At 44.7% G+C, this 144,179-nt stretch overlaps 1 protein-coding gene across 1 annotated transcript; it reads right to left on the bottom strand.

Moving 5' to 3' along the window:
* Window positions 1-20,419: 20,419 nt before the first annotated feature.
* LOC123443660 (protein MICRORCHIDIA 6-like) lies at window positions 20,420-67,115 on the bottom strand. Its single transcript, XM_045120142.1, has 19 exons — window positions 66,664-67,115; window positions 66,490-66,564; window positions 65,861-65,895; window positions 65,675-65,753; window positions 65,494-65,583; window positions 65,325-65,400; window positions 64,653-64,731; window positions 64,405-64,539; window positions 63,767-63,865; window positions 56,858-56,959; window positions 56,616-56,762; window positions 55,728-55,820; window positions 54,995-55,046; window positions 24,111-24,222; window positions 22,823-22,983; window positions 22,686-22,753; window positions 22,411-22,487; window positions 21,849-21,891; window positions 20,420-20,803 (listed from the first exon to the last, which is right to left on the bottom strand). Exons 1-19 carry the CDS (start codon window positions 66,992-66,994, stop codon window positions 20,708-20,710), a joined length of 1,950 nt encoding a protein of 649 aa, XP_044976077.1. The 5' UTR covers window positions 66,995-67,115; the 3' UTR covers window positions 20,420-20,707.
* Between the last annotated feature and the right edge of the window lie 77,064 nt (window positions 67,116-144,179).

Consider the following 144,179-nt stretch of genomic DNA (forward strand, 5'->3'; position numbering starts at 1 on the left):
ACGTCATAGCCGCGCCCTATTTGATGTGGTGCATACCATGATGTCTCTTATCGAATTGCCACTATCGTTTATGGGTTATGCATTAGAGACAACCGCATTCACTTTAAATAGGGCACCACATATTTCCGTTGAGATGACACCGTATGAACTATGGTTTGGAGAAACCTAAGCTGTCATTTCTTAAAAGGTTGGGGTTGCGATGCTTATGTGAAAAAGTTTCAGTCTGATAAGCTCGAACCCAAAGCGGATAACTGCATCTTCATATGACACCCAAACTAGTTGGGTATATCTCCTATCTCATATCCGGAAGCAAAGTGTTTGTTTCTAGAAACGGGTCCTTTCTCGAGGAAAATCTCTCTCGAAAGAATTGAGTGGGAGGATGGTGGAAACTTGATGAGGTTATTGAACTGTCACTTCAACCAGTATGTAGCAGGGCGCAAGAAGTTGTTCCTATGGTGCCTACACCAATTGAACTGGAAGCTGATGATAGTGATCAAGTTTCTACAAACCTCATAGGTCTACAAGGTCACGTACTGCTCCAAAGTGGTACGGTAACCCTGTCTTGGAGGTCATGTTGTTGAACAACAATGAACCTACAAGCTATGGAGAAGCGATGGCGGGCCTGGATTCCAACAAATGGCTGGAGGCCATGAAATCCGAGAGAGGTTCCATGTATGAAAGCAAAGTGTGGAGTTTGGAAGAACTACTTGATGCTCGTAAGACTGTTAAGTACAGATGGATATTTAAAAGGAAGATAGACGATGATGGTGAAAAGTCACCATTAAGAAAGCTCGACTTGTCGCAAAGATGTTTCCGACAAGTTCAAAGAGTTGACTATGCTGAGACTTTCTCACTCGTAGCGTGCTAAGAGTCTGTTGGAATTATGTTAGCAATTGCTGCATTATTTATGAAATCTTGCAGATAGGATGTCAAAACTTTGTTTCCTCGACGGTTTCCTTGAGGAAAGGTTGTATGTGATACAACCAGAAGGTTTTGTCAACCCTAAAGGATGCTAACAGGTATGCAAGTTCCAACGATCCTTCTGTGGACTGGAGCAAGCATCTCGGAACTGGAATATACGCTTTGATGAGATGATCAAAGTTTTTGGGTTTATACAAGGTTTGTGAGAAACTTGTATTTCCAAAGAAGTGAGTGGGAGCACTATAGAAATTCTGATAAGTATATGTGGTTGACATATTGTTCTCCGAAGTAATGTCGAATTTGTGGAAAGCATAAAGGATTGTTTGAAAGGAGTTTTTCAAAGGAAAACCTGGATAGAGCTACTTGAACATTGAGCATGAAGATTTGTAGAGATAGATCAAAACGCTTAATAGAACTTTCAATGAAATGCATGCCTTGACAAGTTTTTGAAGGAGTTCAAAATAGATCGGAAAAGAAGGAGTTCTTGGTTGTGTTGTAAGGTGTGAATTTGAGTAAGACCCAAAACTCGACCACGACAGAAGAAAGAGAAAGGACGAAGGTCGTCCCTTATGCATTAGATGTAGGCTCTATACTATGCTATGTTGTGTACCGCACCTGATGTGTGACTTGCCATGAATCTATCAAGGGGTACACAAGTGATCCAGAAATGGATTACTGGACAGCGGTCAAAAGTTATCCTAAGTAACTAGTGGACTAAGGAATCTTCTCGATTATGGAGGTGATAAAAGAGTTCGTCGTAAAGGGTTACATCGATGCAAGCTTTGACACTAATCTGAATGACTCTGAGTAGTAAATCAGATTCGTATAGTGGAGCGGTCATTTGGAATAGTTCCAAAATGGCACGTTGGTAGCAGCACCTACATGATGACATAGAGATTTGTAAAGCACACTTAGATCTAAAAGGTTCAGACCCGTTGACTAAAACCTCTCTCACAAGCAAGACATGATCAAACCCCAGAACTGTATGAGTGTTAGATTCATCAAAATCACATAGTGATGTGAACTAGATTATTGACTCTAGTGCAAGTTGGAGACTATTGGAAATATGCCCTAGAGGGAATAATAAATTGGGTATTATTATATTTCCTTGTTCATGATGATCATTTATTATCCATGCTATAATTGTATTGATTGGAAACTCAAATACATGTGTGGATACATAGACAAAACACTGTCCCTAGTAAGCCCCTAGTTGACTAGCTCGGTGATCAAAGATGGTTAAGGTTTCCTAGCCATAGACAAGTGTTGTCACTTGATAACGGGATCACATCATTAGGAAAATGATGTGATGAACAAGACCCAAACTATAAATGTAGCATATGATCGTGTCAGTTTATTGCTACTATTTTCTTCATGTCAATGTATTTGTTCCTATGACCATGAGATCATGCAAATCCCGGACACCGGAGGAATACCTTGTGTGTATCAAACGTTGCAACGTAACTGGGTGACTATAAAGGTGCTCTACAGGTATCTCCGAAGGTGTGTGTTGGGTTGGCGTGAATCGAGACTGGGATTCGTCACTCCGTATGACGGAGAGGTATCTCGGGGCCCATTCGGTAATACAACATCACAATAAGCCTTGCAAGCAATGTGACTAAGGAGTTAGCCATGAGATCTTGTATTACGGAACGAGTAAAGAGACTTGCCGATAACGAGATTGAACTAGGTATAGAGATACCGACGATCGAATCTCGGGCAAGTAACATACCGAATGACAAAGGGAACAACATACGAGATTAACTGAATCCTTGACATAGAGGTTCAACTGATAAAGATCTTCGTAGAATATGTAAGAGCCAATATGGGCGTCTAGGTCCCGCTATTGTTTATTGACCGTGGAGGTGTCTCGGTCATGTCTGCATAGTTCTCGAACCCGTAGGGTCTGCACACTTAGGTTCAGTGATGTTTCGGTATAGTTGAGTTATAGGTGTTGGTAACCGAAAGTTGTTCGGAGTCCCGGATGAGATCCCGGACGTCACTAGGAGCTCGAGAATGGTCCGGAGATAAAGATTGATATATAGGAAGTCATGTTTTGGTCACCGGAAAAGTTTCGGGATCATCGGTAGTGTACTGGGAGTGCCGGGAGGGTACCGGGGACCATCGGGAGGGGTGTCACGCCCCGATGGGCCTTATGGGCTGTTGGAGGACACAGACCAGCCCCTGGTGGGCTGACATAAGCTCCCACTAAGGCCATGAGGTTTGAGAGGCAAAAAACCCAAACGTGGAAAGGAGGAAGCCTACTCCTAGTAGGATTGGAGTAGGACTCCTCCACCTCCAATTTCGGCCAAACCTTGAGTGTTTGAGGATGCTTCCTCGCCTCCCTCCCTCCTATATATACTATAGGTATTGAGGGTTTTTGAGACACAGAAAAACAGCCACGTGTTGCCCTCTCTCTCTAGATCTGTTTCTCCTCTAGTCTATTTTCAACGGTGCTTAGGCGAAGCCCTCCTGGAATAGCTCCACCACCACCACCACCATACCGCTGTGTTGGAGAACTCATCTACCTCTTAACCCCTCTTGCTGGATCCAGAAGGCGGGGATCGTGATCGAGTTGTACGTGTGATGAACGCGGAGCTGTCGTTCGTTCAGCACTAGATCGGGATGGATCATGATGGGACTGCAGGACGGATCGTGATGAGATTGCGGGACGGGGTGCGATTTGGATCACGAAGATGTTCCACTACATCAACCGCGTTATATACACTTCCGCTTAGTGACTACAAGGGTATGTAGATTCACTCTCCCCTCTCGTAGATGATCATCACCATGGATAGGTATTGCGTGTGTGTAGGAAAATTTTTGTTTCCCATGCGACGTTCCCCAACAGCAACGGGGCGTCGGCCGCCGCGTGCCCTGGCCGCTCTGCCGAGGCGGTCGTCAAGCCGACGGCCCGGGTGGATACTGTCGGCGTTCTGGGAATGGGGGTACCCAGACCTGCCTGCCTATGGCCCAGGGTTGGCCCACTTCATCGACCTAAAACCAACGGGCCCGGCACCACCCAAGACAAGGCCCTCGCGAGGGGCTAAACCTCGCGAGGATGAACAACATGAAGACCCGCAGGGGACCTCCTCAGGACCCCTCCGGAGCGGCGGATATTCCAAGGCGAGGCCCATCCTCAGGAGTCAAGGATGACGCAGAAAAAGGACATGCGAGCAGCGGACAGCGGGGCGGCGCAGTTTTCCCTTTAGTGCGAAGGGGGCAAGGACGTACCGGGAGTTCCCAAGGCATCTCCAAAAGGTTTCCATTCTGGTGCAACAAGACCATGGCTGCCCGCCGACAGGACGGACGTCATCCCTGAACCAGCCCCTACAACACTGGCAGCTACTTTGCAGGCGAAGACCACTTTTGGGCAGGGGAAGCATGTTCCCCTGTCCCCCTTTGAAATTGGCCGTTGTGGGATCCCTTCCCGCCGAAATGATAAGGGAAGAGGACCGGGGACGCCACTATATATAGAGGGTAGGTTACTTCGTAGAGGGGAGACCCGATCCGAGATCCATTCATTTCACCCACTAGCATCACACACAGCCACCCAGCCTCCGGAGGCTCACGAGCACTGTACCAGTTCATCCACCAACCTCCACGAGAGGCAATCCACCAAAGCAGGAGTAGGGTATTATGCTTCCCAGCGGCCCGAACCTGAGTAAATTGTCGTGTTCTGTGTCTTCCTCACCATCGAGTGAGTTCTCTGCCTTGTCCATCGAGTAACGAGCTAGGTGAGGTGAGTCAGTGAGAGATCTTCGTACACGCCCCTGAGTTTGAATATTTAGGGTTTTGCGGAGCCTGAAATCCGACATTTGGCACGCCAGGTAGGGGAGTGCCAAGGTCTTCACTGGGCTTCATCTTCCCTAAGCCCCGCTGCTCCGATGGCCGGCGCCCAACAAGCTTCCTCGAGCCTTGTCGAGCTGGATTCTAACCGCCACACCACGGCGGACGGAAGCACATGTACCGGCGTCATGGTACCGGGCGGCTCGTACCAGATCGTCAACATCGTCTCCGCCACCGCAAGCACCAGCTCCGCCCAGGCGCAAAGCGGCTGGGAGGCGCCCCGAGCATCCATGACGCACATCATCAACTTGGGGGACCTCAGCGCCCACGACGCGCTGCGGGTGGCAAGCGAGATGCTCCGCCAACGACCGACACAAGGGGGCTTCGACGCCTGGGCGGACCACATCATGGAGCTGATCGCCATCGCCTCGAAGGCCATCCGACCCCGCTCTTCTTCAAGACCACAGGAGACACGCACCGGGGGCTCGCACCCCCTACCGCCCCTCGGGCCTGCAAGCGGCGGGGAACCACCCGCGCTGGACGGGGCCGAGAGAGATGTGTCGCGTGCCGCCCTCCTCCTCCTCCAGATCCTGGCGGCCGGCCTCGAGGCGCAGCATGCCGGCGACCACCAGGGGCGCGCACAGAACGGTAGGGCGTCCGGCGCGCACGCCGGCGCACATGACCAAGACCAGGTCGGTCCCTGACAACCCGGAGCGGCCAGACCGGAGCGCTCCCTCAGGCGCAGTGTAACATCCCAAAATTATAAATTTTGGAATGTTAATATAATTATTAGATTGATTGTTTGTTTGTTTGCCTGAGTGATTGAAACTTGTGTGAAATCTGAAACTTTTCGAAACTTTGGAATGAGAGGGAATAAAATGACTTTCCCCTTCTCCGGTGAATTCAAATTCAATCTTTTAAAAGCAAAGAGAGAAGATGACATGACTTCTTCAACTATAAAGAATTTGAACGGAGATATTTGCATTGAATTCTTTTGCATTTTCCATTCGTTTTTCTTCGTGCAAGAAATGCCGGGAAATACATTCTAAAGAGGCGAAACATGACCCTCAAACCCACGGGCATTTTGAAAGTTATTTGAACCCTAAAACTTAGAGGATCATTTGAAAATTATTTGCAAAAGAAAATAAATCTTTTAGGCAATTTTGTGAAAATAATTTTTTTTGAAGTTTTTATTTTTGCTTTGGAAAAATGTTATTCGGGTAGAGGATATTTTTCTGATTTTTTGGTATATAATACTCTATATTAAATATTTGATTTACTTCCTTTTTATTCACTTTTATTTTTCTGTTTCGGAAAAAGATTATATAGGAAAGTCTTTTTTTTAAAAGGCAACCGCCTGAGCGCGTTTTAAGGCTATGGGCCGAATCCCCCACCGCCGGGACCGAATCCCTTAGGATCCGGCCGACCGACCCTGCCCCGACCCCCTCTCTCTCTCTATGCCAGTGGGACCCGCGCCCGCCCCTGCACCCCTGCCGGTCGCCCCCTTCCTTTCCTCTCTCTCTCTCTTTTTCCTTCCTCTCTCCACCCCGAGCCACCATGGCCGAAACTTCCTTGCCTCTCCCCGATTCCTTTCCCTTTGCGCCTCCCTCCTCCCCCTATAAAGCTAGAGACCCCCGAGCCCTCCTCGCCCGTTCCCCACCCTCGCCGCCACCCTGCCCCACCCTCGCCGCCTGCCCGAGACCTCGCCGGAGCCGCAACACCCCGGCACCCCGCAGCCCACCCCGGCCCCGCGTCGCCTCGCCGCAGCCACCACCTGACGCCGGAGCACCACCGCAACCCATTCCCCACCCCAGCTCGAACCCCTCGCCACCCCCTCGCCGCCTGCCCGAGCCCTCGCCGGAGCCCGAAGCTCCACCACTTCGGGCCCCCTGGGAGCAGCACCCCGAGCCACCCCCCGACTCCGCCGACGCCGCCACTCGCCAGAGGAAGCCGCCGCCGCCGCCCCCGTCCCTCCACCGCCCCCGGAGCCCCTCCCCTCGCCGGCGACCCACCCCTCGCCGGAGTTGCCTCCCACTGCCACGGTAAGGTCTCCCTCCTCCTGTTGTTTTTCTTTTCTTTTTTTTCTTTCTTAGTAGCCCTTAGATCCATATTCTACGGTGTAGATTAGATTAGGATACCCCTTCGGTTTAGATCAGAAAACCGCACTGGTTTTTTTCACTTAACACAGTTAGCTAGTAGTTTTTGTTAGCCCTCGGCCGTTTGCTCCTAACGATTGCAACAAACACCCCCGCAGCCTATCACAGCGCGCCACGTACACCCCCTGTTAGTTAGCTAGTTAGTTTCTTTTTTCTGTCTAATTGCAAAAACAGAAAAGTTTCTGTTTTTGTTTTGGCCATAACTTTTGATCCCGAAGCCCAATGATATTGATTCTTGTTCCAGTAGACTCCAATTTTTCTGTAGTTTCTAAAAACATATAATTTGTCTATGTTTGAAATTTTCAAACATAAGTTAGATCAGATTTAGTTTAAACCTTGTTTTGCTTATTCCAGGAGTTTAAAAATAGATTTTAATTTGATTCTTTTTGCTACTGATCACTAGTGATATTATGTATCAGTGGTAAAAATTTCAGATTTGTTTGAGTATTTTAGCTCACTGTTTCTTGTGAAACAATTTCTGTTTCACCTCTTTTAGGATTGCGGTTAATTCATTTTCTATAATTGTTTTTAAAATATTTTCTTTATTATTTCAGAAACATTATTGTTTTGTTTATGTTAGTTAAACAGTAGTTTTGCAACAAGTTTTTATTTTATTTTTATTTGTTTTCACGAAATCAATTTTAGTTCCTTAGTAACTTGCAATTGGTTTCACCATTGTTTCAAATCCCGTTTGAAAATCCTTTCAAGTAGTTTTGTGAAAAATACTTTATTTTATCTTAGTTAGATTTATATCTTAGTTCCTTGTTATTATTTTTCTGTTAGACAAAAACTATTTAGTGTTGATGTAGTAGAAGACTCCCTAGTCTTATTTGAAGTTTCTTTCGGATTTCCTATTCGCTCTCTCTTTTCTTTTGATTGTTAGAATGATTGCTAGTATGAGTGCTTATGTGAATGATATGTTTGTTATATAGATTTCATCGGAGAGTGACGAGTAGTCTATCAAGTTATTTTCTCGAGAAATTCTTCTTCGTCAACATCACCAGGCAAGTCACTTTGATCATACTATCACCTATGTTTTATGCATCGTAGTTCTACCATCCTATGCCCAATTGCATGCTGCTTAGGTACTTGGAAATTTTAGTATAGATTGTAGTATCATGTGGTAGGCACACAACAACCCCGATACTTGGCCCCGGGACGACAAAGTTCATATTGCTATGCTTGAGTAGACGGGATTTTGGTTGAGTGCATAACACGAGTGATGCGAGGTTGATTAAATAATCAAGACCGGTTAAGACAAGATTTTCAAGACCTCGGACGCAATGCAACTCTGGGTGAAGGACGGTTGATCGGCTCCCTGGAGAACCCAGTGGATGCCCGGGATGCTGGGGACGGCCATGACATCCTGCGGAAAGCTTCACCCAGGCTCAAAGAGACGGACGGATATTTTCAAGACCCAAGGCTTACCTGCACAGCCACAAGTCATTATGGGCTCTGGCTTGGTTGGACAACGCGGCGACTCTGGACAGGCGGTGCTAGCAGATGTAGAAGAACGGTAGGAATGGATGGGAACCGACAGGGATTCAGAGGGACCCGTTGAAAGACCATGTTTTGATCATCCGGTCTTCAAACACCCTGAAGTGCGAGGACATACTCGGAGGCGATCAAATCTTGTGGGGAACGTGTGCAAAACTCTGCAGAGTACTCAAACCTAATCGATTAGCCGTGTCCACGGTCATGGACAACTTGAGCCAAAGGAACTGAAGTTATCTTGATTTCTCAACACCATTAAATATATTTGATGAGGGTAATTATTGACAACTCGGGTACGAGAACTGGTTGGCGGAACCATCTCGTTAACAACCAACAATGTAGTAACATTATGCTTTTAGCCCACTCTTGTTGTAGGAGAAAATTTGCTTTACGCTAAAACTTACAGCCCCACCTGCCATATATGCATATAGTATAGATGATATTTTACCCCCTCTCATATGTGACTTGCCGGCATATTCAATATGCTGACCTACACGGCTGCAACGTCTTATGTTGCAGATATTTCCCTCGACGAGTAAGAGTACGATTCAGGGTTACGGTCTACACTCAACTTGCCGTTGGTGTTTATTGGGACTCCACTCCCTTGACTGCTTCCACTGAGATATTTAAGGTATATATCTGTTTTACGCTATTTACATGTGATTGCACTTTGATATATACATTAATGTACTGTGTGTGCCAGCATACTGATCCAGGGATGGCACAGATACACAGAGGCTTGACTCGTTTTGAGTCGGGTCGCTACACGGAGCCAGCAGGCGACGGAGGCGGCATCACGGGCGAACTACAGCAACGGAGACACGCCAGGGCACCAAGGGGGAGTCTGCACCGAGCAATGCTAGGGCCAACCAACGGTGACAACAGGAACAAGCGACTTCGAGCAGAGGCCTATCGCAGGAAGATCTACGAGTAACACGGCCGGGGGGATCCCCCTCCCCCGCTAAGAGGGACTGCCACCGTCGCGCTACTGGACGGCTTTGGAGGTCAATCAAACGCCTATATGGAGCCTTACGTGTTGGGGAACGTCGCATGGGAAACAAAAATTTTCCTACGCGCACGAAGACCTATCATGGTGATGTCCATCTACGAGAGGGGATGAGTGATCTACGTACCCTTGTAGATCGTACAGCAGAAGCGTTAGAGAACGCGGTTGATGTAGTGGAACGTCCTCACGTCCCTCGATCCGCCCCGCAAACAATCCCGCGATCAGTCCCACGATCTAGTACCGAACGGACGGCACCTCCGCGTTCAGCACACGTACAGCTCGACGATGATCTCGGCCTTCTTGATCCAGCAAGAGAGACGGAGAGGTAGAAGAGTTCTCCGGCAGCGTGACGGCGCTCCGGAGGTTGGTGATGATCTTGTCTCAGCAGGGCTCCGCCCGAGCTCCGCAGAAACACGATCTAGAGGAAAAACTATGGAGGTATGTGGTCGGGCAGCCGTGAGAAAGTCGTCTCAAATCTGCCCTAAAAGCCCCATATATATAGGAGGAGGGAGGGGGACCTTGCCTTGGGGTCCAAGGGACTCCCAAGGGGTCGGCCGAGCCAAGGGGGGGAGGACTCCCCCCCAAACCGAGTTGGACATGGTTTGGTGGGAGGAGTCCCCCTCCCTTCCCACTTCTTCCCTCTTTTTTTCTTTTCCTTTGATTTTCTTATCTTGGCGCATAGGCCTCCTTGGGGCTGTCTCACCAGCCCACTAAGGGCTGGTGTATCCCCCAAAAGCCTATGGGCTTCCCCGGAGTGGGTTGCCCCCCTCCGGTGAACTCCCGGAACACATTCGTCATTCCCGGTACATTCCCGGTAACTCCGAAAACCTTCCGGTAATCAAATGAGGTCATCCTATATATCAATCTTCGTTTCCGGACCATTCGGGAAACCCTCGTGACGTCCGTGATCTCATCCGGGACTCCGAACAACATTCGGTAACCAACCATATAACTCAAATACGCATAAAACAACGTCAAACCTTAAGTGTGCAGACCCTGCGGGTTCGAGAACTATGTAGACATGACCCGAGAGACTCCTCGGTCAATATCCAACAGCGGGACCTGGATGCCCATATTGGATCCTACATATTCTACGAAGATCCTTATCGTTTGAACCTCAGTGCCAAGGATTCGTATAATCCCGTATGTCATTCCCTTTGTCCTTCGGTATGTTACTTGCCCGAGATTCGATCGTCGGTATCCGCATACCTATTTCAATCTCGTTTACCGGCAAGTCTCTTTACTCGTTCCGTAATACAAGATCCCATAACTTACACTAAGTCACATTGATTGCAAGGCTTGTGTGTGATGTTGTATTACCGAGTGGGCCCCGAGATACCTCTCCGTCACACGGAGTGACAAATCCCAGTCTTGATCCATACTAACTCAACTAACACCTTCGGAGATACCTGTAGAGCATCTTTATAGTCACCCAGTTACGTTGCGACGTTTGATACACACAAAGTATTCCTCTGGTGTCAGTGAGTTATATGATCTCATGGTCATAGGAATAAATACTTGACACGCAGAAAACAGTAGCAACAAAATGACACGATCAACATGCTACGTCTATTAGTTTGGGTCTAGTCCATCACGTGATTCTCCTAATGACGTGATCCAGTTATCAAGCAACAACACTTTGTTCATAATCAGAAGACACTGACTATCATCGATCAACTGGCTAGCCAACTAGAGGCATGCTAGGGACGGTGTTTTGTCTATGTATCCACACATGTAAAAGAGTCTTCATTCAATACAATTATAGCATGGATAATAAACCATTATCTTGATACAGGAATTATAATAATAACTATACATTTATTATTGCCTCTAGGGCATAATTCCAACAGTCTCCCACTTGCACTAGAGTCAATAATCTAGCCCTCACATCACCATGTGAATTACATTGTAATAAATCTAACACCCATACAGTTCTGGTGTCGATCATGTTTTGGCCGTGGAAGAGGTTTAGTCAGCGGGTCTGCTACATTCAGATCCGTGTGCACTTTGCATATATTTACGTCCTCCTCCTCGACGTAGTCGCGGATGAGGTTGAAGCGTCGTTTGATGTGTCTGGTCTTCTTGTGAAACCTTGGTTCCTTTGCTAAGGCAATGGCACCAGTGTTGTCACAGAACAAGGTTATTGGATCCAGTGCACTTGGCACTACTCCAAGATCCGTCATGAACTGCTTCATCCAGACACCCTCCTTAGCCGCCTCCGAGGCAGCCATGTACTCCGCTTCACATGTAGAATCTGCTACGACGCTTTGCTTGGAACTGCACCAGCTTACTGCACCCCCATTAAGAATAAATACGTATCCGGTTTGCGACTTAGAGTCGTCCGGATCTGTGTCAAAGGTTGCATCGACGTAACCTTTTACGGCGAGCTCTTCGTCACCTCCATACACGAGAAACATCTCCTTAGTCCTTTTCAGGTACTTCAGGATATTCTTGACCGCCGTCCAGTGATCCACTCCTGGATTACTCTGGAACCTACCTGCCATACTTATGGCCAGGCTAACATCCGGTCTAGTGCACAGCATCGCATACATGATAGAGCCTATGGCTGAAGCATAGGGGACGGAGCGCATATGCTCTCTATCTTCATCAGTTGCTGGGCACTGAGTCTTACTCAATCTCGTACCTTGTAACACTGGCAAGAACCCTTTCTTGGACTGTTCCATTTTGAACCTCTTCAAAACTTTATCAAGGTATGTGCTTTGTGAAAGTCCTATCAGGCGTTTTGATCTATCCCTATAGATCTTAATGCCTAGAATGTAAGCAGCTTCTCCTAGGTCCTTCATAGAGAAACTTTTATTCAAGTAACCTTTTATGCTCTCCAAAAGCTCTACGTTGTTTCCAATCAGTAATATGTCATCCACATATAATATTAGAAACGCCACAGAGCTCCCACTCACTTTCTTGTAAATACAAGATTCTCCAACCACTTGTATAAACCCAAATGCTTTGATCACCTCATCAAAGCGCTTGTTCCAACTCCGAGATGCTTGCACCAGTCCATAAATGGATCGCTGGAGCTTGCACACCTTGTCAGCATTTTTAGGATCGACAAAACCTTCGGGTTGCATCATATACAACTCTTCCTTAAGGAAACCGTTAAGGAACGCCGTTTTGACATCCATCTGCCAGATTTCATAATCGAAAAATGCAGCTATTGCTAACATGATTCTGACGGACTTAAGCATCGCTACGGGTGAGAAGGTCTCATCGTAGTCAACTCCTGGAACTTGTGAAAAACCCTTTGCCACAAGTCGAGCTTTATAAACGGTCACATTACCGTCAGCGTCCGTCTTCTTCTTAAAGATCCATTTGTTCTGAATAGCCTTGCGGCCTTCAGGTAGTATCTCCAAAGTCCACACTTTGTTCTCATACATGGATCCTGTCTCGGATTTCATGGCTTCTAGCCATTTGTTGGAATCTGGGCCCACCATTGCTTCTTCATAATTTGCAGGTTCATTGTTGTCTAACAACATGATTGACAAGACGGGATTACCGTACCACTCTGGAGCAGCGTGTGATCTCGTCGACCTGCGTGGTTCAACAGAAACTTGAACTGGAGTTTCATGATCATCATCATTAACTTCCTCCTCAACCGGCGTCGCAACGATAGAGGTTTCCCCTTGCCCTGCGCCACCATCCAGAGGGATGAGAGGTTCGACAACCTCGTCAAGTTCTATCTTCCTCCCACTCAATTCTCTCGAGAGAAACTCCTTCTCGAGAAAAGTTCCGTTTTTAGCCACAAACACTTTGCCCTCGGATTTGAGATAGAAGGTGTACCCAACTGTCTCCTTTGGGTAACCTATGAAGACGCACTTTTCCGCTTTGGGTTCCATCTTTTCAGGCTGAAGCTTTTTGACATAAGCATCACATCCCCAAACTTTAAGAAACGACAACTTTGGTCTTTTGCCATACCACAGTTCGTATGGTGTCGTCTCAACGGATTTTGATGGTGCCCTATTTAAAGTGAATGCAGCTGTTTCTAATGCATAACCCCAAAATGATAACGGCAAATCAGTAAGAGACATCATAGATCGCACCATCTCTAACAAAGTACGATTACGACGTTCGGACACACCATTACGCTGTGGTGTTCCAGGCGGTGTTAACTGCGAAACAATTCCACATTGTCTTAAGTGAGCACCAAACTCGAAACTCAGATATTCACCCCCACGATCAGACCGTAGGAACTTGATCTTCTTGTTACGATGATTTTCTACTTCACTCTGAAATTGCTTGAACTTTTCAAATGTTTCAGACTTGTGCTTCATCAAGTAGACATAACCATATCTACTTAAATCGTCAGTGAAGGTGAGAAAATAACGATATCCGCCGCGTGCCTCCACGCTCATCGGACCACACACATCGGTATGTATGATTTCCAACAAGTCACTTGCACGCTCCATTGTTCCGGAGAACGGAGTTTTAGTCATCTTGCCCATGAGGCATGGTTCGCACGTGTCAAGTGAATCAAAGTCAAGTGACTCCAAAAGTCCATCAGCATGGAGTTTCTTCATGCGCTTTACACCAATATGACCCAAGCGGCAGTGCCACAAAAACATGGTGCTATCATTGTCTACTCTAACTCTTTTGGTCTCAATGTTATGTATATGCGTATCGCTATCGAGATTCAATATTGAACAATCCTCTCACATTCGGTGCATGACCATAAAAGATATTACTCATAGAAATAGAACAACCATTATTCTCAGACTTAAAATAGTAACCGTCTCGCAATAAACAAGATCCAGATATAATGTTCATGCTCAACGCAGGCACTAAATAACAATGATTTAAGTTCATCACTAATCCCGATGGTAGTTGAAGTGACATGGTGCCGACGGCGATTGCATCAACCTTGGAACCGTTTCCTACGCGCATCGTCACTTCGTCTTTCGCCAGCCTTCGTCTATTCCGCAGTTCCTGCTTCAAGTTGCAAATGTGAGCAACAGAACCGGTATCGAATACCCAGGCACTACTACGAGAGCCGGTTAAGTACACATCAATAACATGTATATCAAATATATCTGATTTTTCTTTGCCCGCCTTCTTATCTGCCAGATACTTGGGGCAATTGCACTTCCAGTGACCCATACCCTTGCAATAGAAGCACTCTGTTTCAGGCTTAGGTCCAGCCTTGGGTTTCTTCGGCGGATTGGCAACAGGCTTGCCGCTCTTCTTCGAATTGCCCTTCTTGCCTTTGCCGTTTCTCTTGAAACTAGTGGTCTTGCTCACCATCAACACTTGATGCTCTTTACGGAGTTCAGACTCTGCGACTTTCAGCATCGCAAACAACTCGCCGGGAGACTTGTTCATCCCTTGCATGTTGTAGTTCAACACAAAGCCTTTATAGCTTGGCGGCAGTGATTGGAGGATTCTGTCAGTGATAGCTTCTTGCGGGAGTTCAATCCCCAGTTCAGCTAGACGGTTTGAGTACCCAGACATTTTGAGCACATGTTCACTGACAGACGAGTTTTCCTCCATCTTGCAAGCATAGAATTTATCGGAGGTCTCATACCTCTCGATCCGGGCGTTCTTCTGAAAGATAAACTTCAACTCCTGGAACATCTCAAATGCTCCATGGCGCTCAAAGCGACGTTGAAGTCCCGGCTCTAAGCCATACAAGACTGCACATTGAACTATTGAGTAGTCCTCCTTACGTGCTAACCAAGCGTTCTTAACATCCTGATCAGCCGTAGCGGGTGGTTCATCTCCTAGCGCGGCATTAAGGACATAATCCTTCTTTCCAGCTTGTAAGATTAGCTTAAGATTACGAGCCCAGTCTACAAAGTTGCTTCCATCATCTTTCAACTTAGCTTTCTCTAGGAACGTATTAAAATTCAGGATGACACTTGCGTGAGCCATGATCTACAACACAAATATATTCAAAGTGGACTTAGACTATGTTCAAGATAATTACAGTTCAACTTAATCAGATTATATGCTAAACTCCCACTCAAAAAGTACATCTCTCTAGTCATTTGAGTGGTTCATGATCCACTTACACTATCCCAAGTCCGATCATCACGTGAGTCGAGAGTAGTTTCAGTGGTAAGCATCCCTATGCTAATCATATCAACTATATGATTCATGATCGACCTTTCGGTCTCATGTGTTCCGAGGCCATGTCTGCACATGCTAGGCTCGTCAAGCTTAACCCGAGTGTTCCGCGTGCGCAACTGTTTTGCACCCGTTGTATGTGAACGTTGAGTCTATCACACCCGATCATCACGTGGTGTCTCGAAACGATGAACTGTAGCAACGGTGCACAGTCGGGGAGAACACAATTTCGTCTTGAAATTTTAGTGAGAGATCACCTCATAATGCTACCGTCGTTCTAAGCAAAATAAGGTGCATAAAAGGATTAACATCACATGCAATTCATAAGTGACATGATATGGCCATCATCACGTGCTTCTTGATCTCCATCACCAAAGCACCGGCACGATCTTCTTGTCACCGGCGCCACACCATGATCATCCATCAACGTGTTGCCATCGGGGTTGTCGTGCTACTTATGCTATTACTACTAAAGCTACATCCTAGCAAAATAGTAAACGCATCTGCAAGCACAAATATGTTAGTATAAAGACAACCCTATGGCTCCTGCCGGTTGCCGTACCATCGACGTGCAAGTCGATATTTCTATTACAACATGATCATCTCATACATCCAATATATCACATCACATCATTGGCCATATCACATCACAATCATACCCTGCAAAAACAAGTTAGACGTCCTCTAATTTTGTTGTTGCAAGTTTTACGTGGTGACCAAGGGTATCTAGTAGGATCGCATCTTACTTACGCAAACACCACAACGGAGATATATGAGTTGCTATTTAACCTCATCCAAGGACCTCCTCGGTCAAATCCGATTCAACTAAAGTTGGAGAAACCGTCACTTGCCAGTCATCTTTGAGCAAAGGGGGTTACTCGTAACGATGAAACCAGTCTCTCGTAAGCGTACGAGTAATGTCGGTCCAAGCCGCTTCAATCCAACAATACCGCGGAATCAAGAAAAGACTAAGGAGGGCAGCAAAACGCACATCACCGCCCACAAAACCTTTTGTGTTCTACTCGAGAAGACATCTACGCATGAACCTAGCTCATGATGCCACTGTTGGGGAATGTCGCATGGGAAACAAAAAAATTCCTATGCGCACGAAGACCTATCATGGTGATGTCCATCTACGAGAGGGGATGAGTGATCTACGTACCCTTGTAGATCGTACAGGAGAAGCGTTAGAGAACGCGGTTGATGTAGTGGAACGTCCTCACGTCCCTCGATCCGCCACGCGAACAATCCCGCGATCAGTCCCACGATCTAGTACCGAACGGACGGCACCTCCGCGTTCAGCACACGTACAACTCGACGATGATCTCGGCCTTCTTGATCCAGCAAGAGAGACGGAGAGGTAGAAGAGTTCTCCGGCAGCGTGACGGCGCTCCGAAGGTTGGTGATGATCTTGTCTCAGCAGGGCTCCGCCCGAGCTCCGCAGAAACACGATCTAGAGGAAAAACTATGGAGGTATGTGGTCGGGCAGCCGTGAGAAAGTCGTCTCAAATCTGCCCTAAAAGCCCCATATATATAGGAGGAGGGAGGGGGACCTTGCCTTGGGGTCCAAGGGACTCCCAAGGGGTCGGCCGAGCCAAGGGGGGGAGGACTCCCCCCCCAAACCGAGTTGGACTTGGTTTGGTGGGAGGAGTCCCCCTCCCTTCCCACTTCTTCCCTCTTTTTTTTCTTTTCCTTTGATTTTCTTATCTTGGCGCATAGGCCTCCTTGGGGCTGTCTCACCAGCCCACTAAGGGCTGGTGTGTCCCCCAAAAGCCTATGGGCTTCCCCGGAGTGGGTTGCCCCCCTCCGGTGAACTCCCGGAACCCATTCGTCATTCCCGGTACATTTCCGGTAACTCCGAAAACCTTCCGGTAATCAAATGAGGTCATCCTATATATCAATCTTCGTTTCCAGACCATTCCGGAAACCCTCGTGACGTCCGTGATCTCATCCGGGACTCCGAACAACATTCGGTAACCAACCATATAACTCAAATACGCATAAAACAACGTCAAACCTTAAGTGTGCAGACCCTGCGGGTTCGAGAACTATGTAGACATGACCCGAGAGACTCCTCGGTCAATATCCAACAGCGGGACCTGGATGCCCATATTGGATCCTACATATTCTACGAAGATCCTTATCGTTTGAACCTCAGTGCCAAGGATTCGTATAATCCCGTATGTCATTCCCTTTGTCCTTCGGTATGTTACTTGCCCGAGATTCGATCGTCGGTATCCGCATACCTATTTCAATCTCGTTTACCGGCAAGTCTCTTTACTCGTTCCGTAATACAAGATCCCGTAACTTACACTAAGTCACATTGCTTGCAAGGCTTGTGTGTGATGTTGTATTACCGAGTGGGCCCCGAGATACCTCTCCGTCACACGGAGTGACAAATCCCAGTCTTGATCCATACTAACTCAACTAACACCTTCGGAGATACATGTAGAGCATCTTTATAGTCACCCAGTTACGTTGCGACGTTTGATACACATAAAGTATTCCTCCGGTGTCAGTGAGTTATATGATCTCATGGTCATAGGAATAAATACTTGACACGTAGAAAACAGTAGCAACAAAATGACACGATCAACATGCTACGTCTATTAGTTTGGGTCTAGTCCATCACATGATTCTCCTAATGACGTGATCCAGTTATCAAGCAACAACACTTTGTTCATAATCAGAAGACACTGACTATCATCGATCAACTGGCTAGCCAACTAGAGGCATGCTAGGGACGGTGTTTTGTCTATGTATCCACACATGTAAAAGAGTCTTCATTCAATACAATTATAGCATGGATAATAAACCATTATCTTGATACAGGAATTATAATAATAACTATACATTTATTATTGCCTCTAAGGCATAATTCCAACATTACGTACCAGAGTATGCGATGCCACCTGACCCTCTCGACGAAGAAGAGCCTCAAGCATCCACCCCGGGCGCCTATTCTCCTCAGGAGTAAGGGACGCCCTGGAGGCCTCGAGCGCCCCCAGGCCGCGGGGCATGACGCCAGCCGCCGCCCCGCGGAGGAACTGCGAAGGACCGGGCCCCATGCCTCAAGAGGACAAGTCAAATGAAGCAACAAGGCACAAGTGGCGTGGGCCACCCGCGGCAACCACGGAGCTGGTGCACGCGCCGAGGGACGGGCCTCAGGAGACGTCCCTCTCATGCGAAGAAGCTATGAGGGGTAATTTTTTGGGTTCACTGCTCTAAGGAGCGCCTGCTGACCGCAGGAACTTACAGTGTTCTCGGCACACCCCTGCCCATCATATCTTTCACTCATGTCTCTATAACTTCTGTTGCACCCATTCGGCGACCTGCCATCTTGCCTTGCTTGCATCTTCGGGCGATCTACCCCCCCCCCCCCCGCGCGCGCGCGCTTGGGGGCTCCGGCCAGTGTACGACGCCCCGTCGCAGGACCTGGGGAGGCCTCGCGGCTTCCCAGGGCCACAATCAGTAGAACAAGATGGGGGCCGCTTCAGCGTCAAAAGGGGGCTCCTGAGCATTGCACCTCAGGGAGCTTACCGGTCATAAGGCCACCTGTCATCCTTGATATCATTCATGGACATTCGATCGTTATCGTCCATGGACATTGATTGTGAGGCCTCCAATCCTAGGAAGATTAATGATATACTCCCTCCGTCCCAAAATAAGTGATTCAAAAATGACTCAACTTTGCACTAAAATTAGTACAAAGTTGAGTCATTTTTTAGTCACTTATTTTTTGAACGGAGGGAGTAGTATATTACACCTAGTTGGCTTTATATCACAAGCATAGCATCACAAAAGGTAAATGAAAGTGAGATAAGGTTTTTTTTACAATCAATGCCATGATATATTTATAGTAGCGAATTGTACGTGATATAGATATATGAGCTGACAACAACGAATACAAAATAAATTCTAAAAGGAACAAGCAAATCTTCAAGATCTTCAAACTCTTTCTTCTTTCATGACATAATCTTGTACTTTTCCGATGGCAGACGAAGGAAAATAATGAAGGCATCAAACCACAAATTTGTAAATACCAACAGAGGGTTCTCCCATAGTTTTAATTTAAACCGCAGTGCCAAGGCTATGATGCACACACGTAGCCATTAAATAAGGGATTTTTATTCCCATGCACCCGGTTCCTTAGTCATACTCAGATTTCCCCCACACGCTCATTTTCAGAAGTTTTGAGCCCTTTCTCAAGGGCTTTATTGGAAATAATCAACCAACATCGACAAGAGTACCAGCATCTGTTTTCAAGGACAAAAAACCAAACAGCCATGTCTATGTCGGTGGGACCCGAGAGTACAAATCATCATTGTCAAGAACATAGCAGTCGTGACCAATATTGCGAGGACAACCCTCCTCGCGGCGACCATAAGAAAAAAAATCCAAAACCAATCTAAAAAGCAAGATCTGAAGGACCATATCTAGATAAGTTTAACCTTCCAACACCACCAGTGACGTCGGAAAGGAGATCTCGTCGTCGAACGAAGGGATGAATATTACTTATTGGAAAGGAGATCTCGTCATCGAACGAAGCGATGAATATTACTTATTGTAGATAACGCCATCTCCAAAGAAGAAGAAGACTACCAAAACCATAAACCAATCTAACGAAAACACTACTATTATTAGGAACTCTACTCATAGATCAAGTTCCCAACCCCTCCCGACACCGGCCAAAGGAGGGGGCCGATCTATGGTGGGTGGCCGCGGCTAGGTCTTTTCCAAGGAGGACCTCTAATCGCACCTAAAGGTAGTGAGGGCAGCTTTCCTCCACGGCACATTAGTTCAGAGAGAAAGTGAGGTAAAGTTGATAAAGCAAAAGAACTTCTGAGAGAGGAAAAGAGACGTCACAAAGAGTTGTTTGTTGGTGTCATTGAACCAGAGCCTGATTTTCATAACCGAACTGTGCGTTCTTCAGCAATATTCAGAGACTTCAGAATCATGACAAATAGAAGCAACATTTTCGTGAAATCTTTATTATACAATGAAATTACATGGTAGACATACTTCTACAACCTATATACATGCATATATTTCAACATAAGGTTCCCTACAAAGATTAGTGTGTCAAAATTGTACATCTCTACGCAGTGAAGGGAAGCCAGAAGATATTGCTCGTCAATGGGACCATCTCTTCCCATAATCACAGCTAGTACATAACACAATCAGCACGAGTATCCTTCAAATAGAGTCAGCCAAGAACCAAGCTGGGTTACCATGGTGGACAAGTGAAAAGAAAAACTGTTCACTATGTCTCTAACTTCACATCTAATATTTTGAGCTCTTCTAATAATCCCTCGTACTTCTTTGTTTCCTTCGCAATTTGATACCGGAGCTTTTGTTCCTAAAAGCACGATCACAGTATTCTTTTGTTATATCAACCAGTTCTCTAAAATGTTGAGCTCTAAAGATAACACATAGGAATGTACAAGGGCACCAACCAAAGATTAAAATGTAACTCAAGATTGCCAAATTTATCTAAAATATCGAGCTTCAAAGATAACACATAGGAATGTACAAGGGCACCAACCAAAGATTAAAATGTAACTCATGATTGCCAAATTTATCTAAAATGTCGAGCTCTAAAGATAACACATAAAATGATGTGGCTGAACTTTACAAGAATGGTTGATTTCTTGAAGTTTGGACAAAGTACATATTGCAGGAAGTTTGGTTCCATCGAAAACCAAGCATTCATAGACATTAGAGACAGTAGGCAAGGCAATTCAAAATAACAGTAGGGAGAAGGTAATTTCGAGTTCTGGACATTAATGTGATCAAATGAATCTATGTCACCTCTCAATATCCCACAGGTAGACATTAGAGACAGTTGGCAAGACAAATTCAAAATAACAGTAGGCAGAAGGTAATGTGATCAAATGAATCTATGTCACCTCTCAATGTCCCACGGGTAGACATTAGAGACAGTTGGCAAGGCAAATTCAAAATAACAGTAGGCAGAAGGTAATTTCGAGTTCTGGACATTAATGTGATCAAATGAATCTATCACCTCTCAATGTCCCACAGGTCATTTGCTTATGTTGGCAACAGATGCAAGCAAGTCCAAAATTTGAAAAACTTCAATGTCAACTCACACGGAAAGTAAAGTGTAAATCTGAAAAAACTGATCTTCGAAAACCAATGTTTCGACTGGAAAAAAGTAAAAAAATAAAAAAAAGGATTCCCCTCAGCACCCTCTGATTTCTGAGCGAGCTCCAGAATCAAAAACCCTGATTCACCTCAGAGGAGCAATTTATGTCTCCTGCTGAATGCGAAGGGCTGAAAACAATCTTAACCATTATAGACATTTCACATGCTTTACCTCATCGTTTGCACACATGGAACAACAGTAAGAGGTACTACTTTACTTGCACACAAGATAATAATACCTTCTCAACAAGTTGCTTCTCTGATTCCTCGTATTGTAAGCATCTGAAAATTCAGAAAAGTAAATTGTTAACACTAGAATTGCCAAATGCTGCATAGCATGTTTACTTTGAAGAAGCTGCAACTTCTTGTTCTGATGTTACATACATATTTGTTTTCATACAACCCTGATATTACTAATAGAAACATGGTACCTAGATATACGAACAACTGATAATCCTCATCACATATACTATTCATATTCCGCGTTAACAACATCAGCAGTAACAGATAAATTGCATGTGGGAAAATGCTTTCCTAAGGGGGTGGTTGGGCTTTTACATGGCTTTTTCACTTCTGCTTTTTTGGCTTATATCATCTCTAAAGCACCTTATAAGCCAAAAGAGCCAAAGTGAGAAAGCCAAGTAAGCCCAACCAAACACCCTCTAAACTGCTTCGAACTCTGTAGATGCTCCTTAACAAACAAAGAAACTACAATGGCTAAAACAAAAAGATGTACAAAATGCATATATTGACGTGACAAACTCTGTAGGTGTTCCTTATCAAACTCTGTATTGTACTTACTCATCTCGCAATTTGTCATTTTCAAGTGTCAAGGTCTTGTATTCATGAAACCGTTTTCGTTGAATAGCATCCCGATGCTGTCAAAGAAAGCCAACAACAAATCAGCCATGTAAGGACACTAATGGTATTTTGAAGATGTTCAATATCAATATGTGCTTCTAAGCGGACCAAAAGAATAAGCTTTGCGGTGTATAGCGTGTGCGTGCGCGCGTGCAGTGTGTGGGTATGGGTAACCAGACAGAAAAGATAATGCCCATGCTACTAGTCTCCCTTGCCTTCGTCTGGTGATTATTTATGTCGCTGATGACTCCGAGGGCATCAAAATTTCTCTTCTGTCCCATGCCTGTTAAAAATCAGAAAAACATTAACCAGATAGTTTTGATAAGTGACTGCAGAAAGATGGACTACTCACTACTCTGTGCACAGCTGCTTGTTGGAACATCAGCAGTCAGTAACTGATGCGGAACACTTGCTGGGGAACTACCAGTGCCCGCCTGCTTAGCACGATAAAGTGCACGGGATGCTTTAGGTAATGACTTGTTATCATAACCAAGGCGATGGCAATGCAGGCCCCTACAAAAATGATTAGTTCAAGCATGAAATTCGGATGACAGTAAGCCACCCAAAAAAGCATGACAAGGACAAAACAAACACCCACATATCAATAGAAAAAACAAACAGTAGTCATATTCATTTATCACAACAAACGCGTAAAAGTTCAAGGAGGATGCGGTTAACAACTAGCAGTTACCTAGTTAATATATCTCAAATGAGATAGTATTCAGCTTTTACAAGTTACGAAGTAAACTCAGATCTTAGGTAAAACAAGGAGGGAATCAATAGGCGCACGATTCAGGGTTAAAGTACTAGAACGCAGAGCAGCAGGCCATAGATGGAAGAGAGGAATTTTGTGAGGAAAAGGCTAATTACTCACAAGTACAATGCAGTCATGACTGGACATGACAATCCAATCTTCACTCATGTTCTTATCTCAGGCCATCCAGTTAACTCAAAATCGGTAACTTCCTACAGCGATCAACAAACTAAACCTCTTGCTGTTGCTAGTGCAGCAATGCTACAGTTCATGCACTACAGTGGTTCGCAGGGTTCTCATGCCCAGCACACATTCACAGTAGGTACAGCATCGCAAATATTTTCTTACGTCATTTTGCATGCCTGTGATGGCTCTTTTCAAGACATGCTTCTGCAATTGTAACAGAAGCACAGTTCTGATTTCATACTGCAATAAAACAGAAGTTTTTTGCTGAAAAAACTGGATCAAAATTTAAGTCTTATATGCATGTTGTGTAAGTGTTGTCAAATCATATGGGATGCTTTTTTAACATTTTGAATGGCAAACTCAGGACCTAGTGAGTGCACCCAATTAACATCACAAGTATGCTGCCAGCAGACGACATCAAAGAAAAAAGGTATGGACTATCCAGTAAATGGCAAGAACACCAAGACTATCAGCACTACCCTAAGGTCCCACAATATGCTCAGCCTTATGGTTCTTGATCAAACAGCATGTGTGGACTAACGAGTGACAAATTTTTGATTAAATGATTTGGCCGAATGATCCACAACAGGGCACACCTGCTAGCGTGATGAGATAATATTTGTGTGGGTCTATTGTAGATTAGAAATGTAACGAAGTTACTGTTACTGTTGCAAAAAAATCCGAAAGAAAAAAGCTTTACCAGTATTCATAAGTCATTTCTTTTAAACGATTCTCGAGCCTTTGATAAAGGACTGACTTCTCAAAGTCCTGCTTGTCGTGAGTAGGTTTGATGAAACTCGCATCAAGAATACCTGAAAATACCAACGGAATAAAAGATATGCACAATGTTTCTTCTATATTTTGCATAGGACACTAAGTAAAAGGCAAATGCTCATCATCTCCACCCACTTAAATCTACTCCCTATCTCTACTCTTTTCCCACTACAAAAAGTTATGACAAGAATGATGGTGTTTACATGCATATGTACCAATTTGATATACGCCTGCGATATCAGGGGTGCATGTGTCTCACACAAAAAGAACAAAATGTACATGTTTAAATAGCATACACTTCACAGTTTAGGCTGTATCTCAGAATTCTATGCACAATATCAAGATGCCCACTCCTTTGGTTCATGCATGTATCTGCTCACCACACCCACGTCATACGTAATGTCAGGCCTACTATGACACAAGTACAATAACCTCCCAACCAGTTTCTGATAATCTTCCTTATTCACCAGCTCTCCTGATTGTGTTGTCACTTGATGATTTTGTTCAATCTAAGTAGGGGTTGCACGACATCCCATCATGCCCATGTCACTCAAGAGATCTAAGATGTATTTCCGTTGGCACAAAGATATTCCCTTCTCTGTCCGAGCCAATTCAATACCAAGGAAGTATTTTAAATTACCCAAATCCTTTACCTCAAACTCCTTCCCCAGACACCCTTTCAATCTCTATATTTCCTTCTTATCATCTCCAGTGATGATAATGTCATCCACATAAACTGTAAGAATGGTGATCTTCCGATCAGAGTGTATGTAGAACACCGTGTGGTCACCGTTACACTGACCATACCCCATACCACGAACAACACGCCTGAATCTATCAATCCATGCCCTCGGTGATTGCTTCAGTCCATACAAGGATTTCTTCGGTCTGCATACCTTCTCCGTGGTCTCTGAAGTACCAAAACCTGGTGGTATCTCCATGTACACTTCTTCCTGCAACTCACCATGCAAGAAGGCATTCTTGACATCTAGTTGATGCAACTTCCACCCAAAGTTTGCAGCACAAGAAACCAATATCCTTACTGTGTTCATCTTTGCCACAGGAGCAAACGTCTCGTCATAGTCAATTCCATAAGTTTGACTATATCCTTTGGCAACCAATCTGGCCTTATACCGTTCCACTTTCCCCTCGGGATTCTACTTCACGCTTACTTTTCTGCCGGCAATGTGGTTAGCACCCACGTTTCGTTTTTCCTCAATGCTTCCAACTCTTCTATCATCGCTTCACACCACTTCAGATCTTGCTTTGCAGTCTTCCAATCCTTTGGGAGTGACACAGTTTGAAGAGAGGCAACAAACGCCATATAGGAAGGAGACAAAGCCTCATAAGACACCAAATTTTCAATGTCATGATCATCAAAAACATCAGGTGGTAAAGCCTTCTGTGCCGCTTCACGTGCCCCCTTTCGCAACGCAATAGACAGTTCCACTGTGTCAGATGAGCTTGCATCACTGCCCTGTTGCTCCCCTTGCACTGGCTGCTCCCCCTGCACGTGTGGTTGCCGTCGTGAATATACCAGATGTGTGTCAGATGAGCTATGCACTTGTGGCTGCCGCCGTGAATATACCAGATGTGTATCAGATGAGCTATGCACTTGTGGCACTTGTGGCTGCCGTCGAAAGTACACTAGGGGAATCTCCTGTCACCAATCTCGAACAGGGAGACAGAGATTACCAATCTGAATGGAACCCACTGTTGGCTGAACCTGGACCTGCACATCAGTTGGAGCACCAACCGAAATTGTACCCACAATTGGCTGGACTTGAACATGTACATCCTCATCAGTGTTAGTGCCCACAGAATCATCCTGAGAATGAGATACAGTCTTCTCCCCCTCTTTACCATCCTGCACACAGTTTAAGTGGTCAAGCTCTGCAAACAACAGACTTAGATTTGTCGGCCCACCATAGAATGGCTCAGACTCCTTGAAAGTGACGTCCATACTTAAAAATCGGCGTTTCTCAAAAGGACATCAACATTTGTACCCCTGCTGACTCAAAGGATAGCCTAGAAAAATACACTTCACTGCCCGCTGATATAGCTTCCCAACAGAAGGTTGGTGATCACGAACAAAACAGGTAATGCCAAACAACTTGTGGGGAACAACAAACTTATTTTCTCCAAACAGCAATTCACACGGCGATTTCATGCCGTGTATCCTTGAAGGTATCCGGTTGATCAGTATGTGGTTGTCCTAACTGCTTCACTCCACAAGAACTTGGGCACATTCATGGTAGGCATCAACGACCGAGCAACCTAAAAAAATATGTCAATTTTTCCTTCCTGCCACTCCATTCGAGGGGGCGGGGGTCCGGACAAGAAGTTTGATCAAGAATCCCTTGGTCAGACAAGAAGGCTCCAAAGGTGTTGTTCACATACTCTACTCTGTGCTATTGTCCGTCCTGATCACCTGCACCTGCTCTTAAAGTTTCTTCACCAAGACATGGAGATTTTGAAAGCAGCTGAACACCTCATCCTTGTGACGCATCAAGCAAATCCAAGTCATACGAGTATAGCAGTCAATAAAGGTAACAAAGTACTCATTCCATTCACTGACACAACTTGGCTCTTCCATACATCCGAATGAATGAGCATAAAAAGAGATATGCTCCTAAGCCCCGTACTTACATATGTAGCTCTTGTGTGTTTTGCATACTCGCAAGCATCACATGTCAGCTTGCCATTGCCTATTCCACACATAACATCCGAAAATATTCACTCATCTTATCAAACGAGACATGCCCCATCCTACAGTGATGGATCATCGCTTGCTTCTCCTTGTCCTCCATGGTCGCGGCACAAATCAATCCTAGTTGCACCCCCTGGTCCATATACCAGAGCCCCCTACGCCTAGTGCCAGTCCCACTGTTTGCCTCGTTAGTCGCTCCTGAATCTCGCAACCGAATTTGTCAAGGATCACACGGCCATCTATTTGATCAATGAAAGCAGTGAAAGAGACCAAATTGACAGGAAAAGCTGGCACATGTAAAACTGAGGATAGGGAGATGGTCGGAGTACACTTTACTGTACCAACCACAATGGCATGCTGTTTTGTGTCATCAGCAGTTTGTATAGTGCCCGTGTGAGAAGGATGATGCCTATTGTAAGACACGAACACGCAGGATTTGCCCACAACATGCCTATATGCTCCAGAGTCTAGAACCCATTTTGGACCATTCTCATTAGCAGCAAGAGATGCATTTTCCTGATTGTCTTCATCAATGGAGGTCCAGTGAGCACAGTCTCCTTAGCGAGCATCCAAGCCTGCGGTTTGGAGCTGTGATATGAAAGCATGAAGCTCCTCCACCTCAGCCCTCAACTTAACGGTCTGAGCATCCTTCTCAGGTGTCGCCCCCTCAACTGTTTCCTCCACCTTCCTCTTGAGGCTTTTCAATTCCTCCGTAAGCCTCTCAACCTCTGCTACAGTCATGTTGTATTCCTTCTCTGACCCTGCACTGGCCTTCTCTACACTTCCCTCACCACTCTTCTCTAGCTCCACATCACCCCTTCTCATGTCATCATTCCCTAGATAGTCGATGACTGCATGGTGAGCACCAACCGCATCTATGGTATCGGCCATCTCCTCCAGAATAACAGCATTCTTGGCGCTGCCAGCAACACCATCGGTCGGCCCTGCAAAACGCGCCTCGATGGTCACAAGACGGCATCCCTTGCCGACCTCCTGCTCCATCAGGAAGAGCCTCGCCTTGAGCATGAGGCTCTCCCCCTCAAGCTCTTCTCCTCTGCAATCAACAGCAGCAGCTCCAACACACAACACCTCATCGACTTACAGTAGCAGCAAAACCAGCAACTCAGATGCCCAGCAGCAGCTCCAGCAGCAACAGCACACAGCAGCACTCAAGTGCAAGCAGCAACAACAGCCTATTCCTCCTTCCCCTGCAAACAGCAGCAGTGAGCACAGCAGACCAGCACCAGCCACCAGCACACAGCTGCACCCTACTCCAGCAGAACAGCAGTAGCAGCAAAGGCAAAGCAACAACAAGCAGCAGCAATGCAATTCAGAACAGCAGCAGCTCGTCACCTCTCCTTCCTTTACCAATCTGCAGCAATCAGTAACCGAGAGAAGAAGTAGCAGAGTCAGCAACCACAGCCAGCTGCACCTCCTCTGCTTCCTCCCGCCCAGCAACAGCAGCTCGTCTGCTTCCTCACGCACAGCAACAGCAGCTCCCGCAGCCGCACTCGTCTTCCCGCGCCAGCCGAGACTCCTCTTAGCCAAGCCATCGCCAGCCACCAGGTCCCTTCGTACTGCCCCACCACCTCGCGCGCGTGCAGAGATCGAAGGCGATGAGAACGAGAGGAGAGCAGCGGGATGAGGCTTTAGAGAGAACAGTAGGTGTGGAAGTAGAGGAATCTTAGGTAGGTTCAGATAGTTCAACTACAACATGCCCATCCATGCCACAAGCTGTATATAACCACACACACACACCACCTAACAGCTGTGCCAACTGGCATGCCAGGTCACACCTGCCAGGTGTGGCCAGGTGTGACATTCTCCCCTCCTTAAGCAGTGTCTTCATCTTGTACGCCTTGGTCTTCATTGTCCCAGATGGTCGCCGTCGGAAAGCGTTGTCGCAACACGTTGTAATCTTCCCAGGTCATGACTGAATTTGTGCCCGCACCCCACTGGACCTTGAGCTCCACGATCGCGACTTTCCCCCTCTTGGTCATGCGCCGCTCCAGGATCCATGTTGGCTCCATGGCCGCAGTAGACAGGTCCGGAACACTTAGTAGCTCGGCGAAGACTGGCGTGTAATCCGGCATGAAAGGCTTCAGCTGGGATACGTGGAAGACGGGATGCATTCTGCTGGCTTCTGGAAGATCCAGCTTGTACGCCAATGGCCCGATCTTCTCTAGCACGGTGTAAGGCCCGAAGAACTTGAATGATAGCTTGGCGCAGGGGCGGCTGACGACGGACTGCAGAACATATGGCTCCAGCTTCAGAAGGACTTGCTCCCCCACCTCGAAATGACGCTATGTTCGATTGCGATCCGCTTGCTTCTTGAATCGGCATTGAGCTCGTTCCAGCTGTGCTCGAATCCGCGCGGTGTGCGCCTCCCAATCCATGTCATCTCCCGCAGGCGTCTCAACCGGCCATGTTGCCATCGCCCCCAGATTTGCATCCTTGCCATACAGAGCCTTGAAGGGGGTGCAGTTCAGGGAAGAATGGAAGGTGGAGTTGTACCAGAATTCTGCCATGGGCAGCCAAGGACGCCAGCGTCGTGGTGCGTCGTGCACACCGCAATGGAGATACATCTCCATGCACTGGTTGACGTGCTCGCTCTGGCCGTCGGCTGTGGGTGGTACGCGGTGGAGTAGAGCAGCTTAGTGCCTGCTCCGGTGAGCAGCTCTCGCCACAGGTTGCTGGTGAAGACCTTGTCGCGATTGGAGACGATGGAGGAGGGAATGCCGTGTAGCTTGACGACGTTGTCCCAGAACGCTCGTGCCACCTGCTGAGCTTGAAACGGGAGTCACAGAGGGATGAAGTGGGCGAACTTGGTGAAGCAATCGATAACCACCATGATGGTGTCGAATCCCTCGGAGAAGAGCAATCCCTCCACGAAGTCCGTGGTCAGATCCTCCTAGGGAGCCGTTGGCACGGGCAAGGGTGCCAAAAGTCCAGTCGGCTTGGAGTGCTCGTGCTTGGCCTGCTGGCAGGTCGCGCACTGTTGCACGAATTCCCCGATGTCGCGCTTCATCCTGCGCCAGTCGAAGTGCTTGCGCACTCGCTGGTAGGTCGCTATAGAACCCAAGTGGCCACCCCCGCGATGTTGTGTAGGGCGGCAATGAGCTTGGTGCGCAACGCGGTGTTGGCGCCGATCCAGATGCAGTCGACGCGCCGGATGACGCCCCAATGCAGCTTGTAGCCGTCCGCGTCAGGGCTGGAGATGGCGAGTTGCTGGAGACGTTTCTGCGCGTCGGCGTCCGTGGTGTAGGAGTTAAAGACTTCCTCGATACACGCAGGCTGGCAGGTCGACAGGGCGTTGAGGTCCAGCTGCTTGCCCACCCGAGAGAGAGCGTCTGCGGCGCCGTTGTCCAGGCCATGCTTCTACTGAAACCTAAATTGGAGGCCGACAAGCTTCGCCATGGCCTTGCGCTGCAACTCTGTCTCCAGGTGTTGCTCCCCCAAATTGCACAGCGACTTGTGGTCGGTGAGGATGTCGAATGGCCCGCGCTGCAGGTATTGGCGCCATTTATCGACCGCCATCATAACGGCAAGAAACTCCTTCTCATAAGTGGACAGCTGCTGGTTGCGGACGCCCAACGCCTTGCTGAAGAAAGCGACGGGGTGACCCTCCTGGACCAACGCGGCGCCCATCCCGGTGTCGCAGGCATCCGTTTCGATGGCGAAGGGCTTGTCGAAGTTGGGCAGCGCCAGGACTGGAGTTGTCGTCATTGCCTTTTTTAGCAGATCAAAAGCAGCTTGAGCTTGCTCGGTCCACATGAAGCCTTTCTTGGTAAGCAGCTGAGTAAGGGGCTTGGCGATGATGCCGTAATGGGGAACGAACTTCCTGTAATAGTCGGTGAGGCCCAGGAATCCCTGTAGCTCAGTTGCGTTGGTCGGCGTTGGCCAATGCTCCATGGCATGCGTCTCCTCCCTGTCTGTGGCCACCCCATCCTTGGAGATCACGTGTCCGAGATAGACGATGTGGTCGCACGCGAAGCTGCACTTGGACTCCTTGACGAACAGCTAGTGCGCCCGAAGGAGTTCGAAGACAATGCGCAGGTGCTCGAGATGTTCCTCCATGGTTTCACTGAAGACGAGGATGTCGTCCAAAAAAATGATGATGAACTTGCGAACATGTGAAAGCACAATATGCTCCCTTGATGGTTTTGATAATTTATGACAACATACATTGTCTCTTGGACTAACACTTTTACCTAGTATATTTCAGGTTTAGTCCTTAGAGAGCCTTGGCTATATGATTGTGTGGAGAAGCCCCTTGGTACAAGAAAGAAATAAAATTGACTCAAGCTTCAAGCAAGAAGACTCTACATTTTATATTTATGAGAAATCACTTTTGAGTCCATAGAAAAGCCAATACTATTAAAAGAGGGTGAGGTATTAAAATGAACTGATTGCTCAAATGCTCACAGATAGCCACCAAAAATACTCAGTCATTCTCCCACAAAACACTTCTGTCCAGATCCACATATCCAAAATCGATGCCACCAAGTTTTCAGATTCGGCCCTACCGATTTTCAACCCACACAGAACCCTAGCCAAACCTACCATTTCGGTACAACCGATTCTGCATCGGTGCTACCGAGCTCAGGTGACCAACTTTCTGTTGCCTCGGTGCACAAAATCAGAATTTCCGAGTTTTGGTATCGGTGTCACCGAGTTGGGCCATCTGACCGTTAGCCACCTTTTCGTCTCCACCGAGTTGTGTATATCGGTCTCACCGAGATTCAAAAGTTCTTGCCTTTTGTGCAAGTCGGTAACACCGAGTTTATGACTTCGGTGTCACCGAGTTGGTCTCTTTAGGTGTAACAGTTGGATTTTGGATGTTGCCTATATATACCCCTCCACCTACCTCTCATTCGTAGAGGAAACACTCGGAACACACACTTCATTGCCAGAACCACTTTTCTGAGAGAGAGCCACCTACTCATGTGTTGAGATAAAGATATTCCAATCCATCCGTTTGAAACTTGATTTATAGCCTCCCCAAGTTGCTTTCCACCAAATCAATCTCTCCTACCCATGCCTATTCTGTGAGAGAGTGATTTAGTGTTGAGGAGACTATCTTTGAAGCACAAGAGCAAGGAGTTCATCATTCTACCACATCTATTACCATTTGGAGGGTGGTGCATCCTAGATTGGTTAGGTGTCGCTTGGGAGCTTCCTACTTCGTGTTGTGGAGTTGAACCAAGATGTTTGTAAGGACAAGGAGATCGCCTACTTCGTAAAGATCTACCGTGAGTGAGGCTAGTCATGTGTGGACGGAAGCCGTGGTGGAATAGACAAGGTCGCTTCTTCGTGGACCCCTTGTGGGTGGAGCCCTCCGTGGACTCTGCGCAGCCGTTACCCTCCGTGGGTTGAAGTCTCCACTAACATGGACGTACGATAGCGCCACTTATCGGAAACATGCCAAAAATCGCACAGTCAACTTCTTCGCGTTTGATCTTCCAAAACTCTACTCCTTAGTACATGTGTAAAGTCTTTATTTTCCGCTGCCATATTTGTTGACTAGCATGTGTAGAGTGCACTAGACTTGTTAGAATCGCTAAAATCTGCCAACCATTAAATTGGGAAAAGGCTAGGATTTTAATTTATGCAAGTAGTCTATTCACCCCCGCCCCCTCTAGACACCTCTTCTATCGATCCCTCAATTGGTATCAGAGCAAGGTCTCCAAAACCTTGGTTTAACCACCATTGAAGGAAGATGAATGTGACTAGTTCCGGAATTTTTAGTTGTAGAGTGCCCATTCTCAATGGTGAGTATTATAGACAATGGAAAGATGAAATGCTTGATATATTTGATGAGTTCCATTTGCGCAAGTATGTTGAATATCCTAAGCGCCTCCCATTGATCCCATACATCCTTCTCATGATGATGAAATTGATATGCTTGGTAATCTTAACACTGTTAATCTAATCATTAGAGGACTACCAAGAAATGTGCTTAATCAACTGCAGAACTTTGAATGTGCTCATACTTTGTGGAAAGACTTAGAGGAAAGATATCCAAATTATTCCTTGAAAAATCTTGATATCATTATCCACAAATGCATTGCCTTTCACAAAATGAAGCCAACCGATCCTAATTTTGATAAATGCCTATTTGAGCTTCGTGACTTCATGGGTGCTAAAGATGTCACTACTATTAACAATATCATTCTTGATGTCATTCGCATGCATAAATATGAACATTGTCATAGTCAAATTTCTTATGAAATTCTTGTTTCTTATGATGAGGGAATTTTGTCCGACGACGACAATGTGGAGCATGGCTACTACGATGAAGATGAAGGGTTTGACATCGAGTATGAGAAGACCATTAGGAACCTTAATCTTATGGCGAACCTTAGAGACTACATGGCCGGTGGAAAGGAGTGGGTTCTCGACAGTGGATGCGCCGATCACATGACCGGAGATAAAGACATGTTCCATGAGATCACACCAAACCATGGACCTCGAAGGTATGTGACCTTTGGAGACAACTCCAAGGGTAAGGCACTTGATCTTGGTAAGGTGGCCATATCTCATGATAGCTCTATTCAAAATGTCATGCTTGTTGAATCCCTTGGCTACAATCTGCTTTCCGTATCTAGACTAACATTCAATGTGCTATTTAAGAAAGTTGACTGTCAAGTGTTTTGTAGCGACAATTATAACATGGTCTTCACTGGTTTTCGTAGAGGTGATCTATACATTGTCGATTTCTCTAAAAAATACAAACCCCGTACATGTCTTATTGCAAAATCTTCTAAAGGTTGGTTATGGCATAGAAGGTTAGGACATGTAGGTATGCGTAATCTCGACAAGCTTATCAAAGGTGATCATATTCTTGATGTTAAAGATGTTATCTTTGACAAAGATAGACTTTGTAGCGCTTGCCAAGCAGGAAAGCAAGTTGGTGAAAGTCATCCCGTGAAGAACATCATGACTACAAGAAGGCCACTCGAGCTGCTTCACATGGATCTTTTCGGTCCCAATGCTTACAAGAGCCTCGGTGGAAATTTTTATGGTTTAGTCATTGTTGATGATTTTTTCAGATTTACGTGGGTATTCTTTCTTGATAAGTCGCAGGTACAACTGATCTTCAAGAACTTCGCTCGGAAAGCTCAAAATCAGTTTGAAGGGAAGATCAAGAAGGTTCGGAGCGATAACGGAACGGAGTTCAAGAACACTAATGTGAATACTTTTCTTGACGAAGAAGGTATCTCACATGAGTTCTCGGCGACGTACACACCTCAACAAAATGGAGTTGTTGAGAGGAAGGACTGGACTCTCATAGAGATGGTCGGAACGATGCTTGACGAATACAAGACGCCAAGACACCTTTGGGCAGAAGCCGTGGAAACAGCTTGTCATGCCATAAACCGACTCTACTTACACAAGCTTCTCGGTAAAACGGCATACGAGCTACTCACCGGTAACAAACCCCAAGTTGGATACTTTCGAGTATTCGGCTCAAAGTGCTATATTGTTGAGAACCATAGTCGCGCTAAATTTGCTCCTAAATCTCAAGAAGGTTTCCTACTCGGTTACAGCTCAAACTCTCACATTTACCGTGTCTACAACAGCTTCACTCGAAAAGTTGAAGAGATGGTAGATGTGAAGTTTGATGAGACTAATGGTTCGCAAGTCGAACAATTGCCAAATGATGTAGGAGAAAAGGAACCTTCGAAAGCCATCCAAGATCTACTTATCGGCAAGATTCGTCCCATGGAGGTGAAGGAAAGTACTTCATCAATTCAAGTGGAAGCTCCTACTTCGCGTAGGCGAACCACAAAACGACATGGAGGCATCCACAAGCGGTACACGACATGATGAAAAGGAAGAAGTACATCGTGATGATCCACCTCAACCTTCCTCACCACCACCTCAAGGAGTTGACACCGTCAACGACAACGTGCAAGATGATGATGATGATGATGGAGCTCCACCATCCAACAAGAAGCTGTCACGAGTTCGAGCAAGAGTGGACAAGGATCATCCGTTGAAACAAATCTTCGGTGACATACAAACCAGGAGAATCACTTGCTCTAAAACTCGTTTAGCTAACTTTTATGAGCATTATTCTTTCATCTCTAGCATTGAGCCTTTGAAGGTTGAAGAAGCCCTTCAAGACCCGGATTGGGTGAATGCCATGCACGAAGAGCTACACAACTTCGAAAGGAATCAAATACGGACACTTGTTGAAAAGCCCGAAGGTGAGCAAAACATCATTGGTACAAGATGGGTGTTTCGGAACAAGATGAAGATGAACAAGTTGTACGTAACAAGCCGCATCTCGTAGCCCAAGGATACACGCAAGTCGAAGATATGGACTATGGTGAGACTTATGCTCCCGTTGCTAGACTTGAAGCCATTCGCATTCTTCTCGCTTATGACAATCACCATGATATTACTCTTTACCAAATGGATACCAAAAGTGCTTTTCTAAATGGTGAAATTGAGGAGGAGGTTTATGTCAAACAACCTCCCGGATTTGTGAACCCTAAGAAAGCTAATCATGTTTACAAACTTCGTAAAGCTTTATATGGTCTTAAACAAGCCTCTAAAAGTTGGTACAAATGTCTAATGAAGTTTCTCATTGAAAAGGGTTTTGAAACTAGTAAAATTTATGCTACCTTATTCACTAAAAGAGTTAATGACGAACTATTTGTATGCCAAATATATGTGGAATATTATCTTTGGTTCTACTAACCCACATTTTAGTGAAAATTTTAGAAAGTTGATGTCAGAGAAATATGAGATGTCAATGATGTGTGAGCTGAAATTCTTCCTTAGCTTGCAAATCAAACAATCGATAGAAGGTACATTTATCTCACAAACCAAGTACACCAAGGACTTGATCAAGAAGTTCAACATGCAAGAGTGCAAAGGTATGAGAACCCTATGCCTACTAGTGGACAAGTTGACCTCACCAAGGAGGACAAACCAGTTAATCAAAAGGTTTATCGATCGATTATTGGTTCATTGCTATATCTATGTGCCTCCCGTCCTGACATCATGTTGAGTGTTTGCATGTGTGCCCGATATTAAGCGGCACCTAAGGAGAGTCATCTATTGGCTGTTAAAAGAATAGTGAGATACCTGATACATACACCAAACTTTGGCATACGGTATCCCAAGGGATCTTCTTTTAATCTTGTTGGCTATTCCGACTCGGACTATGACGGAGACAAGGTTGATAGAAATTCCACCTCGGGTACATGTCAATTTCTTGGGAGATCTCTTGTGCCCTGGTCATCCAAGAAACAATACTCGGTATCTTTATCTACTGCCGAAGTTGAATATATAGCTGCCGGATCATGCTGTGCACAATTACTATTAAAATTGTCTATAATCCTGTGCAACATTCTCGAACAAAACATATTCAAGTGCGACATCATTTCATTCGTGACCATGCTGGTAAAGGAGATATAGATCTTAAGCATGTTCATACCGACAAACAATTAGCTGATATCTTTACCTAACCACTTGATGAGAAAGTATTTTGTCATTTGAGGAGTGAGTTGAACATCATTGATGCTTCAAACTTGAGCTAGATGTCAGGACCCAACGAAGAAGAACCAGCAGCCTTTCAAATTTAAAAGAAGGCGCCAAGCAACCGCAACCGCCCATCGTCGATCCAACGCCTCAGAAGCTCCCGTACCGTTTCGCTTGTGCCAGATGTAACAGGCGACGTTGATCGACGATCCGATGGCTCCGCTTCATCCCCTCGTCGTTGTAGCCTTTCCGGCACCTGTGATGAGCGTCGGCCACCTTTCTTACTGCCTACTTTAGTTTTTACCGCACTTTGTAAGGCTATAAAGCCATGAATCCTAGCTCGTGGAGCTCATGTCTTGTTGTTAGGGTTTCCCCCTTTGCACCGCCAGTGTTCCTGGCCGGCTTAGGTGCCTCTGGATGTAAACTACTCTCGGCAATTTGCCTCTGAAATCCCATCGACGCACCACTGAATCCTCTGTGTAATCGTTCCTAGACCTTCAGGGTCTGACAAGTGGTAATCAGAGCCTTTGTTCCTTGGCGGCGTCTTCGATCGGGAGGCGGAAATGGGGTTGGAGGAGCCGTAAAATTCCCCTTCTCCCCTCAGGTCGCGGCGGCGGTGACTATCGATGGCGCTGGTGGCGGCGATGTTCGGTACAGGTTTGGTGTTGGTGAGTGGTTGCACAAGCTCCCTGCTTGTGTGATAAAATCCCACCTCCCACCCAGATCCGGTGTACTTGGTGGCGTGGCGTAGGCGACGATGCAGGCGGCGGCAGGATCAGCAGCACAAAGGCCGGGTTGCAGCGCAAGCTGTCGTAAAAATTCCTTCTCTTGTGGCTGTCGATCTCTCTACAGAAAGGTAACTTGGCTCCCTGCCAGTCTAAACCCTCTCTGTAGTTTCTCCCCGATGGCTGGTCCAGGTGATTCTTCCTCCACCGACCAGTTGGAGTTCACCTCCCTACAGCTAGATGTTCAGTTGCTCCAAAAGAACAGGGAGCAAGACCGCGTGGAGTTTGAGGAGTTCAGGGATTATGTGCAAGCAAATTTCCAATCAGTACAAAAATCCTTAGCAGATCTCCAGGGTTCACTTTCAAGTTTCATTTCTGGTTTTCCTAAGCCCAGAGAAGCTCCACACAACCCACTGGATGTGCCTCAAGCTAGTGCTGTGGCTAACATACCACAAGGTCCAGCTCAAAGAATTCAAGACCCTCTGAAATCTCCTGATACAGTTGGGTCTGCCATTCTGGTGGACAAGCACACTGGTAAAGAACTCAACCTTGATGGTAGCATCAAACACCCTTATAGGCACCCACACTTTGCTGACAAGCAACTGCCCCAAGATGCAAAGTCGCAACCTGCAGCTGTTCAGACTCAACAAGTTGTTCAGATGGAACAAGAACAGAGGGAGGGGCTGAATGCAAACTTGGACAGAAGAGTAGGAGCCCCACAAAGGGATATGGGTCAAGATAACAGAAGACAATTCACATTAGTCAAACCTGCTAAGTACAATATTCCTGAATTTGATGGAGTGGGCACTGACTCCTGGATCCAAACCATAGAAATGTACTTTGAAGCTGCTAGAACTCCAATTGAGCAGAAGACTGAAATAGTTGTTACTTATCTAAAAGGGCCTGCTATTGAATGGTGGAGAGGCACGGGTATGGTGGCTAATACTATACCTTGGTATAGGTTCTGTAGATTTGTGGGAGACAGATTCTCAAAGACCTCAGTATGTGACAATGTAAGAGCCTTTCACAATCTTTCTCAGTCTGGAACAGTTAATGATTATGTCCTCAAATTTGAGCAAGCTATGAATTTGATGAGGAGGGATAATCCAGTGTTGCCCAATGATTATTACAAGAACAGCTTCATCTCTGGATTGAGTGACAGAATACAGCATCATGTTCAATGCCATGAACCACCTGATCTTCAAAAGGCTATCTGGTTAGCTTGGAGAATGGAACAGGCTCAACCTCTAAAGAAACCAACTCCTTCCCCTGCCTACTTCTCCCAAGAAAGAAAACAGCTGCAATTTGACCCTGGCAAACCTAACCCAATCAATACTGCTTCTATAATCCAACAGGCAAGAGTAAAAGGAATTTGCTACAAGTGTAAGGAGTCATGGTTCCCTGACCATAAGAAGGTGTGCAAACTGGCAAATCAAGCTCAAATTCAAGCTCTCCAAGAATCTTGCGCTGATGATGCTGAACTAGTCTACTATACTGAAGTTACTGATGAGGGTGAACCTCCTCCACCTCCTGACTTGGATGACACACCTCTCCAAATTTCTATGAATGCCCTAATGGGTTTGAGCACTACCAAAAAGCTGAGCTTTACAGTCACTGTTATGATTGGTAACACTCCAGCTACTGCTCTCACAGACAGTGGTAGTACTGCCACTTTTATCACACCCAAGATAGCAGCCTTAGCTAAGTGCACCCTAACCCCTACAAAAAGAAAACAGGTTCTGGTTACTAATGAAGAAACACTCTGGTCTGAATTTATTGCCCTTCAAGCACCATTCTCCCTGCAAGGCACAAACTTTTCCACAGATTTCAGAGTTCTGAAGCTCCAAGGTTATGATATTATTTTGGGAGCTGATTGGATGGCTTCTTTCAGCCCAGTAGAATTGGACTTTGATGAGATGCAGGTTAAGTTAACACTGAAAAATGGAGAGAAGATAATTCTCAAGGATGAAAGTTTTCCAACTGCCCCTGTTCAAGAATTGGATAACAAGGAAACTCTCTTAGAGGAACATGTGTGTGGAGCTGTCCTATACCTTAACAGAATCTCTGTGGTGGAACCAATTGATACTGTGGTGCCTAAACCAGTGCAACAAATACTAGATAAATTCCCCCCTGTTTTCAGTACCCCTACTACCCTACCCCCAAGAAGGTTCATAGATCATGTGATCACCTTCACACCACAGGCTAAAATCATAAATCAGAGACCTTACAGACTTCCACACCACCAAAAGGATATCATGGAAGGCATTGTTAAGGACATGATCAAAAACCAAGTGATTAAGGATAGCAAGAGTCCTTATTCATCCCCTGCCTTGTTGGTCAAAAAGAAAGACATGACTTGGAGATTAGTGAATGATTTCAGAAAAGTCAATGAGCAGACTGTCAAAAATAAATACCCCATTCCTGTCATTGAGGATTTACTGGATGAATTAAAAGGAGCTACTGTTTTTTCCAAGCTTGACCTAAGAAGTGGATATCATGAGATTAGAATGAAAGAGGAAGATATTCCTAAAACAGCATTCAGTGCTCAGTGTGGCCACTATGAATGTCTGGTTGTTAGAGTTATAATATAAGTCATGTACCCTTTTGTATTTATCCCAATATATAAGGAGTTTCCTGCATATAGTCCACCACCTATACATGTATATCTACTGGCCTATGGCCTCATGGGAATATAAGTTGCTTATTCGGCTCGTGCAACTCGTGCTCCGATCCAATCTCGTCTCCCCGCCTCGTCTCCATTGCTGCCTGTCCCGATCGGGCTCCCCTCCTGCCGGTCTTCATCAGATCGCTGGATTCCTTCCCGCGGATTGAATCAGCCTGCAGGCGTCACCAGGATCCCCTCCCGTCTCTTCCAGTGGATCCACCCAGCGCTGCTGGATCTCGCCCCGATCCCGATCCAGATTCCCCTTGCAGGTCTTCCTCAAGTCACGGATCCTCTCCTGATCCTTCCTGCTGGAACGCACCGGCAGCCAGTCCCTGTTCCGCTACGTAAACTGCTCCCTAATGTCTTCGTTTCGACCAGCAGCCAGTTCCTGTCGCCCGATCTGACCCGATTCATCCCCAGATCTCCGCCGGCTCAATCCATTGTTGCCTGCTGGATCCCGTCGCCCCCCCCCCCCCTGCTGTTGAATTCGTCGAATTTTCACCGGATTCTCCTGTCTCGACGTGATCTCTAAGAAAAAAGGAAAAAAAAAAAGAATGTCTTCTGCATCCGGGTACGTTGTTGTTCCTCGTTGTCCGGTGATCTTTGATGGCACTAACTACACCGAGTTCATTGGCTTCATGCGTATTCACATGCGTGGCATCCGCCTATGGGGTTTTCTTTCTGGCGAGGTCTGCTGTCCGCCATGTCCGATTCCTCCCGTAGCTCCCACTCCGCCGACCCCACCGGCTCTTCCTGCGGATGCTCCTCAGGCCACAAAGGATGCGGCTAAGCTTGTTGATGAGGCCGCTGTGAGTGCTTATGATGAGAAGGTCTTGGCTTATGAGGAGGCTCTTCAGACGTATCGTGATGCTCTGTCTGCTTACACCCAGTGGCTTGATGATGCTCGTGCTGCACTGTTCTCACTGCTAGCGTTCTGCCTCAGTTTGCCTCTGAGTTTCTGGGCCTTCCTACTGTGTTTGAGATGTGGACTCGCCTTCGTCAGCGCTATGAGCCCTCTGGTGATGCCTTATACCTCTCTATGGTCCGTTAGGAGCATGCTCTTCAGCAGGGTTACTCTACTGTTGATGATTTCTATGCACAGAGTTCTGCTATCTGGCGCCAGCTTGATTCTCTCCGCAGTGCTGGTTGTCGTACTTGCCCCTGTTGCCAGGCCGTCCAGGCCGACTTGGAGTTTCCTCGCGTCTACGAGTTCCTGTCTCGGCTCCGTAAGAAGTTTGAGCCCCGGCGTGCTCAGTTGTTTGCTCGTGGTCGTATTTCTCTCATGGAGGCGCTTTTTGAGATTCGTGCTGAGGAGACTCGCTTACGTGGTGTTGGTTTGCTGGAGGTTCCCTCGGTGCTCGCTGCTCGGACTTTTTCTCCGCCACCTGCTGCACCGACCCCTTCTCGCTCGAGTGCTCCGCCGCTCTTGCCCACTCCTTCTGGAGGCTCAGGTCGCCCCCATCCACATTGTGACTACTGCAACAATGGTCATATTGAGTCCCACTGCTACACGAAGAAGAAACACTTGCGCAAGGCGCGATCATCATCTACAGCGACTTCGTCATCTACCTCGACAGCTTCAGCCATCGCTTTGACTGAGCAGGATATTCTAAGACTTAAGCGTCTGCTCGCTGCCTTAGGTTCTTCCTCAACGGGTACTGCTGGTTCTGTGACTGAGGCTTCCCGCACTGAGCAACCACCTTCTACACAGTCAGGTACATCCCCATGGGTTCTGGACTCTGGAGCTTCCTTCATATGACTTCTAATTCTTCCACTCTGTCCTCTCTTCGATCGCTTGATTCTCCTGTTCATCTCCTCACCGCTGATGGTACTCCCCTTTCTATCGTTAGTAGAGGCAATCTTACCACTCCTTATTATGTTCCTGATGTTGCTCATGTTCCTCGAGTTACCATGAATCTGTTTTCCGCTGGTCAACTTGTTGATTCTGGTTGTCGTGTCATCCTTGACCTTGACTCTTGTCCTGTCCAGGACCGTCGCACGCACACTCTGGTTGGGGCTGGTCCTCGCCGCCGTGATTCTGAGGGTCTTTGGGAGTTGGACTGGCTTCATGTTCCTTCCGCTGCCCACTCTATCGCTAGTTCTTCCGCTTTGGTCGCCTCGGCTACTGGTTCCTTCCAGCAGTGGCATCATCGACTTGGTCATCTGTGTGGTTCTCGTTTGTCGTCGTTAGTTGGTCGAGGTCTTCTGGGGTCTGTCTCAGGAGATGCCTCTTTAGAGTGTCAGGGTTGTCGTCTTGGCAAGCAGATTCAGTTACCATATCCACATAGTGAGTCAGTGTCTAAGCGTCCTTTTGATTTAGTTCACCCCGATGTATGGGGTCCGGCTCCCTTCGCTTCGAAAGGGGGTCATAAATACTATATTATTTTCATAGATGACTTCTCTCGTTACACATGACTTTATTTCATGACTTCTCGTAGTGAGGTGCTGTCCATTTATAAGCGTTTTGCTGCCATGGTTCATACTCAGTTCTCTTCTCCCATTCGTGTGTTTCGTGCTAATTCCGCTGGCGAGTATCTCTCTAAGATGTTGTGTGGTGTTCTTGCTGAGCAAGGGACTCTCCCTCAATTCCCTTGTCCTGGTGCTCACGCTCAGAATGGCGTGGCTGAGCGCAAGCATCATCATCTTCTTGAGACGGCTCGTGCATTGATGATTGCTGCCTCTCTCCCGCCTCATTTTTGGGTTGAGGCCGTCTCCACCTCCACCTATCTCATCAATCTCCAGCCTTCCGCTGCTCTACAAGGTGGTGTTCCTTTCCAGCGTCTTTTTGATCGTTCTCACGACTATTCGATGCTTCGCTTGTTTGGTTGTGTTTGCTATGTTCTTCTTGCCCCCCGCGAACGCACCAAACTGACTGCTCAGTCTGTTGAGTGTGTCTTCTTAGGCTATAGTGATGAGCATAAGGGCTATCGTTGTTGAGATCCTATCGGTCGTCGGATGCGTATCTCTCGGGATGTGGCTTTCGATGAGTCTCGTCCCTTCTACCCACGCCCATCTTCCTCGACCTTTTCAGTGGAGGATATCTCTTTGCTCACTTTTCCTGACACACCTATTACACCCGTCGAGCCCTTGCCTATTCGTTCCGCTCCCTCTGCTTCTCCACCTCCAATCGATTTGTCGCCACCATCTTCCACGGTCTCCTCGCCTAGCATGTCACTGGATTCTACACCTTCATCTCCGTTGACTTCTTCGTCGCCACTCCCCGATTCTACCTTGGCGATTCCTCCTTCCATTGTTCCATCTTTTCCTCAGTGTTACACTCGTCGTTCACGTCATGTGGATGCCTCTGTGGATGTGTCGTCATCCTCATCTCAGCCTACTTATGGCTTGTGTTCTCGTCCTCGTCCACCTGTTGATCGCTTTGGATTTTCCACCGCTGGTGCTGCTGTTCTTGAGCCGACTACTTATCATCAGGCTGTTGTTCATCCTCAATGGCAGTTTGCGATGGCAGAGGAGATTGATGCTCTTGAACGCATTGGTACGTGGGATCTTGTTTCCCTTCCTCCCGGAGTCCGTCCCATCACTTGTAAGTGGCTCTACAAGGTTAAGACTCGCTCCGATGGTTCTCTTGAGCGTCACAAAGCTCGTCTTGTGGCTCGTGGTTTTCAGCAGGAGCATGGCCGTGATTATGACGAGACTTTTGCTCCTGTGGCTCATATGACCACTATTCGTACACTTCTTGCCGTGGCCTCTACACGCCACTGGTCTATCTCTCAGCTTGATGTTAAGAATGCTTTTCTTAATGGTGAGCTGCGTGAGGAGGTGTACATGCAGCCACCACCTGGGTATTCTGTTCCTGATGGATGGTATGTCGTCTTCGTCGCTCTCTCTATGGCCTTAAGCAAGCCCCCCGTGCCTGGTTTGAGCGTTTTGCCTCTGTGGTGACTGCCGCTGGTTTTTCACCCAGTGTTCATGATCCAGCGTTGTTTATTCACCTTTCTCCTCATGGTCAGACTCTTCTTCTTCTCTATGTTGATGACATGGTCATCACTGGGGATGACCCCGAGTATATTGCCTTTGTCAAGGCCCGTCTTAGTGAGCAGTTCCTTATGTCTGATCTTGGACCTCTTCGCTACTTTCTTGGGATTGAAGTCTCTTCTACCTTTGATGGCTTTTTTTATATCCCAGGAAAAGTATATCCAGGATCTTCTTGCTCGTGCTGCTCTTACTGATGAGCGCATTGTTGAGACTCCTATGGAGCTCAATGTTCACCTCTGTGCTACTGATGGTGATCCCCTGCCTAACCCGACGCGTTATCGTCATCTTGTTGGCAGTCTTGTTTATCTAGCTGTCACTCGTCCGGATATCTCTTATCCGGTTCATATTCTGGGTCAGTTCGTCTCTGCTCCCACATCGGTTCACTATAGTCATCTCCTCCGTGCTCTCCGATATCTTCGGGGCACGATCTCTCACCGTCTATTTTTTCCTCGCTCCAGTTCTTTACAGCTTCAGGCCTATTCGGATGCTACGTGGGCTAGTGATCCTTCAGATCGTCGTTCACTTTCTGCTTACTATGTTTTTCTTGGTGGTTCTCTCATTGCCTAGAAGACGAAGAAACAGATTGCAGTTTCCCGTTCGAGTGCAGAGGCTGAGTTGCGAGCGATGGTTACTTCAGGATTTTGGAGTTTCTGTCACTACACCGACTCTGCTCTTATCTGACAGTACAGGTGCTATTAGCATTGCGCGCGATCCTGTGAAGCATGAGCTCATCAAGCATATTGGTGTTGATGCTTTCTATGTGCGCGCTGCTGTGCAGGATCAGGTCATTGCTCTTCAGTACGTGCCTTTCGAGTTATAGTTGGCGGATTTCCTGACGAAGGCCCAGACTAGAGCACAACATGACTTTTATCTCTCCAAACTCAGTGTTGTTCATCCACCATGAGTTTGAGGGGGGGTGTTAGAGTTATAATATAAGTCATGTACCCTTTTGTATTTATCCCAATATATAAGGGGTTTCCTGCATATAGTCCACCACCTGTACATGTATATATACTGGCCTATGGCCTTATGGGAATACAAGTTGCTTATTCCTAACACTGGTCATGCCCTTTGGATTGACTAATGCACCAGCAACATTCCAAATGCTTATGAACACTATCTTAGCTCCCTATCTAAGAAAGTTTGTACTAGTCTTCTTTGATGACATACTCGTCTTTAGCAGGAACATGAAGGAGCATTTGATACAGTTGCAACTAGTTTTGAAAGCTCTGCAGGAAAATCAATTATTTGCAAAACTCAGCAAATGCTCCTTTGCACAAACTCAAGTGGAGTACTTGGGCCATGTCATCAGAGGTGATGGTATTGCAACTGATCCTTCCAAGATTGAAGCTATTGTACAGTGGCCCACCCCTGCAAATATCACACAGCTAAGGAGTTTCCTAGGGCTCACTGGTTATTACAGAAGATTCATTCAGAATTATGGGTACATTTACAAACCCCTCTACCAGTCACTCAAAAAGGACAACTTTAAGTGGGGCAATGAGCAAATGGAAGCCTTCAACACCTTGAAGCACAAGATGACACAAGCTCATGTACTTGCATTACCAGATTTTTCACTCCCTTTTGTTTTAGAAACTGATGCATGTGCATATAGCATTGGTGTTGTCCTCATGCAAGAAGGAAGACCTTTATCTTTCTTCAGTAAAACAATTGGTCCCAAAGCTGCTGCTATGTCCACTTATGACAAGGAAGCAATGGCTATTATTGAAGCACTAAAACACTGGAAACACTACTTTGCTGCTTCCTCCTTGGTCATCAGAACAAACCAACAAAGTCTCAAATACATCCAGGAACAGAAACTAACTGAAGGAATACAGCACAGATTGTTGATCAAGTTGTTGGGGTACAATTTCAAAGTGGAATACAAGCAAGGCAAGAATAACAAGGTAGCTGATGCTCTCTCTAGAGTCAAATATAAGCTCCATTCCCTGGTTGCTAGTCAAGCCAAACCTACTTGGATTTCTGAGGTCATCTCCAGCTATGCTCGGGACCAAAGATGCAAAGATTTGCTCTCCCAACTGGCCACCTCTAGTGCTGCCCTTCCAAATTATGCTCTTCAACACGGAATCATATACAAGAACAAAATAGTTATTGGTAATGAAAGTAATCTCAGGAACAAGCTGGTGGTTGCCTTACATAACTCTGAATTAGGGGGCCACTCTGGACACAGGGCTACATATCAGAGACTCAAGCTTCTATTCCACTGGCCAGGCATGAAACAATTCATTGTAGATTACATCAAACAATGCCTAACCTGTCAAATCAACAAACCTGAACACTGCAAATACCCTGGTTTACTCCAACCTCTACCTGTCCCTGATTTTGCCTGGTGCCATGTCAGCATGGATTTTACTGAGAGATTACCAACTTCACAAAACAAAGATATGATCCTGGTGGTTGTGGATAGATTTACCAAATATGGGCATTTTATTGCAATGAAACATCCTACTACTGTCAGCACTGTGGCCACTGCTTTCACTGACAACATTTTCAAATTACATGGTCTTCCATCTGTCATTGTTACTGACAAAGATAGGATATTTACAAGCAATTTGTGGCAAGAACTCTTCAAAAGATTGGGCATTAAATTGCAGATGAGTACCTCTTACCACCCACAATCTGATGGTCAAACAGAAAGGGTAAATCAGTGCTTGGCAAACTATCTGAGATGCATGGCTTTTCTTCAACCAAAGAAATGGATGAACTGGCTTTCCTTAGCTGAATGGTGGTACAACACTAGCTACCACACATCACTAAAGATTACACCTTTCCAAGCACTATACAACAGACCCTCTACCATGCTGGCAGAAGCTGCTTTGTACCCACCTGATCTAGCCCAGGAGTTCACTTCCATCCTCACTGCAGAACAGATTGTTGCTCAAATTAAGGCTAACCTGCTAAAAGCTCAAGAGAGAATGAAGCACTTTGCTGACAAGAAGAGATCTGAAAGGTCACTTGTAGTGGGAGATATGGTCTATCTTAAACTGCAGCCTTACAGACACACTACACTCAGTGTTCACAGATGCCTCAAGCTCCACTCCAAGTACTATGGTCCTTTTAGAATCATACAGAAAATTGGGCATGTAGCTTATAAGCTGCTCCTTCCTGACCACTACAAACTCCACCCAAATTTTCATGTCAGTCAGTTGAAGCAGCACCTGGGCCCAACAGCCATACCTAACCCCAACCTACCTCTTCTTCATGCCAATGGCTCAATCCTCCTGGAACCAGAAAAATTACTGGACAGAAAGCTCATACCCAAAGCTCGGGGCGATATACAAATCCTTGTGGTTCGCTGGCTAATCAAGTGGACTAACCTGGACGAGCAAGATGCCACTTGGGAGGACGCAACGTTCATCCAGAAGATCTTTCTGGCATTCAACCCTGTGGACAGGTCTGATGTCGAACGGGGGGAGTTGTCAGGACCCAACGAAGAAGAAGCAACAGCCATTCAAATTTAAAAGAAGGCGCCAAGCAACCGCAACCGCCCATCGTCGTTCCAACGCCTCAGAAGCTCCCGTACCGTATCGCTTGTGCCAGATGTAACAGGCGACGTTGATCGACGATCCGATGGCTCCGCTTCATCCCCGCGTCGTTGTAGCCTTTCCGGCACCTGCGATGAGCGTCGGACACCTTTCTTACTGCCTACTTTAGTTTTTACCGCACTTTGTAAGGCTATAAAGCCATGAATCCTAGCCTATGGAGCTCATGTCTTGTTGTTAGGGTTTCCCCCCTTTGCGCCGCCAGTGTTCCTGGCCGGCTTAGGTGCCTCTAGATGTAAACTACTCTCGGCAATTTGCCTCTGTAATCCCATCGATGCACCACTGAATCCTCTCTGTAATCGTTCCTAGACCTTCAGGGTCTGACAACTCACTCGGATGCATGCAAGGGCATGAGCTTGATTGTCTATTCCTTGATGCCATCGATATGATACTATCTTATTTCTTGAAAAACTATGCTCCCTTGTATTGCATCTAACCTTTTATAGGTACTTGAAAGAAATACACTCCACAAGATTGCCATCAACTCACATCAAAAGCAATCTTAATATGGCCAAGTATCAACAATCCCTTTTTCGGAGATGGAGTAAGAAAACAAAATCATATCCTTGACAACCATTTGTTGAATCCATTCACTCTTGTCATTTGGATATATTATGTTCTTCCTTGCATGCCTAACCATTGTAGGTGAAAAGTGAACCAAAACGACGTGGATAGCTCCCAACTCAAGATGGTCTTCATCAACTTTGAGCATCCACGACAAGCTCACCTACATGACATGTCTTCTACATCATTCGAAGGTATGTAGTCATATCCTCGAAGGTATGTACTCATATCCTTGATAAACCTTTGCACCAAGTCATGAGGTAAAGCAACTCAAGTGATATGAAGACATTAAAATGCTTAATCAAAAAATGGTAACCGCATTTTTGTGCTTAACGATGAGTATAACCTATGATCAAGCATTCTTGCTTGACTTCTCAAGTCAAATACTCTAATATAGGTGACCTAGTCACCGCCCCACATCTAGATGAAGATTCTTGTATGGTTCACATTTTCCATTGCATACTTCCTTGGAACCATTCAACTCTTATTTATAGGTATGTAAATATATATTTCAAAAAACACACAAAAAATGTTCTCTTATTTTCTTTCTAAATTGGTATCCTTAGATTATTAATCTGTCTATTTTTAGTTAAGGAGTTGATTTTCTTTGCAACTCGGTTTCACCGATCTAGGAAACTCGGTCCAACCGATTTCTCCCAGAGGCCTGATTTTCACTCTCGGTTCTACCGAACTATATTGCCTCGGTGACTCCGATATTATCACTGCCTTTGTTTTTCTGATATTTTCTGGCTTAGGGGGAGAAAGATTATCAATGATCCCATGTTTCACTGCCACCTAATATCTTATTGAAAAATTTATGAAACAAAATTAGTGTTAGCATTATTTTCTAGGGGGAGAAAAACTTCTCTTGGGGGAGAAAAACTCAATGATCCCACAATATAAGAGGGAGAATCATCAAGGATCCCTAACCTAGGGGAGATAATTCAAGGAACTCTTATCCATATTAAGAGGGAGAGAACATTCAATGAACCCTTACCTACTATCTAAGGTGGAGAAAAATTCAAGGAATCCTTATCAACGAGAGAAGTATCAAGAATCTCTTTCTCTCAATGAGCCCTTACCCTCTGACCTTTTTGGAAATTAATGCCAAATAGGGAGAAATATCAAAAGCTTCCAATAAACCTATATAAAGGGGAGAAATATCACCAAAAAGCTTACATAAAAAGGGGAGAAATATCAAAAGGGGGAGATATATGTTCCTAAAGGAAGGTCTACCTAAGGGAAGATCTACTTCAGGGGAGATGTATCAAACCTTACATATTAAGGGGGAGAGAGATAAAATTGTTTCTATCATTGCTTTACTATATTTTGATTGAACTTGTCTTACCCTACCGACTCCCAATATCTACATGCTATGATTCAGGGGAGAGGAAATTCTTACATGTTCATTCTTAGGGGAGAAAGTTCTAAATTCTCTTGGAGACATATTTATCATCAAATCCTATTTTCAATATGTCTTCCATATCTTGGTACTTTTGAAGCTCTTTGCAACTTTACAATAGAGTACTCTTGTGTTATCTAACATTTTGTTTTCCCACGTGTACTCCTACTGCTAAGACGCTCAAGAACCTCAAAGTATATGCATCATATCCTTGTTCATGACGATCTCTTGTTTCTTGCACATATTGTTTGCAAGAGTGAGTCTTGAACATGGAAGTTCTTCATTCTCATATGCTTGATGCATATAGCCAAGATTTATATGACTTGTATTGTCCCTTCTACCTTGTGTATGCCCATGCATTCCAAAGCAACTATTATTTAAAAAGGAGTGCACACATTTAGGGGGAGCATGTACTAGTCATGTGTCTTTCAAAGCTATCATATTCTAATGTCTATCTTTATTTGAAGCTTTGTTTGTATGTTGTCATCAATTGTCAAAAAGCGGGAGATTCAAAGCACAATATTGCTCCCTTGATGGTTTTGATAATTCATGACAATATACGTTGTCTCTTGGACAAACACTTTTATCTAGTATATTTTAAATTTAGTCCTTAAAGAGCCTTGGCTATATGATTGTGTGGAGAAACCCCTTGGTATAAGAGAGGAATAAAATTGGCTCAAGCTTCAAGCAAGAAGACTCTACATTTTATATTTATGAGAAATCACTTTTGAGTCCATAGGAAAGCCAATACTATTAAAAGGGGGTGACGTATTAAAATGAACTGATTGCTCAAGTGCTCAGAGCCACCAAAAATACTCAGTCATTCTCCCACAAAACACTTCTGTCCAGAGCCACATATCCAAAATCGGTGCCACCAAGTTTTCAGATTCGGCCCTACCGATTTTCAACCCAAACAGAACCCTAGCCAAACCTACCATTTCGGTATAACCGATTCTGCATCGGTGCTACCGAGTTCAGGTGACCAACTTACTGTTGCCTCGGTACACAAATCAAAATTTCCTAGTTTTGGTATCGGTGTCACCGAGTTGGGCCATCTGACCGTTAGCCACATTTTCGATTCCACCGAGTTATGTATATCGGTTTCACCAAGATTCAAAAGTTGATGCCTTTTGTGCAAGTCGGTACCACCGAAGTCAAGTTGATCACTTTAGGTGTAACGGTTGGATTTTGGATGTTGCCTATATATACCCCTCCACCTACCTCTCATTCGTAGAGGAAGCACTCAGAACACACACTTTATTGCCAGAACCATTTTTCTGAGAGAGAGCCACCTACTCATGTGTTGAGATCAAAATATTCCAATCTATCCATTTGAAACTTGATTTCTAGCCTCCCCAAGTTACTTTCCACCAAATCAATCTCTCCTACACATACCTATTCTGTGAGAGAGTGATTTAGTGTTGAGGAGACTATCTTTGAAGCACAAGAGCAAGGTGTTCATCGTTCTACCAAATCTATTACCTTTTGGAGGGTGGTGCCTCCTAGATTGGTTAGGTGTCGCCTGGGAGCCTCCTACTTCGTGTTGTGGAGTTGGACCAAGATGTTTGTAAGGACAAGGAGATCGCCTACTTTGTGAAGATCTACCATGAGTGAGGCTAGTCTTGTGTGGACGGAAGCCGTGGTGGAATAGACAAGGTCGCTTCTTCGTGGACCCCTTGTGGGTGGAGCCCTCCGTGGACTCTCGCAGCCGTTACCCTCCGTGGATTGAAGTCTCCACTAATATGGAGGAACAATAGCGCCACCTATCGAAACCATGCCAAAAATCGCCGTGTCAACTTCTTCGCGTTTGATCTTCCTAAACTCTACTCCTTACTACATGTGCAAAGTCTTTATTTTCCGCTGCCATATTTGTTGACTAGCATGTGTAGGGTGCACTAGACTTGTTAGAATCGCTAAAATCTGTCAACCATTAAATTGGGAAAAGGCTAGGATTTTAATTTATGCAAGTAGTCTATTCACCCCCCCCCCCCCTTCCCTCTAGACACCTCTTCTATCGATCCCTCAACATGCTTACTGAAGATGGTGTTCATGAGGCATTGGAAGGTTGTCGGCGCGTTGGTGAGGCCGAATGGCATGACTCTGAACTGGAAGTGGACGTGGTGCGTCTTGAACGCCGTCTTGTCTTCATCTTCTTCGCACATGCGTATCTGATGGTACCCCGCACGAAGGTCCAGTTTGGAGAAGCCGCCGCGCCAGCCGGTTCGTCCAAAAGCTCGTCGACAATGGGCAGGGGAAATTTGTTCTTGATTGTGGCATCGTTGAGGCGACGGTAGTCGAGGCAGAAGCGCCACGTCTCGTCCTTCTTCTTGACGAGCAACACCGGGGCGGCGTAGGGACTGGCGCTGTGTGTGATCACCCCGGCGTCCAGCATCTCCTTGACCTGACGCTCGATTTAATTCTTTGGAGCTGCGAGTAGCGGTAGGGCCTCGTGTTAGCAGGGACTGCTCCCTCCACCGGAGTGACCGCATGGTCATACTCACGATGAGGAGGAAGGCCGCACGGCGTCGTGAAGATGTCGGCGAATTCGTCCAGCAGGTCGATGAGAGGAGTCTGGATGCCGCCCTTACGTGTCGGAGGAGGACGGTCGTCGGTGTCTACCAGAGCCATAGCCCAAACATCATTGCCCGCAATCATCTTGCGGAGCTCCTCTGGAGTCGCGGGCTTGAGCATAGGTGTTGCGGCCGTCTGCACGCCGCGGAGGGTGACCACCTCGCCACCGTGCTGGAACTTGACCCACTTGTCTTGCCAGTGGCAAGTCATGGGGCTATGTTGAGCAAGCCAGTGCATCCCTAAGATGTCGTTGTACGCGCCGATCTCCAACTCCCGCATTGGTGTAGAGAAGGTATGCCCCTGCATCCACCACTTGATCTCGGGCACCATGCGAGTGCAAGTGAGCCGACCACCATTGGCCATCCCCGCACGTCAACCGGCGCAATGTCTTCGGTCGAGGCTCCAATTCGCTCAACGAAGGATTTGTTGACGAAGTTGTGGGTGTTGTCCAAGTCGAGGAGGAGCGGCATCACTTGATTGCCCACCAGAGCACGGAGACGAATAGTTGTGGCCGAATCGGTGCCATCCAAGGCCTGCGATGAGACGAGGCAGCACTCCGGGGCGTCCACGGGTGGTGGCGGGGGAAGAGCGGCCGGGCCGGGATCATCCTGAAGCTCCATCGCGTGAAGGGCGTCATCGGAGAGGAACTCGCCGTGCTCGCCGACGTGAATGGTTAGCAGTTGGGCAGGTTGAGCACACCTGTGTTCCCTCGAGTATCGATCGCCGCACTTGAAAAACAAGTTGTTGGCACGCCTGAAGTCACGCACATGCCGTTCACGCGCGTATTCGTCCCCTTGAGCTCGCACTGGTGCAGCTGCTCGTGGAAGCTTTGCCAGGGCCGCCGGCGGAGGCCTTCCTAGTGGGGGTATGCAGGGTTTCGCACGCGTCGTGCCCAGCTCCTCCTGGATGCGGGCCAACACCGAGGCGCGTGTGATGCTGGATGGTCCCTGGAGACGCACCGTGGCGCGTGGTTCATCCTTGAGGCCCAAGAGGAATTGGGTGACGAAGAACTTGGTGTTGATGGAGGGGCCAAGGGCAAGGACGTGGTACATCTGCTCATCGAACGCGGCACAGTAGTCAACGACGGTGCCGATTTGACGAAGCTGCAACAGCTTGTGCATCACCAACTCGAACTCGTCGGCACCGAATTCTTCCAGAAGGGATGTCGTGAACGTCTCCCAAGTGGTGTCGCGATGTGTTTGGCGAAACGCCTGCAGCAAGTGCGTGGCCTGGCCGTCGATGTAAAGCGCTGCGGTGGTCACCCAGTTATGAGGTGCCACCCTTTAGAGCTTGAAGTAGGCAAGGCAGCGATCGATCCACAGGTACAGGGCAGAACCTTCAAATCATGGAAAATCGTGCTTGGGAGGTTTGTGGTGCTCCCCGTTGATGTAGAACATGGTCGGGGAATAGGCCATCCCCATCAGTGACGCGGCAACAGAGGGCGGGGTCGGGATCAGGGGCGGGCGGTTGTCCCCCGACCGGACCTGTGGTTTTGCTGGGCGCGTCAGATCCGACGGGTAGCACGAAAACGGGGGCGGCGGCGATGGTAGTGGTGGCGATGGTGACGGCGGCAGGTAGCGCGGAGACGGGGGCGGCGGCGGTGGTGGTGGCTCCGGGGCTTGATGGACCAGAGTGGTGACCGAGCCAGCGGAGGCCAAGGACCGCTCCACGGACTTGAGCGTCGCGTCGACATCCGCCTGCTTCAGATCGATTTGCTTGGTTAGGCCGCGGAGCTCCTGGGAGAACTGGTTGTTGAAGGTGGTCGAGATCTCGATTTGCTTGTGGTGAAGGACGCGTTGCTCGTCGACCTTGGTGATGAGCGACTCCAGCAGCTTGGTGATGTTGTTGTTGCCCTCGTCCATGGCCGTCGGGATTTGTCGTGTAGCTGTTGATGCTTTCTGGGGCGCCGTCGCCGGAGCCTGGGAGAGATCGAACCCCGCGACGGATTTCGAGCGAGCCGACCGGATTGGCTCGCACCGGCGCGGCGGATGTTACCGATCTGCTAACCAGGGGAGAAAATTTTGGGGTGCAGCGAGACGAGGCTCTGAATACCAACTGTAACACCCCGACGGTGGGAATCGAGATCGAAGGGGATGAGGACGAGAGGAGAGCAGTGGGATGAGGCTTTAGAGAGAAAAGTAGGTGGGAAAGTAGAGGAATCTTAGGTAGGTTCAGATAGTTCAACTACAACATGCCCATCCATGCCACAAGCAGCGGGTTATATAACCACACACACCCCACCTAACAGTTGTGCCAACTGGCATGCCAAGTCACACCTACCAGGTGTGGCCAAGTGTGACACCGCCTCCTGCCACGCCCAGATGCATGCGCCGCCCCTCTCGCCAGAGCACACAACCGGCCGGTGACCTAGACCACCGTCGTCGCCAACGACCTGGCCTCTAATACCATGTTGTATCGGGAGAGAGGAGTACCACCGGACATCTTCGGTCCCTCAGTCTCGTTGTTCACGTGAGTTGGCTATCTCGTATGGCGGCTCAACACATGAACGGGAGGACAGGATGCCCCCTTCTAGGTCAGCACCCCCACATGGACTTGGGTCAACACACGCAACCGGACGGTGACCTAGACCACCGTCATCGCCAACGACCTGGCCTCTAATACCATGTTGTATCGGGAGAGAGGAGTACCACCAGAGATCTTCGGTCCCTCAGTCTCGTTGTTCACGTGAGTTGGCTATCTCATATGGCGGCTCAACACATGAACGGGAGGACAGGATGCCCCCTTCTAGGTCAGCACCCCTACATGGACTTGGGCCTTAAGTGACAAAGCTGATGGGCTTGGGCCCATACCGATTCAACAGATTTGTTTTGTGTAGGCACATGTGGTCATATTTTTAACACCACAATTTGTACGTTTACATCTTAGCTATACCGATTTGATCGTTTTGTGTAGGCACATGTGGTCATATTTTAGCACCACAATTTGTATGTGTACACCTTATAGCTTTGTAAACATCCATGAATCCGTTCCAAAAAAAATCATTAGAAAGTCTCAAATATTTCCGTAACTTCTACATAGTGGGAAAAAGGAAAGAATATCAGGAGCTTATACAAGTGGGCGAAGGAAATCTACTTTATACTAAGTAAAAGATCTCTTACCCACAACTCCCCGCCCTTTGCCATATGAGTTGCTGGCAACTTTCCAAAAAGGCTGCAAAAAATTTGGAAGTGTGACTTGCCAAGCAAACAACAGGGTTCAAGCAACATATCTAGTAAATACCATACATCACATATTTTCTCAATTGTGCTACATAGTGAACTCAATTTCTTTATTTTTCAAGTTGCATGGATGATATTTACGGGGTTTTTAATTATTTAGCTACTTGGAAGACTACTACATAGCACAATGGCACTACAAGCTTGGGTGAATGCTCGCTAACCACCTAGTCATGGGCAACTAATTAGAATGTTAATTAATCCAAACTGGATTAAATTGGGTGTGTTGTGAACAGAACACTAAAGACTCCCTAGTTCCAGCAGCATATTCTCACCCAACTATTTTAGATTGTTGATATATACCAGATTATAGTGGAGGTCTTATGCCCAATTTGCCAAGGAGTCCCTAGTCTGAACAGCATATCCCCATCAACAAAGTATGGACTTGTCCATAACTCAAATAAATTACCAATGCATTTCACTACAACTACATTCCCGTAGTCTGGAGTCATTCATTTGTTAGATACAGACATTGCTTGAGGAAGTGCTTTCTGATGATAAAAATAGTCAAAAGCAACTTATTGCTGGCAGAAGATAAAGACTATGAACAAATTATTTCTTGAGAAGGACAATATTCTAAGTTGTCAAGTGTGGTGGAAAAGAAGAAAGCTCTCACCATTATTAAACGATTTTTGTGATAAACGTTGAATCCTTGTACATCAGTGTCCGGGGCACCTTTGACAAATCCGATGGTTGTGACTATAGATAGCTAAATGAAAACAACATGGAGGAGGCAAACTGAGAAGGCATGCTTTATATAAACAAGTTTTGCTTACTATACTACAAAAACAGAACATTTTGCAAAACCTAAGCAGAGTTTATTTTGCAAAACCTAAGCAGAGTTTATTTTGCAAAACCTAATGGTGAGGGGGTAACCATTTCATGGAGTAAAAAACGCTACCGAGGGACTAGATGATCCATCCGGTAGGACATAAATTTCCAGGCTAAAAAGACTTACAAAGGAGTGTTTCAAGTATTACTAATACATTAAGATCTTGTTTTAACTAGCAACTGGTGGTTCTGGAAAAAGTTCCATAATATAGCAAATGCAGATATTTCTAACAACGATGGTAAAACAACACAAAGGGCAGACCTATTCTGGACTTCCTCGTCATCCATACTTAACTAAAATGATTTGCTTTGTGTAACATGGATATGACTAACAGCAAATAACTAGATAAGCAATGTACAGTTTACCCTTGATTTTTTTCTCAAAAAACGGAACAGGTTATCCATGGAAGTAAAACACTTCTATGAGTAAGGTTCAATATGGGGAATTTATCACAAGAAATCCATACGCGAAAGCAGTTAGCAGATGGCTATAAGCTAGCTTTCTCACAAAACAAATCAAGCAACCATTAGAATAGAGACATACAGGACACAACCATGCAAGTGAACAAATACAATCGTTCTAACTATCTTACATGAAGCTTTTACAATGGTTTTCACATCGACCAAATTGGTGAAATGGAAAATATGCTTCAGACATTCAAGTTACACATACCTCTGGAAGTCCAGCGATTTGTGGTTTATACAACACACATTCACGGTACATCAAATCATTAACTACATTATGTGGTTCCACATCCTGTCCACGCAGGATTATCCTGAAACTATCAGGTACACGAAGATACAAGATGGAGGCATATGCCTGCTTGAATTCAGACAGAAATGCAAATGAGACATGTTTGTATAGCAAAATAAACAGAACAAGTTTAAATCAGATAATGGGGATCAATACTTAACTCTAAGTGAATGACGAAGTCGATTTGCAATGTAGTCCTGCGTCACATGCTTCTCATGTTTGTTAGTTTTGACCTTCTTTTGTGCCCCAGTAATGAGGATATCCTAAATTTTTGTATATCGAACTGTTTAGCCAATGCTAGAACTATTCAAATAATAACCCCAAAAGGAGATGCACAGATAAAACATGTAGCTTGTAAGATAAATAAACACTTCTACTATATAGCATGTCATATGTATTGAAACATATCACTTCATCAAAACTAGAAACTCCTACAATACTTATTCAGCATGTATCAAATCTCAAATCAATTCCGTGTCAGTTCAATAGAGTTTTCATGCCATGTTTCTAATGTTATGCTTCTAAATACTGGATGGTGAACTTTGATTTATTCCTACTGCATCACACAAGAACTACTTGTAAAACGAAGCAAATAACAAACTTATCTCTGTTCTACTTATTTTATGGACCCTGATAAGTGCCACACATGTGGCACGAATCAATTCCGCCCACACATGTGGGCTAAAAGAGGTCGAGCCAAACGCCCTTCTAGCCACCCATTGTGACACGTCAGCCTTTTTATTTCTCAAAAAAATGCATGCAAGCAGGGACAAAAACAGATTGTGTCAGCGGGAATCTTTTGGATTTTTCAAACTTTAAAATGTTTTATCTCTTAAATGAAAATTCTGACTGAAAAACCGTTTTCACCATTAAATACGCCACGACGAGATCTTCGAAACTTAGATCTCATATCGATATGTTCCGACGATTTTTTGGGGGGGTTAAAAGTTGCCATGTCTATTGCACATAAATTGCCATCATGATTATATTGAAGTTGCCATGATATATTTCGACTACTTTCTCTTCTACGTTTAAAGTAAATTTTAACATGTTATAAAAAAGGAATTAAGAAATAAATAAACTTGCCATGATGGATTACTAAATTTGCCATGATCAATGAAATAATTTTGACATGGTTCATAAGTAAAAAGAAATATGTCGTCAATTACTTTAAAAATGCTTGGTCAATGGCTCAACTTTGCCATGAACCATAAACTAGAATTGCCGTGGTGAATTACTTAAATTTTCCATGACACATGCACTAAAATTTGCCATGGTTCATACAAACAATATTTTCCATTTTCAAAATACTAGAATTGCCATGGTCAAAATACTAAAATTGCCATGATCTATAAACTCAATTTGCCAAGATGAATTACTAAAATGTAACACCCTGTTTTAACTCTCCTGACTGATTTGACTTTTCTCAAAATTTAAAAACAATTAAAAAATTTGTGAATGATTGTGATGGTAGAAGTGACTGTTGTTTGCTTGCTTGCTTGTATGCCTGTGTTTGATTCTCAATAATTCCTGTTACTCTCCAGACTCACCTCCTTAACCCAGAACTCCTGCCTAATGATCATGCCATGTGTTTAGGACCAGAAACTATTTTTACCAAATATTATTTTCACCAAAAAGCATTTCTTTAAATTAAGCTTTCAAAACCCCTGAGATGGGATTTGCACTACAAGTCCTCAACTTAGGGAAGATATTCTTCACCAAATATTTAATTAAGACCTATTATCAAAATTACTTCCCAAAACCACAACACTATTATTTTAAAACTTATTTTTCTATTTTATTTAAATGCCTTCCTGTGAGGCCAAAAATGGTCTCTTATGAAGGAAAGTTATTTTTATTGCTTTCAAAATATTTAATAGAATTTAGGAAAACTCAGTAGACATATATATTACATATATATGAGTTTCAACACATGGTCATGTTCAAAATATTGGGCAAACCCCTTCAAAACCCTTCCTGCCTATTTCAAGCTTTTGGAATATTTTCCTGTAAGAAATATTCTCAATAAATTCATGTAAAATTTTAGCATGTTATTCTAAAACCCTATCTGTCCAGATCCAAATTTGAGCAACTCTACATTGTCAAGTGTCTCCAATTGTGCTAAAATTTGGTGGACATGTTCTGATACTCCAGTAATGCATCCACACCAAGTGGTGCATCAAGGAGAATAGAAGAACTTGTCCCAAGCCCTTCAAAACCCTCTCTGTTCATTTCTGACTTTGGGAAACTTTACATTATAATGTTTCTCCAATTGACCCCAAACTTTTTGAGCATGCCTTAATGCTCAAATAATGCCCCCACACCAAATATTGGATTTGTGGGAATTGATTTGAATAATTTTGTAAGCAGAAGTCCATTTCTGCCCATTTCATGGGTTTTCCAAGTCTACATTGGAAACCTTCTCCACCAAATCCCAAATTTGGTGTCCAAGCTTATTTTCACCTATAATGTGATCCTGTTAAGTTTCATAGCCATTGGAATCCATCTGGTAGCCTAACCACACATCAAACACCTTGTGTGCACTCACTAAAGTTGGTACTTTGGCCCCTTCCACTAATCTCCTTGAGCTTAAACTTTTACCACAGCTCTCTCTACTTACCTTTTACCTCCAGTATCTTTACCACGGCCTCTGGTCAATTATTGGAGGATGACTCCATGTAGCTACCTCTCATTTTTACCCTTGGATCACCATTTTTTCCTCTCTTCCTACACTTCTGCTTAATCAAAAGCCCCCACATTCTTCCAGGGCATCTCTAGCATGCTAATGCACCATTTCATATCAAAATATAGCATGCTCATGTGGGAAATATGAGCAGCCCATCTGAAACTTCATTTCTGGCTGAAATATAGCTTTGTACTGCAAGTACTAGCTAGGCTCCTCCAGCTGAGCTGAAACTTTGAAGTGGCGCAGTCCTTCCATACCAAACCCTAAACCACCTTTGCCAGCCCCAAGTTTCCTGCTGGAATCTTAACCACAGCCAAAACCAATTCAAACCAGCCCCAGATGCAACCAAACTCCAGAGTCTCCTTCCTGCATGTGTGCCCTACGTGTTGGACATGTTTGACTGGTCATAGCAGCCATGTGGACACGAGTGGCCTTGGTGACCATGCTGGCAGCATGCAACAACAGCGCTCTGCATCCTTTTCTTTTGCTACAGCTCGGGTCCATCGACGGCCGCGTGTCCCAGCGCGCCAGGACACTCCCCTTTGACCATTCAAGCCCTCCCCGATGCTAGCAAGACTCCAAGGTGGCTCAGGCACGCGTGGCCGCCATGCCCTGAGAGCACCAGAGAGCTCCGAGATCCTTCTCGGCTCCTCCCCCACTTAGAGCCTCCCCGAGTCCCTACTTCCCCTCCTAGATCCCTCTCCCTCCTTGAAACCTCCAGACTCCCCCGATTTCTTCTCCCGTGCCCCATTTCCACCCCATGGCCGAATGCCCTCCCGCCGATCTCCTCCTAAATTCGACCACTGCAGCCTCTCCCCAGCCTCCTTCTCCCTCTCCAAGGACACCCCATCCTCCGCCGCGTCCTCCCTCCCCTCTCCTCCATCTTCCGGTGGCCAGAGCGCCATCCCTAGGGCCGCCGTCGTCAGCCTTCACCGCGGCTAGGGGCCCCTCTTTCCAGCGCTGCTCTGCGGGGGGCAGACCCCTGGTTGGGTGCGGAGCTCTTCCCCGAGCGCTCCGGTGGCCGAGGCCTTGCCGGGGGCGGTCTGAGCCACTGGGAAGCGCCGCCGGCGCGTCGGGCCTCCCCTCCTCTGTCGGGGCATGCGGGAGCGCGCGAGGAGGAAGAAGGGCCTACCAGTGGGGCCGGCGACCCCATTGGTCAGCCTCTAGGCCGTCGGCCGGGCCCGTCGGTCAGGTTAAGTGGAGGCGCGTTCGGCGCGTTGCACCTCCCCCTTCTGTAGGCGTATTTTCGCATGGGCGCCTTCGTCGTGGCCGCTGCTTGCGCATGCGAGTGGCTGGGCCAGCCCGAAGGCTTATCTAACGCCCAGAGCGCAGGGTAACCCCCCCTCCATTTTCCACATTTTTCTTTTATCTGAAACTTGTAAAATCTTTAGTAAATCCATTCTTGCTCCAAATCTGATGATTCAAATTTCTACAGGTTCCTAAAATCAAGACCTATCCATATATGTGCATTGCACATTTTTCCAGAAGACTTTCTGTGGGATTAATATTCAAATGCCCATTTGAATATTTTAAACCCCACTTTGTAAATTCCTATAGCATTCAAATCAACTCCAAATGGAGTGATTCCAATTTCCAGAGCCTTCTAATATCATATCCTATTTTTGAAGCCTTGGTCAACAATTTTTGTATGACTTATTTCTGTTGCAATAAATAAATAGCTCCCTTTTGCTATTTATCCAATGTAGAAAATCCCTAGTATATTAATATCAACTCCAAATCCAGTGAAACAACTTCCTAAATATTTCTAAAACTATGCTCTATTAAATAAGTGCCTCCACTCATTTTTATCATGATACTTTCTGTAGACTTCCTTTAAGACCACCTATTCCTCCTTTCATCCATTCAAAATTCTCTGATGATCCAAACCTCCTATGGCAAGCTTCAGGTATTTTTCTTATGACCAGAGAGGTCCAAGAAAAATACAACTCCTATTTATGTAGCACTTCTATTTCTGCTTGTTGTGTGGCTTACTGTGATTGTTTCCGACGATAGTTGACGGAATAGACGGAGTACTCGGAGATGGATCAGAAGACCTCGAAGACCCCGAGAACATATGAGAGCAAAGACAAGCAGCCCTTTGACCATGTCTGAGCAAATATTATATTGCATGCTAGTAGAGCAATTCTTCCCGTTGCATATGATCATGAATATTCGGTAAATCATCGATGTGATGTTACCGATGGCTCCTCCGGAGCACTTGCATTGTGAGCATGATCCTACCACCTATGAGGGTCACGCTAATACCATGTTGACAAGTAGAGCTAAGCATAGTAGAAGCATGATCTCGTGGATACAGCGTACAACCTCTGCAGAGTGTAAAACTATTCGAATGGCCGTGTCCACGGTCAAGGACAGTTGGGTGATGCTGCTTAAACTACGTCCAGTCGTTTCCGCATAAACCAAGTGTGTGTGTGTGTGTTTGAAGTGATATCTGAGAAAGAGTTGATATGACCAAGTTTGGTGACTTGGCATATCGGGTGAATCGGAGTGTTCAGCCCTTAATAGATGTGTTGAGATCTGTGACCTGTTCTTCGAATGGCCGTGTCCACGGTCAAGGACAGTTGGGTGATGCTGCTTAAACTACGTCCAGTCGTTTCCGCATAAACCAAGTGTGTGTGTGTGTGTTCAAAGTGATATCTGAGAAAGAGTTGATATGACCAAGTTTGGTGACTTGGCATATCGGGTGAATCGGAGTGTTCAACCCTTAATAGATGTGTTGAGATCTGTGACCTGTTCTTCTAAATACCATCTAGCTTATGTTGCACATCCATCTATGATCATGTTTATTTACGGTTAAGCTGCTATCCTCCAATGTTGCATATTACTTGTTACCATACCATCTGCATTATCCATATCATGGGCTGTTTGCGAGTACATCCAAAGTACTCATTGGCTTGCCACTGGTTATTTCATTGACCAGGTATGAGAGAACAGGATATGGTGAAGAATAACTTGGTGAAGTTCCTGCGGGCTAGGACGCTTCCCGGTCAGAATGTCTGTAGGTTAAGGCTGATGGCGTGGGTTCACGCTTTCGACCAATATTTCCGCTATTGGTCAAGTTGGGTGTGTTGGCCCTCAAAGGTCCTATATATGTAAAACTTGACCGCAAGGGTCATTTATTGTATTAAACGGTATGTATGGATGTAAGACTCTTGTTATTCAGTTTCTGTGTGTTCGATGAGCATTGATCTCTGGGATCACTGAACACGTTCATTCGACGATTTCGACTCGTAAGCCAGGGTCCCCACATAAAAATTGCCATGATCCATGAATTAAATTTGTCGTGGTTAATTACTAAAATTTGTCATGGTCAATTAATAAAAAATGACGTGAAAAGTAGTTGAAATACAATGGTAGCTTTAAATCTAGAAGAAAAAACTAGATGAAACATGTCGTGGCAACTTTATCGTAAACACTATGGCAATTTCAATGTAAACACCATGGCAACTTTTGACCCCAAAAAAAAGTCGTCGAAACATATCAATATGGGATCTAGTTTTGAAGCTCTCGTCGAGACGGATTTAATGATGAAAACGGATTTTAATTGGATTTTTTATTTAAGAGATAAAACATTTTAAGTCCAAAAAAACAAAAAGATTCCGTGTTGCATCGTGCCACACGTGTGGGCGTTATCATTTAGGTATTTTATATATGTGCGGTCCATGATCATGTTGGTTTGGCTAGTTGTCTAGCATTTTGGAAGCATTTTAGAGGGGAAAAGCACAACTGAACTACTAAGAAACAAAACTAGGGGGGCTATTGAAGAGCTTGCTGTCATGAATTACATATCTCAGCTCTTCCCACCTCCTACACAACTAACAAGAATACCAGGGAAGAATTAGAGCTTGACAAGCAAATTACTGATCAAGCTAAAAATTCGTCTTATCATCATATCTTCTATCGCTCAAACTGGTTTCAGTACATCAAAATAACATGTGGGCCCCAATTAGCTATTTTGAAAATGATGTGATACAGGGCACCGAATGTGGCATAATGGCAAGTTCATGTCTGTCAAACCAAAAAAAAGAGATCCATGGGCACTAGCACCCTGGACATATTTTTATAGAAGAATCCCACCCAGGGTGAGGCACCAGAAATTTGCTCCCAACGGGAGTCGAACCCTGGGCGCTGGGTTCACCACTGCGACCCTTTACCACTAGGCTACTGCCTAGTTCTCATGTCTGTCAAACCATGTTTACTGAATCCTCAAGCTAATGCTAAATAATTAGGTGAAACTGGATTGGGACATCAACGTCCCAATATAAACGTGCTAAGTTAATTCATGCAATAACACATCAAGTTTTGGGACATCAAAATCATCTGCCAGCAACAAATATAGCTCCAGGAGGCCAACATTACAAACCTTCTTATCGGAGTTGAAATCAAGCTCCATGTCCCCATCATCATTGAACCAGAGGTTGAATACAATTATCTTTGTCCCGTGCTCTCCCATATCATCGAACTGTATCATAAGTAAGAAAGTATTGAGATAAAACAGAGAAAAGTTCAGCCAGGATAATAAGCTGGGCAGCTGGCCCTAACTAACAGAGATCTATGATAACTGAGACACTTATTCTACAAGGGAACTGTCACATATAGAATTGATGGGAACTAGGAAAACCATTTGGCTTAATTTACAGATAAATTATGCGTGCATTAATTAATATTTTGACATAAATAAATAATATAATACACATTTAATATTACATAGCATGCTAGAGAACATATAAATGATTTTTAAGAATTAGAAAATCACTATGCAAGTCTATTATTGGGGGCGAAAAACTGTTCAACGGTTCCATAGGCACCTTCACATGTGGGTCTTCCTACAAAAGAAGGTGGACCATCTTTCTAAACCATTTCATCTATACAGGCTATTGGTTAACCTGGCAAACCTCTTAAACTCATTCTTTACATAGTATACCCATTTTATATGATTATTAGCACCATTCAACAGGTTGCCAGAAATATGCCAGAACAATAAAATGCTAGTTTACATACTTGTTTAAGCAACTCAGCTTCGCTACCAAAAGGGGACCATTTCAAAAGGATCGCCAAATTAGAAGAGAAGAGTTTCTGATTATGACGTAACAGCTGAGTATACGAAGAAGTTGTAAGATCGTAATGGTAGTCTACCTGCAAGAGACAAGGGAAGAAGGGAACAAGTAAAACTACAACATAGCTCAGAGACCAGCTAACTAAAAATTCTAGAGCTTGACATCAGCTAACAAAGAAAGCATCAGACTTACTGTTGGCACCAATACATCATCGCAGCCTGTTTCCATCAGAAATGTGTAAGAAAGAAGACCAATACTTCTTGTCGGTGTCCTACAGAAACAGCAACAAATTGCTTGAATTGATACATGAACTGGGTGGCCAGACATTTTACTGAGGCAACAGAGGAACTGAGAGGTATGGTTATATTTTAAGCAATATAACCCCATGAGAACTCATGTGGTGGCAGCGGCACAGTGAAGCATGAGTGTGTATCTAACAAGGAACATGCAACAAATAATATAATAAATGAACAGTCACCATATCAGATTAGATTAGATATTAGAGTGAAACATGTTTGATTGTTTCCATGTAACACAAAAGGTGAAAATTACCCCCATACGGACATTTTATTCAAAAGCATTGCAAAAGGCTGTATTAACACTTAAAAATACTTTCAATAATATCTCACCATGTTTTAGATATAGTGCACTTTCACTAAGAGATACTTTTGAAACCAAAGACCAAGGTGGCAAGTGACACCACAAATTGCTTGTTCTGATATACCACCTCTGTTTCTAAATGTAAGACGTTTCGGCAGTTCAATTTGAACTGCCAAAACATCTTATATTTCTGAACAGGATGAACAGATGGTGTAATTGTGAAGAACTGGACTCGTAGATTAAATGAGTACGAAGGAGAAATACCAGTTTTTTTGGTTCTGTGTAAAAACAATCACATCCGCTCCGAGCCTCATTGTGCTTGTTTTGAAACCATTGCCATCTGACAAACAGGCCACAATGAATCCAATAGCAAGACTTTTTAAGATATTGATGATCTCACATGGAAATAGGGAAAAAGGCACAAAGAACATACATTGCCCGATGAAAGCATCAGACTGCTTATCTGAAAATCCAAAGCTCATGCAACATCGCAGCGCATCTGGATCCATCCCCCCTCCATCATCTTGGCCATACAAAACACCCAAAGGTCATTATTGAAATGTTTCTACCAACTGAATAGTTCCACATTTATTTGTCATATTGAATCTGCAAACCTTGAACCAACAATGAGGGACTACCATCCCGTGGGTTTGTGAATTTATTAACACGAACAAATGTTGCCCCATTATTCACCTGAAAGAAAATACGCAATCAAATAAACCATAAATAGCAGCATTCCTGTTGATATATTTTCCCTTTTAGGATGGAGTTAATTGAGCATCGTCAAATACGGAAAATACCTCATCAATAGCGTTATCAAGAAGTTCGGCAATGGCTGCAAAAATTAACGAAGACAACACTGAACATAAATAATGAAGAGAAAGTACCATATGTCGAAGTGCTAGTTTTACACAATGATTCAAGCCTGTACTTACAAAAGTTATGAAAACATTGGATCAATTGTTCGAATACAAGATTCTGAGATCGAGAGGCACATTTATGCCCAGATTGTGGCAGACACAAATTCGGATAACAATTCTCAATACACATTTCAGGTCCTTTTTTTTAATTAAGTGAGTAAGTCATTTAGAAGCCAATGTTTTACTATATTTACTGCTAACATGCAATTTTTCAAACTTCCAATTACATGCTTACAACGGGAAATAAAGTGGAAGTGAGGAAGAGAAGAATTAACCCATGATAGTTAAATGCATAAATGGCAAGCTGACAACTGACAAGACCAAGTTGTAACTACAAAACTGCATTCAACAGAAACTGGGACGCCATTATGCGTATTAACTCTTATCTTACTAGAAAAACTGCATTTAACAAAGACTGGGAGGCCATTAAGTGTATGGAAGAATTTGTGAACCAAATGAGTCAATTTCCCAAGATGGAGTTATTTTCAAAGATTAGTTAATGCTCATACCGCCAAATGCCCACTTGTGGGAAGTAGCATTTGAGTGCAGGAACTTTGGATTAATCCTCAGCCGATTCCGCCCACCTACACAACACCAAATCACAAACACCGAAATCAAAAGGAAATAGTAGAAAAATAGCAGAAACAAGGGACGTGTCGCCGAGGTTTCTGCAGTGAGCATACCAGGGGCATCAGCGTCAGGGTTGCGGCGGGCTACAACATACTCGCCGGACTTCCAAAATTGGCGGCAGAGGCGCGGCGCCGGGAGAGCCCTTGGGGCCTCGGCGGCGAGTGGCAAGGGCACGGGGTCCTCGTCCTTGACGGGCACGAGCGCGTAGCAGCCTGGGGCCTGGATCGGGTAAAACAGGGGCTTCACATCGGCGAGCTCGTACGGCTTGACATCGCGGGGGGGGGAGGGGGCGCTGGTAACGGCGCTGGTGCTGGGAAAGGGGAGGGGCTCCTCGTCGTCGTCGCTTGAGAGATCTATCACGTCGGCGGCGCCTCCGGACCTCATCCTGTCGCCGGCGTCGGAGCTAGGGCTTCTTTTTTTACTCTGCCTTCCCGGTCAGTCGGTCCCCTCTCTGAACTTTGCATTCCTCTTGCATACGTATCATTGCTAGGCTGGTCGCCGGCTACAAAGTTCAGTAGGTGCTCAGCCAAGTGAGGGCATGTACGGGCATGTACAGTGCCCCGTATGTTACCAAGATCGGATATCAGAAAAAAAAAATGGATAAAAAGACGTGGTCCCACATAAAAAGCTAAAAAAAGTTAGAGTAGAATGTAGAGATGCATGTGTATTAGAGCAACTCCAACGATCCAACCCAAACGGACAGCGATTTCGTCCGTTTTTATCCGTTTGGGTCGGCCGTCCGTCCGGCGTCTGCCCTGTTTTAGATATGGGTCGGCAGCGCGTCCAACGCGCCGACCCATATGTGCGGGCGTGGCCGGCTGGTCGTCTTATTTTACATGATTTTCATAGTTTGAATCAAATAACATAATTTAGACGGAAAATAACATAGTTATTACAAGCCGAATAAAAATAAAAATATCTCACATAGTTCGCACATAGTTTTGTTAATGAATAAAAAAAGATAAATCTATTGGTTGCCAACATGAGTTTCCCAATTACGCATGTCTTGATGAAATTGGATGAAGTGTTCAAACGTTGTTGCTCCTCCATGCTCATGCACAACATTCTCACCTTGAAACTGAAACCCTTGATCGTATAGACGTTCCGGACGCTCGTCTTCTACGATCATATTATGCATGATCACACAACCAGTCATCACCTCCCACAGTTTTTGCGTGATCCACGTATTAGCGGGATACCGAACGATGCCCCATCGAGATTGCAAAACACCAAAGGCACGCTCGACATCCTTCCTAGCACCCTCTTGCTCTTGGGCAAATCTTTCCATCTTCTCTCCGACGGGGTCGGGTATTGTCTTGACAATAGTGGTCCACTGAGGATAGATACCGTCACCCAGGTAATATCCTTTGTCGTAGTTGTGGCCGTTGACAGTAAAAATCACCGGTGGGTTGTTGCCTTCGGCAAGCCTAGCAAACACCGGCGAGCGATGGAGCACGTTGATATCATTGTGTGATCCGGCCATGTCAAAAAAAGAGTGCCAGATCCAAAGATCTTCAGACGCAACGGCCTCTAGTATGACAGTGCAAGCCTTGACATGGCCCTTATACTGTTGGAAATATGCATGACGGAGAGGTATCTCGGGGCCCACTCGGTAATACAACATCACACACAAGCCTTGCAAGCAATGTGACTAAGTGTAAGTCACGGGATCTTGTATTACGGAACGAGTAAAGAGACTTTCCGGTAACGAAATTGAAATTGGTATGCGGATACCGACGATCGAATCTCGGGCAAGTAACATACCGAAGGACAAAGGGAATGACATACGGGATTATATGAATCCTTGACACTGAGGTTCAACCGATAAGATCTTCGGAGAATATGAAGGATCCAATATGGGCATCCAGGTCCCGCTATTGGATATTGACCGAGGAGTCTCTCGGGTCATGTCTGCATAGTTCTCGAACCCGCGGGGTCTGCACACTTAAGGTTCGATGATGTTTTAGTATAGTTGAGTTATATGTGTGGTTATCGAATGTTGTTCGGAGTCCCGGATGAGATCACGGACGTCACGAGGGTTTTCGGAATGGTCCGGAAACGAAGATTGATACATAGGATAGTTTCATTTGGTCATCGGAAAGTTTCGGGCAATTCCGGCAGTGTACCGGGAGTGACGAATGGGTTCCGGGTATTCACCGGGAGGGGCCCACCCACCCGGGAGTGAGCCCAAGGCCCTAGGATGGCGCCACGAGTCCTTAGTGGGCTGGTGGAGTCAGCCCAAGAGGACTATGGCGCCACATAAATAAATACCAAAAGAAAAGAAAAAGAAAAAGGAAAAGGAAATAGGGAGGTGGGAAGGAAGAGGAGGACTCCTCCTTCCCAAACCGAATTGGAGGAGGAGTCCTCCTCCTCCTCGCGGCTGGCGCACCTTGAGGGCCTTGTCCCTCGAGGCTAGCCCCTCCCCCTCCCTCCTATATATAGTGGTGGTTTAGGGCTTTTTGAGACACAACTTTGCCATGTGCAACTCTAGCCTATACCACACAGTTTTACCTCTAGATCGGATTTATGCGGATCTCGGGCGGAGCCCTGCACGAGTAGATCATCACCACCACCGGAGCGTCGTCACGTTGCCGGAGAACTCATCTACTTCTCTGTCTTGCTTGCTGGATCAAGTAGGCTGAGATCATCGTCGAGTTTGTACGTGTGCTGAACGCGGAGGTGTCGTCCGTTCGGCGCTAGATCGGAACGGGTCGTGGGACGGATCGCGGGACGGTTCGTGGGACGGTTCGAGGGATGTGAAGACGTTCCACTACATCAACCGTGTTTCTTAATGCTTCCCGTTGTGCGATCTACAAGGGTACGTAGATCTAATCTCCACTTGTAGATGGAAATCATCATGATTGGTCTTCGTGTGCGTAGGAAAAAATTTGTTTCCCATGCAACGTTCCCCAACAGTGGCATCATGAGCTAGGTTCGTGCGTAGATGTTATCTCGACTAGAACACAAAAGGTTTTGTGGACGGTGATGTTTGATTTGCTGCCCTTCTTAGTCTTTTATCGATTCGGCGGTATTGTTGGATTGAAGCGGCCCGGACCGACATAACTCGTACACTTACGAGAGTCTTGTTTCATCGATTGACATGCAACCTCGTTGCATAAAGATGACTGGCGGGTGTCTGTTTCTTCAACTTTAGTTGAATTTGTTTTGACCGAGGCGGTCCTTGGAGAGGTTAAATAGCAATTTGCACATATCTGTTGTGGTTTTTGCGTAAGTATGATGTGATCGTACTAGATACCCATAACAGCCACGTAAAACATGCAACAACAAATTAGAGGACGTCTAACTTGTTTTTGCAGGGTATGCTTGTGATATGATATGGCCAATGACATGATGTGATATATTGGATGTATGAGATGATCATGTTGTAATAGTTAATATCGACTTGCACGTCGATGCTACGGCAACCGGCAGGAGCCATAGGGTTGTCTTTAGACTAGCGTTTGTGTTTGCAGATGCGTTTACTATATTGCTAGGTCGTAGCTTTAGTAGTAATAGCATAGATAGCACGACAACCTCGATGGCGCCACGTTGATGGAGATCATGGTGTGGCGCCGGTGACAAGAAGATCATACCGGTGCTTTGGTGATGGAGATCAAGAAGCACAGGATGATGGCCATATCATGTCACTCATGAATTGCATGTGATGCTAATCCTTTTATGCAGCTTATTTTGCTTAGAACGACGGTAGCATTATAAGGTGATCTCTCACTAAAATTTCAAGACGAAATTGTGTTCTCCCCGACTGTGCGCCATTGCGACAGTTCGTCGTTTCGAGACACCACGTGATGATCGGGTGTGATAGACTCAACGTTCATATACAACGGGTGCAAAACAGTTGCACACGCAGAACACTCGGGTTAAACTTGACGAGCCTAGCATGTGCAGACATGGCCTCGAAACACATGAGACCGAAAGGTCGAGCATGAATCGTATAGTTGATATGATTAGCATAGAGATGCTTACCACTGAAACTATTCTCAACTCACGTGATGATCGGACTTGAGTTAGTGAATTTGGATCATGTACCACTCAAATGACTAGAGAGATGTACTTTTTGAGTGGGAGTTTATTAGTAATTTGATTAATTAAACTCTAATTATCTTAAACATGGTATAAGTCCACTTTGCAATATTTGTGTTGTAGATCAATGGCTCACACAAGTGTCACCCTGAATTTTAATACGTTCCTAGAGAAAGCTAAGTTGAAAGATGATGGAAGCTACTTTGTAGACTGGGCTCGTAATCTTAAGTTGCTCCTGCCAGCTGGGAAGAAGGATTATATCCTTAATGGTGCACTAGGAGATGAACCATCCGCTACGGCTGACCAAGATGTTTAGAACGCCTGGTTAACACGTAAGGAGGACTACTCCGTAGTTCAATGTACAGTCTTGTATGGCTTAGAGTCGGGACTTCAACGTCGCTTTGAGCGTCATGGAGCATATGAGATGTTCCAGGGGTTGAAGTTTATCTTTCAGAAGAACGCCCGGATCGAGAGGTATGAGACCTCCGATAAATTCTATGCTTGCAAGATGGAGGAGAATTCGTCTGTCAGTGAACATGTGATCAAAATGTCTGGGGTACTCAAACCGTCTAGCTGAGCTAGGGATTGAACTCCCGCAAGAAGCTATCATTGACATAATTCTTAAATCACTGCCACCAAGCTACAAGAGCTTTGTGTTGAACTATAACATGCAAGGGATGAAGAAGTCACCCGGCGAGTTATTCGCGATGGTGAAAGTCGCAGAGTCAGAACTCCGGAAAGAGCATCAAGTGTTGATGGTCAATAAGACCACTAGTTTCAAGAGAAACGGCAAAGGCAAGAAGGGTAACTCCAAGAAGAGCGGCAAGCCTGTTGCCAATCCGACGAAGAAACCCAAGGCTGGGTCTAAGCTTGAAACAGAGTGTTATTATTGCAAGGGACTGGGTCACTAGAAGCGCAACTGCCCCAAGTATTTGGCTGATAAGAAGGCGTCCAAGGAAAAATCAGGTATATTCGATATACATGTTATTGATGTGTACTTAACCAACCCTCGTAGTAGTGCCTCGGTATTCGATACCGGTTTTGTTGCTCATATTTGCAACTCGAAACGGGAACTGTGGAATAAATGAAGGCTGGCGAAGGATGAAGTAACGATGGATGTGGGAAATGGTTCCAAGGTTGATGCAATCGCCGTCGGCACATTTTCACTTCAGTTACCATCATGATTAGTTATGAACTTAAATAATTGTTATTTAGTGCCTGCGTTAAGCATGAATATTATATTTGGATCTTGTTTATTGCGAGACGGTTACTCGTTTAAGTCAGAGAATAATGGTTGTTCTATTTCTATGAGTAATATCTTTTATGGTCATGCACCCAATGTGATAGGATTGTTCATATTGAATCTTGATAGCGATGATACACATATACATAACATTGAGACCAAAAAAGTTAGAGTTAACAATGATAGCGCCATGTTTTTGTGGCACTGCCGCTTAGGTCATATTGGTGTAAAACGCATGAAGAAACTCCATTCCGATGGACTTTTGGAGTCACTTGACTTTGATTCACTTAACACGTGCGAACCATGCCTCATGGGCAAGATGACTAAGACTCCGTTGTCCGGAACAATGGAGCGTGCAAGTGACTTGTTGGAAATCATACATACCGATGTGTGCGGTCCGATGAGTGTGGAGGCGCGCGGCGAATATCGTTATTTTCTCACCTTCACTAACGATTTGAGTAGGTATGGATATATCTACTTGATGAAGCACAAGTATCGAACATTTGAGAAGTTCAAGCAATTTCAGAGTGAAGTTGAAAATCATCGTAACAAGAAGATCAAGTTCCTATGGTCTGATCGTGGGGGTGAATATCTGAGTTTTGAGTTTGGTGCTCACTTAAGACAATGTGGAATTGTTTCACAGTTGACACCACCCGGAACACCACAGCTTAATGGTGTGTCTGAACATCGTAATCATACTTTGTTAGAAATGGTGCGATCTATGATGTCTCTTACCGATTTGTCGTTACCGTTTTGGGGTTATGCATTAGAGACAGCTGCATTCACTTTAAATAGGGCACCATCAAAATCCGTTGAGGCGGCACCATACGAACTGTGGTATGGCAAAAGACCGAAATTGTCGTTTCTTAAAGTTTGGGGATGTGATGCTTATGTCAAAAAGCTTCAGTCTGAAAAGCTGGAACCCAAAGCGGAAAAGTGTGTCTTCATAGGTTACCCAAAGGAGACAGTTGGGTACACCTTCAATCTCAAATCCGAGGGCAAAGTGTTTGTTGCTAAAAATAGAGCTTTTCTTGAGAAGGAGTTTCTCTCGAAAGAATTGAGTGGGAGGAAGATAGAACTTGATGATGTTGACGAACCCCTAGTCCCTCTAGATGGTGGCGCGGGGCAAGGGGAAACCCCTGTCATTGCGACGCCGGTTGAGGAGGAAGTTGATGATGATGATCATGAAACTTTAGATCAAGTTTCTATCGGACCTCGCAGGTCGACAAGATCACGTACTACTCCGGAGTGGTACGGTAATCCTGTCTTATCAATCATGTTGTTAGACAACAATGAACCTGCAAATTATGAAGAAGCAATGGTGGGCCCGGATTCCAACAAATGGTTGGAGGCCATGAAGTCCGAGATAGGATCTATGTACGAAAACAATTTGTGGACTTTGGAAGTATTACCTGAAGGCCACAAGGCTATTCAAAACAAATGGATCTTTAAGAAGAAGACAAACGTTGGCGGTAATGTGACCGTTTATAAAGCTTGACTTGTGGCAAAGGGTTTTTCACAAGTTCAAGGAGTTGAGTACGATGAGTCGTTCTCACCGGTAGCGATGCTTAAGTCCGTCCGGATCATGTTAGCAATAGCTGCATTTTTCGATTATGAAATCTGGCAGAAGGATGTCAAAACGATGTTCCTTAACGGTTTTCTTAAGGAAGAGTTGTATATGATGCAACCCAAAGGTTTTGTCGATCCAAAGAATGCTCACAAGTATGCAAGCTCTAGCGATCCATTTATGGACTGGTGCAAGCATCTTGGAGTTGGAATCAGCGCTTTGATGAGGTGACCAAAGCATTTGGGTTTATACAAGTGGTTGGAGAATCTTGTATTTACAAGAAAGTGAGTGGGAGCTCTGTGGCGTTTCTAATATTATATGTGGATGACATATTGCTGATTGGATACAACGTGGAGTTTTGGAGAGCGTAAAGGATTACTTGAATAAAAGTTTCTCTATGAAGGACCTAGGAGAAGTTGCTTACATTCTAGGCATTAAGATCTATAGGGATAGATTGAGACGCCGGATAGGACTTTCACAAAGCACATACCTTGATAAAGTTTTGAAGAAGTTCAAAATGGAACAGTCCAAGAAAGGGTTCTTGCCAGTGTTACAAGGTATAAAATTGAGTAAGACTCGGTGCCTAGCAACTGCGGAAGATAGAGAACAAATGAGTTCCGTCCCCTATGCTTCAGCCATAGGTTCTATCATGTATGCAATGTTGTGCACTTGACCAGACGTCAGCTTGGCCATAAGTATGGTAGGCAGGTTTCAGAGTAATCCAGGAGTGGATCACTGGACGACGGTCAAGAATATTCTGAAGTACGTGAAAAGGACTAAGGAAATGTTTCTCGTTTATGGAGGTGAGGAAGAGCTCGTCGTAAAGGGTTACGTCGACGCAAGCTTTGGCACCGATCCAGATGACTCTAAGTCGCAAACCGGATACATATTTATTCTTAATGGGGGTGTGGTAAGCTGGTGCAGTTCCAAGCAAAACTTCGTAGCAGATTCTACAGGTGAAGCAGAGTACATGGCTGCCTTGGAGGCAGTGAAGGAGGGTGTCTCGATGAAGCAGTTCATGACTGATCTTGGAGTTGTGCCGAGCGCCCTAAATCCAACAACTCTGTTCTGTGACAACAGTGGTGCCATTGCTCTAGCAAAGGAACCAAGGTTTCACAAGAAAACCAGACACATCAAACGATGCTTCAGCCTCATCCGCGACTATGTCGAAGGAGAGGACGTGAATATTTGCAAAGTGCACACAGATCTGAATGTAGCAGACCCACTGACTAAACCTCTTCCACGGGCAAAACATGATCAACACCAGAACTGTATGGGTGTTAGATTTATTACAATGTAAATCGCATGGCGATGTGAGGACTAGATTATTGACTCTAGTGCAAGTGGGAGACTGTTGGAAATATGCCCTAGATGCAATGGTAAATAGTTACTATTATATTTCCTGTTACAAGATAGTCGTTTATTATCCATGCTATAATTGTATTGAATGAAAACATAGATACATGTGTGGATACATAGGAAAACAATGTCCCTAGCAAGCTTCTAGTTGGCTAGCCAGTTGATCAAGGATAGTCAAGGTTTTCTGACTATGTGCAAGTGTTGTTGCTTGATAACTGGATCACATCATTAGGAGAATCATGTGATGGACTAGACCCAAACTATGAACGTATCATATTGATCGTGTCGTTCTATTGCTATTGTTTTCTGCATGTCAAGTATTTGTTCCTATGACCATGAGATCATATAACTCACTAGCACCGGAGGAATACCTTGTGTACATCAAACGTCGCAATGTATCTGGGTGACTATGAAGGTGCTCTACAGGTATCTCCGAAGGTGTTCGTTGAGTTAGTATGGATCAAGACTGGGATTTGTCACTCCGTGTGACGGAGAGGTATCTCGGGGCCCACTCGGTAATACAACATCACACACAAGTCTTGCAAGCAATGTGACTAAGCGTAAGTCACGGGTTCTTGTATTACGGAACGAGTAAAGAGACTTTCCGGTAACAAGATTGAAATAGGTATGCGGATACTGACGATCGAATCTCACGCAAGTAACATACCGAAGGACAAAGGGAATGATATACGGGATTATATGAATCCTTGACACTGAGGTTCAACCAATAAGATCTTCGGAGAATATGAAGGATCCAATATGGGCATCTAGCTCCTGCTACTGGATATTGACCGAGGAGTCTCTCGGGTCATGTCTGCATAGTTCTCGAACCCGCAGGGTCTGCACACTTAAGGTTCAATGATGTTTTAGTATAGTTGAGTTATATGTGTGGTTACCGGATGTTGTTTGGAGTCCCGGATGAGATCACGGATGTCACGAGGGTTTCCGGAATGGTCGGGAAACGAAGATTGATATATAGGATAGTTTCATTTGGTCACCGAAAAGTTTTGGGCAATTCCAAAAGTGTACCGGGAGTGACGAATGGGTTCCGGGTGTTCACCTGGAGGGGCCCACCCACCTGGGAGTGAGCCCAAGGCCCTAGGGTGGCGCCACAAATCCTTAGTGGGCTGGTGGAGTCAGACCAAGAGGGCTATGGTGCCACATAAAAAAATACCAAAAGAAAAGAAAAAGAAAAAGGACAAACGGAGGTGGGAAGGAAGGGGAGGACTCCTCCTTCCCAAACCGAATTGGAGGAGGATTCCTCCTCCTCCTGGCGGCCGGTGCACCTTGAGTGACTTGTCCCTCAAGGCTCTCCCCCTCCCTCCTATATATAGTGATGGTTTAGGGCTTTTTGAGACACAACTTTGCCACGTGCAACTCTAGCCTATACCACACAGTTTTACCTCTAGATCGGATTTCTGTGGAGCTCGGGCGGAGCCCTGTAGGAGTAGATCATCACCACCACCGGAGCGTCGTCACGCTGCCGGAGAACTCATCTACTTCTCCATCTTGCTTGCTGGATCAAGAAGGCCGAGATCATCGTCGAGCTGTACGTGTGCTGAACGCGGAGGTGCCGTCCGTTTGGCGCTATATCGGAACGGATCGTGGGACGGATCACGGGACGTGAAGACGTTCCACTACATCAACCGCGTTTATTAACGCTTCCCGCTGTGCGATCTACAAGGGTACGTAGATCTAATCTCCACTCGTAGATGGACATCACCATGATAGGTCTTCGTGTGCGTAGGATTTTTTTTGTTTCCCATGCAACGTTCCCCAACATATACTGCCTTTGCCAAGGAGAAGGGCGGTTCTTCCACTCCCAGTGCATGAAGTCTATGCTACCAAGCATCTCTGGGAAGCCTGTGCCGGCATTCATCGCCAACAAACGGGTTGTATCTTCAGTAGTCGGTTCTCTCAAGTACTCAGGGCCAAACACAACAATAACAACCTTGCAGAACTTATACATGGACTCTAGGCAAGTAGACTCGCTCATACAGACGTACTCGTCAATGAGATCACCGGGCACTCCGTATGCAACCATTCGGATGGCGGTAGTGCATTTCTGATAAGAGGAAAAACCTATCTTGCCAACGACATCCGCTTTGCACTCGAAATAGTCATCATAGCCGACCACTCCCTCTCTAATACGGTTGAAAACATGCCTACTCATACAGAAACGGTGGCGGAATTGTTGATGTTTGAACAACGGGTTTGTTGTATCAAAATAGTCCTTCCAAAGAAGGAAATGCCCGCTCTCTCGGTTGCGATTCAACGCCGGAAGGTGGCCCAGAATGGAGCCACGGAACAACGGCCACTGGCTGTTTAGGTGGTGATGGACCAACACGGCAGCCAATATCTCCTCCTCGTCATCAGATGACGAATCGTCGGAGTCGCAAAGGAAATTGTAAAAAAAGAACTCGTCGTCGGTGTCCATTTTTTGTACCTTGGCAAACTGTCGAACAGCTTGCGGGTGTCGATGAAGAAGACGGCCGGCGAAGGGAGTCGCGACGCGCACGGACCAGCTAGCTGCCCTACCGGGGCCGGCGCCTCACGACCGCGCCGGTGACGATCTGGCCGGGCGGCGAGGCGACTTCTTGGTCGGGGGCGTGGGGGTGGGAAGCTGTCGGCGTACCATCCCTTCATCGACGGGGAGATGTCCTTTGTAGGAGCGGTAGATAGGTGTGCGGTGCCGGGATCGACGGGGCAGTGAAAGGTGTAGCACGCGAGGGGTTAATCTGAAGGAGCAAAAACCATTTTCCACCTGACACGGGGGTCGACACGCCATTTTTCCTTCCGCCAGCGCCTCGGGCGCCCCTACCCCCAGCGTGCTGGGTTCGGCCTGGGACCGGTGGGGCCAATTTTGGCCCTAGCCGGCAAAAAACGGGCTCCTATGGGCGTGATTGGGCTATTTTTTTGCCGGAAAAAAAATGGACTGGGCCTGTTGGGGGCGCAGCTGGAGATGCTCTTAAATTGGCACCGATTGTTGTTAACCTATGTGCCACGAGATTACATGCTCTCAGACAATTTACAATACATGCTTCAGAAAACCCTACATGAATCTGATACTTCTTTAAACATGGTCCCAAGTGTACTGATACGTCCATTTTGCATCATGCTTTCATGTTGATATTTATCGCTTTATGGGCTGTTATTACACTTCATGGTACAATACTTATGCCTTTTCTCTCTTATTTTGCAAGGTTTACATGAAGAGAGAGAATGCCGGCAGCTGGAATTCTGGCCTGAAAAAGGAGCAAGTTTGAGATACCTATTCTGTGCAACTCCAAAAGCCATGAAAATCAATGAGGATTTATCTTGGAATTTATAAAAAATACCGGGCCAAAGAAGTATCAGAGGGAGCCAGCAGGAGGCCACAAGCGTGCTAGGCGCGGCCCCCCTGGCCGCGCCTAGGGGGCTTGTGGGCTCCCTGTTGACTCACTCGCCCCCCTTTTTTTCTATAAGGAGGGCTTCGTTCTAGAAAAAATTAGGAGGAGGCTTTCGGGAGGAATCGCCGCCGCCACGAGGCGGAACTTGAGCAGAACCAATCTAGAGCTCCCGCAGGGTCGTCCTGCCAGGGAAACTTCCCTCCCGGAGGGGGAAATCGTCGCCATCGTCATCACTAACACTCCTCTCATCGGAGGGGACTCACCACCATAAACATCTTCATCAACACCATCTCATCTCCAAACCATAGTTCATCTCTTGTAACCAATCTCCGTCTCGCGACTCCGATTGGTACTTGTAAGGTTGCTAGTAGTGTTAATTACTCTTTGTAGTTGATGCTAGTTGGATTACTTGGTGGAAGATTATATGTTCAGATCCTTGATGCTACTCATTACCTCTATGGTCATGAATATGATTATGCTTTGTGAGTAGTCACTTTTGTTCTTGAGGACATGGGATAAGTCATGCTATAAGTAGTCATGTTAATTTGGTATTCGTTCGATATTTTGATGTGTTGTATGTTGTCTCTCCTCTAGTGGTGTTATGTGAACGTCGACTACATAACACTTCACCATTATTTGGGCCTAGAGGAAGGCATTGGGAAGTAGTAAGTAGATGATGGGTTGCTAGAGTGACAGAAGCTTAAACCCTAGTTTATGAGTTGCTTCGTAAGGGGCTGATTTTGATCCACTAGTTTAATGCTATGGTTAGACTTTGTCTTAATTCTTCTTTCGTAGTTGCGGATGCTTGCGAGAGGGGTTAATATAAGTGGAATGCTTGTCCAAGTAAGGGCAGTACCCAAGCACCGGTCCACCCACATATCAAACTATCAAAGTACCGAACGCGAATCATATGAACTTGACGAAAACTAGCTTGACAGAAATTCCCATGTGTCCTCGGGAGCGTTTTACCTCCTATAAGAGTTTCTCCAGGCCTGTCCCTTGCTACAAAAGGGATTGGGCCACTTTGCTGCACCGTTGTACTACTTGCTACTTGCTTTGAATCATCTTGTCACACAACTACTTGTTACCGATAATTTCAGTGCTTGCAGAGATTACCTTGCTGAAAACCACTTGTCAGATCCTTCTTCTCCTCGTTGGGCTCGACACTCTTACTTATTGAAAGGACTATGATAGATCCCCTATACTTGTGGGTCATCAAGACTCTTTTCTGGCACCGTTGCCAGGGAGTGAAGCGCCTTTGGTAAGTGGAATTTGGTAAGGAAACATTTATATAGTGTGCTGAAACTTATTGTCACTTGTCACTATGGAAACTAATCCTTTGAGGAGCTTGTTCGGGGTATCTTCACCTCGAACGGAAGCACAAGGAGTTTCTCCTCAACCTGCTGCACCTACTGAAAATATTTGCTATAAATTTCCTTCGGATATGCTTGAGAAACTGTTGGCTAATCCTTTTACAGGGGATGGAACATCACATCCACACTTGCATCTAATCTATGTAGATGAAATTTGTGGTTTATTTAAGCTTGCAGGTTTGCCTGAGGATGAGGTCAAGAAGAAGGTCTTTCCCTTATCTTTGAGGGATAAGGGGTTGACATGGTATAGGCTATGTGATGATAGTGGAACATGGAACTACAACCGGTTGAAATTGGAATTTCATCAAAAGTTTTATCCTATGCATCTAGTACATCGTGATCAGAATTATATTTATATTTTTTAGCCTCGTGACAGAGAAAGCATCGCTCAAGCTTGGGGGAGGCTTAAATCAATGTTATATTCATGCCCAACCATGAGCTCTCGAGAGAAATTATCATTCAGAACTTCTATGCTCGGCTCTCTCATGATTTAACGCAAATCTGAAGATTGGGAGTTTGATGAAGGTAAGGAGTCAGGTATGAATCTCAAGTTTGATTGCGTTAAATCCTTTGCTGAAACAAATACTTTTTGTGATTTTAGCGCTAAGTATGGACTTGACTCTGAGATAGTAGCTTCATTGTGTGAATCATTTGCTGCTCATATTGATCTCCCTAAAGAGAAGTGGTTTAAATATCATCCTCCCTTAGAAGTCAATGTAGTTAAACCCAATCCAGTTGAAGAGAAAGTCATCGCTTATAATGATCCTATTGTTCCGAGTGCATACATTGAGAAACCACCTTTCCCTGTTAGGATAAAGGATCATTCTAAAGTTTCAACTGTGATACGTAGGGGCTACATTAGAACACCTACACCCCCTGAGCAAATTAGAGTTGAACCTAGCATTGCTATTATCAAAGATCTCCTGTTCGACAATGTTGATGGCCATGATATTCACTTCTGTGAAGATGCTGCTAGAATTGCTAAACCACATGCTAGAGACAAACATAGGCATGTTGTTGGCACGCATGTTGTTTCTGTTAAGATAGGAGACCATTGTTATCATGGTTTATGTGACGTGGGTGCTAGTGTTAGTGCAATACCTCAATCTTTATATTATGAAATTAAATACGAGATTGCACCTGTTGAGATGGAACCTATTGATGTCACTATTCAGCTTGCCAATAGAGATACTATCTGCCCTGTGAGAATTGTTAGAGATGTTGAAGTTTTGTGTGGTAAAACGAAGTATCATGCTGATTTCCTCGTTCTTGCTACCACACAAGATAACTTTTGTCCCATCATATTTGGCAGACCCTTCCTCAATACTGTCAATGCTCATATTGACTGTGAGAAGGAAACTGACACTGTTGGATTTGAAGGAGTGTCACATGAGTTCAATTTCTCCAAGTTTGGTAGACAACCTCATGAATAAGACTTGCCTAGTAAGGATGAAACTATTGCCCTAGCTTCTATTGCCGTGCCTCCTACTGATCTTTTAGAGCAATACTTGCTTGAGCATGAAAATGATATGCATATGGATGAAAGGAATGAGATAGATAGAGTTATCTTTGAACAATATCCTATCCTTAAGAATAAATTGCCTATTGAACTGCTTGGAGATCCACGCCCACCAAAGGGTGATCCTTTGTTCGAGCTCAAACAGTTGCCTGATACTCTTAAGTATGCTTATCTCGATGAAAAGGAGATATATCCTGTTATAATTAGTGCTAGCCTCTTAGAGCATGAAGAAAAGAAGTTACTAAAAACTCTCAGGAAGCACCGTGCTGCTATTGGATATACTCTTGATGATCTTAAGGGCATTAGTCCCACTCTATGCCAGCACAAGATAAAACCGATCCTGATTCCAAACCAGTTGTTGATCATCAGAGGAGATTAAATCCTAAGATGAAAGAGGTAGTAAGAAAATAAATACTAAAGCTCCTGGAAGCAGGTATTATCTATCCTGTTGCTCATAGTGATTACGTAAGTCCGGTGCATTGCGTCCCTAAGAAGGGAGGTATTACCGTTGTCCCTAATGATAAGGATGAATTGATCCCACAGAGGATTATTACTGGCTATAGGATGGTGATTGATTTTAGGAAATTGAATAAAGCCACTAGGAAAGATCATTACCCTTTGCCTTTTATCGACCAAATGCTAGAAAGACTTTCTAAACACACACACTTCTGCTTTCTAGATGGTTATTCTGGTTTCTCCCAAATACCTGTTGCACAATCTGATCAGGAGAAAACCACTTTCACGTGCCCTTTCGCTACCTTTGCTTATAGACGTATGCCTTTTGGCTTATGTAATGCACCAGCCACCTTTCAAAGATGTATGATGGCTATATTCTCTGACTTTTGTGAAAAGATTGTTGAGGTTTTCATGGATGACTTCTCCGTTTACGGGTGTTCTTTTGATGATTGCCTCAGCAACCTTGATCGAGTCTTGCACAGATGTAAACCAATCTTGTCTTGAATTGGGAGAAGTGCCACTTTATGGTTAATGAAGGCATTGTCTTAGGACATAAAATTTCTGAAAGAGGTATTGAAGTCGATAAGGCTAAGGTTGATGCAATCGAGAAAATGCCATGCCCTACAGATATCAAAGGTATAAGAAGTTTCCTTGGTCATGCTAGTTTCAATAGAAGGTTCATTAAAGACTTCTCTAAGATCTCTAGGCCTCTTACCAATCTCTTGCAAAAGGATATCCCTTTTGTTTTTTACGATGATTGTGAGGAAGTCTTCGAAATACTTACGAAGGCCTTGATAACTGCGCCTATTGTTCAACCACCTGATTGGAACTTACCTTTTGAAATCATGTGTGATGCTAGTGATTATGCTGTTTGTGTTGTTCTAGGACAAAGAGTTGATAAGAAGGTGAATGTTATTCACTATGCTAGTAAAACTCTAGACAGTGCCCAAAGAAACTATGCTACTACGGAAAAGGATTTTTTAGTAGTCGTGTTTGCATGTGAAAAGTTCATATCTTACATAGTTGATTCCAAAGTCACTATTCACACTGATCACGCTGCTATTAAGTACCTCATGGAAAATAAAGACGCTAAACCTAGACTTATCAGATGGGTTCTCTTGCTACAAGAATTTGATTTGCATGTTGTCGATAGGAAGGGTGCTGAGAACCCAGTAGCAGATAACTTGTCTAGGTTGGAGAATGTTCTTGATGACCCACAACCTATTGATGATAGCTTTCCTGATGAGCAATTGAATGTCATCAATACTTCCCGTAGTGCACCGTGGTATGCTGATTATGCAAATTACATCGTTGCCAAATATATACCACCTAGTTTCACATACCAACAAAAGAAGAAATTCTTCTTTGATTTAAGACATTACTTATGGGATGATCCTCACCTTTATAACGAAGGAGTAGATGGTGTTATTAGATGTTGTGTACCTGAACATGAACAGGGTCAGATCCTACAGAAGTGTCACTCCGAGGCCTATGGAGGACACCATGCGGGAGACATAACTGCACACAAGGTATTGCAATCAGGTTTCTATTGGCCCACTCTCTTCAAGGATGCCCGTAAGTTTGTCTTGTCTTGCGACGAATGTCAAAGAATAGGTAATATCAGTAAACGTCAGGAAATGCCTATGAATTATTCACTCGTCATTGAACCATTTGATGTTTGGGGTTTTGATTATATGGGACCTTTTCCAAAATCCAACGGGTATACTCATATCCTAGTTGATGTTGATTACGTTACTAAGTGGGTAGAAGCTATCCCAACTAGTAGTGTTGATCATAACACCTCTGTCAGGATGCTTAAAGAAGTTATTTTCCCGAGATTGGGAGTCCCTAGATATCTAATGACCGATGGTGGTTCACATTTCAGTCATGGTGCTTTCCGTAAAACGCTCGCTAAGTACGATGTCAATCATAGAATTGCATCTCCCTATCAGCCTCAGTCCAGTGGTCAAGTAGAGCTAAGTAATAGAGAGATTAAACTAATTCTGCAAAAGACTGTCAATAGGTCTAGAAATAATTGGTCTAAGAAGCTCGATGATGCACTGTGGGCTTATAGAACTGCTTATAAGAATCCCATGGGCATGTCTCCGTACAAAATGGTTTACGACAAAGCATGTCATTTACCTCTTGAGCTAGAGCATAAGGCTTATTGGGCAATCAAAGAGCTCAACTTTGATTTCAAACTTGCTAGTGAGAAGAGGTTATTTGATATTAGCTCGCTTGATGAATGGAGAGCTCAGGCATATGAAAATGCCAAGTTGTTCAAAGAAAAGGTTAAGAGGTGACATGATAAAAGGATACGGAAACGTGAGTTCAATGTAGGTGATTATGTCTTGTTATATAATTCTCGTTTAAGATTTTTTGCAGGCAAGCTTCTCTCTAAATGGGAAAGTCCTTACATTGTTGAGGAAGTATATCGTTCCGGTGCCATCAAGATCAACAACACGGAAGGTAATTTTCCGAGAGTGGTAAATGGGCAAAGAATCAAGCATTATATCTCACGTACTCCCATAAATGTTGAAAGCAATATTATCAATATCATAACTCCGGAGGAGTACATAAGGGATATTTATCAGCCTGTTTCAGGCTCCGAAAACGAAGAGGTATGTGGTTCTGTAAGTAAATCGACTCCAAAACTTTTCCAGTAGGATTTTTTCTCCGTTTTGGAATTTTTAGAAAAATAGAAAAAATTCAAGTAGTCCGAAAAGCGCAGAGGAGGCGACAAGCCTGCCAGGCGCGAGCCACCCCCTGGCCGCGCCTGGGGGGCTTGTGACCACCTCGTGTGCCTCGCGGACTCCGTTTTCTTGCGGAGTAATCCTTCTGGTCGGAAAAAAAATCATTATATATTCTCCCGAAAGGTCTGACCCTCGTATCACGCAAATATCCTGTGTTTTTGTTTCGAGCATGTTTTCTGTCGCAGATTTAGAGCAAGATGTCGTCTCAGGAATCTGTGGGGGAGAACGATCTCCCTCAAGTCTATAAAGAAGTAAATGTTGATTTGAAAAGAATGGAGGTCATGGAGGCCAAGGAAAATCTACCTAAAGAAACTAAGGGCAAACGTAAGGAGAAGAATCCGGCGTTGGACAAAGGGCAATCTGTGCTCAATAAGGAGGAAGTTGAGGAAGAGGATTTTCTTCAACCTTACCTCCACCTTTTATCTCCATCCTTGATGGAGCACTTAAGGTTATGTGCAATAACTCGTGTTCGTAATACTTATCTCACTCGTGAAGTTGTTTTGCTGGAGAAACATATCACAGAGGTCCAAGGTATAAATCAAAGATTGATGGCCCTCTTGGAATCAAAGGACAAAACAACTCCACCACCATTGCCTCCAAAGGAAGACAACTAAGCACGGGTATGGGCAATCCCCTTGGCTTGTGCCAAGCTTGGGGGAGTTGCCCCGGTATCGTATCACCATCACAGCTTTTGCCTTTACCTTTTCTTAGTTCGTTCCTTTTTGGTTTTATCTTTCTCTAGCAGAATAAAGTTTTTAGTGTTTTAGGCTTGAGTTTTGCTTTGTGTCACCCTGATGTATTCGAGATCGTGAGCCATATAATAAAGAGTGTCTTAGTTAAGGGCCTTGCTTCATGCCATGATCTAAAGAAAGAATGATAAAAGAACAAAAGCATGAAAGATCATGTAATGATCTTATGAGAAGTGATAGCTTCATATATAAAAAGAATGATGATTGAAACTTGTTGATGGTGGACAAATATAGACCTTGGTCATTGTTGCAATTAATAGGAAGTGATAAAGAAGGAGAGGTTCACATATAAATATATCATCTTTGACACCATCTATGATTGTGAACACTCATTGAACTATTACATGCTTAGAAGTAGATGTTGGACAAGGAAGATAACATAATAAATTATGCCTGCTTGGTTCCGAACAATGATTATATGACTAGAGATCCCTTAGCATGTGACGATTGCTTCCACCTCATATCAGTCAAAACTCTCGCACCAAGTAGAGATACTACTTGTGCATCCATAAACCTTCAACCCAGTTTTGCCATGAGAGTCCACCATACCTACCTATGGATTGAATAAGATCCCTCAAGTAAGTTGTCATCGGTGCAAGCAATAAAAAATGCTCCCTAATTTTGTATGATCTATTAGTATGTGGAAAGTAAGCTTTGTACGAACCTGTGATGAGGAAGACATAAAAGCGACAGACTGCATAATAAAGTTCTTTATCACAGGAGGCAATATGAAGTGACGTTCCTTCACACTAAGAGGACACACATCCAAACCTCAAAAGCGCATGACAACCTCTGCTTCCCTCTGCGAAGGGCCTATCTTGTACTTTTACTCTTTGTCCCTAAAAGAGTCATGGTGATCTACACCAATTCCTTATTTCGCCTTTATCTTGGCTAATGTCATATGCTAGGGAAAAGATCTATATTCATATGTCAACTTGGAAGTAAGTATTCATGAATTATTATTGTTGACATTATCCCTGAGGTAAATGGTTGGTAGGCGAAACTATAAGCCCCTATCTTTCTCTGTGTTCGACTGAAACTTTGATCTCATGAGTACCATGTGAGTTGTAGCAATTGTAGAAGACGAAAGGATGATTGAGTATGTGGATTTGCTTTACAAGCTCTTATTTGACTCTTTCCGACGTTATGATAAATTGCAATTGCTTCAATGACTAAAGGCTATTGGATGTTAATTCTCATTAAGGTTCTTGATCCTTACTTTACCTTGTGAAGGAATTGTCACTTTAGCATGAGAGATTATATGATGATATTGTTGTTCTGACTATGATCTTGATGCCTGCATGTCCGTATCTTGTTTTCTCGACACCTCTCTCTAACATGTGGGCATATTTATTGATCTCGGCTTTCGCTTGAGGACAAGCGAGGTCTAAGCTTGGGGGAGTTGATACGTCCATTTTGCATCATGCTTTCATGTTGATATTTATCGCTTTATGGGCTGTTATTACACTTCACGGTACAATACTTATGCCTTTTCTCTCTTATTTTGCAAGGCTTACATGAAGAGGGAGAATGCCGGCAGCTGGAATTCTGACCTGAAAAAGGAGCAACTTTGAGATACCTATTCTGCGCAACTCCAAAAGCCGTGAAAATCAACGAGGATTTATTTTGGAATTTATAAAAAATACTGGGCCGAAGAAGTACCAGAGGGGAGCCAGCAGGAGGCCACAAGCCTGCTAGGCGCGCCCCCCCTGGCCGTGCCTAGGGGGCTTGTGGGCTCCCTGTTGACCCACTCGCCCCTCTTTTTCTATAAGGAGGGTTTCGTTCCAGAAAAAATCAGGAGGAGGCTTTCGGGAGGAATCGCCGCCGCCACGAGGCGGAACTTGAGCAGAACCAATCTAGAGCTCCGGGAGGGTCGTCCGGCCGAGGAAACTTCCCTCTCGGATGGGGAAACCGCCGCCATCGTCATCACCAACACTCCTCTCATCGGAGGGGACTCATCACCATCAACATCTTCATCAGCACCATCTCATCTCCAAACCCTAGTTCATCTCTTGTAACCAATCTCCGTCTCGCGACTCCGATTGGTACTTGTAAGGTTGCTAGTAGTGTTAATTACTCTTTGTAGTTGATGCTAGTTGGATTACTTGGTGGAAGATTATACGTTCAGATACTTGATGCTACTCATTACCTCTCTGGTCATGAATATGATTATGCTTTGTGAGTAGTCACTTTTGTTCCTGAGGACATGGGATAAGTCATGCTATAAGTAGTCATGTGAATTTGGTATTCGTTCGATATTTTGATGTGTTGTATGTTGTCTCTTCTCTAGTGGTGTTATGTGAACGTCGACTACATAACACTTCACCATTATTTGGGCCTAGAGGAAGGCATTGGGAAGTATTAAGTAGATGATGGGTTGCTACAGCGACAGAAGCTTAAACCCTAGTTTAAGCGTTGCTTCGTAAGGGGCTGATTTGGATCCACTAGTTTAATGCTATGGTTAGACTTTGTCTTAATTCTTCTTTCGTAGTTGCGGATGCTTGCGAGAGGGGTTAATCATAAGTGGGATGCTTGTCCAAGTAAGGGCAGTACCCAAGCACCGATCCACCCACATATCAAACTATCAAAGTACCGAACGCGAATCATATGAACTTCACGAAAACTAGCTTGATAGAAATTCCCATGTGTCCTCGGGAGCGTTTTACCTCCTATAAGAGTTTCTCCAGGCTTGTAGCTTGCTACAAAAGGGATTGGGCCACTTTGCTGCACAGTTGTTACTTTGCTACTTGCTACTTGCTTCGAATCATCTTGTCACACAACTACTTGTTACCGATAATTTCAGTGCTTGTAGAGATTACCTTGGTGAAAACCACTTGTCAGATCCTTCTGCTCCTCGTTGGGTTCGACACTCTTACTTATCGAAAGGACTACGATAGATCCCCTATACTTGTGGGTCATCATGCACACACATCATATTCTTCAATACATACATCCTTCTTTAACTGAACCGAGTCTGTCCCTAGCATTGCTTTATCATACCCCATTTGGCTAGCAGTAATTATAACATACAACATGGCCATAGCTTCAGACTGAAAAGCATCAGCCACCCAGTCTAGTTTGCGTGCACCTACAGCTAGAGCTTCACCTTTATCATTTCTAATAACAAAGTCCGAGCCTCCATCGTTTGAGTTTCCATGGAGTTGCATCAGTGTTGATCTTAAGGATTCCAGCGGATGGACTTGACCATTTTGTGCTTTGGTTGTTGAACTAGCACCCTTCCTTCACGTGCCTTCATGATATTCAAAAGGGAAACATTGTGTACCGACGGACCGGCCAAACCTTCAACCGGTTGCACACGCGTTGCTCGATGGTATAGCCATCCACCGCTCAGCGTTTCCCGATCCACGTTTGCTTCGTTGGTTTTTTCCCTTCCATGCCTATCATGTGCCATTGCCCCACCATGGTGGCTCGTTCAACCTTCCTCTTATTTTCTTCTTGGGAAACATTTTACATCGGTGCACGAGCCGAACGTTGGGCCGGTCGCACCACTCGCTCGGTCACGCACCTCTCGCTACTAAGCCACCCGCGCGCCGCGTGAACGCACATCCCCATCTTATCCTTTCCCACCGTGCTGGACCACTCTTTCCTCTCTTCTTCTTCCACAAGAGGCTTCTGTCCTTCCCACTGCTCACGAACCACTACAAGCTCCCCTCGCAGTTAGCCAGGTCAGCTTGGATATGCGTCACCGGAGCTCTACCTGCCTCGTCGGTCCCGGCCACGCCGGAGCTGCAACCGGTTGAAGCTTTTTTCCATAGCCGCTTGTAGCTCTCGTCAATGCTAGTTGTATCTTTCATCGTCACCCCGTAGCTCTCGCCAATGCTTGTTTTTTGGAAGTTTCACGGTGGAAGCTTTTTTCCATACCGGTTGAAGCTTTTTTTCACGCTGGATGAAGTTTTTCTGCCATGGTTGAAGTTTTTTCCCATTCCTACCGAAACATCTTTTCACAGCGGTTGAAGCTTTTCTTGACGCGGGTTGAAGCTTTTTTTCGTGCGAGGTGAAGCTTTTTCTGTCAGGGTTGAATTCTTTTCCCATTCCGATCAAAAAAATAATTTCACAACTGTTGAAGCTTCTCTTGACGCCGATTGCAGCTTTTTTCACGCCGGTTGAAGCTTTTTCACGCTGGATGTAGCTTTTCTGCCATGGTTGAAGTTTTTCCCCATTTCGACCGAAACATTTTTTTCAAAGCAGTTGAAGCTTTTTCTCCATAGTTGAAGCTTTTCTTGACAACGATGGCGAGCAACAATGACAAGAGCTACAAGGACGGCAGCCAGCGGCGAGGACGAACGACTAGGATGATGACGAGCGACAAGGACGACCGACGAGAGGTGGCGACAGGAGAAGGACCGGCACCACATATGGTGTTGCAACCAACAATGATTTTTCCTGGAAGTGCCTACATAGTTTGCTGGAACCGGCATCATCAATTGTTGGAAACATGAGGTCAAAAGCTGTGTGTAACAGCCCGAGACTGAAGCTCCAGAAGATTCCCCTTTTATTCTGTTGTCGCTATGTTAATTATTTGTTGTTGCCTTCATCATGTCATCATGCCGTCGTGTCATTAATATTTTGCAACTTAAATAAATAAATTGCATAGATCTGTTGGTCTATTTAAATCGAGGAACATTCACATGGTGATTTCTCTTTATAACTTATAACATATCCTCCCAATATTTTAGGGAGTTACAATAAATATTCCACTAATCGGAATCACCCCCAACACACTTGCAGTTCAAATCATATGCCTTTCCTACTTCAAGCTTCACCTTCAAATCTTGTCTTACTTCAAACCATTTGAATTAATTCAAATGAGTTTGTTTTCCATACCCCTGCAACTTGTCTCTTTGTAATTTGTTGGTTCAACACAATTTTGTGAGTTTAGGGAAATAACCCCCTATTCTCAAATTCTTTCCTAACGCTCTTTTCCTTTTCTTCATCCAACTTTTTTTTTATTTTCTTTCTTTCTTTCTTTAACTCGGTGAGAGAGAAGGAGAGAGAGCCCAATCCAGCCGGCCACATGGGCCTTCTGCAGACCAAGGCCCAGCCACCCCCACGCAAATACCCTAGCCAGCCCTCTTCCTCACCTTTCCCTCGATCTCGTCTCCCTCCTCCCGACAGTGCCGCCTCCCTGCCCAAACTTCCACACGCTTAGCCTCTTCCCTCAGTTCCCTCCTTCCCTGCTTGCGCTGCTAGAGAGGAGCGGAGCCCCTCGTCTCCCTCAGCCTCCCACTCATCCCCATCGTCGTTCTACATCGCTCGCTCCAGCTTCGTTGGCCGGAGCTCACCCCATCGCGCCCAGGCTGCGCCGCCGGCCTCGAGGTCGCATCCGCCCCGAGCTCACTACCAGAGCCGCACCGTGTCACCCTCCTTCATGCCCGCGCCCCGCCTCCACGCGGACCTTGCCCACGCCCCGCCTCCATGCGAACCTCGTCCACGCTGCCAAGCCCCGCCGGAGTTGTCCAGCAGGACCCCAGGACCTCCTGGAGCTCACCATCGCCAGGCTCGCGGCTGGCCTTTGGTTCATCTACATCGACCAGGGTTCGCCTGCTCTTCCCGCGCAGCCACTTGCCCGCAGGATGCCTCGCATCGACCGTGCAAACCTCCTCACTCCGCCGGCTGAGCTCCCCACTCGCTTGCTCGATCCAACACTGTCGCCCCCCTCGGCTCCTCTGCATTATCTCCTCTAGTCGAGCTGCCCCTGTTTGGTTGCCTCGTGCTGCGCTGTTCATCTCCAGGACCGTGCTCTACCCCTTGCCTCATCCAGCCTCCTCCCTCCAGCCCGAGCTGCCCGAGCTATCTCAGCCTCCTGCCATGGCCCCCCTCGCGGATCCCTTCCAAGGTTGCTGCCGCTGTTGACCTCCCGAGCCCTGGTTCCGGCCATGTTCGACGAGCACGCCACGAGCTCATGGACTTGGTTTCCATTGCATGTAGCTGGTTCCTTATTTTGTGCCCGGGGATATGCTGTTGAACCGAGTCCTTGTTGGTGTTGATTTTTTGTCACCGCCACACCGAATTCCTCAAGGACCACCAAGACTGCGTGTACCATTAACGTCCCCGTGGGTCCGCCAAGATCATCGAGTACCACTACTTCCACGAAGTCCTCGACGACCCTGAACATCTATGCAGCATGTACGACTATCGTCGCCCAAGACCCGTGTGCCACTACTTCAACCACCGTCGCGGGTACCACTACTTCCACGACGTCCATGATGACCCATGTACAACTACATGGGAACCCGGTAACCGAGATCACCCCATCATTCTTGTAGTGACACGCGCACGCTCCCAATTCGTTGGCACCGGAATAATATTGGCTCGAGGTTCAAGCTAGAAGACTCTTCATTTTATATTTGTGAGAAATCACTTTTGAGTCCATAGGAAAGTCAATACTATTAAAAGGGGGTGAGGTGTTGGGGATCGTATTAATAATTCAAAAATTTCCTACGTCACACTAAGATCATCTAGGAGAAACCAACAATGAGTTAGGTAGAGCATCTTCATACTGTTGATCGCAAAGCGGAAGTGTTACTATGAACATGGTTGATGGAGTCGTACTCGCGGCGATCCGATCCAAACACCAAACGTTCGATGTCTCCGTGTTCAACGCACCTACAGCCCGGGGACGTCTCCTCCTTCTTGATCCATCAAGGAGGGAGGAGAAGTTGAGGGATAACTCCGGCAACACGACGGCATGGTGGTGATGGAGTTTATGGCTCTCCGGCAGGGCTTCGCCAAGCACCGCGGAGGAGGAGAAGTGGAGAGGTAGGGATGCGCCGAGGGAGAGAGAGACGTGTGTATGCAGCCCTCCCAATACCTCCACTATATATAGGAGGGAGGGAGAGGGAGTGCGGCCACCCCTAGGAAAACCCTAGGTGGTGCGGCAACCCTAGGAAGAGGGGAGCACCCTAGGGGTTGGCTTGCCACCCAAGCCATCCCTCACGCCTAGGGTTTGGCCTCCCTTACGCCTTGGGCCTCCTCCCTTGCACCTTGGACCTCCTCCCTTGCTCGCACCAGCCCACCAGGGGCTGGTTCCCTTCCCCTTTCAGCCCATGTAGCCCTCCGGGACAGGTGGACCTTCTCGGTGGACCCCCGGTACCCTTTCGGTGGTCCCGGTACAATACTGATAAACCCTGAAACCTTACCGGCAACCGAAACTGGACTTCCTATATATAGATCTTTACCTCCGGACCATTCCAGAACTCCTCGTGACGTCCGAGATCTCATCTGAGACTCCGAACAACCTTAGGTAACCACATATACGATTTCCATAACAACTCTAGCGTCACCGAACCTTAAGTGTGTAGACCCTACGGGTTCGGGAAACATGCACACATGACTGAGATATCTCTCCGGCCAATAACCAACAATGGGGTCTGGATATCCATGTTGTCGCCCACATGTTCCATGATGATCTCATCGGATGAACCACGATGTCGATGATTCACTCAATCCCGTATGCAATTCCCTTTGTTTACCGGTATGACACTTGCCCGAGATTCGATCATCGATATCCCTATACCTTTTTCAATCTCGTTACCGGCAAGTCTCTTTACTCGTTCTGTAACACATCATCTCGTGGCTAACTCCTTAGTCACATTGAGATTATTATGATGATGCATTACCGAGTGGGCCCAGAGATACCTCTCTGTCACACGGAGCGACAAATGCCAGTCTCGATTCGTACCAACCCAACAGACACTTCCGGAGATACCTGCAGTGCACCTTTATAATCACCCAGTTACGTTGTGATGTTTGATACACCCAAAGCATTCCTACGATATCCGAGAGTTGCACAATCTCATGGTCTAAGGAAATGATACTTGACATTATAAAAGCTCTAGCAGACGAACTACACGATATTGTGCTATGCTTAGGATTGGATCTTGTCCATCACATCATTCTCCTAATGATGTGATCCCTTTATAAATGACATCCAATGTCCATGATCAGGAAACCATGACCATCTATTGATCAACGAGCTAGCCAACTAGAGGCTCACTAGGGACATGTTGTGGTCTATGTACTCACACATGTATTACGGTTTCCGGTTAATACAATTATAGCATGAACAATAGACAATTATCATGAACAAGGAAATATAATAACAACCAATTTATTGTTGCCTCTAGGGCATATTTCTAACATGATGTAGTAAAATGAACTGATTTCTCAAATGCTCAAAGTTAGCCACCAAAACACTCATTCATTTTTTCCACATATCCACTCTGTCAAATTCCACATTCACAAATTCGGTGTCACCAACATTTCCATATCGGACCCACCGAGTTTGAACCTCAGACAAAACCCTAGCCATTTCCACCAAATCGGTGCAACCAAAACTGCATCGGTGCTACCGAGTTCAGCGTGACCAACATTCTATTGCCAAGATACACAAAATCGGAATTTACGAGTTTGAGTATTGGTGCCATTGAATTTGGTCATCTGGCCGTTAGTCACCTTTCAGGTGCCACCGAATTTTATAGATCGGTCTCACTGAGATTCAAAAGTTCACACCTTTAGTACTAGTCGTTACCACTGAGTTGTCCAGTTCGGTGTCACCGAGTTTGCACTTTTGTGCGTATCGGTTGGATTTTGGCTGCTGCCTATATACACCCCTTCACCCACCTCTCATTCGTGCGAGAAGCACTTAGAACACACACTTCATTTCCACATCCTATTTCTGAGAGAGAACCACCTGCTCATGTGTTAAATCAAGATGTTTGTAAGGGCAGGGAGATCACCTACTTCGTGAAGATCTACCATGAGTAAGGCTAGTCCTCCATGGACTCAAGCCGCGGTGGGATAGACAATGCCGCTTCTTTGTGGACCCTTCCTGGGTGGATCCCTCCATGGACTCTTGTAGTCGTTACCCTCCGTGGGTTGATGTGTCCACTAACATGGACATACGTTAGCGCCACCTATCGGAACCATGCCAAAAATCGCCGTGTCAACCTCAGGCGTTTGATCTCCCTACCTTACTCCTCTATTTTACACTTGCATGTTTACTTTCCGCTGCCATACTATTAGAACTGCATGTGTAGGGTGTACTTGACTTGTTATAGTTGTCGTAGCTGCCTCTCAAGTAAAATTGGGAAAAGACAAAAAATATCTTGTCAAGTAGTCTAATCACCTCCCTCTAGACATACTTTAGATCCTACAAGTGGTATCAGAGCTTTGGTCTCCATTTCATTAGTTTAGCAACCTAGGACAGCATGGCATCTAGTGAGAGAAATTTTCATCGAAGTGGTCCTTATTTCGATGGCACAAATTTTGCTAGTTGGAAGCATAAAGTGAAAATGCATATACTTGGTTTTAATCCTCATGTTTGGGCTATTATTCATGTTGGTGTGCAAGGTAACTTCTTTGGAGAAGGGCGTGAACCAGATCGTGATGCGACAGTTGATGAACTGAAGATGTTGCAACTTAATGCTCAAGCCTGCGGTATCATCTTCAATTGCCTTTGCCCCGAAGAATTCAACAAAATCAGTCGTCTTGAGAATGCAAAAGAAATTTGGGATACTTTGGTTTATATACACGAAGGTACCGATTCTATAAGAGAATCTAAGTTGGATGTGCTTCGAAGTGAGCTTGACAAGTTCAAGATGAAGAATGGTGAAGGAGTCGCTGAAATGTACTCTAGGCTAGCTCCCATCACCAATGAGATTGTCGGCTTAGGAAGCGAAGAGATGACTGACAAATTCATCAACAAGAAGATACTTAGAGCTCTTGATGGCAAGTATGACATAGTGTGCACATTGATCCAAATGATGCCAAATTACAAAGATCTCAAGCCAACTGAAGTCATTGGTAGGATTGTTGCTCATGAGATGTCACTCAAGGACAAAGATGAGCTGCACAACAAGTCAAGCGGTGCTTATAAAGCTTCATGTGATGCTCTCGCTACTTCAAAATACAATCTTGCCACTGATGGAGAGATAAGCCTCATGGTCAGAAAATTCAACAAGTTCTACAAGAGTAGAGGCAAAGATAGAAGCTCAAGTTCAAGACATGATGAGAAGTGTTCGTTCAGTCGTGACCAAAACTGCTACAATTGTGGGAAGCCCGAACACTACTCAAATGAGTGCTCGGCTCCCTATAAAATAAGAGAAGAGTCACCTAGAAGACGAAGCTCGAGAGATGATTCACCTCGTAGAGAGAGAAGGAGTAGAGAAGATCACTATGAACGAAGACACTCACGGAGAGGCAAGGAATCAGAGAAGAAGGACAAATACACCAAGAGCAGTTCAAGAAGAAGACATCAAGCTCATGTTGGTGAATGGGTTTCTGGCTTCGAGTCTGATCACCACTCCGAGATAAGCTATCACTACAACTCCGACTATAGTCAAGATGAAGGTCTTGCCGAGATTGCGCTTGTTTCCACCAACTCCTATGACTTATTTGATTCACCAAATGAGGGAGTCGGAAACTGCTTCATGGCTAAAGGCCCCAAGGTATCACATCTTGAGTATCTTGATTTCAATAGTGATGAGGATGACTTGTTAGGAGAAGATGACTTGCTTCTAGATAAAGCTAGTGAATGCATTGAAAATGAACTTGCTATTTATCATGCTAGTCAAGAGAAATCGAATGATGATGATAAGAAAGAAATTGAACGACTAACTCAAGAATTAAAAACTCTTAAGTTAGCTTATGAGACTACTCTAGAAGATCATAGAGAGCTTGCAAGAACCCATGAGAAGCTACGCTTCGAGGAGCTCAACTTGGAGCAAGAGCATGAGTTCTTAAAAGCAATCAACTATGATCTTCGAAAGAAGAGTTCTTCTTATCTAGCCAAATGAGTACTCTTGTCTAACTTTGTTTCACAAGTTAAACCTAGGGACCCTAGTAACAAAGGCAAGAAGGTTTCTTCTTATAGTAACAACAATACTAAAGCTAAATCCAATAATGTTGTTGCTAGTACCTCTATTGATTCCACTAACGATTCTCTTAGCCAAGTTACACTTGAGCAAGAAAATGATCTATTGGAAGGGATTATAGAGAGAGGTGTCTTCAAGAGTCTTGCCGGAATTAAGCAATTTGAGGAAATTGTGCGCAAGCAAGGAGGACATCAAAAGAAGCAAGGTGTTGGCTACTTCAACGTCAACGGAAATGTTTGGTAAGAAGGTCCATATCCCACTCCCAAGTTTGTTCCCCAAGAAGATAAGTGTGATTCCACTCCTTCCGAAGGAACGAGCTCACAAGATGGCCTTCTACCACAAGACCACAAAGGCAAGGGAAAGCTTAAAGATGACATTGACCTATTTGAAGAAGAAACCCAAGCTAAGTTCAAGTGGACTCCCATGGATACTACTAGCTCTACCTCAACAAGTGCTACCACAACCACTACGGGAATCAGACTCTTTGTCGTCTACCATAACACACGGCAAAGGGGTGTTCCACAAAACGGCTTTAGTACGACAACTTTGTCAGCTTCATGTCGGCAAAATTTCTACGACAACTTTCGACAGCAAAGTACCTTCTTTGTTGTGTGCTACCACAAAACGGACGGCGAATACCTTTGCCGTTAGCCACCTGTCGAAGCATATGGCAAAGACCTGTACACGACATCCAACAGACAACTACTCCGTTAGGTGGCTAACGGAGTATTTGCCGTTTTCCTCTCTTAGCCTCTTTGTCGTTTGCCTCTCTCAGGCTCTTTGCCGTGTGCCTCTCTCAAGCTCCTTGCCGTCTCATTTTTTGCAAGTGTCCGCCGTCTGCCTCTCCCAGACTCTTCACCGCCAGCCTCTCACAGACTCTTTGCTGTCTGCTTTCACTGTCTTTGTCATCTGCCTTCAAAGGCAACAGACGTCAAAGTAACCATATGGGCTAGCCCCATGTTCCCCAGGTTGCACAGCTGGCTGCCACGTGGCCTCTTTGCCGTCGGCTACCTGATGGCAAAGGCCTTTGCCATCAGCTGGCAGACGGCAAAGAGCCCATATTGTCACTGTTTTATTTGTTTTATGTTATTTCATAGCACACACACACACACACATCACATCACACACACACAACACACACACACACACAAATATATATATATATTTCACAACAAATATATGATATAGTTCACAACACACATATATAGTTCACAACACATATATAATACACATATAAAGTTCAATAATGTCGTTTGTTCATTAATCACAACCCATATATCGAAAGAACCAATATACAATGTTTTACACTGTTTATCCATATATACATATACATATAATTACACATTATCATCAACTCAAATGAAAACAAAAACTAAAGCACTCCATCAATGCCAGCTTCCATGTAGTACATCTAATCTGCAAAATGGGAATAAGAAAATTAGAAGAAGAAGAACAACAATATATGACATTTTTAGCTTATTATGTCATTTTGGAGGAAAATAAGCTAAGTATATGACTTTTTTGAGCTAACAAATGTTCTTATGCCTTTTTTGACCCAACTAAGCTAATTATGTCATTTTAAATAAAAACAAGCTAAGTATATAATATTTATGAGCTAACCAAGGTTCTTATGCCATTTTGAGCTTATTATGTCATTTAGGAGGAAGATACGCTAAGTTATGAGCTAACCAATGTTCTTATGATGTTTGTTACCTAACTAAGCTAATTATGTCATTTTGGAGCTAAAGTAGCTAATTATGTCATTTTGGAGCTAAAGTAGCTAATTATGTCATTTTGGAGCTAAATTAGCTAATTATGTCTTTGTTGGGGAAAAAAAAGCTAAGTTGAAGATGAAATAGGAGAAGAAAGAAGAGAAGAAGAAGGAGAAGAAAAAAGGAGAAGAAGAAGGAGGAGGAGGAGGAGGAGAAGGAGAAGAAGGAGGAGGAGGAGAAGGAGAAGAAGGAGGAGGAGGAGAAGAAGAATAAGAAGAAAAGAAGAAGAGAAGAATGAGAATAAGGAGAAGAAGAAGAAGGAGAAGAAGGAAAGGAAGGATAAGAAGGAGAAGGAGGAGAAGGAGGACTCTTTCTTCTTTTTCTTCTCCTCCTTCTCCTTCTTCTTCTTTTCTTCTCTTCTCTTCTTCTTCTTCTTCTTCTTCCTTCTTTTCATTTTTCCTTTTTCTTCTTCTCCTCTTCTTGGAGCTAAATTAGCTAAGTATGTCTTTTTGGAGCTAAATTAGCTAATTATGTCATTTTGGATCTAAATTAGCTATGTATGTCTTCTTGGATCTAAAGTAGCTAATTATGTCATTTAGGAGGAAGATACGCTAAGTTGTGAGCTAACCAAGGTTGTTGTGATGTTTTTACCTAACTAAGCTAATTATATAATTTTCGAGCTAAATTAGCTAATTATGTCGTTTTGGAGCTAAATTAGCTAATTATGTCTTTGTTTGGGAAAATAAGCTAAGTAGAGGATGAAAGAGGAGAAGAAAGAAGAGAAGAAGAAGGAGAAGAAAAAGGAGAAGAAGAAGAAGAGGAGGAGGAGTAGGAGTAGGAGGAGAAGGAGAAGAAGGAGGAGGAGGAGACGAATAAAAGAAGAAAAGAATAAGAGAAGAAAAATGAGTAGAAGAAGTAGAATAAGTAGAAGGAGAATAAGGATAAGGAGGAGAAGTAGGACTCTCCTCCTTCTCCTTCTTCTTCTCCTTCTTCTCTTCTTCTTCTTCTTCTTCTTCTTCTTCTTCTTCTTCTTCCTTCTTTTCATTTTTCCTCTTTCTTCTTCTCGTCTTCTCCTCCTTTTGAAGCTAAATTAGCTAAGTATGTCTTTTTGGATCTAAATTATCTAATTATGTCATTTTGGAACTAAATTAGCTATGTACGTCTTCTTGGAGCTAAAGTAGCTAATTATGTCATTTTGGAGCTAAATTAGCTAATTATGTCATTTTTGGGGAAAATAAGCTAAGGAGAAGATGAAAGAGGAGAAGAAACAGGAGGAGAAGGAGAAGAAGAAGGAGGAGGACTCTTTCTTCTCATTCTTCTCCTTCTTCTCCTCCTTCTCCTTCCTCTTCTTTTCTTCTTCTCTTCTTCTTCTTCTTCTTCTTCCTTCTTTTCATTTTTCCTCTTTCTTCTTCTCCTCATCTCCTCTTCTTGGAGCTAAATTAGCTAAGTATGTCTTTTTGGAGCTAAATTAGCTAATTGTGTCATTTTGGAGCTAAATTATCTATGTATGTCTTGTTGGAGCTAAAGTAGCGAATTATGTCATTTTGGAGCTAAATTAGCTAATTATGTCATCGTTGGGGAAAATAAGCTAAGGAGAAGATGAAAGAGGAGAAGAAAGAGGACGATAAGGAGAAGAAGAAGGAGGAGGATGAGGAGGAGAAGGAGGAGGATAAGGAGGAGGAGAAGAAGAAGGAGAGGAAAATTATATGTCATTTAAGTGGAAATGCTTATCATGTCATTCAAGAGGAAGATACGCTAAGTTGTGAGCTAACCAAGGTTCTTGTGATGTTTTTTACCTAACTAAGCTAATTATGTAATTTTGGATCTAAATTAGCTAATTATGTAATTTTGGAGCTAAATTAGCTAATTATATATTTGTTGGGGGAAAATAAGCTAAGTAGAAGATGAAAGAGGAGAAGAAAGAAGAGAAGAAGAAGGAGAAGAAAAAGGAGAAGAAGAAGAAGAGGAGGAGGAGGAGGAGGAGAAGGATAATAAGGAGGAGGAGGAGGAGAAGAAGAAAAGAATAAAAGAAGAAGAGAAGAAGAAGGAGAAGAAGAAGTAGAAGAAGAAGGACAAGGAGGAGAAGGAGGACTCCTTCTCCTTCCTCTCCTCCTTCTCCTTCTTCTTCGCCTTCTTCTTCTTTTTCTTGTCTTGTTCTTGTTCTTGTTCTTCTTCTTCCTTATTTTCATTTTTCGTCTTTCTTCTCCTCTTCTGCTCTTCTTGGAGCTAAATTAGCTAAGTATGTATTTTGAGAGCTAAATTAGCTAAGTATGTTATTTTGGAGCTAAACTAGCTAATTATGTCATTTTGAAGCTAAACTAGCTAATTATGTCATTTTAAAGCTAAATTAGCTAATTATGTCATTGTTGGGGAAAATAAGCTAAGGAGAAGATGAAAAAGTAGAAGAAAGAGGAGGAGAAAGAAGAGAAGAAGAAGGAGAAGAAAAAAGGAGAAGAAGGAGGAGGAGGAGGAGAAGGAGAAGAAGAAGGAGGAGGAGAATAAGAAGAAGAAAAGAATAAGATAAGAATGAGAATAAGGAGAAGAATTAGAAGGATAAGAAGGAAAAGAAGGAGAAGGAGGAGAAGGAGGATTCTTTCTTCTTTTTCTTCTCCTTCTTATCCTCCTTCTCCTTCTTATTCTTCTCTTCTTCTCTTCTTCTTCTTCTTCTTCTTCCCTCGTTTCATTTTTCCTGTTTCTTCTTCTCCTCTTCTTGGAGCTAAATTAGATAAGTATGTCTTTTTGGAGCTAAATGAGCTAATTATGTCATTTGGAGCTAAATTAGCGATGTATGTCTTCTTGGATCTAAAGTAGCTAATTATGTCATTTTGGAGCGAAATTAGTTAATTATGTCATTGTTGGGGAAAATAAGCTAAGGAGAAGATGAAAGAGGAGAAGAAAGAGGAGGATAAGGAGAAGAATAAGGAGGAGGAGAAGGAGAACTCTTTCTTCTTCTTCTTCTTCTTCTTCTTCTCCTTCTTCTCCTCCCAGTACTGGAATCAGAGATTTTGCCGTCTGCCTAGTGTTTGCCGTCTGCTAGCTGACGGCAAAGACACTCTTTGCCATCAGCTTCAGCAAAACTGACGGCAAAGAACTGGCTGATGGGAAAGAAGGTCTTTGCCAGCAGTCAACTCTTTGCCGTCTACCGCAGACGGCAAAGAAGGGGCCAGCAGACGGCAAAGAAGCTCATCTGGTCGGGGGAACCTTAGGTCAAACTACTCCCTTCTTTGCCGTCTGCTGGCTGACGGCAAAGATGCGAGAGGCAGACAGCAAAGAGTATAGACTCCTTTGCCGTGTGCCAGCAGACGACAAAGGTCTTGAATCTAGTAACGGCTGTCCCGCCCCCACCGCGGCCCTCTCTCTCTCTCAAACGGCCCCTCCCTCTCTCTCTCCTCCCCCGACGCCCAACGCCGCCATCACTGTCGCCCGGCCACCCCCGGCGCCGCCCCGGTGCCCCTGGTGCCGCCCCGAAGCCCCACAACCCCCCGGCGCCCCCTGGTGCCGCCCCTGAAGCCCCACCGCCGGCGCCCCGTGGTGCCCCGTGGTGCCCCTGGTGCGCCCCCGCTGCCCCACCCCCGGCGCCCCTGGTGCCGCCCCCGCAGCCCCACCGCCGGCGCCGCCGGCCCAGCCACTGCCCCGCAGGCCTCGACGCCGCCCCCGCAGCCCCACTGCCGGTAAGCCCATCCACCCCCGCCCCCTTGATTTTTTATTTTTTGGTATTTAGTTTTTTGGAATTAGATTATAACTACCGGCATGATTTTTTATTGTTGTTGTAGTAGTTGTTCTTGTTATTGTAGTTGTTGTTGTTATTGTAGTTGTTGTGGCATATATAGTTTAGTTGGTAGGTTAGTTAATTAGTAGTTTTAGTGGTAGTTTAGTTAGTTGGTAGATTTAGTTAGTTAATTAGTAGATTTAGTAGGTAGTTTAGTGGTAGATTTTGTTTTGTTATTTAGTGGTAGCTAGATTATTTTTTAGTTACTTAGTGGTAGATTCTGTTTTTGTTATTTTTTTGCTGTTTAGTGCTATCTAGGTTTAGCGATAGGTTTAGTTAGCTTGGTTAGTTAGGTTAGTTAGTTAGTTAGCTTACTAGAAAGAATAGGAAGAAGAAGAAGAGGAGGATGAGGAGAAGAGGAGAAGAGGAGGAGGAGGAGGAGAAGAAGAAGAAGAAGAATAGGAGGAGGAGAAGACAAAAAGAAGATCACATGTTTGGTATTTAGTTTTTTGGAATTAATTAGTCCATTTAGCTCCAAAATACCATAATAAGCTCAAAATGGCATAAGAACCTTGGTTAGCTCATTAATATTATATACTTAGCTTGTTTTCCTCTAAAATGGGATAATTAGCCCATTTAGCTCAAAAAAGACATAATTAGGTAATTTAGCTCCAACAAGAGGAGAAGAGGAGAAGAAATAGGCAAAATGAAAAGAAAGAAGAAGAAGAAGAAGAAGAGAAGAAGGAGAAGGAGGAGGAGAAGGCCAAGGACCTGCTATCCTTCTCCTCCTCCTCCTTCTCCTCCTCCTCCTCCTTCTTCTTGATTTCTTCTTCTTCTCCTCCTCGTCCTCTTTCTTCTCCTCTTTCATATTATCCTTGCTTTAATTAACCCAACAATGACATAATTAGCCCATTTAGCTCCAAAATACCATAATAAGCTCAAAATGGCACAAGAACCTTGGTTAGCTCATGAATATTATATACTTAGCTTGTTTTCCTCTAAAATGACATAATTGGAACATTTAGCTCAAAAAACACATAATTAGGTAATTTAGCTCCAACAAGAGGAGAAGAGGAGAAGAAATAGGCAAAATGAAAAGATAGAAGAAGAAGAAGAAGAGAAGAAGAAGAAGAGAAGAAGGAGAAGGAGGAGGAGGAGGAGGAGGAGAAGGCCAAGGACCTTCTAGTCCTTCTCCTCCTCCTCCTCCTTGATTTCTTCTTCTCCTCCTCCTCCTCCTCTTTCTTCTCCTCTTTCATATTATCCTTGCAATTGCTTTAATTTCCCCAACAATGACATAATTAGTCCATTTAGCTCTAAAATACCATAATAAGCTCAAAATGGCATAAGAACCTTGGTTAGCTCATTAATATTATATACTTGGCTTGTTTTCCTCTAAAATGGGATAATTAGCCCATTTAGCTCAAAAAAGACATAATTAGGTAATTTAGCTCCAACATGAGGAGAAGAGGAGAAGAAATAGGCAAAATGAAAAGAAAGAAGAAGAAGAAGAAGAAGAAGAGAAGAAGGAGATGGAGGAGGAGGAGGAGGAGGAGAAGGCCAAGGACCTTCTATCCTTCTCCTCCTCCTCCTCCTTCTTCTTGATTTCTTCTTCTTCTCCTCCTCCTCCTCCTCTTTCTTCTCCTCTTTCATATTATCCTTGCTTTAATTAACCCAACAATGACATAATTATCCCATTTAACTCCAAAATACCATAATAAGCTCAAAATGGAACAAGAACCTTGGTTAGCTCATGAATATTATATACTTAGCTTGTTTTCCTCTAAAATGACATAATTGGAATATTTGTGTTGATCAAAGGATTTACATGTGATAGTTGTCTCGTCGCTGTGAGGTCTGCTGTGCGAAGACCTGCCCGTGCGTTGTACGAGCTCCGCCCCTGCATTCGTGGGTCAGTACAAATTTCATCTCCTCCCCGCCCCTTCATTTACTGTGGCTCGGTTTCCGGATGAAACTTTCTAGATTTAGGTAATTTAATTAATTTATCAGTATGCGTGACCAGTATGCGTCTCCCGTTCGAAAGGGCAACATCTATAAATATGCATGTCTTTGCATATTTATAACCGCCATCCTTTCGAATTGTCCAACATTATCCATGGACAGCCCGAGTATGTGTAGATTGGGTTCGTTTTCCCGTATGCTGTGCTCTGGATCCGATGAGGAATTTCGTCAGTGCCTCCCTGTTGTTCTCCGGATGCACATCCTCTCTGTTTATTGCGGAGACGTGTATCAGGAGAACAGCGGGGAGGTGCTGCCGAAATTTTGCGTTGGATCCGGAGCAGAGCATGGGAAAACGAACCCAATCTACACATACTCGGGTGGGATTAGGACCTATCTTTACCTATTAGCGTGTAGGTTGCCTGGACGTAATAAAAATGGCGAACCTGATTAACCGATGAATATAAATGCTAAATTATATATAAATATATTTCTTCTGTCTTTAGTAGCTACGCAAGATGAGTGATCGTGCGTGGATGTATACCGGTCACCCTAGTCAGAAAGAGATGACGAAAGAATGGTTTTTAAAAACAAAGGAATTTGTGAAAGCCGCATTCGCAAATGACCAGGAAAGAAACTATTGCCCTTGTCCTGGATGCGACAACTATAAAAAGACGACAGAGGCTGTAATGATTAAACACCTGCAGAGGAGGGGTTTTAAGCCTAATTATACGGTGTGGACATTTCATGGTGAGTCTATACAACGCACAAGAGCTGAGGTGGTCCGTCGTCGCATGGACGAGCATGGTACTGGGATCGAAGACATGGTGCAAGACTTTGATGATGCTCGGGATTCGAAAGATGAGATGGACGAATCTGCAAAGGCCTTTTATGAAATGTTGGAGTCTTCAAAACGTCCTCTCCATGAGCACACTGAGCTCTGTCAGCTGGATGCAATTGCACAAGTAATGGCTCTGAAGGCTCAGTTCAACTTGGGAAGAGAATGCTACGACGCGATGATGACACTATTTGGACGTTTCCTACCCAAAGGCCATGTCATGCCTGCAAACCTGTACCAGTCGGACAAAATACTTCGTGTACTTAAGATGCCCTATGAGAAGATAGATGCATGTGAGAAAGGATGTGTCTTATTTAGGAAGGAGTATGCACACTTGGACTATTGTCCCAATGGCGAGTCTTGCAGGTATCTTCTGGTAGACAATGGTATGGGTGAGAAGAGGCAGACCAAAATCGCAGTTAGTGTTCTTCGGTATATGCAATCGTACCAAGACTTCAACGTCTTTTCATGGTCGAAGAGATAGCCAGACAGATGACATGGCACAAATTGGGCAAAAGAACCGAACTAGATGCGGATGGGAATAAGATGATGGTATACACATCGGATGGGGAAGCGTGGAAACATTTCGATGGATTGCATCAGGATAAAGCGGCAGATCCAAGGAATCCTCGAGTCTGTGCCGCCACAGATGGTTTTAATCCCTTCGGCATGACGGCAACCCAATACAGTTGTTGGCCTGTATTTGTCATTCCACTCAATCTCCCCCCCCGGGCAGATTATGCAAAGAAAGAACATATTTCTGACGTTGATAATTCCAGGGCCGAATTATCCGGGGAATAATATGTATGTGTACCTGCAACCGCTTAAGGATGAATTGGAAGAAGCTTGGGAAAATGGGGTCAAGACATACGATGCCGCTAGAAAAGAAAACTTCAAAATGCATGTGTGGTACATGTACTCTATGCATGACTTGCCAGCGTATGCGCTATTCTCTGGATGGTGTGTGCATGGAAGGTTCCCGTGCCCCCAATGCAAGGCAGCTCTTCAGTTTCATTGGTTGCAGGAGGGTCGGAAGTATTCTTGCTTTGACTTGCATAGACAGTTCCTGGATCCTGACCATCAGTTCAGAAAAGACAAGAAGAACTTTACCAAAGGTAAAGTTGTCAAAAACTTGGCACCACCTGCGTTCACAGGCCAACAGATCCTGGATCAGTTAAACGCCCTCGAGCCTGATCCAGAGCGTCTAGGGTATTTCAAGGGGTATAATTCAAAACATGCCTGGACTCACAAGCCATGCTTCTGGGATCTGCCTTACTTCAAAGACCTCCTTCTTCCACACAATATCGACATGATGCACACTGAAAAGAATATCGGAGAGGCTATTTTTGGTACATTGTTCGACATAGATGGGAAGACAAAGGATAATATTAAGGCTAGAGTCGATCAAGAGACACTATGTCATAGACCGTTACAAAACATGCGAGAAGGCAAAGGAAAGCGGAAGTGGTCGAAGCCAAAGGCCTGGTTCAATCTTGGAAGGCCAGCTATGAGGGAAATTATCTTGTGGGTCAAAATGCACTTGATGTTCCCCGATGGGTATGCAACGAATCTAAAGAGGGGAGCGAGTCTTGAAAAATTAAAAATCTTTGGTCTCAAGAGTCATGATTGGCACATATGGATAGAGCGGGTAATGCCGGTGATGTTACGTGGCTTTATTCCTGAGGATGAATGGCTAGTACTGGCGGAGCTGAGCTATTTCTTCCATGTTCTTTGTGCGAAAGAATTGTCGCCTGGCGTGCTAGAAGACATGGAGGAGTTTGGATCAGAGTTGTTGTGCAAGTTAGAGAAGATCTTTCCATCGGGCTTCTTTAATCCAATGCAGCATTTTGATTTTACATCTACCGACCGAGGCAAGATTGGGTGGGCCCGTGCAAGATCGTTGGTGCTATGCATCTGAGAGGATGCAGAAGACCCTTCGAGCTAAATGTAAAAATAAGCGTAGAATTGAAGCATCGATGGCTGAGGCATTCATTACTGAGGAGGTGGCAAACTTTGTGATAGCACACTACGAAGCCAAAAATCATCATTTGCATAATCCGAAGCCTCGGCACAATGATGGAGACCCTAAAAAAGGTGGGTCCAACCTCAGCCTATTCAAAGGGAAGCTCCACCAGCCGGTGCTTCGAAACCAATAACGTTGGATATCGAAGAATGGCGGAACATTTCGTTGTATATCTTCAACAACCTAATAGAAGTGCGGCCGTACATCGAGTGAGTTCTCAGCACATTTTCCCGTAACTTCTAATTCATTTGAACTGCTCTTATTCCCGGATATTTCAAACAGCCGTTACATCGTCAAATTCTCGGAAGGAGCGGTGATCGAAAATGATTCCTTCGAAGAGTATGAGCTTCTGTCAAAGACAGGAGGCGGCTATCCCGGTTTCATCTCTTGGTTCAAACAAACGGTAATTATCAGTAATGGACCATTTCATTCTTGGTCTAACTTGCGGCTAATGCAACAACCGTTTCGTATTAAACTTGTAGGCTAATTCAGAGTCTATGGACGCCGAATTGAGACAAGTCGCTAATGGTTTTGACTATAAGGTCCGTTCATTTGAGAAATACAACATCAACGGGTATCTCTTTCGTACCTTTGGCAAAGAGCTATCTATGCCCGACCGTAAATCTACAAATTGTGGTGTCTTTGCTATCGACGAAGGTGTTATCGAGTATTATGGAAGAGTTGAAGCAATTTATGAACTTCAATTCTATGGTGAAAACCCACCGAACGTCGTAGTCTTCAAATGTTATTGGTGCCAGCCGAAAAAGACTAGAAGGACTCATGAACATATAGGACTAGTCGAAATCAATCCAAACACCCATTTAGATGTTCCCGATGTCTATATTACGGCTCAACAGGCGACCCAAGTTTTCTATCTACCGTGGGCATGCCAAACGGATAAGAATCTGGAAGGTTGGTATGTTGTTTATGAAGTGCCGCCACATGTTAGACCACCTCTCCCAAATGAACAGGATTATGAACCTCACATTAACCCAGACACATATGATGGAGAATTCTTCCAAGAAGCACGTCTTTCCAAGAAACGTTTCAAGAACCGCCATGCTTCATCCAAGAACATGGAAGTAGACAGCGACAATGAATCCGACTCTAGCCCTGAGCCGGAACCAGAAGACCTGGAACTCGTAGAGGTTACTGATGCGGATGACCTGTCAATGCTTCAACGATTAAAGGAAGGCCTTTCACAACTTCACGCCGTTGAACCCGATGAGCACGTCATTCATGAAGACATGCGTGATAGTGATGATGATGATGCATTTATTGATGATGATTATTAGTTTGTAAGATTCACAACTTAAATTATATATATTTTAATCTTTATTATTCATGTACATATTATTATTCATGTCAGTCATTCAATTTTTTTATGTTGTACTAATTTCTTTTAATCTTTATCATGGCAGGTGTTGAAAGATGGTGGGCGTGGGTCCAGAGCGCTCGACGGGTTCTTCCCAGGCGCCCCGCACGAGGGGTGGTACTTCCCTTCCACCCCTATCTCTCCGTAGAGCCTTGGCAGACAGTCTTTCGACACCAGCCGGGGGTTCTTCTTCGTCGGCGGCATTGCCCACTGGGAGAGGTGCTGGTCAGGTAGGGAGGAAGGGGAAGGGTACAAGGAGAGGTGGTGGCCGCGGAAGATCCAGGAGGACTGTTGAGCCGTCCTCGCCACCACCACCAGCTCATTCACCCGAGCATATGACTAGTATGGTCGACCCGTTTGTGGAGGAGGCTACGGGGACTCCGGTCCAGGAGCCTGGTGTTCACGGGCATTCGTCCCATGAGACTCCGGTCCAGGAGCAGCCTCGGGTCGAGGTGCATTCGGCCGAGGAGCAGCCGGAGGAGACTACGGTTCCGGAGGCTTCACCCGACATGGAGAGGCCCAGATGGGAGCCTTGGCCGGATCGTACCGAGTTGCCGGATTGGACCGAGGGTCCGGGTGGCTCAGGGGGCGGGGATGGCGGGGATGAGCTTACGGATAGTGAGGGCGATGTGCAGGTGGACGGGGCCACCGTGTACAAGAGTGGTAGTACACTTCTCCCGGTCGCCCTGGCTACCCGCGAGCAGAGGCCGGTGATTAAACCTGAAGGAGATAGGTAAGTACATTTACCCTTTTTTTAGCTTTTGCCTTCAAGTTTGTTCAAATATCTAATGCGCTGACCTTATCATACTGCAAGGGATGGGTACACCCTCTTGGAGTCCGCAGGCCGAACTCCGTCCTTGGTGTGCTTTGCCGGACAAATTTCCCGGGGTTTGTCACGTTGCCTGGTGAGGGTCAGGTTCCTACACTAGGATTTACCTGGGAGCACTACCAGGCCGCGCAGGCCCCGCCGGAGGAGATTATAGATGGTGTCTTGTGCCACACGAGGGCCGAGATGGTGATCAGGAGCTTTTGGGTAAATTATCCTTTTACAGAATCTAAAATTAACAATATACCTAATTATTGTACTAATCGGTGTTTTCACGTTTGATTGTAGACCTTCTATAGGTGTGAGGATGGATATGAGGAGGCGGCGGCCAGGGTTCTCGAGGTCGAGTGTAGGAGGTTACTACAGAACTTGCGCCACGAGGCTCGGCCGCAGGCTATTCGAGATTACTACGCCACGCGTGGTATTAAGAAGGAGAAGAAGGATTGCCGCGGAAAGTTTCTGAAGAAGGAGCAATACATGAAGGTAATTACCTATTCTTAAGTCCTTCTACGTAGTTTTCTTGATTTCATTCATAGGCGTAGCGCTGAAAATTCTTTCTAATAACTTACAGGTGCCCCCGAGATGGTGTGCGGATAAGATGGATTGTTGGGAGGCGTTGGTTGATGAGTGGTGCAGAGGCAGCTGGCGAGCCATCCACGAGAATGCGAAGGATCGGCGTAGCCAAATGGTTGGTGTGCCACACCATCAAGGTAGCGCCAACTTACTTCAGTTTGGACGAAACTGGGTATGTGATTTGCTTCATGATTCATGCAATTCATTCTTGATGCTAATATTTTGTTCCTCTCTTTTAGGCGCATCACAATAAGACTGAGATGCCACACTTGTACGACCTTTATGCCATGGCCCATACTGCCTCGTACAAGAAGGCCAAGGCATTCTTGAGTCTGACCTGGATGATCCCAGTAACTTCACCAACATATCATCCCACCAGAAGCTCGTGGCATACAGGGACGCGGGGAAGGCTACGAAAGGGGATGACTTTAACCCTAGCCAGGAACCTTTGGATCCAGAGCTGGTGATGATATCTGGTGGCGGGAGGCCCCATGGCTCGATAGCCATTGGAGATGGGATAATACGTTGTCCACTCACTCTTCCGGAGATCAAGGCACGCCAGTCGAGCAGATGTCCTGAGATAACGCCTCGTCCACGGCCAGTCGAACTTGCCATCGAGGTTAGTTGTACGGACTAAGAACACTTTCATCCATTTCATTATGTGTGTCACCATAGATCATTACTATGGTAACAAGGAATGGTTTTTCAGGCTGCTCTTCAGAAAGAGAGAGCGGCAAACCAGGCTGCTCTTGAGAAAGAGAGATTGGCAAGCCAGGCTGCTCTTCAGGCTGCTCTTGATGAGAGGGACCAGACCACGGCACGATTGCTTGAGGAGGAGAGGGCCCGGAATGAGGCGGGTCAACGGGCCCTGTACGAGCTTTTTGTGGTATGTTTTTTTCACATTAGCCAAATCATGTGTGTAATGTCTGTTTCAATACTAACTAATACGACCCACTCTTCAGGGTCTGTGCGAGAAGAGCGGTCAAGTCCCTCCGCCGATGCCCGTCTTCTCTTCGATTGGCACGGTGAGTTTCATTATAAACTAGTATTAATAATTGAGTGTCATCATGCTAACTGAGACATTGCAAAATATCTTTTCTGCAGAATAACTCCCGAGCGGCATCGCACGACCCTTCTCCAGGGCAACCGTCTCCAAACGAAGCCGGCGCGAGCAACCGTGGTGTTTCTCCTCCTTGATGACCACTACGGTAAGTTTCTGCTCCAAACTTAGCTTGTTTTCCTCTAAAGTGAGATAATTAGCCCATTTAGCTCCAATAAGACATAATTAGGTAATTTAGCTCCAACAAGAGGAGAAGAAATAGGAAAAATGAAAAGAAAGAAGAAGAAGAAGGAGGAGGAGCAGGAGGAGGAGGAGGAGGAGGAGGAGAAGGCCAAGGACCTTCTATCCTTCTCCTCCTCCTCCTCCTTCTTCTTGATTTCTTTTTCTTCTCCTCCTCCTCCTCTTTCTTCTCCTCTTTCATATTATCCTTGCTTTAATTAACCCAACAATGACATAATTAGCCCATTTAGCTCCAAAATACCATAATAAGCTCAAAATGGCACAAGAACCTTGGTTAGCTCATGAATATTATATACTTAGCTTGTTTTCCTCTAAAATGACATAATTGGAACATTTAGCTCAAAAAAGACATAATTAGGTAATTTAGCTCCAACAAGAGGAGAAGAGGAGAAGAAATAGGCAAAATGAAAAGATAGAAGAAGAAGAAGAAGAGAAGAAGGAGAAGGAGGAGGAGGAGGAGGAGGAGGAGGAAGAGAAGGACAAGGACCTTCTAGTCCTTCTCCTCCTCCCCCTCCTTGATTTCTTCTTCTTCTCCTGCTCCTCCTATTTCTTCTCCTCTTTCATATTATCCTTGCAATTGCTTTAATTTCCCCAACAATGACATAATTAGTCCATTTAGCTCCAAAATACCATAATAAGCTCAAAATGGCATAAGAACCTTGGTTAGCTCATTAATATTATATACTTAGCTTGTTTTCCTCTAAAATGGGATAATTAGCCCATTTAGCTCAAAAAAGACATAATTAGGTAATTTAGCTCCAACAAGAGGAGAAGAGGAGAAGAAATAGGCAAAATGAAAAGAAAGAAGAAGAAGAAGAAGAAGAAGAGAAGGAGAAGGAGGAGGAGGAGGAGGAGGAGGAGGAGGAGAAGGCCTATCCTTCTCCTTCTCCTCCTCCTCCTTCTTGATTTCTTCTTCTTCTCCTCCTCCTCCTCCTCTTTCTTCTCCTGTTTCGTATTATCCTTGCTTTAATTAACCCAACAATGACATAATTAACCCATTTAGCTCCAAAATACCATAATAAGCTCAAAATGGCACAAGAACCTTGGTTAGCTCATGAATATTATATACTTAGCTTGTTTTCCTCTAAAATGACATAATTGGAATATTTAGCTCAAAAAAGACATAATTAGGTAATTTAGCTCCAACAAGAGGAGAAGAGGAGAAGAAATAGGCAAAATGAAAAGATAGAAGAAGAAGAAGAGATGAAGAATAAGAGAAGAAGGAGAAGGAGGAGGAGGAGGAGGAGAAGGCCAAGGACCTTCTAGTCCTTCTCCTCCTCCTCCTTCTTCTTGATTTCTTCTTCTTCTCCTCCTCCTGCTCTTTCTTATCCTCTTTCATATTATCTTTGCTTTAATTAACCCAACAATGACATAATTAGCCCATGTAGCTCCAAAATACCATAATAAGCTCAAAATGGCATAAGAACCTTGGTTAGCTCATGAATATTATATACTTAGCTTGTTTTCCTCTAAAATGACATAATTGGAATATTTAGCTCAAAAATAAGGAGGAGGAAGAAGAAGAACAAGATAAGAAGAAGAGAAGGAGAAGGAGAAGAAGAAGAAGGAGGAGGAGAAGAAGAGAAGAAGAAGGAGAAGGAGGAGAAGAAGAAGGAGAAGGAGCCCTCCTTCTTCTCCTTCTTCTTCTATCCTTCTTCTCCTCCTTCTTCTCCTTCTTCTTCTCTGCTTTTTCTTCTTCTCCTCCTCCTTCTCCTTCCCCTTCCCCTCCTCCTCCTCCTCCTTCTTGTTTTTCTTCTCCTTGTTCTCTTCTTGCTTCTTCTCTTTCTTCTTCAATTTAGCTTATTTGTCATATATATGTTGTTGTTCTTCTTCTTCTGACTTTCTTATTCCCATTTTGCAGATTGGATGTACTACATGCATGGAAGCTGGCGTTGGAGTGCTTTAGTTTCCGTTTTTATTTGAGTTGATGAACAATGTGTTGGTTCTTTGTATGTGTTGATGAACAATGTGTTGATGAACAATATATGTGCAACTATATGTATGTATATATGGATGAAACTTTGTATGTGTTGGTTCTTTTGATATATGGGATGTACGTTGATGAACAAATGGCATTGATGAGCTTTATATGTATATCATATATGTGTTGTGATCTATTTATGATATATGTGCTATGAATTATATGTATATGTGCTGTGAAATAGAAAAATAAATAAAAATGTGACAATATAGGCTCTTTGCCGTTTTCCAGCTGATGGCAAAGTCCTTTGCCGTCAGCCAGCCGACGGCAAAGGTGCCACGTGGCGCCCAGCTGTGCAACCTGGGCAGTAGCAGCTAGCCATATAGTATCTTTGCCGTCTGCTTCCAGGGGGGCAGACGGCAAAGATGAGGGCACAGAGGAGGAGGCAGACGACAAAGAGTGGAGAGAGGGGGGAGGGGAGGACCCGGCAGACGGGAAAGATGGTCGTGGAGGCAGACGACAAAGATGGAGGGGAGGGGAGGGGAGGGGAGGAGAAGGCAGACGACAAAGATTGACTGGGAGGGAGACGGCAAAGATTGACGGGGAGGCAGACGACAAAGGCTCCATTAACCCCTAACGGAGGCAACGCCTGTCGGCTGCCGTCTCAAACGCTTTGCCGACTGCTCCTAAGGAAAGCTGACGGCAAAGAACTTTGTCGTCCGCTTTGGGGGGCAGACGGCAAAGAAGGTCCTATGCCGTCGTAGGCTGACGCAGAAATTTTGCCGGCCGTGACAATCTTTGCCGTATGTGGTATTGTCTTTGCCGTCCGGGATATTATCTTTGCCGTCTGTGATGGCAGACGGCAAAGAAGGTGATTCCTGTAGTGTCCTTCTCTTTCTTCTTCTTTTCTTCTTCTCTTCTTCTTCTTCTTCTTCTTCCTTGTTTTCATTTTTCCTCTTTGTTCTTCACCTCTTATCCTCTTCTTGGAGCTAAAATAGATAAGTATGTCTTTTTGGAGCTAAATTAGCTAATTGTGTCATTTTGGAGCTAAATTAACTATTTATTTCTTCTTGGAGGTAAAGTCGCTAATTATGTCATTTTGGAGCTAAATTAGCTAATTATGTCATTGTTGGGGAAAATAAGCTATGGAGAAGATGAAAGAGGAGAAGAAAGAGGAGGAGAAGTATAAGAAGAAGAAGAATAAGGATGAGGAGGAGAATGAGGAGGAAAAGAAGAAGGAGAGGAAAATTATATGTCATTTAAGTGGAAATGCTTATTGTATCATTTAGGAGGAAGATACGCTAAGTTGTGAGCTAACCAAGGTTGTTGTGATGTTTGTTTTTTACCTAACTAAGCTAATTATGTAATTTTGGAGCTAAATTAGCTAATTATGTTATTTTGGAGCTAAATTAGCTAATTATGTCTTCGTTGGGGGAAAATAAGCTAAGTAGAAGATGAAAGAGGAGAAGAAAGAAGAGAAGAAGAAGGAGAAGGAAAAGGAGAAGAAGAAGAAGAGGAGGAGGAGGAGGAGGAGAAGGATAAGAAGAAGTAGGAGGAGGATAAGAAGAAAAGAAGAAAATAAGAAGAGAAGAAGAAGCAGAAGAAGAAGTAGAAGAAGAAGGAGGAGAAGAAGGACAAGGCTTCTCCTTCCTCTCCTCCTTCTCCTTCTTTTTCACCTTCTTCTTCTTTTTCTTCTCTTGTTGTTGTTCTTCTTCTTCTTCCTTCTTTTCATTTTTCCTCTTTCTTCTCCTCTTCTCCTCTTCTTGGAGCTAAATTAGCTAAGTATGTCTTTTTAGAGCTAAATTAGCTAAGTATGTTATTTTGGACCTAAACTAGCTAATTATGTCATTTTCGAGCTAAACTAGCTAATTATGTCATTTTGAAGCTAAATTAGCTAATTATGTCATTGTTGGGGAAAATAAGCTAAGGAGAAGATGAAAAAGGAGAAGAAAGAGGAGGAGAAATAATAGAAGAAGAAGGAGAAGAAAAAAGAGAAGAAGAAGAAGAAGGAGGAGGAGGAGGAGGAGAAGGAGAAGAAGGAGGAGGAGGAGAAGAAGAAAAAGAAAAGAAGAAGAGAAGAATGAGAATAAGGAGAAGAATAAGAAGGATAAGAAGGGAAAGACAGAGAAGGAGGAGAAGGAGGACTCTTTCTTCTTTTTCTTATCCTTCTTCTCCTCCTTCTCCTTCTTCTTCTCTTCTTCTTCTTCTTCTTCTTCCTTATTTTCATTTTTCCTCTTTCTTCTTCTCCTCTTCTCCTCTTCTTGGAGCTAAATTATCTAAGTATGTCTTTTTGGAGCTAAATTATCTAATTTTGTCATTTGGAGCTAAATTAGCTATGTATGTCTTCTTGGATCTAAAGTGGCCAATTATGTCATTTTGGAGCTAAATTAGCTAATTATGTCACTGTTGGGGAAAATAATCTAAGGAGAAGATGAAAGAGGAGGATAAGGAGAAGAAGAAGGAGGAGGATAAGGAGTGTTAGAGCATATATCTCCATATGTGGTTTTGGTAATTGATGACAATTCCTATGGACTAATGGTTGCCTTAAGTGATATTTGTAGGATTTGTCCATATGCACTTCTTGAAGTCCATCTGTTGGGTTCAAGGAGTTTATATGATGACCAAGATGGTATTCAAGGTATTATCCAAAGAATGGTCATAGAGACACATGGTTGATCAAGATCTTAGACAAAGAGTAAATCAAGATGATCAACACACAAAGCGTACAAGATGTACCGAGAGGGATCAAGTGATCCCATGGTATGGTAAGCATTGTCCATTACGTGTTTGTGTACTAACCCATGGTCTTCGTGAGAGTTCTATGTGGGGGTTAGGTGTGTTTCCATGGGCTTGCGTCTAGAGGAAGATCTCATACAACCCACGAAGGATGACGTCAAGTGGTGATCGTCATCAAGACACAAGGTTGATCAAGATCTCAGACAAAGCGTAAATCAAGATGATCAACACACAAAGCGTACAAGATGTACCGAGAGGGATCAAGTGATCCCATGGTATGGTAAGCATTGTCCATTACGTGTTTGTGTACTAACCCATGGTCTTTGTGAGAGTTCTATGTGGGGGTTAGGTGTGTTTCCATGGGCTTGCGTCTAGAGGAAGATCTCATACAACCCATGAAGGATGACGTCAAGTGGTGATCGTCATCAAGATGGCGGTGTGCAAGTTCAAGTGGATCAGCACGAAGATATCATACTTGAAGCTTGCTGTCCATTGTGGTGGCAATGGACTTGTGAAGATATGCTGAAGAGTGGCTCACCCATAGTGAGTATGGGGGAGCAATCAACTAGTCTTCATCAAGCCAACGCAATCAAGAAAGGTGGTCCATCTTGAGGAAGCCAAGATCATCATCATCTAGCTCAAGAGGACGAGGTGCAAGGTATAGGTTTGCCCTTGATAGGTTTTCTGGTTAGGATAGATTGTTGTACTATCAAGGGGGGCTCTCAAGTGAGTAGCTTGATCGTATCGTTTGTTGAGAGCTCAAACCATTTGCATCCTTGCATCATACTTCTTGGTTCTTGTTTGGTGTTTCTCTTTGTGAGTTCTAGAGCTTATGGTCATCTTCGTGACAAGCTCGAGTTCATCAAAAACGGAGTCCATATGCATCTACTATGATGTTTTCGATGTTGGAGTTTTTGCCGGTTCTTCATTCATAGAGATCTCACATCTCTATATCATTGGCATTTTCATATCTGCATGGTCTTAAGATTTCCAGCCGATGTTTGGATAGCTCTTGTCGTCCTGAATCCAACAAGCTTGGGTTTGCTCGATTCGGAGCTCGTATGCGAAAGTTATGGCTGTTTCAGTGGCGAGCGGTAGTACCACTGGACCTAGCGGTAGTACCGCTAGAGTTGGCGGTAGTACCGCTGGCCCTAGCGGTAGTACCGCCCCTGGTCAGCGATAGTACCGCTCCAGGAGCTTAGTACCGCCTGCCTAGCGGTTGTTCGTGGACGGACCGTTTTGCGAAGACTTTCTTGGCGGTGGTAGTGCCTTTGCACTACCAGGGGCCCAGCGGTAGTACCACTGGGGCCAGCGGTAGTATCGCTGCAGCCGGCGGTAGTACCGCTAGCTGGCGGTAGTACCGCCCCTGGTCAGCGGTAGTACCGCTGGAGTGCCAGCGGTAGTACCGCTGGAGCTCGGGCACAGAGTGGGGGTAACGGTTTGATTCCTCCCCCCACTATATAAAGGGGGTCTTCTTCCCCCTTGGCCTTACCTATCCGTTGAGCTCTTGTTCTACCTCCAATGTTGACATTCTTAGAGATTGCTTACTCTCAATCCCTCCAATGATTCTTGCTTGTTCTTGAGGGAGAAGAGAGAGGAGATCTAGATCCACATCTCCACCATTAACTTTCTCCTCTATGTGAGGGGAACCCCTTGGATCTTGATCTTGGAGTTCTTTGTGAGCTCGTTGTTCTTCCTCTCATATTTCTCCATAGCTTTTGTTGTTGTGGAGGGATTTGAGTGTGAGGGACTTGACCACTTCGTGTGTTCTTGCCATTGCATTAGTTGCATTGGTTTGAGTTCTCCACGGTGATACGTGGAAGTGAAGTTTGAGAAGCTTATTACCTTTGGTACTTAGTACCCTAGATATTGTTCTTCGTGGATGCTTTGGCGTCCTAGAAGCTTGGTGGTGTCTCGAAGCTCAATCATTGTGGTTTGAAGCTCCGGGCAAGCGTCGGGGTCTCCAATTATGTTGTGGAGATTGCCCCGAGCAATTTGTACGGGCACCGGTAACCGCCCCCAAGGGTTGCCACGTGTACGGGTTCGATGACCGCCCCCAAGGTTTGCCATTTGTACGGGTTCGATGACCGCCCTCAAGGGTCCCTTAGTGGAATCACGACATCTTGCATTGTGCGAGGGCGTGAGGAGATTACGGTGGCCTTAGTGGCATCTTGGGGAGCGTTGTGCCTCCACACCGCTCTAACGGAGATTAGCATCCGCAAGGGTGTGAACTTCAGGATACATCATCGTCTCCCCGTGCCTCGGTTATCTCTTACCCGAACCCTTTACTTATGCACTTTACTTTCTGATAGACATATTGTTTATTGTAATATATCTTGCTATCACTTAGTTGTTTATCTTGCTTAGCATAAGTTGTTGGTGCACATAGGTGAGCCTAGTTGTTTGAAGGTTTTGTGCTTGACATATTAAACGTTAGTTTTATTCCGCATTTGTTCAAGCCTAAACCTTAATTATTTTAAAGCGCCTATTCACCCCCCCTCTAGGCGACATCCACGTCCTTTCAAGGAGGACTCTTTCTTCTTCTTCTTCTTCTTCTCCTTCTTCTCCTCCTTCTCCTTCTTCTTCTTTTCTTCTTCTCTTCTTCTTTTCTTCTTCTTCTTCTTCCTTCTTTTCATTTTTCCTCTTTCTTCTTCTCCTCTTCTCCTCTTCTTGGAGCTAAATTAGCTAAGTATGTCTTTTTGGAGCTAAATTAGCTAATTGTGTCATTTTGGAGCTATATTAACTATGTATGTCTTCTTGGAGGTAAAGTAGCTAATTATGTCATTTTGGAGCTAAATTAGCTAATTATGTCATTGTTGGGGAAAATAAGCTAAGGAGAAGATGTAAGAGGAGAATAAACAGGAGGAGAAGGAGAAGAATAAGAAGAAGAAGGAGGAGGAGGAGGAGAAGAAGAAGGAGAGGAAAATGATATGTCATTTAGGAGGAAAAGCTTATTATGTCATTTAGGAGGAAGATACACTAAGTTGTGAGCTAACCAAGGTTCTTGTGATGTTTTTTTGCCTAACTAAGCTAATTATGTAATTTGGAGCTAAATTAGCTAATTATACCATTTCTGAGCTAAATTAGCTAATTATGTCTTTGTTGGGGGGGGGGGGAAATAAGCTAAGTAGAAGACGAAAGAAGAGAAGAATAAGGAGAAGAAAAAGGAGGAGAAGAAGAAGATGAGGATTAGGAGTAGGAGGAGACGGATAAGAAGGAGGAGGAGGAGGAGAAGAATAAAATAACAAAATAAGAAGAGAAGAATAATGAGTAGAAGAAGTAGAAGAAGTAGTAGAAGAAGAAGGAGAAGAAGGAGAAGGAGGAGAAGGAGGACTCCTTCTTCTTCTCCTTCTTCTTCTTCCTTCTTTTCATTTTTCCTCTTTCTTCTTCTCCTCTTCTTGGAGCTAAATTAGCTAAGTATGTCTTTTTGGAGCTAAATTAGCTAATTATTTCATTTTGAAACTAAATTAGCTATGTATGTCTTCTTGGAGCTAAAGTAGCTAATTATGTCATTTTGGAGCTAAATGATTTAATTATGTCATTGTTGGGGAAAATAAGCTAAGGAGAAGATGAAAGAGGAGAAGAAACATGAGGAGAAAGACAAGAAGAAGGAGGATAAGGACTCTTTCTTCTTCTTCTTCTTCTCCTTCTTCTCCTTCTTCTCCTCCTTCTCCTTCTTCTTCTTTTCTTCTCTTCTTCTTCTTCTTCTTCTTCTTCTTCTTCTTCCTTCTTTTTATTTTTCCTCTTTCTTCTTCTCCTTATCTCCTCTTCTTGGAGCTAAATTAGCTAAGTATGTCTTTTCGGAGCTAAATTAGCTAATTGTGTCATTTTGGAGCTAAATTAGCTATGTATGTCTTCTTGGAGCTAAAGTAGTTAATTATGTCATTTTGGAGCTAAATTAGCTAATTATGTCATTGTTGGGGAAAATAAGCTAAGCAGAAGATGAAAGAGGAGAAGTAAGAGGAGGAGAAGGAGAAGAAGAAGAAGAAGGATGAGAAGAAGAAGAGAAGAAAAGAAGAAGAGAAGAAGAGAAGAAGAAGGAGAAGGAGGAGAAGGAGAAGGAGGAGGAGAAGGAGGAGAAGGAGAAGGAGGAGGAGAAGGAGGAGAATAAGAAAAGAAGAAAAGAAGAAGAGAATAAGAAGGAGAAGAAGAAGTAGAAGAAGAAGAAGGAGAAGAAGGAGAAGGAGAAGGATGACTCCTTCTCCTTCCTCTACTCCTTCTCCTTCTTCTTCTCCTTCTTCTTCTTTTTCTCTTCTTCTTCTTCTTCTTCTTCTTCCTTCTTTTCATTTTTCTTCTTTATTATCCTCTTCTCCTGTTCTTGGAGCTAAATTAGCTAAGTATGTCTTTTTAGAGCTAAATTAGCTAAGTATGTTAATTTGGAGCTAAACTAGCTAATTATGTCATTTTGGAGCTAAACTAGCTAATTATGTCATTTTGAAGCTAAATTAGCTAATTATGTCATTGTTGGGGAAAATAAGCTAAGGAGAGGATGAAAGAGGAGAAGAAATAGGAGAAGAAGAAGAAGAAGGAGGAGGAGGAGGAGAAGGAGGATAAGAAGAAGAAGGAGAGGAAAAGGATATGTCATTTACGAGGAAAAGCTTATTATGTCATTTAGTAGGAAGATACGCTAAGTTTTGAGCTAACAAAGGTTCTTGTGATGTTTTTTACCTAACTAAGCTAATTATGTCATTTTGGAGCTAAAGTAGCTAATTATGTCTTTTTGGAGCTAAATTAGCTAATTATGTCATTTTGGAGGATAATTAGCTAAGTATGTCTTTGTTTGGGAAAATAAGCTAAGGAGAATAAGAAAGAGGAGAAATAAGCTAATTACGTCATTTTGGAGCTAAATTAGCTAATTACGTCATTTTGGAACTAAATTAGCTAATTATGTCATAAATGAACTAGACAAAACTTACCGTCGTGGCCATTTGGGAGAAGCACCACGCGTGCTCGGGCAGGTTGCGTTTGGAGACGGTTGCCCTAGAGAAGGGTCGTGCGCTGCCTCTCGGGAGTTATTGGGCATAAAAAATATTTTGCAATGTCTCATTAGCATGATGACACTCAAATGTTAATACTTGTTTATAATGACCATTGAAATGAAACTCACCGTGCCAATCGAAGAAAAGACACGCATCAACGGAGGGGGCTGACCGGTCTTCTCGCACATAGGCTGCACATTTGGTTTTGAAGAGTCGGTCGTATTAGTTACTAATGAAATCGACATTACACGCATGATTTGGCTAATGTCAAACAAGAACTTACCACAATAAGCTTGTACATGACAAGGTGAACCGCATCATTCCGGCCCCTCTCCTCCTCCAACAACCGAGTCGTGTTTCGGTCCCTCTCCTCAAGAGCATCCTGAAGAGCAGCCTGGTTTGCAACTCTCTCTTTTTAAAGAGCATCCTGGTTTGCCGCTCTCTCTTTCTGAAGAGCAGCCTACAACACCATTCCTTGTTACAACTATAATGATCGATGGCCACACACACAATGAAATGGATGAAAGTTCTTTGAGTCCGTACAACTAACCTCGATGGCGAGATCATTACCCGCTCAAGCCATATGTGCCAATCATGACTCTTGAGACCAAATAATTTTAATTTTTCAAGACTCGCTCCCCTCTTTAGATTTGCTGCATACCCATCGGGGAACATGAAGTGCATTTTGACCCACAAGATAATTTCCCTCATAGCTGGCCTTCCAAGATTGAACCAGGCCTTTGGCTTCGGCCACTTCTGCTTTCCTTTGCCTTCTTGCATGTTTTGTAACGGTCTATGACATAGTGTCTCTTGATCTACTCTAGACTTAGGATTATCCTTTGTCTTCCCATCTATGCCAAACAATGTACCAAAAATGGCCTCTTCGATATTCTTTTCAGTGTGCATCATGTCGATGTTGTGTGGAAGAAGGAGGTCTTTGAAGTAAGGCAGATCCCGAAAGCATGACTTGTGAGTCCAAGCGTGTTCTGAGTTATACCCCTTGAAATACCCTTGACGCTTTGGATCAGGCTCGAGGGTGTCTAACTAATCCAGGATCTGTTGGCCTGTCAACGCAAGTGGTGCCAAGGTTTTGAGAACTTTACCTTAAGTGGATGCATGTACACATTCATATTCTTCCCTGGATAGTTGGGCCGTGGAATTATCAACGTCAGGAATATGTTCTTTCTTTGCATAATCCGACCGGGGGGGGGAGAGATTGAGTGGAATGACAAATACATGCCAAGTACTGTATTGGGTTGCCGTCATGTCAAAGGGATTGAACCCATCCGTGGTGACGCACACTCCAGGATTCCTTATATTTGTCACTTTATCCGGATGTAATCCATCAAAATGTTTCCACGCTTCCCCATCCGATGTGTGTACCGCCATCTTATTCCCATCCACATCTAGTTTGGTTCTCTTTCCCAATTTGTGCCATGTCATCTGTGTGTCTGCCTCTTCGACCATGAAAAGACGTTGAAGCCTTGGTATGATTGGCATATACCGAAGAACACTAACTGCGATTTTGGTCTGCCTCTTCTCACACATACCGTTGTCTACCACAAGATACCTGCAAGACTCACAATTGGGACAGTAGTCCAAGTGTGCATACTCCTTCCTAAATAAGACATCCTTTCTCACACACATCTATCTTCTCATAGGGCATCTTAAGTACACAAAGTATTTTGTCCGACTGGTACAAGTTTGCAGGCATGATATGGCCTTTGGGTAGAAAGCATCCAAATAGTGTCATCATCGCGTTGTAGAATTCTATTCCCAAGTTGAACTAAGCCTTCAGAGCCATTACTTGTGCAATGGCATCCAACTGACAAAGCTCAGTGTGCTCGTGGAGAGGACGTTTTGAAGACTCCAGGATTTGATGGAAGGCCTTTGCAGATTCCTCCATCTCTTCGTCCGAATCCCGAGCATCATCAATGTCTTGCACCATGTCTTCGATCCAGGTACCATGCTCGTCGGTGCGACAATGAACCACCTCAGCTCTGGTGCGTTGTATAGACTCACCATGAAATGTCCACACCGTATAACTAGGCTTAAAACCCCTCCTCTACACGTGTTTAATCATTACAACCTTTCTCCTCTTTTTATAGTTGTCGCACTCTGGACAGGGTCACCAGTTTGTTTCTTGGCCATTTTCAAATGCAGCTTTCACAAAGTCCTTGGTTTTTGGAAACCATTCTTTCGTCATCTCTTTCTGACTAGGGTGACCCGTGTACATCCACGCACGATCACTCATCTTGCCTAGCTACTAAACACACAAGAAATATATATATATATATATATATATATATAAATAATTCAGCATATATGTTCATGAGTTAATCAAGTTCACCAATTTTATTACGTCCATGCAACCTACACGCTAATATAGGTAAAGATAGGTCCTAATCCCACCCGAGTATGTGTAGATTGGGTTCGTTTTCCCATGGTCTACTCCGGATCCAACACAAAATTTCGGCAGCACCTCCCCGCTGTTCTCCTCATACACGTCTAGGCAATAAACAGAAATGATGTGTATTCGGAGAACAACAGGGAGGCACTCACAAAATTTTGCATCCGATCTGGAACAAAGCATATTGGAAAACGAACCCAATCTACTCATACTTGGGCTGTCCATGGATAATGTTGGACAATTCAGAAGAATCACGGTCAAATGCACACATATTTATAACTGTAACCCTTTCGAATGGGAGACGCAGACTGGTCACGCATACTGATAATTTAATGTACCTATATCTAGGAAGTTTCATGTACAGACTGACCCAGAGCAAATTAAGGGGCGAGGAGGAGATGTCATTTGTACTCACCCACGAACGCAGGGGCAGAGCTCGTCGAAGCACGGGGAGGTCTTCGAACAGTAGACGAGACAACTGCACATGTAAATCCATCCGATCAACAAAAATATTTTGTGTTCATTAATAAAATTGAAAAATATATGACCTAACACAAATATATGACCTATATAGATGTCATCTAGGGTTCCATCGACGTCGAGGAACCCCCTAACTCTCTTCTCTACCTCTCCTATCCTCTCTGAGCATTCTCCTGGTGAGGTCCGCAGTCGGCGTCCTCTGGAAGGCCGAAGATCACCTTTTCGGTCAACAGGAGGCCGAAGAGGTGTCGGGGGTTGGGGGTCAGTGGCGTCGGGGGCGGCGTATTAACACCTGCATGGAGTTTTGTGCCGGGGTGTCGTCAGGATGTCGTGTTGGGGTGTCGGTTGTCGTGCCGGGATGTTGGGGCATCGGGGCATCGTGTCCGGGTGTTGGGGCATTGTGTCGGGTTGTCGGGGCGTCGGGTCGGGGTGTCGGGATGTCACCTTCTTCTTCCTTCTTTTCCTTTTTCCTTTCCTCTTCTTCTTCTTCCTTCTTTTCCTTTTTCCTCTTCTTTCTTCTTCTCCTCTCTCCTCTTTTTCTTCTTCTTCTTCTTCTTCTTCTTCTTCTTCTTTCTATCCTCCTCCTCCTCCTCTCCTTCTTCTTATTCTTCTTCTTCTCCTTCTTCTTTTCCTTCTTCTTCTTCTAATTCTTTTCTTCTTTTCCTTTTTTCCTTTTTCATTTTTTCCTTCTTCTTTTTTTCTTTTTTTCTTCTAACCTAACTAACTAACCTAATTGACCTAATAAACTAACTTAATAAACTAATAATACTAACCTAATTAGCCTAATAATCTAACGTACTAAACTAATAAAACTAACTTAATTCTAAACTAACTAAATTAACCGAAATAAAAAAACATAAAAAATGGAAAAAAGGGGGCGACCGACGGTGGTACTCACTGGCGGGGGGAGGCATGGGCGGCGGTGGCCGGGGGCGACGCGGGCACGCCGGGGGCGGCTATGGCGGCAGGGGCGTCGGGGGGCGACAGGGGCACGTGGGGGCGGTGGGGGTGCCGGGCGTGGCAAGTGCGCCGGTATGGGGGAGAAGGGGTGGCATGGGTGGGGTAGCGGCGTAGGGAGTAGGGCCGTCGAGGGGTGGAGTGGGGGAGCAACGCACGGAGGAGGACCGGCAAGGGGTTGAGTGGGTGACCGGGGCGGGTGGGGGGCGGAGCGGCTCCGGTGGTGCGATGACGGTGCTGGGGTGGGTAGGGGCGAGAGAGAGATGGCGCGCGTGGGGTGGAGAGATTGGAGAGAGTGGGAGAGAGAGTGGGGGAGTGGGTGGGGTTGAGGATCGTTTGGGGGGCGTCCACTTTGCCGTGTGCAACAGAGGCAAAGGTTGGGGGGCAGGCGACAAAGGGATGGGGTGGGGTGGGCTCTGACCGTTAGGGCCGTCCCCTTTGTCGTCTGCCTTCAGCTTTTGTGTCGTCTATTGTCAGACGACCAAGAGGCGGCTCATGGCCAATATGTTTTTTGCCAACATCGAGCTCTTTGTCGTCTGCCTGCACCTTCTCCGCCGTCCGTTGGCAGATGACAAAGAGGTGGCTGATGGCAAACATGCTCTTTTCCATCAGCCAGATCTTTGCCATTTGTTTTCTGAAAGCTGACGACACAGAGGCTCTTTTCCATCAGCCAGCAGACGACAAAGAACTGACTGATGGCAAATTCCCTGATTCGAGTAGTGAACTCCAAGGATTCCCATCAATTTGGTGTGGATTCCCAAGAGGAAGAACTAGAAGTTCTTGAGGGGTGACTCTGCCAACGAAATTCACTCTTATTCATTTTGGCAAGAACTATATGCAACCAACCTCAACCATATGCATTAGTTCAAGGAGACACACATCCTCTCAAAGGTAAGCAAGTAATAAGGTAATTAATGCATCTTTGGACATTATCCCATGTGTGCTTCACTCCATGTCTATAGATATTCTTGCATATGTTCTTTTGCTTTGGGACTAACCCATGTAGGTGAGAAGAGTATGAAAACAACAAGGATTGCTCCCAACTCAAGATGAACTTCATCAACATTGAGCATCCACCACTACTTCACCTACTTGAAGTCTTGTACGACAAAATCCAAGGTTAGTTGATCCCTCTTAGTGGGGATATCATATAAAGGGGGAGCTTTACTCTAAGACTTGAGTATAAGCATCCGCTAAGGATATGAACACATTAATGCTTATGTAAAAGTCGTAACCCCACTTGTGCTTAACAATGAGTATGACCTATGATCAAGTAATCTTACTTGGCTCCTATGTCAATATACTCATATAGATGACTTTGTCATCGCCCAAGTGCTTGATAGTTGCTAGTATGTTTGTGCATGTTCACCATGTTTTATTCATCATTCTTATTGTGTGAGCATGTTGGTCTACATGTGTTTGATCATTGGAGGACATCCATTTGTTGTTATTTGGCTTTTGATTTATCTTTTGCCGATTGGATGGACAAGAATGCCTAGGACCCTTCTCTAGCTATCTATGCTATCTCATCTTAAGTTCTATACATGCTTCATCACAAAACTTGAACAAGCACTTGTCGATCCCTTTGTGTGAAGGTGCACTCGGAGATCCGTATCGTCAAAGGCTGCAAACTCAGTGTGACCAACTCCACAAACTTGGCGCCACCGATTTTTCAAATCTCGGTACCACTGAAATCGCCAACTTGGTTACACCGAGTTTCCCTGTCTACTGACAGTTGAGGAACTTGGTGACACCAATTTTGCCATTTGGTGACACCCACATCGCAAGGGTATATATACATGCAGATCGAATCTTTGACTTCACTTCGTCAAAATGTTTCGTTCGCCAAAACCCTCGCTGCCCCCGAGACCCCAGGTCATCGCCTTTGTCTACGTGAGCGCCGCCGCCTCCGGGATTCGCCACCGTCGACGCAATTTGCTCCGCCGTCATTGCCGTAGCCAGACCGCCACCAAGTTAGGGTACAGATCCGATTTCCTTTGTGTTCCCCATGTGATTCTTACACATTGGGAAATTTTTTTCTTCGAGTCACCATGTGCAAACCCTTCATTCTACCACATGAATCTCGTAGTGTAGAAGAAGTTGAAATTTTGGATCCGATCTACCGCAGCATGCAACTTGGTGAGGCCAAGTTTGCAAAATCGGTTCCGCCGATTCCTGTTTTAGGGTTCGTCAGAAGCAACTCGGTGAGACCGAGCAACTCTTTTTGGTGCCACCGAAAATGACTACCAAGTCTGTGTTAAGCGAGTAAGCCTTCTCGATGACTCCGAAAATGCCAACTCAGCGCCACCGATTTACATCCTGCAGAAGATCATACCCTAAGTTTCAAACTTCAAATTTTCAAAAACATCTGAATTTTGTGATGCTCATCCATTCTGTCTTTCCTATATCAAGTTCACAGGTTCTGCTGTTTGCTATTGAGCGTGTGTGTCAGTATGTCAGGTTCAGATGATAGTCAGAATTACTTCAGAGAGCAGAGTGTCGAGATGGACTCCGACACTAGTCTAGAGAAGAGCGCTGCAGACCCAAGTTCTCCCAGTTCTCATGGCTTGCCCAAAGCAGCCACCAGGCAAAGGAGGAAGATAGTTTCTGATGAAGAAGACTTAGACTTTTTGCCAGAAGAAACTTCAGCCCCTCCTAAGGCTCCTCCAAGGAAAGTTGTCAAGAAGATATCTGCTAGTGTTGTTGATCTGAGAGCACCTGAGTATGCCAAGAAGGGCAAAGCAATTGCCAAGGATGGACCTGCAAAGAAGGTTAGTGTGAAGAGGCCGAGAAAGAGAACTATCCATCTTGTTGGCAGAAAGACTTCTATGTTTGAAGACCCAGAAGAAGCTGAAGAAGAATCTCCTGAGGAGATCCCAGTTCCTCCCAAGAAGAAGAAGTTAATGGCTGACGCCATGAAGTCTGCTCCAAAGCCTGCTGCTAAAGCAAACAAGGTTGTAGCTTCTAGGAAGACCGCCAAAGATATACCTGCACCTGCTAAGAGCAAAGGACCAGCATCCAGTGCCCATGTTGCAGAATAGGAAGAAGATGAGAATGCTCGAGTTCTCAGGAAGCTCAGACCATTCCTTCGACTCCACAATGATGCTCATCCTATAGCATAAGATATGAAGAAGAGGAAGGATGTTGGACTCAGAAAGTGGAGAGCTATTGATGCATATGCTGTCAGAAAAAGAACTGCTATTGATCGAAGGTTTCACACCAAGGAACAACAATATTTTTATGAGACTGTCTTGTATGAAAAGAGTCCTGCTGTTAGTGATATGATGTATGTCAACTCGGCATACATAAAGGAAAATGAGAATTACTTTCCACATGTTCAAGAGAACTTCAGGCTAGTTGACATAGAAGATTTTGTTGGGAAGGAGATGACCCCATGGAATGACGAGCTAATCATGGAATTCTATGCAACTGTTCACTTCTATGATGACTCTTTAGTCTGGATGACCGATGGTCACAAGTATGAAGCCACAATTGCCAAATGGGCTGCAATCATTGGTGTCCCCAAGAAGGATGAAGCAGATGTAGATGTGTATGCAGAAGCAAAGCATAATCACAACTCCATGTCCAATATGTACAAGACCATTCCACATCATTACTTGGCCAATCACAGGTTTGGTTCAGTATATTTTCTACAAGCTGGCATTCCCACAACAAACACTATACTGCGATACACCCTCGTGCCTAAGTCAGGAGATGAGAACATGACCACAGGATATTCTATCAACTTGCTGTTGGGGAACATCGCATGGGAAACAAAATTTTTCCTACGCGCATGAAGACCTATCATGGTGATGTCCATCTACGAGAGGGGATTTCCGATCTACGTACCCTTGTAGATCGCATAGCAGAAGCGTTAGTGAATGCGGTTGATGTAGTGGAACGTCCTCACGTCCCTCGATCCGCCCCGCGAACCGTCCCACGAACCGTCCCGCGATCCATCCCACGATCTAGTGCCGAACGGACGACACCTCCGCGTTCAGCACATGTACAGCTCGACGATGATCTCGGACTTCTTGATCCAGCAAGAGAGACGAAGAGGTAGATGAGTTCTCCGGCAGCGTGACGGCGCTCCGGAGGTTGGTGGTGATCTAATCTCAGCAGGGCTCCGCCCGAGCTCCGCAGAAACGCGATCTAGAGGTAAAACCGTGGAGGTATGTGGTCGGGCTGCCTTGAAAAGTTGTCTCAAATCAGCCCTAATTGCTCCATATATATAGGAGGAGGGGAGGGGAGGCTTGCCTTGAGGCTCAAGGAGCCCCAAGGGCTGCGCCACCAAGGGAGGAGGAGTCCTCCTCCAATCCTAGTCCAACTAGGATTGGAAGGTGGAGTCCTTCTCTCTTTTCCCACCTTTCCTTTTTTTCTTTCTCTTGCGCAAGACAGCCTTGGTCTGACCCCACCTACTTGGTGCGCCACCCCAAGGTCCTTGGGCCCTCCCAGGTGGGTGGTCCCCCCTACCGGTAAAGATCCGGAACCCATTCGTCATTCCCGGTACATTACCGGTAATGCCCGAAAACCTTCCGGTAACCAAATGAAGTCATCCTATATATCAATCTTCGTTTCCGGACCATTCCGGAAACCCTCGTGACGTCCGTGATCTCATCCGGGACTCCGAACAACATTCGGTAACCAACCATATAACTCAAATACGCATAAAACAACGTCGAACCTTAAGTGTGCAGACCCTGCGGGTTTGAGAACTATGTAGACATGACCCGAGTGACTCCTCGGTCAATATCCAATAGCGGGACCTGGATGCCCGTATTGGATCCTACATATTCTACGAAGATCCTATCGTTTGAACCTTAGTGCCAAGGATTCATATAATCCCGTATGTCATTCCCTTTGTCCTTCGGTATGTTACTTGCCCGAGATTCGATCGTCAGTATCCGCATACTTATTTCAATCTCGTTTACCGGCAAGTCTCTTTACTCGTTCCATAATACAAGATCCCGCAACTTGCACTAAGTCACATTGCTTGCAAGGCTTGTGTGTGATGCTGTGTTACCGAGTGGGCCCCGAGATACGTCTCCGTCACACGGAGTGACAAATCCCAGTCTCGATCCATACTAACTCAACGAACACCTTCGGAGATACCTCTAGAGCATCTTTATAGTCACCCAGTTACATTGCGACGTTTGATACACACAAAGCATTCCTCCGGTGTCAGTGAGTTATACGATCTCATGGTCATAGGAACAAATACTTGACACGTAGAAAACAGTAGCAACAAAATGACACGATCAACATGCTACGTCTATTAGTTTGGGTCTAGTCCATCACATGATTCTCCTAATGATGTGATCCCGTTATCAAGTGACAACACTTGCCTATGGTCAGGAAACCTTGACCATCTTTGATCAACGAGCTAGTCAACTAGAGGCTTACTAGGGACAGTGTTTTGTCTATGTATCCACACATGCACTGTGTTTCCAATCAATACAATTATAGCATGGATAATAAACGATTATCATGAACTAAGAAATGTAATAATAACTAATTTATTATTGCCTCTAGGGCATATTTCCAACAGTCTCCCACTTGCACTAGAGTCAATAATCTAGTTCACATCACCATGTGATTTCAACGAATCCAACACCCATATAGTTATGGGTGTGATCACGTCTTGCTCGTGAGAGAGGTTTTAGTCAACGGTTCTGGAACTTTCAGATCCGTGCGTTCTTTACAAATCTTTATGTCATCTTATAGATGCTGTACTACGTGCTATTCGGAAATGCTCCAAATATCACCTCTACTATACGAATCCGTTTCACTACTCATAGTTATTCGTATTAGTGTCAAAGCTTGCATCGACGTAACCCTTTACGACGAACTCTTTAACCACCTCCATAATCGAGAAAAATTCCTTAGTCTATATAGTTACTAAGGATAACTTTGACCGCTGATCAGTGATTCAATCCTGGATCACTCTGTGTACCTCTTAACAGACTTGCTGCAAGGCACACATCAGGTGCGGTACTCAGCATGGCATACTTTAGAGTCTACGGCTAAGGCATAGAAGACGACCTTCGTCTATCCTCTTTATTCTGCCGTGGTCGGGTTTTGAGTCTTACTCAAATTCACACCTTACAACGCAACCAAGAACTCCTTATTTGCTGATCTATTTTGAACTCCTTCAAAACTTGTCAAGGCATGCATCTTGTTGAAACTTCCATTAAGCGCTTTTGATCTATCTCCATAGATCTTTGATGCTCAACGTTCGAGTAGCGCAATCCAGGTATTCCTTTGAAAACTCCTCTCAAACAACCTTGTATGCTTTACAGAAATTCTACATTACTTCTGATCCACAATATGTCAACCACATATACTTATCAGAAATTCTATAGTGCTCCCACTCACTTCTTTGGAAATACAAGTTTCTCATAAAGCTTGTACAAACCCAAAATCTTTGATCATCTCATCAAAGTGTATATTCCAACTCCGAGATGCTTGCACCAGTCCATTGAAGGATCACTGGAGCTTGCATACTTGCTAGTATCTTTAGGATTGACAAAACCTCCTGGTTGTACCACATACAATGTTTGCTCAAGGAAACCGTCGAGGAAACAATGTTTTGACATCCTACGTGCAATATTTGATAAATAATGCAGCAACTACTAACATAATTCTAACAGACTTTTCGCATCGCTACGAGTGAGAAAGTCTCATCATAGTCAACTGTTTGATCTTGTCGGAAACATCTTTGTGACAAGTCGAGCTTTTCTTAATAGTGACTTATCACCATCATCGTCTGTCTTCCTTTTAAAGATCCATCTTTACTCAATAGTCCTATGACCATCAAGTAGTTCTTCCAAAGTCTACACCTTGTTTTTCATACATGGATCCTCTCTCGGATTTTATGGCTTCCAGCCATTTGTCGGAATCCGGGCCCACCATTGCTTTCTCCATAACTCGTAGGTTCACTGTTGCTCAACAACATGACCTCCAAGACAGGGTTACCGTACCACTCTGCAGTAGTATGCGACCTTGTCAACCTACGAGGCTTGTAGTAACTTGATCCGATGCTCGATGATCACCATCATCAGCTTTCACTTCAATTGGTGTAGGCGCCACAGGAACAACTTCCTGCGCCTTGCTACACACTGGTCGAAGTGATGGTTCAATAACCTCATCAAGTTCTACCACCATCCCACTCAATTCTTTCGAGAGAAACCTTTCCTCGAGAAAGGATCCGTTTCTAGAAACAAATACTTTGCTTTCGGATCTGAGATAGGAGTTGTACCCAACTGTTTTGGATATCCTATGAAGATGCATTTATCCGCTTTGGGTTCGAGCTTATCAGACCGAAACTTTTTCACATAAGTGTCGAAGCCCCAAACTTTCAAGAAACGACAGTTTAGATTTCTCTAAACCTCAGTCTATACTGTGTCATCTCAACGGAAATACGCGGTGCCCTATTTAAAGTGAATGCGGTTGTCTCTAATGCATAACCCATAAACGATAGTGGTAATTCGATAAGAGACATCATAGCATGCACCATACCAAATAGTGCGTGGCTATGACGTTCAGACACATCATCACACTATGATGTTCCAGGTGGCATGAACTACGAAACAATTTCCACATTGTCTTAACTGCGTACCAAGACTCGTAACTCAGATATTCATTTCTATGATCATATCGTAGATAGTTTATCCTCTTGTTACGACGAACTTCACTCCGAAACAGAATTGAACTTTTCAATATTTCAGACTTGTGATTCATTAAGTAAATACTCTTGTATCTGCTCAAATCGTCATTGAAGTAAGAACATAATGATATCCACTGCGTGCCTCAACACCCATTGGACTGCATACATCAAAATGTATCACTTCCAACAAGTTACTATCTTATTTCATCTCAATGAAAACAAGGCCTTGCTCATGTGGTATGTTTTGCATGTCACTAGTGATTCAAAATCAAGTGAGTATAAAGATCCATCAACATGGAGCCTCTTCATGCAATTTATACCAACATGACTCAAGCGGCAGTGCCACAAGTAAGTGGTACTATCATCATTACCTCGTATCTTTTGGCACCAATATCATGAACATGTGTAACACTACGATCGAGATTCAATAAACCATTGATGGTGATTATTCAAGCAAATAGAGTAACCATTATTCTCTTTAAATGAATAATCGTATTGCAATAAACACGATCCAATCATGTTCGTGCTTAACGCAAGCACCAAATAACAATTATTTAGGTTTAACACCAATCCCGATGGTAGAGGGAGCGTGCGACGTTTTGATCATATCAATCTTGGAAATACTTCCAACACGTATCGTCACCTCGCCTTTAGCTAGTCTCCGTTTATGCCGTAGCTATCATTTCGTGTTACTAATCACTTAGCAACCGAACCGGTATCCAATACCCTGATGCTACTAGGAGTACTAGTAAAGTACACATCATGTATATCAAATATACTTCTTTCGACTTCTGCCAACCTTCTTATCTACCAAGTATCTAGAGTTGCTCCGCCTCAGTGACTGTTCCCCTCATTACAGAAGCACTTAGTCTCAGGTTTGGGTTTAATCTTGGGTCTCTTCATTAGTGTAGCAACTGTTTTGCCATTTCACGAAGTATCCCTTCTAGCCCTTGCCTTTCTTGAAACTTAGTGGTTTTACAAACCATTAACTATTGATGCTCCTTCTTGATTTCTACTTTCGCAGTGTCAAACATCGCGAATCGCTCAAGGATCATTGTATCTATCCTTGATATGTTATAGTTCATCACGAAGCTCTCATAGTTTGGTGGCAGTGACTTTGGAGAACTATCACTATCTCATCTGGAAGATTAACTCCCACTTGATTCAAGCGATTGTCGTACTCAGACAATCTGAGCACACGCTCAATGATTGAGCTTTTCTCCTTTACTTTGTGGACAAAGAATCTTGTTGGAGGTCTCGTACCTCTTAACAAGGACACAAGCATGAAATCACAATTTCATCTCTTTAGAACATCACTTATGTTCCGTGACGTTTCAAAACGTCTTTGGCGCCTTGCTTCTAAGCCATTAAGTATTTTGCACTGAACTATCGTGTAGTCATCAGAAACGTTTATGTCGGATGTTCACAACATCTAAAGACGACGCTCGAGGTGTAGCACACCGAGTGGTGCATTAAGGACATAAGCCTTCTGCGCAGCAACGAGGACAATCCTCGGTTTTACAGACTCAGTCTGCAAAGTTTGCTACTATCAACTTTCAACTAAATTTTCTCTAGGAACATATAAAAACAGTAGAGCTATAGCGCAAGCTACATCGCAATTCGCAGAGACCATTAGACTATGTTCATGACAATTAGTTCAATTAATCATATTACTTAAGAACTCCCACTCAAAAAGTACATCTCTCTAGTCATTTGAGTGGTACATGATCCAAATCCACTATCTCAAGTCCGATCATCACGTCAGTCGAGAATAGTGTCAGTGGTAAGCATCTCTATGCTAATCATATCAACTATACGATTCATGCTCGACCTTTCGGTCTCATGTGTTCCGAGGCCATGTCTGCACATGCTAGGCTCCTCAAGCTTAACCCGAGTGTTCCGCGTGTGCAACTGTTTTGCACCTGTTGTATGTGAACGTTGAGTCTATCACACCCGATCATCACGTGGTGCCTCGAAACGAAGAACTGTCGCAACGGTGCACAATCGGGGAGAACACAATTTCGTCTTGAAATTTTAGTGAGTGATCACCTCATAATTCTACCGTCGTTCTAAGCAAGATAAGGTGCAAAAAGGATTAACATCACATGCAATTCATAAGTGACATGATATGGCCATCATCACGTGCTTCTTGATCTCCATCACCAAAGCACCGACACGATCTTCTTGTCACCGGCGTCACACCATGATCTCCATCATCATGATCTCCATCAATGTGTCGCCATCGGGGTTGTCGTGCTACTCATGCTATTACTACTAAAGCTACGTCCTAGCAATATAGTAAATGCATCTGCAAGCACAAACGTTAGTTTTAAAGACAACCCTATGGCTCCTGCCGGTTGCCGTACCATCGACGTGCAAGTCGATATTAACTATTACAACATGATCATCTCATACATCCAATATATCACATCACATCGTTGGCCATATCACATCACAAGCATACCCTGCAAAAACAAGTTAGACGTCCTCTAATTGTTGTTGCATGTTTTACGTGGTGACCATGGGTATCTAGTAGGATCGCATCTTACTTACGCAAACACCACAATGGAGATATATGAATTGCTATTTAACCTCATCCAAGGACCTCCTCGATCAAATCCGATTCAACTAAAGTTGGAGAAACCGACACTCGCCGGTCATCTTTGAGCAACGGAGTTACTCGTAGCGATGAAACCAGTCTCTCGTAAGCGTACGAGTAATGTCGGTATGAGCCGCTTCGATCCAACAATACCGCGGAATCAAGAAAAGACTAAGGAGGGCAGCAAAACGCACATCACCGCCCACAATTTTTTTTGTGTTCTACTCGAGATTACATCTACGCACGAACCTAGCTCATGATGCCACTGTTGGGGAACGTCGCATGGGAAACAAAAATTTTCCTACGCGCACGAAGACCTATCATGGTGATGTCCATCTACGAGAGGGGATTTCCGATCTACGTACCCTTGTAGATCGCACAGTAGAAGCGTTAGTGAACGCGGTTGATGTAGTGGAACGTCCTCACGTCCCTCGATCCGCCCCGCGAACCATCCCACGAACCGTCCCACGAACCGTCCCGCGATCCGTCCCACGATCTAGTGCCGAACGGACGGCACCTCCATGTTCAACACACGTACAGCTCGACGATGATCTCGGCCTTCTTGATCCAGCAAGAGAGACGAAGAGGTAGATGAGTTCTCCGGCAGCGTGACGGCGCTCCGGAGGTTGGTGGTGATCTAATCTCAGCAGGGCTCCGCCCGAGCTCCGGAGAAACGCGATCTAGAGGTAAAACCGTGGAGGTATGTGGTCGGGCTGCCTTGAAAAGTTGTCTCAAATCAGCCCTAATTGCTCCATATATATAGGAGGAGGGGAGGGGAGGCTTGCCTTGGGGCTCAAGGAGCCCCAAGGGCTGCGCCACCAAGGGAGGAGGAGTCCTCCTCCAATCCTAGTCCAACTAGGATTGGAAGGTGGAGTCCTTCTCTCTTTTCCCACCTTCCCTTTTTTTCTTTCTCTTCTTTTGGTTTTTCTTTCTCTTGCACAAGACAGCCTTGGGCTGACCCCACCTACTTGGTGCGCCACCCCCAAGGTCCTTGGGCCCTCCCGGGTGGGTGGTCCCCCCTCCCGGTAAAGATCCGGAACCCATTCGTCATTCCCGGTACATTACCGGTAATGCCCGAAAACCTTCCGGTAACCAAATGAAGTCATCCTATATATCAATCTTCGTTTACGGACCATTCGGAAACCTTGTGACGTCCGTGATCTCATACGGGACTCCGAATAACATTCGGTAACCAACCATATAACTCAAATACGCATTAAACAACGTCGAACCTTAAGTGTGCAGACCCTGCGGGTTCGAGAACTATGTAGACATGACCCGAGTGACTCCTCGGTCAATATCCAATAGCGGGACCTGGATGCCCATATTGGATCCTACATATTCTACGAAGATCTTATCGTTTGAACCTCAGTGCCAAGGATTCATATAATCCCGTATGTCATTCCCTTTGTCCTTCGGTATGTTACTTGCCCGAGATTCGATCGTCAGTATCCGCATACTTATTTCAATCTCGTTTACTGGCAAGTCTCTTTACTCGTTCCGTAATACAAGATCCCGCAACTTACACTAAGTCACATTGCTTGCAAGGCTTGTGTGTGATGTTGTATTACCGAGTGGGCCCCGAGATACCTCTCCGTCACACGGAGTGACAAATCCCAGTCTCGATCCATACTAACTCAATGAACACCTTCGGAGATACCTGTAGAGCATCTTTATATTCACCCAGTTACATTGCGACATTTGATACACACAAAGCATTCCTCCGGTGCCAGTGAGTTATACGATCTCATGGTCATAGGAACAAATACTTGACACGCAGAAAATAGTAGCAACAAAATGACACGATCAACATGCTACGTCTATTAGTTTGGGTCTAGTACATCACATGATTCTCCTAATGATGTGATCCCGTTATCAAGTGACAACACTTGCCTATGGTCAGGAAACCTTGACCATCTTTGATCAACGAGCTAGTCAACTAGAGGCTTACTAGGGACAGTGTTTTGTCTATGTATCCACACATGCACTGTGTTTCCAATCAATACAATTATAGCATGGATAATAAACGATTATCATGAACTAAGAAATGTAATAATAACTAATTTATTATTGCCTCTAGGGCATATTTCCAACACCTGCTGCACCTACTTGATACCCATACCAGATTTAAAGTGATGGATTTGATAGTTGAGACTATCCGAAGGACTATTGCGGATCACAAGAGATCGTGTGGATATGCACCTTACATTCAGATGCTCATCAATGCCAAGCTAGTCAAGCATGGATTTCTACTTGATCATCCCCATCTACCTCTTCAGCCTGAATTTGAAGATAATGAGGTTGTGATGGATGAAAATGATCCCAATTCAGCTGCAACAAGAATGGCAGCAAAGGCAGCAGAGGCTGAAGCTGCTAGAAATAGGCCACCTCCAGTTCCATAGCTCAGAACTCAAGCTGAGCAAATGGAATTTCAAGTGAGCACTATTCAAGGCATGGATAAGAACACCTAAGAGATCATGCAAAATCAGAAGAGTCTTGAAAGAGTTGTGGAGACAAAATTCCACAACATGGATATGAAGGTAACTGAGTTGACCACCGTTGTCAGACAACTTCAACATGAAGTTGATTCTATGGAGATTCCACGCTCAGAGGATGAAGATGAAGATGATGATGATGACGAGGAAGAGTCTCCTCCTCCCACTACTACATAGTTCAACACCAGGCCTCAGTCAGTTGTTGTTCCTACTCAGGAGACAAAACAGACATCTTCAGCACAAGCTTCAGCACCTTCAGCACCAGCTCGAGCTCAAGCTCCTTCAGTATCAACTCCTCCAGCTCCAGTAAATTCAGCAGAAGCCTTCGCCGATGCTGTTCTATCGACTCCATAATCAACTGCCTAAAGAGGAGAGTAGTTCTATACTTCTAAACTTTTTGGTAACTTGTTGCCAAAGGCGGGGGAAATGTATAGATCATAGACTTCGTGTGAGAGAGATATTTTGACTTTATTTGCTCTCGTTTGATTTTAAAAACTTTGGTTTCCGGATGACTTTATCCTATCTATGTGATTGATCATACGCTTTATCATGTGTGATCCTACGATATCATCTTTTAGCTATCCTTGTGATGATCACTCACTTATCTTGTTGGTGTTATGTGTATTGCTATTATTTTTACGGACCACCAAGATGTATGTGACATGGAAGAGTAACCCATGGTCCTAATCGATTGTGCATTTGCATTCAAACACAAATTTTAAATAATGCACAAATTTAGGGGGAGCTCTTGCTTTTCACATACTTCTCAAAGCGTCGATGCTAATCATTGATTATATCTTTTGTCGAAGATTTGATCAATATGTTGTCATCAATTACCAAAAAGGGGGAGATTGAAAGCACAATTGCTCCCTAGGGTGGTTTTGATAATTGATCACAACATTTGAATCATTAGACTAATGTGTTTTCCAAGTATATTTGAATAAAGTTCAAAAGATGTTATGGCTCAAGGTTTATGTGGAGATACCATTGTATGCAAGAAAGAAAGAATATTGGCTCAAGCTTCAAGATAGAAGACTCTTCATTTTACATTTGTGATAAATCACTTTTGAGTCCATAGGAAAGACAATACTATTACAAGGGGTGAGGTAGTAAAGTGAACTGATTTCTCAAATGCTCAAAGTTAGCCACCAAAACACTCAGTCATTTTTCCCACATATCCACTCTGTCAAGTTCCACATTCACAAATTCGGTGTCACCAACATTTCCATATCGGACCCACCGAGTTTGAACCTCAGACAAAACCCTATCCATTTCCACTAAATCGGTGCAACCGAAACTGCATCGGTGCTACCGAGTTTAGTGTGACCAACATTCTGTTGCCAAGATACACAAAATCGAAATTTCTGAGTTTGAGTATTGGTGCCACCGAATATGGTCATTTGACCGTTAGTCACCTTTTCGGTGTCGTAGAGTTCTATATATCGGTCTCACCGAGATTCAAAAGTTCACACCTTTAGTACTAGTCGGTACCACCGAGTTGTCCACTTCGGTGTCACCGAGTTTGCATTTTTGTGTGTAACGGTTGGATTTTAGCTGCTGCCTATTGATAACCCACAAGTATAGGGGATCACAACAGTTTTTGAGGGTAGAGTATTCAACCCAAATTTATTGATTCGACTCAAGGGGAAGCGAAAGAATATTCTCAAGTATTAGCAGTTGAGTTGTCAATTCAACCACACCTGAAAGATTTAGTATCTGCAGCAAAGTATCAGTAGCAAGGTAGTGTGATAGTAATAGTAGCAACAGTAACCAGTAGCAGCAAAGTAACAGTAGCAGCAGTGACAGCAGTAGCGGCAAAGTAACATAGCAAGGGCCAGTAGGAAAAGACTCGTAGGCATTGGATCGATGATGGATGATTATGCCGGATGCTATTCATCATGCAATAGTTATAACACGGAGAGATATGTAACTAGCTCCAGTTCGTCAATGTAATGTAGGCATGTATTCCGTATGTAGTCATACGTGCTTAGGGAAAAGAACTTGCACGACATCTATTGTCCATCCCTCCCGTGGCAGCGGGGTCCTAATGGAAACTACGGGATATTAAGGTTCTCCTTTTAATAAAGAACTGGACCAACGCATTAACACTTGGTGAATACATGAACTCCTCATACTATGGTCATCTCCGGGAGTGGTTCCGGCTATTGTCACTCCGGGGTTGCCGGGTCATAACACATAGTAGATGACTACAACTTGCAAGATAGGATCAAGAACACACATATATTGGCGACAACATAATAGGTTCAGATGTGAAATCATGGCACTCGGGCCCTAGTGACAAGCATTAAGCATGGCAAAGTAGTAGAAACGTCAATCTCAGAACATAGTGGATACTAGGGATCAATCCCCGTCAAAACTAACTCGATTACATGATAGATGTCATCCAACCCATCACCGTCCAGGAAGCCTACGATGAGATTACTCACAAACGGTGAAGAGCATCATTGAATTGGCGATGAAGGAAGGTTGGTGATGACGATGGCGACGATTTCCCCTCTCTGGAGCCCAGAACGGACTCCAGATCTGCCCTCCAGAGGAAGAACAGGAGGTGGCGGCGCCTCCGTATCGTAAAACGCGATGGACTCTTCTCCCTGATTTTTTCCGGACGAAAGAGGCTAAATAGACGTGAGATTGGAGGCAGTGGAGCGTTGTGGGCCCCACAAGCTTGCCAGGCGCGGCCATGGGGGGGGGGTCGCGCCTGGTGGGCTTGTGGGCTCGCAGCTCCACTTCCTCCGTTGATTCTTGCGCCAGTATTTTTTATATATTCCACAAAAATTCTCCATAAATTTTCAGGTCATTCCGAGAATTTTTATTTCTGCGCAAAAACAACACCATGGCAATTCTGCTGAAAACAACGTTAGTCCGGGTTAGTTCCATTCAAATCATGCAAATTAGAGTCCAAAACAAGGGCAAAAGAGTTTGGAAAAGTAGATATGTTGGAGACGTATCAACTCCCCCAAGCTTAAATCCTTGCTTGTCCTCAAGCAATTTAGTTGACAAACTGAAAGAGACAAAATAAAAACTTTTACGAACTCTGTTTGATCTTTTTGTTGCAACTATGTCTAACTCATATCCAAAATTTCAGCAAGATCACAAGCAAACCACATAAGCAAATGACATCTAGGTCTCACGGTAAACTCATATCAATGGCATAATCAACTAGCAAGCAAATAATAACAAATCTCAAACGTCAACACTTCAATCAAAACAATCATGAAGCAGTACGAACAAATGTTATCTCGCTAGCTCTTTCTGAGACCACAAAACATAAAAGCAGAGCACCTTCAGAGACCAAGGGCTGATTAAACATTGTAATTCATGGCAAAGAAGATCCGGTCACAGTCATACTCAATAGCAATTAAAAGCAAAGCATAAAAATGACAGAGGTGCTCTCTAATTGGTGCTTTTATAAGAAGAGGATGACTCAACAGGAACATAAATAGGCAGGCCCTTCGCAGAGGGGAGCATTGATTTGCAGAGGTGCCAGAGCTCAAGCTTTGAAAACAGAGATAATAATTTTGGGTGGCATGCTTTCATTGTCAACGCAATGACCAAGAGTTCTCACCATCTTCCACGCTACACATGCTATAGGTGGTTCCCAAACAGAAAAGTAAAGTTTTGACTCCCCCACCACCAATCTATCACACTCCACGACTAGCCGAATCCTCGGGTGCCGTCCATACCAACATCAATCCAGGGGGAGTTTTGTTTGCAATTATCTTTTTGATTTGAGCATGGAACTAGGCATTCCAATTACCGACCCCTTTCTCGTGAATGATAGTGAATAAACACATATCGAGGATAACACGCATAGCATGGAAGATACTAATAGCCCCCTGTCACCACATGAGCGGTTCGGTCATGCAAAACATATTATCTCTTGAAGGTTTAGAGAGTGGCACATGCAAATTTACTTGGAACGGCAGGTATATACCACATATAGGTAGGTATGGTGGACTCATATGGAACAACTTTGGGTTTATGGAAGTGGATGCACAAGCAGTATTCCCGCTTAGTACAAGTGAAGGCTAGCAAAAGACTGGGAAGCGACCAACTAGAGAGTGACAACAGTCATCAAAATGCATTGAGATTAACCAACATTGAGTGCAAGCATGAGTAGGACATAAATCACCATGAACATGAATATCATAGAGCTATATTGATTTTGTTTCAACTACATGCGTGAACATGCGCCAAGTCAAGCCACTTGAATCATTCAAAGGAGGATACCATCTATCATACTACATCACAATCATCTCAAAATTCATGTTGGCATCCAAGGCAAACCATTATAAGCTCCTAGCTAATTAAACATGGCATCAGAAACTATGATATCTAAGTTGTCATTGCAAACATGTTTCTCTCACAACAATGCTGAATCAGGAACTATGAGCTAGTCATATTTACAAAAACAAAATAGATCGAGTTCATACCATCTTTTACAGTCTCAGTCACTTCATCATATATCATCATTATTGCCTTTCACTTGCACTACCGAATGTTGTGAACAATAATAAGAGTGCTCGTGCATTGGACTAAAGCTGGAATCTGCAGGCAAACACAAAGGAGAAGACAGAGTAATATGGCTCTTTAACAGATAAACAGATATGCATGCGAGAGCCAATAAACATTGTAACCATGGTCTTCTACCTTGACCCAAAGAAAAAGAAAACTATTTACACGGGAAATCTCCCAACAAGCAAAAGAAGAACAAGAAAATCTTTTTGGGTTTTCTCAAACTAGACAAACACACGAAAAGAAAACGAGAAAAGAGAAAATAAACTAGCATGGATGATACAGTGGCAAAGTGTGAACACCGACTAACAAAGTGAAAGCATAAGCATGAATATAAAGTCGTTGAGAAACACGTACTCCCCCAAGCTTAGGCTTTTGGCCTAAGTTGGTCTACTCCCATGGATGGTCCGGGCGATACCCAAAATCATAATGGGGGTTGTATGGGAGCGCTACAGCCACTGCGTGAATAGCTTCCTCACGGAGACGAGCAACCTTTGCCTCCCTCTCATACTCCTCAGCCTCTCCTCTGGTTATGTAATATCTCCGTTTTACCTGAAAGTCAAAGAAGGCAGGAGCAGGAAGGGTAATATGGAAAACACGCTCTCGGTTAAATATTAAACGGTATAGGAGGGATTCATCATCCCTCTCAAGGAACTGATAGCGTGTCAAAGCGGGGTGATCAAGGAAAGCTGTATGGAGCGGGGGATCTCCTTCGTGGATGGGTACTCCAAGAAAATTTGCTATGCGAGTGGCATAGATCCCACCAAAGAAATCCCCTTCATTAGCATTATTATTCAGCCTCCTTGCTATTATAGCTCCCATGTGAAACTTCTATCACCCGTAACTGCGCTCTTAAGAATACTAAGGTCGGGTGCGCAGAGGTGACAATGTTCAATCTTGCCATTAATGCATTTGCCTATGAAGAGGGCAAAATAATGCAAGGCAGGAAAATGAACGCTCCCCATGGTAGCCCGTGTAATATCTCTAGTTTCTCCGACAGTTATACGAGAGAAAAAAAATCTCTAACCGAAGATTTAGGAGGATTATTGAGACTACCCCAAAAAGGTATCTTGCAAATTATATTGAAATCCTCTAAATCCATGGTATACGATTTGTCATAGAGATCAAACAGTACAGATGTATCACGGCCAACTGAAAATTTGAATCTACGAACAAAAGAGGCAGTGAGAGCAACATAATGTTCACATTTATCGGAGATGAATTCTTCGAGTCCGACGTTGTGAACAAGTGTATCAAACTCGTCTTTGAAACCTGCCTCAATCATGAATTCATCACAAGGCCATTGACATGGTTGTACCTATGCGTTCCTCGGTTGGTAAGGATCGGGCTCCCGAATCGCAAGACGGGGACCTCTCTTGCTTGAGGAACCACCATGATAGTTTCTCCTCAACATCTTCCTTTTCTGAAATTTCTAGTGACCCAAAGGAAAAGTGAACAAGGCTCAACTAAACTTGTAGCAACTACTCCCGCAAGTGCCTAGAGGTCATATTACGCATCATCAAAACTACTTCGGACTAGCTAAAATTAGCATGAAAAGCTCAAGAACAGGGTCACCAAGGCAGCAAAAATACGCGAAGTATAAGGCACTAGAGCAAAAGCTAATTGGACCAATGGAGGAGTCACTTACCAAGGAGTAATTTCCCCAAAACAGCTTGGTGAATGGTGCTTTGCACAAGGAGATCGAAAATCCCAGCAAGAAGAGCAAGAACACGGGTTTGAGCTGTGAAACGATTTTTTCTGGAGGTAGGAGAAGCAGATGGGAGCTAGAATGAGTGGATGGGTGCACGTGGGCCCCACAAGCCTGGTAGGTGCGGCCAGGGGGGTGCCCGCGCCTCCAGGGCTTGTGGCCCACTGGTGCAGCCCCCTGACTAGCTCTCCGTCTCAGTATTTTTCAAAAATTCCAGAAACAATCATACTTGATTTTCACGGCATTCGGAGAACTTTTATTTTCGGGGTACTTTTCTACGGGACGCTAAAAGCATAAAACAGGGAAAACTTAATCTAAATCTATCATTTTTCTTCTAAGCAACCGAAGGTGAAGCTTGAAACAGAGGTTTGTGACTCCTCAATTCATCCATCTCATGGTCATCGAAATAAATCCGTCAATGAGGTTGATCAAGTCTACTTGACAAACTTTTTCGAATCGCAAAAGAAGACGGAGAATTTTTGAATAGTAATGGGGATGTGAATCTCCCCAACAAGCAAATCATACTTCATCTTAACAGGAGGAATAGGGCATTCAAAGCTCCCAATAAGAATCGGTGAAGTTTTTTTGATAGCATTGATGCAATGTACTCGATATTGTTTCTTCGGAAAGTGCACTGTATGCTCATTACCGTTGACATGGAAAGTGACATTGCCTTTGTTGCAATCTATAACAGCCCCTGCGGTGTTTAAAAAGGGTCTTCCGAGGATGACCGCCATGGTATCGTCGTTGGGAATATCCAGAATAATAAAGTCTGTTAAGATAGTGACGTTTGCAACTACAACAAGCACATCCTCACAAATGCCAATAGGGAAAGCAGTTGACTTGTCAGCCATTTGCAGAGAGATTTCAGTGGGTGTCAACTTATCCAGTTCAAGTCTACGATAAAGAGAGAGAGGCATAACACTAACACCGGCTCCAAGGTCACATAAAGCAGTTCTAACGTAGTTGCCTTTAATGGAGCAAGGTATAGTGGGAACTCCGAGATCACCTAGTTTCTTAGGAGTTCCGCCCTTGAAGGTATAATTAGCGAGCATGGTGGATATCTCAACCTCAGGTATCCTCCTCTTATTAGTCACAATGTCTTTCATGTACTTAGCATACAGAGACATTTTGAGCATATCTGTCAAACACATTTGCAGAAAGACAGGTCTAATCATTTCAACAAATCGCTCAAAATCCTCATCATCATTGTTCTTGGATGGTTTGGGAGGAAAGGGTATGGGTTTCTATACCCATGGTTCCCTTTCTTTACCATGCTTCCTAGCAGCGAACTAGTTCTTATCGTATCTTCTATTCTTAGGCTGTGGGTTATCAAGATCAACAGGTTCAATCTCCACATCCTTATCACTGCTAGGTTGAGCATCTTCATGAACATCACTATTGATATTATCATTAGGCTCATGTT

This window comes from Hordeum vulgare, chromosome 3H (assembly GCF_904849725.1).
Source record: "Hordeum vulgare subsp. vulgare chromosome 3H, MorexV3_pseudomolecules_assembly, whole genome shotgun sequence".
NCBI lineage: Eukaryota > Viridiplantae > Streptophyta > Magnoliopsida > Poales > Poaceae > Hordeum > Hordeum vulgare.

What these genes read in the sequence shown, in the direction of transcription:
- LOC123443660 (XM_045120142.1), bottom strand. Translation starts at nt 66,994, where the DNA reads ATGAGGTCCGGAGGCGCCGCCGACGTGATAGATCTCTCAAGCGACGAC. An exon ending in GACTTCGTCATTCACTTAGA is followed by an intron (nt 56,763 to 56,857) that starts GTTAAGTATTGA and finishes GAATTCAAGCAG; the next exon opens with GCATATGCCTCCATCTTGTA. An exon ending in AAGCAGCTGTGCACAGAGTA is followed by an intron (nt 22,754 to 22,822) that starts GTGAGTAGTCCA and finishes GATTTTTAACAG; the next exon opens with GCATGGGACAGAAGAGAAAT.